This window comes from Engraulis encrasicolus, chromosome 18 (assembly GCF_034702125.1).
Source record: "Engraulis encrasicolus isolate BLACKSEA-1 chromosome 18, IST_EnEncr_1.0, whole genome shotgun sequence".
Taxonomy (NCBI): Eukaryota; Metazoa; Chordata; class Actinopteri; order Clupeiformes; family Engraulidae; genus Engraulis; species Engraulis encrasicolus.
Genome location: NC_085874.1, coordinates 45,804,410 through 45,948,588, shown reverse-complemented (window position 1 = coordinate 45,948,588; position 144,179 = coordinate 45,804,410). Strand labels below are relative to the sequence as shown.

The following is a 144,179-nucleotide window of genomic DNA, read 5'->3' as shown; positions in this document are numbered from 1 at the left end:
ACACACAAACACACAAAGTCATATGAGAGTGAGTAAAGGGAGTAAGAGAGAAGACAAAAGATAATATCTTTTATATGGTTGATGGTCAATAAGCTATCTGAGATCATAATAAACTGACGAGGTTCTTTAGTAACACTAGTAACAATTAATGAAGTGTTTTGGTTGCAGAGGCAAATAGCCAAAGCTTGTCAGGTACAAAATGTTAACCTTTTACTGGCTTTGAAAACAAAACAGTATATACCGTATATCGAGCAAATTGCGTTAGTTCTGGCAGACCACGTAGTCAACGCGCCCATCGCTTATTGGCTGTCACCGACCCAACCCATACAGATTTGGAGCAGTTGGGGCGCCTCTTTTAAACTACCAGATTTTGTGTTGCTGCCACTGCTCTTTTTGCTGCTCGCTTTGCTCCCACCACCTCCCCTGCTCCACCAAATGGTCATTGCTAAGCAATGTCATATTGTTTCCATTGTTGCCTGCTCTGTTCTAGGGGGTATGTTGCCTCTCCAGCTAAATGGAAGGCACTCCACCTGAGGATGCTGCTGTTCCCTGTCTTGGCTTCCATGGAGCTCATGGAAAATCTGGGAACTTCCTCCGAACAGAGCCATACCCCCAAACACAAATTACTTGCATTCAAAAATAAAGCCTCTGAGATTTATCTCTGTTTTCCGTCTCATTTTTGACTAGAGTGGTTCTGACAGAACTAAGATAATGTCAGGCAATCAATGCTTCTTCTCCAGACTCACCTTTATGTGTTCTATCAGGTCTTGACTCAGTTTGGTGGCGAGGCACTGCGTTGTGGCCCTCTCCTCATTCAGAAGACATCTATAATACAAGTCAATAGTCTTTTACGAATTAAACATCAAATAAATGATCGAAGTTATTATTTTTATAATTATTATTTATTATTTTTAAATACAAAAAGGAACCTGAGATGACTTATAATTTCAATTCCACCTGGTAGAAATGATATGTTTTTTTTTATTATTATTATTGAAGAGCAGTATCACCTAAAGTGCTTGTGTTGTTTGAAGAAATCTCTCTCCATCCTGGTAGCCTCAGCCAGAGGAATTCTGTCCTGAATTTGCTGTTGGCCGCGGCACTTGACAACAATGTAGCCTTTGCTCAGCGGGATAACACGATTGTTTACAATATCCAAAACATTCTTCTCTGTGCCACGATCGACAAGGTCTGGTTTGGTCAAGATTGCTGTAAGAATATCAAAGAAAAAACATTTGGATTGTATAGGGTACTTCTTGACTATGGGAACAATACCACACCTTTTATTACATGTGGTTTTATTACAAAATGGTCAAAACTCCATTACCCAAAGTTCTTTTCCCCTCTGGATCCACTTCCTGTGCCATTTTCAGAGCTTCTGTTGTTGCTATGTCGACGTTACACGGAACTACCACCAAGACGATGGTTTCACTCTTTTCAATGAAGCTTTTAATGAGTCTTTTAATCTTCAACAGACACAAATACAAAGACGAATGTTTGGATCGGTTGAAAACATATTGTATAAGCAAATGCAACAACATAACACTGAAAAACATCTATATTCTAAAAAAGATATTTGCTATGTTAGTAATGGTGTCAACAATGATCAATTCGGCGATGCAATCCAATGCGGGGCATGGACGATGCAGAATCGATCCGGCAAGTTCCAGAATCGATCCGGCAATTTTTTTAAGTTTCAATTACTTCCATGGATATTTCGGGAGCAAATGAATGTTAAATTAAATAAAAGCACTTCAAGCCATTGCAAGACTGATACAGACTGATACAAAAAACAGCCAATAAATTGTTACTCAGTATCTGACCACTTGGATTGCCTCATCATGACTGATTAAACATTTGCTTTGCGCTCAGTAGAAATATAATGCATTGCAATGCATTGTAGAATTGAATCGGATCGGATCGGATTGCATAGAATCGAATCGAATCGCTACCTCCCGAAACGTGATCGAATCGGATCGTGAGGGCAGTGCCAATCCACACCACATTATGGTGGTCAACAAAATGATTGAAATATGATTAGATGAATATAATTAGCCTACTACATATGTTTTCCTCACCTGGTCTGCAATGTCTTCAGGTTGGCCTTTGACAGGTACTCGTGCAATGCCAGGTAGATCAATCAGAGTGAGGTCACACACCTCAGATGACATGATCTCCAGACTGATCAGCTCCTCACAGATCCCCACGCCGTCTCCAGCCAACTCATTCTGGGCTAATGGGGATACCAGAGACGAGACATGAGAGACATAGAGCAGTACTTCCCAACCTTTCTCTTAACCCCTTTGAGCAGAGGCTATACCTACTGTCACCAAAAATGTTATGACCATATCTTAATCTGTTACGTAAGCCTCTTGATAATTTCATAGCAATATTGGTATGATGTAGTTGAACAGAGGCTACGGGACCCATAGGCGTCCTTTTAACGCCATTGTCGACTAATTTGACTCTCTACAGTGTTGTAAATACTCTATGCTGGAGGTATAACTCTGAAATGACACGTCTTCTTCTTGTTACACATTAGGAATGACCCAGTCGCAACCACCCAAAAATACTCATGACCCAAATGTTAATAAGCACTGACTACTGATTGAAACACACTGAATTGTGCACCCCTTATCATCTCATTTTCTACCACATGTGAATCCTACCTCGGCTGACGTAGTCCTCCACCAGAGAGGGGTCTGTGAACTCGGTGGTCTTGTCTCGGTATGAGATGATGGCTTTCCACTGATGCCCTGCCAGCTGTTTCCTCAGCTTCAGCATCAGAGGACATCGAGTCACAATGCCTGCAGGGAACAAAGTCGCATGTCAGACCCTCAAGGATTTAGAAAGAAGTGGTATCACACACCAATATTTTTTTTTGGGAGGTGCTGGCTTCTTGTGCATACAAATGGTAAAGAAAATAAAGAAAATGTCGCACACTCTGCTCCATATTTTTTTTCTTTTGAAGGAAAGTTTCAGCCATCTGTTTGAAGACGGCCAGACGGACAAAACGTTACTTCAAAATAAAACATAAGCAGAGAGTGCGACATTGTCTTTATATAGACCTTCAAGGATTATCATTGAAATGCAGCAGGATGGACAGGACCCTGAGGTGGTGTGCACCATTGACAGTAAATACACTTTGTCTACTTACATTCTACTACACAGTGATTATCTGAAAGAGCACAGACGTATTTCACAAAGGAACACACAATTACAGTCAAAAATACTGTATGGTATGGGGCTAAATATAGTACATTATGTGTTGAATAAGTATAATTATCTTTATTTGATAGGAATCAATTCTTCATAATTTTTTAGTTTAGTCCTGAACATGACATTATTCCAATTCTATGATCACATCCAGCAATTTCCGAAATCTGGAACAGAGAAACTGAGAGAGATTGAGAGACACTGATTGTTTATTTATTGTGTAATACTGCAACTGCATTTAGACATAAAATGAAACTGCTCGGCATGTGGACTGTCTGTAGCGATTCACTCAACTCACAATTCGGTTTGTATCACGATTTTGGGCCTACAGTTCGATACACCCCACAATATTTTTAATCTGTCTTTCAAATGAATTAATTTGGTTTTTTCACATTTGAAGCTTGGATGAAGGGTAACAGAACTTTGAAAGGGTGTATCACCATACTGCTTTCTTGCACCGCGATACAGTGTCTTGACTCTGCATATCACGATTTCTCTGTTAGTACTACTTAGTCTGCAAAATAGTAAGACATAAAATGAAACTGTTGGGCATGTGGACTGAGGCAGCTGGTCTTCATGACTCCAGTATTGTGATCGTTCATACTCTCAGCAAACTCTGGTTTTCAAATGTCAGGTTTCAATATTTGGGAGTTGCGTTTAATATGCCAGAATAACCATTTTGATATAGGCCCATATTGTGTACCAGCATTTTCTCTTTTGCATTTTACATTTGGAAATTGCATCCTGAAGAGTCATGTGCACCCTTTCAACATTTAAAAATAATAATGGTAGTTAGAACACTGGTCATTTTGTTGTGCCCATGCTTTAAGGTATCTGTGTTCATTTGTTCTGCATCATGACTTCTGTTTTCTTATTTTAGCTTGCTGGTTTCCCACCAACTCTTTATCTGAGTTCCTAGTGTGGTCAGCCGTCACGTACTGTAAGCTTCAACGTTTGCTTTCGTTTGTGTTCAATTGTGTTGTTTGAGGCTCGGTTAGGCTATTGTGATATATCTCCACCAATGTTGTGTTAGATGTAGCCTTTTCAATTATTATTTGTTGCATCTACCTGTTAATCAATCTGTATTATTCCTTATCCCCAACCCCAACTCAACATGATTCTGCATCTTTGTGGCACTGTCATTTAGTTTTGCAGGGATTAAAGCAAAAAAAAGTAATCTGACTGAACTTTTTTACCGGTTAGGCACCCGATCGAGTATCACTCCGTAACCCTACGAAAACCAATGTAGCCAGGCTCTGCCCTCATGACGAAACATACATGCAAGGAATGGTGCCAGAGCCAGCGGCATAGGCAGACGGGGCAGTCGCCTAGAGCAGAATAGGCCTATGTCTTGAGGGCGCCAGTAATACCGAAAAGTGCCACAAAATCAGAACTTCAACCAACAAAAATCTTTACACTTCACATGAACAATGAATATTCATTATACACTCAGTAGACCTATATAGACTCAGTATGAGTGTACCTGTAGGTACTAGATCAGATGTGCTCAATCAGATGTAGGCCTACAATGCGATGTTTACAGATGCCAATTTCTAAATACAAAAAAAGGAAAGAGGGCGGGCAGGCCTAGGCCGCTCACCAGATTGACTAGAACTGGCCGAGAATGGAGGGATAATGGATACTATATCAGACTGCAAAGATTGAACTGAAATTTGGGGCATGTTTTGGTTATTTCCTCTTATTTCTACCCATTGTTTATGAATTGTTCACAACATCATGCAGAATGGATTCACAATGAATGCTGCTTCAAAATGGTAGCTGATCTCACAGAATTATTGACTTGGAATTGCAATGTGTTGATACAGTGAGTGATCCCATTATGGTTTTTTTTTGTTGTAGTAGTAGGCTATATTTTGTCTTTCACATTAGAATGGGCAAACACTGTTCTGGTGAAAGCACTGGTGCGCATTGCTTGCAGTTGTATTTCTGACATTTAAAAAGCCCTGATCATAGCAATCAGAGGGAGTAAACTAGCTTTAATTATTTGTATGTTTTTCACCCTTAGGCCTTTTTCAGTATTCATCCTGTTACAAATAACTTGTTGTCGTTTACAAACAGGGTGCGGTATGTCTACCTCTGTGTTCTACCGTTTTGAAAACTACTGGCTACTTTTTTGCTTCTCGATGTGCGGTGCCAAGCACACGCTTACCATTGATTTAAAAAACGTCCCCGATTCTTCCTATGCGCACGTGTTCTACAAGCTGACAGGACGCAGCAGACACGACAGTCACAGACATACGTCTATCGTTTACAAAAGTAACACACTTTCCCAAGCTTGTCGCGCAGCTTTCCACTCGAATCAAGGCAAATCACCCACCCATCAGTCCTGAGTGCGCAGTGCGCAAATAGGCTAGAGCTGAACTCAAACGAAACGCATAGTCCGAGAAGATGGGCACAGACGTTGAGCCACTCAAAAACAAGCGCACACACAACTGTTGCTGCTGCACACTATTCCAGTTAGCAGAAATAGCGTCACACAGTAACAAGCCTTGAAAGTGAAACAAACGTCGAAACGGCATTTATCGACCATGAGTCCACCCATCAGAACACTGCTTCCCAGAACAAGACGTGGCATAAATTGGCTCTGCCAGGGATAGCCTATCCGTGACCCAAATGCAACCCATGTTTAACTTATTTCTTGAATATATATATCGGCAACAACAAAGTTAATCTGATATGAGTACAGATGAGACTGTGAATTATCCGCTGTCAAAAAGACAACTAGCTCTACACGCAGCCAGTCAAACGCGCTAAACTATGAGGATGAAACGCATGGTAGGCTATCCTAGTTAGCTGCCATAGTCGTCCCATTGGGGCTATGAATAATGCTAGTAAGAGTCACAATGCTTAAAAGGCAAACCCTTCATGAAAAGGACATCATACGCAGTCGAAGTAAACTATTCTTTTTTTTTTTTCTAAATGTCTGCCACTGCAGGTGCAATGATATGGAAACGTCACTGCACTTTATACATTGTATTACAATTATTTTCTTTTCTGCCATCAGCAACAATTTTGGCTATTTATTTTTTTTAATCTCTCGCGCTGCGCTGCCACAGAATTGTTGACCGCTCGTGTAGGCCTACTTTTTTTGGAACACGGAAGAACAGGGGATGACCCAAAACTAGGCTACTGATGAGTGAATGTTGTATCACACCGCCAATGGTGGAGTGTATAACTACATCCGTACACCAAACACACCTCGTCCCCTTCTCATGACCAGGAGTGCTCTCGATTTGAGTTCAGTTGGAAAGTAAAAAATGTACATTAATTGACATAAATTATACGGACGGAAATCCGTCCAAACGAAAATCCAGTTGACGGAATTCCGTCGTAGCGACGGAAAACTTTAATCCCTGGTTTTGTTGGACACAAGGAACTGAATAAACATAAAACAAAGATAGAATTTAAAAAAAGGCTTGACGTTTTGAAAGCTTGGTCTTTACCATAACCACACCGTTAATGTTTCACATTTTCTCCATAACTTTGAAATACCTGATTAAAAACGGATCTTTTCTTGGCATTAAAAAGTTCATCATTTTGAAAGGTTTTGAGGGCCAGTGGCCATGCAATTGATTCTGGACAGTGTGTACATGCTATAATGAAATATCCAGTACACTGTACGTAATGTTGTGACCATGAAAATTAAGCCTGTCCTCTCTCACGACTTCCCCTGGGCAGGGCCACTTCCCTAAATTGATTAATACATTCTCAATACCAATATGTCGCTGTACAGTATCCAATATTCCTATAGCGTTTACATGCTATAATGAAATATCCATAGCAATATACTATAGTGTTGTGTCCATGAAGATAAAGTTTGTCCTCTCTCACCACTTCCCCTGGGCAGGGCCACTCCTGACAGGGCCTCCAGCACGGAGCTCTTCCCTGAGCTCTGGTCCCCGATCACAGCGATGGCTGGCAGGGTCATGTCATCGTCAATACCCATCAGACGCAGGTTATCGATGAGGTCCAGGTAGGGCCGCACTCGCTCACTCAAATGGCTGTGGAACTCGCCCTCCATTTCTCTGTTGAAGCTACGGAGGAGACAGCAGTTATTCACAGAGGTCGAAACTCCTCCAGGTCCATGCCACTCTGAAGAGAAGAGATATCGAGATCTGTTGCAAACATATATTAATATCTGTCCAGATATGTTTTATTATTGCTCAGCATTTCCTTATTTTTTTCCTGTAAATGTTGCAGACATGGTTTTAATTAGATATATGTAATTTATAAAAGTCTGTAAAATTCTGCAGATACTTTTTCCACAGTTTGTCTTCAGTAAGGGTAGGAGCTTCTTCATCCATCTCGGTTGCGTTCCACTGGTCCATAGTCCTTCAATATGTATGCTGTTGTTATTGGAAGAAAGTCAGGGTAAGCAGACTAAATGAAATCGTTTGGAAAACACAGTGCTTGTCTTTTTCTTTAACCCAGTAAGACCCTGTAATAAATTAGCTGTCACCAGTATGGTAATGACCAAAGGCCCTCTGCACTGTAATAAAGGTGTAGTGCAGTACTATGGTAGAAGGTCTGTTCATAATTCAGAATGGTGTGTGTTAAGGGGCTACACATATATACTGTACATTGACATGAAGAAAGATACATTTTAACCTTTTGCAAAAGAAAACTACAATCACTGAAAACCATAATGGAGACATGGAGGCATTTCTCAAGTTAAAATACTGAATTAAATATTTCTGAAAGCACTTTGTTCTCGTCTTTGCATTGATACACTGATACAAAAAGCTAAAGTCTTCCAAAATAGGCAAAGGTCAACATGAATAAAACCTTGTGGCCTAGGTGCTGATGAAAGGTTATGCAAAAAATAAAGGTAAAAATAAGGCCTCCAAGTAACCCCAGCTCACTGTTGTGTGGTTCTCCCTAACCAAATGATTGAGACCAGTGTGCAGTTAGAGAGACTATCTGTCCCCCATCTCTCTCTCCCACTTGTTTCCTGTACCACTCCTCACTGTCCTGTCTAAATAAAGTTGCCCCCCCCCCAACATATTTTTAAAAATAAAAATAAACAGTGTAACACGATACACTGGCGTTACTGCACGCGAGAGTAGCATGCATCATGTTTCAAGTTGCTGATGGGGTGAGAAATGGAGTTAAATAATGACTCACAGTAGCCTGGCGAGCCAGACCCGTATAGCAAAAAGCTGTACAAGGGTCTGGGCGAGCTTGGAGAGAGTGTGGGCGGGATAAACGGTTGTCTATCAAAATGCCTTGGCACTCAACGCCACGCAATGGGATGGTGGAACAACCAATCCCCACACACTTCTGTGTAATGTCACAGCTGTCTTTCAGAACGTACAGGCGACACGCCCCTTTGTAGGTGAAGCGGCTACTTCGAGCCGTCGTAGGAGTGAATGCGTGTGATCACCACAGCCACAAAAAAGTTTCCTAATAAATCATGTTTTCACTTACACAGTTCAAAAAGGCCTCTTTTTCAACCACATGGCCCTCCTTGATCAACCAGAGAAATGTTGAGCAATTTGGGGCTTGTTAAATGGTTATATTTATGATTGTTGTCAACATGGCATGTTCGGTGTTAGCTAGCTAGCTGTATACCCATAGAACTAATACACGGCTGGATACCTAGCTCTGTGTAATTGACGACAGGTTGGCTAGCCGCTAGCTCGGTAGACTAGGTGTCATTCCCATCTATTCAGTAAGCTACTTAAAGACTCTCAAAGCTCCCAAATGTCTCATTTTTAATTACATGGATCTTATTAGAATTTGGGGCAGGCATATAATACAAGGCTGGATACCTAGCTCTGTGTTATTGACGACAGGTTGGCTAGCCACTAGCTCGGTAGACTAGGTGTCATTCCCATCTATTTAGTAAGCTACTTAAAGACTTTCAAAGCTCCCAAATGTCTCGTTTTTAATGACATGGATCTTATTAGAATTTGGGGCAGGCATATTATATATAGTCTAATACAAGTCTGGATACCTAGCTCTGTGTTTGACAACAGGTTGGCTAGTCGCTAGCTCGGTAGACTAGGTGTCATTCCCATCTATTTAGTAAGAGACTTAAAGACTTTCAAAGCTCCCAAATGTCTCGTTTTTTAATGGCCTGTGTCTTATTAGAAATTTGGGCAGCAATTTCATTCTACACCTACAGTAGTGATCTGACAATAGCGTGTGACTATCTGGTTCTGTAAAATGCTCAAATTAGCTTACCGAGCTAGCTTAAAACATTGAATGATCAAATGGTAATGTGTAGTGATCTATTTGTGTCCGATAAGTTCATGGTGTATTTTTACATCAATCCATGTCAGCCACGAAATGTATTATCATCCAGGCTTTTTAAATTAAGTAAAAACTTTTGTGCTGTACGTAGCACGGACGGCCGCCATGTTTCTTCTTAGAAAGTTTCCTGTGTTTACTAGGTAGCCCGGCCTCCCATCCCGCTCCTCGAGATTTGATTGGCCCTGTCATCGGATAACTTTCAGACTGCCCCTGGGAGCAAATTCAATTTGCGGTCGCTATGCGTCTAGATTTCTAGGCTAGACTCACAGGCAAGAATCATCACTTCACAGGGTTTAAATAAAAGAACAATTAACCCAGAAACCAGAGTACTACATTAACCCCTTAGCGCAGCACCTATGTTATAACCTTACTGTCACCAAAATTGTAATGGCTATGTCTTAATCTGTTACTTAAGGCTCTCAGCACTATCATAGCAATGTTGTTATGATGTAGTAGTTGAGTATTTTCAGCAAATAGTGAATAGGCCCGCCGGCGACCCCATCTGCAGTGAGAGGCTACCTTGAAGACACAGAATGGTTTGATGTAATAGCTGACTTTGTTTTTGGCACTCAAGGCTCTAGATGAGTGGTTTTCAAAGTGGGGGCCGGGGACCCCAGGGGACCACGAGGAGGTGCTAGGGGGGCCGTGGCAGGATGGCAGGAAAAATATAGCACAAAAAAAAATAATGAATAAACTTGAATAACATACAACAAAATAAAATTAAAATAAGCTAAACAATATTCCTATTCGCATTCCTATTGATATTATTTTATATCACAGTGGGACACTGCCTCACAGGCCCTCCACTAGGGTTGTGTAAGGGGGTCCACCAAAAAATATTGTGGCACGACCCATGTAAGGGGTAAATTGGCTTTATGATGAAAAAAGTTAATCTTTAGCCGTGGTGACATTTTATCAGAGCATGCATAAGATCTTTTAGAGACTATCTGTCAACAAATCGACACTAGAAAGCAAAAAATGTCAGTAACTGTGCAGAGTGCTAAACAGAGTAAAATTACTTAACAATGATCCTATAGCCAAGTCTAAGTAGATTTGGATAGATTAATGACATGTGGCAGCTTTGATACTTTATATTACCATCTTTTATGCAGATTAAAGATGTTATGTTGTTTTATTTTTTAATATACATCAAAATCATTTAAGTCATAGTAACTCATTTTTAACAACAATGCAGTTACTGCCTTTTGCTTTGTAGGACATAAATGCACATTCATCAATTCAAATTAATTTAGTTGTCTAATATGCAGAGGTGCCGAAAAGTTGAAAATCACAGACTTACCGTACCTGCAAGCTGTGCACAGAAAAAGTCAGTACAACCTGTCTTATAATCACATGCATTGTTTGAAAGGGAAGCCACGAATACTATCTGAAATTGAAAGAGGAATTGGAAAAGTCCTGTTGCTGTAGACTGCCATTGCTACTCCAGTGTTTCTGAAAGTCCACAGTCTGATGCCCAACGAGAAATCCCAAGTCCTGTAAGCAATTGTGTTAAATGTCTTGTTTCATATGCTCTACGATAGTATGCACAGTAGAGTGCTTGCAGACGTTCGTGGTGAATACTTTGGCCTGTGAAATACCTTTTGCTCTTAACTGAAAGACAGAAGGATTTTTTTTACCTAACAACATACGCAGCCTAACTATCACCTGGGCATTTTCTGCTTTAACTTGGCCCCTCACACATACAGTACAAGTCATTTTTTATGTTTTACTGTACAGCCCAGTCTCACGCCCTTTCGTAACAGGGTCACGAATATAAACTGCACTCTGCACAACTGTACCCTGCTTGGCTCAGTCCACAGTCAATATTGAAGATGAACCAATGGGCTGCCCCCACCGGGTAAATGCCAGATTACCAGTCCAGCCCTGGGCAGTCATGGGACTCATTAATTCGACGCCCTTTCGGTACTTACCGCTTACGTCATACGACCCTAACCCTAACCCTAACTGTAACCGAGTGGAGGTACACGGATCAAACCATTTGATTAAATATATTGAAAAGTGACTACGCCAGTCTCATTATAAGGCGAGACAACCTTGGAATTATAAAATCACACTCTTTCCCCGACAGGTTCGGAATGAGCTTGAGGACACAGTTGTTGCAATACATTCATTTATTTTGTTCTTCTCTTTTGTTTTCTGATACTTCAATATGTAAAACTTGTGTTGGGACAGACAGGTGTGGATACACCTCACAGTCCCGTTGGCATACAGACAATAATCATTGATCAAGCTGAGAAGCAAGGTGCAAGCCAGGTACAGCAGAGGGACAATTGTACTGGGTGGCAGATGAACTAGTTATACTATTGGAGAAACCCTCCATATTGTGAAGGCACAGTTTGACACAGCAAACAAAATAACAAAAATGTGGAAAACCAATCAAAATAAATCAAATCAAATAGGATGATCACTGCACACCATGGTTAATACAGGGTGTTCACAACACAGAGGTGCTTCAATTATGCTACCTAACTGACTATGCCATCTCAGACAATTGAATCATGCCAGGTGGGCCTACAACTCCAGATCACAGTATCTCAAGATAGGCCAATGCTCAACACAACCCTCAACTTTAACAGAGCTCGTAGGACTGAACAAAACCCAAACACAAATAAAAACCCCAGAAAAGACGGTGGTGTCCCCCCCCACCCTCAATGGCATGCCCAGCACGCTGCTAAACGTGCTTTAGACCTAAGGGTTACAGGGGCAGCAAGTTAGAATAAGGGACACGATACCATACACTTATTATTAAAACCATTACATGACATCTTACCTCCAAGGGCATGGCAAGGCAGGTCAGGGGTCAAGCACATCCCCACGTTGAAGTCAGACACAGGAGGAAGCTAAGACAAAGTAGCACCCATTAGCATTGCAGGCATGCAAGCCATTTAAAGCTCACTAATGTTTAGTGCAAGCAGTCAGAGAGCCTACCTTCACTTATCAGGTGCCCAGCACCAGCAACGACCAAGGGGTCCACACGCAAACCCACAGCAGCCACACAAAATACCAGCCAGAAGGCTCCAGCAAGCCCAGGTGAGTCAGGACCTGGCGTCTCGCAGATGCAACTGCTTAATGAAATTTATACACTAGAGAGGGATGTGCCTTCCTCACTCAGATTTCCACTGGGTCCTAGTGCCCGCCCTGTCAACCCACAGGTAAGTCATGCCAAATGAATGGAAACCTCTGCACCCACTACCTCCATCCAAATAGGACCACAGGTGTCACTGGTTACATAACTCTAACCTTAACCCTAAACCTAACCCTAACCCTAACCCTAACCTTAAATCGCTTGTTTGAAATGTTTGATTACCATGTGACGTACCACGTAAGTACAGAGAAGGCGTCAAACTAGTGGGTCCCGGGCAAGTCATGGGTAAGCAGTTTGTGGCCCAAAGGTTGCCGGTGCGACTCCCGATGGTGGGGGGAGTAATTAACCAGTGCTCTCCCCCATCCTCCTCCATGACTGAGGTACCCTGAGCATGGTACCGTCCTGCCGCACTGCTCCCTCGGGGAGCCATTGAGGGCTGCCCACTTGCACGGGTGACGCATGACTTCAATTTCGTTGTGTGCAGTGTGCAGTCAGAGATTCTTTAAGTATATACAGTGTTCACTTGTGTGCTGTGGAGAGCTGTGTCACAAGGAGAATGGGAGTTGGAGTTTCCCAGTTGGGCTTTCATTTTCTTTCATTACCATTCTGGTGGTAACAAAGCTAAACAACATATAGAGTACTACTTCTTATTTTCATTCCCTTCTTATGGCTGTGTTGCTGTAACCTGACTCTCACTAGATAAATGGGTTCCACCTTGCTCCACAAACACTCATCTGGAGCTGCACCACAGATAGGTTTTCCATTTACAAACATTCACAATGGGAGGAGGGGCAAGAATGCTAAGCAGCCAACCATGTGAGAGCATTTTTTGAGTGACAGCAGTTTGAACAGTGTGCAGGGTTGCGCAGCCAGGGATTGTTTACATACGGGAAACCCATGTATAGCCAAGTCGCCTAATTCCGCCCGTCTCCCAATTCCGCCCGCCTACTTATAAGTGATGATAGTTAATTATGTATCCACTGTTTAAGTCAGGAATGGATATCGACATGAAACGGAGTTTGTATGCGTACAATTTGAAACGGTGATGACATTTAAAACTCAGTCAAACGGCCATAAACAGCATTGTAATGAAGGGTGTCGTAACGGCAGCATGGAACTTTAATTTCACTACGAGATTCTGGCTAAAAACTCGGCCTGGCCGCTTCCCTGTTTCGCTTTAGGACCAAAATTATTCAACCATTTCCACACCAAACTAATCACAGTTCCTACATCGGTAAAGCCAGGACTACAAGTGTGAACGAAATCAGCAAAGCGGCATGAAGGAATAATAAACAGTAACGGAAATACCGACGTGGCCTGAATTCTGACGTTCGCCGGTGAATTGTGCTGAAACTAGACTGTGGACATGCTGGACGTTATCGCCAAATTACGATAGAAAGGGCTACCGATGTTAGCTGATATTGCTCATTACCTATTCTACACAGTTGCCGCTATCCAAAAATATACGATAGCATAATTAAATAGTATTTGAAATAGTGATATTATCACGTTTTCAGTGAAGTGATCAGTGAAGTGGACGGAATTTGGCGACCTTACTATATAGATGTAGGTCTGTGTGGTTTCTTTTTTTTTAAAATTCTTGCATATGATTGGGGAAACACTTGTCTGACATTTTTAATGATGTGCTAACTACTAAGAGATTAAAAAATACAGTTGACATAACCATGTTGATGAGTGAGTCCTTGTGAATGACCATTTTGTCTGAAGCAACTGTTGCATTTTACTAATTTATCCCTTCTCTAATACATTTGAATTTCGACTAATGTCACACATGATATGTCCGTCAATCCTGCGATCTTGATTGGCTCTCCTGCATTTTGGTTCAGGGGCATGCATGGTGAATCCGAAGGTCATTCAGACCGTCGTGTAAGCTCAGGAAGATGAGCGGAAATACACAAGGGTCTGTCTGGCAAGAGTCAGGCCAGCCAGTGTTGCTGCACCAGACTCAAATGCCCCCTTGACCTCATCACAAGCCTCCCAACACCCCCTTGTCATCATCACAAGCCTGCCAACAATGAAATAGACTAATGCTCCCCAATGGGAACTAAGCTCCGCCCCCACTCAGCTGTATCCCCCTCAACACCCCCCTGGGGCTCACCAACGTCCCCTGGGGGGCTGTACCGCCCTCGTTGACAAACACTAGGCTAGATAGTGACGAGTGGCCCACGCAGTTCCAACATCCTCATTTTTGTTTATTTTGTGTGGTGTTCAGATAACCATTTGTGCTGTCTTTGTTCATTCTGGCATCTCACATTTCATTTCATTCTCATCACATCAACCACAATCACCAAAAGACACAGTCTGTTAAAGAGGAAGTGTTTCTCTGCCCTCTTTCTGATCGTTTTACACAGTGCGTACGGTATGCAGTATATCCCAGTCCCTTCTAACATATCCAATCAGGAACCTCTAGTTGTAAAAAAAAGAGACAGTTATGCTTCATTTGTTCAAAACAATGGTCTCACTTCTCTCTTGGTTTTGTTCCTCACAGTTCTCTTTCCAAGGGGGGCCATGTCCACCTTTACCGCCCACATGCGCTGACTTAACTTTCCTATCACCTGATCTCATTATCGCTCTCCTTGCACCTGCTATTGTTAATACAATGTCATAGTGCAATATATTTTTCTGGACAATATTTAATACAGTTACATGAAACACTTAACACAATGTAGGCCTACGTATATTGTGAGACTTGTTGGACAGTATGTACAACAGCATAGAGTCAGCGAGAGAGAGAGGGAGAGGGAGAGAGAGAGGGAGAGGAGAGAGACTCAATAGAGTGCAATATATTGTTTGATAATATTTAGTGAAACGCTGAACACAGCATATTGTGGGACTTGTTGGACAGTATATAATACAGTGTGATATCTTGTTAGACGAACTGCTCTACAGGACAGATAACTCATTAACCCGTTAAAACACAGCGTTATAAATTAGCTGTTACCACAATGGCAATGACCTAGCCATAGCGCATTACTAAAGGCCCTCTATTATGTAATGGTAGAGTAGTGCTATGGTAATTAACCTTACAATGACTATTACAGCGTCCGGCCTAATATGGTATTTGAAGCTGTTTTGCGGGGTCCCGCTGGGTCTCCAAACTTAAGAGACAAGATAGCTTTCTTGTCTCTTAATGCAGTGGGTCCCAAACCTTTTTCTGACAAGACCCCCTCTTGGGCCCAAGAATATTTTCGTGATCCCATTTTGCGTAGTCGTTTTCCTTCAATGTGAATAAAATGGAATTCTGTTCTTCATGGTCATTGCTGTTCAGGTAACAGCAAATTTGTGACGTGTCTTAACAGGTTAATTATTGTATGCAATAATTTGTTTCACATTAGGCCTACATTGAATAATACTGTAGCTATAATTTAGTCTGAAATATACCAAATGTTTCTTTATTTCAGACCCAGGGGCATCCATATCACATTACAAAAAAACATCACAGCACAGTACACATCTTAAAGAACACCAGACGAAAACGAAGGGAAAACCCCCCAAAAATATAGCATAATTCTCATTCATTGTCTCACATAGGCATGTTCACAAGTGATTCCACATGTTAGAGAGAGCTACGTGCCGGGCTAGCCAAGACAACAACTAAGCTCTTTTGTGACTCAGATGCTCTGCACAAGAATTTATACATTAGATTACGCAGCACAGCTGCACAAGTAGGTACCCCAGCATTGACAAATATTTGACATGCGTCTGACCTCCTTGGAATTCTAAGCAGCAGCCTAATGCTGTCATTGTTGGCCACCTGAGTTTCCTAATGCTGCCTTGTTTGTAGTGGCACCACAGGTGTGCAGTATACTGAGGTGTACAGTACGCTTTGAAGAGTGAAATCTGGACTGGTTCAGAGCCCATACTAAATTTACGGCACGACATGCTTGCACATAAAGTTTCTGCCATTGCCTACGTGACCGACAGCTGTCTGTAGGTATGTTGTCCAACTATTAGTGTGTAGTAGGCCTATAGGTATTCTGGGTGGCAGCTGAAGGAGAGGGTTGTGCACATCCAAGGAAAAGGTGCAGGACGAAGGCCAACTGTAGTTTTCAAAGTGAGAAGTCTTAAATCCTTTTTGTTGTATTTTATGATTTCATGGCAGGATTATGTTACGTTACGTTACGACTTTCCACTTTGAAAACTATTCTGGGTGGCACCCCCTACTTAACTTAACCCTTTGTGTGCCCTTCAGAGTTTACTTGGTTTCCTTATCAACAACAGCTATCTATTTGTTTGTGTTTGTTTATGTTTCAATAAATATAGAGATTTGATTTGACTGGAATCTCAAGTCTCCGCCTTTCACTCACTTGCCTGTGTGTGGGAACCCTCTTGTCTAAGAACCACAAGTAGATCTGGTGGTGCAAGGCCACCAGTGGTGTAGTCGTAAAAAACACACTTAGCCAAGAGCTGAAATACACCCTCAGGTTACACCTATAGATACCTCTATCATCTTTCAAGTCATACGCAATTATGTGGCCCAGATATTTGATCTCACTGCATTCAGTGAGTGTGTTGCCGGCCAGATAAAAGGCAGGGAAAGATGATCGTTTGTCTTCTCTGCTCCTTATGATCATGATCTTACTCTTACTAGCTTACTAGCGTGATCTTACTCTTATCCATATTGTGAACATGTTGCAAACCAGCAGTACAGGGACTAAGGATGACCGAGTCATCTGCATACAAGATGTGATTAATTGTTAAGTCACCAACCCTACAGCCGGTTCCACACCTATTTAGAGTCATTGACAGATCATTCACGTACACGTTATAAAGAAAAGGAGATACAATTCTGCCCTGTCGAACATCATTGGTAACAAGAATGGAGCAGAGTTTACATTCCCCCATGTCACCCTCATTCACTACATTTCATTTTTCATGTTTTTAATTCCGAATCAATAATTCCGAATTAAATAGTTCCTTCGTGTTTACTTTGATCTTTCCTTTAATTTTGAAGTAAGGTGTTCGTTTACATGACTTTTTCAAAGCAGAATTAAGCTTTATTCAGAATTGAGGTCAGTTCATTAAGAATGAAATGTCTCATGTAAACGTAGCAATTGTCTGATGTGAGTACCAATAGACCAGTATTCTAATTTTTAAAAAAATCAGGGCGCCAATTTTAAACAGTTTTAAACATATTTTTTAATGATTGACGCAGTCAAATGCCTTAGACGCATCTATGAAACCTATGAACATTGTTTTGTCCAAATATCTGTGTAAGATTTCCTTTACAACTTATACAAGTCCACCAAGTTTTTGTTTAAACCTAAAATGGTTGTCTCTGGTCCAGACATATTTTTCTAGTCTACCCAATACCACTGCCTCCAGCACTTTAGACATAACACTTGCCAGGGCTATTTAGCTATTTAGTTTCCCCACTTTATCTCTAATTACTGGTACCAACACAACAGACACCATGGTGTCAGGCACGACAACATGTACTAGTAGACCTGTGTAGCACACAGCCATCAAAGGACATAATTTCTCAATGGCATACTTGATATGTTCAGCTGTAATACTATCTAGACCACAGACCTTACTGTCTTTTAACTTGTAAGTAAGTAAGTAAGTAAGTAAGTAAGTAAGTATAAGTAAGTAAGCAAGTAAGCAAGCAAGCAAGCCTTTTATGATCCCACAGTGGGGAAATTGAGGTGTTGCAGCAGTAACATACATACAGATTGTGCAAAAAGCAGATGACATACATACAGACACAGGACCAGGAGGTTAAAAGTATATAAAATAGATATAAAAATAGAGAATTTATAGAAAATAGAGATATTTCTGTCAAAAAAACCCAAGTAAATTAGTAAAAGTGCATTAGCAGCATAATAAAAAGGAGGAGGAGACTAAAAAAGAATACATTTAATTTAAAAATAAGAAGAGTCTCCCCTGGCGCCCCCGTGCCACAGACCACAGTGTCCGACACACATCCACTTGTCCTCACATACTGTGGCCTGTTGCTCAGGAAATCCAGGAGCCATGCTGACAGGTGTTGGTGCACTCCTGCGTGATCCAGGTTGTCTCTCAGGAGAACTGATTTGATGGTGTTAAAAGCACTGGAGGAATCATAAAACATGACTCTCACAATGTTCTCAAGCCCCTCTAGGTGAGACAGGGCCCTCTGGGTGCGGAAGATAACAGCATCCTCAACCCCAATGCCAGGCGGGTATGCAAACTGCAGTTGGTCTGCTGATGAGCTTACCAGGGGGCGCAAGAGGTAGAGAAAGTTGATCATTGCTTCATGGACTTCAGCTGAAGTTACAATAACATCATTACTAAACTCACCTAGAGGTGTCACGATAACTGATACACCATGTACCACAGTAAAAAAAATGCTAGACTTTAATGATAATAATTTTAAAAATACTGTACCGTACCAGATAACTATGTCTCACACCGTGACACGATGAGCCTTACTGACCTCTCATCCGAGTCTGCTCATGTTGCCAGAGAGGCACCCTTTGTCACCTAACATCTAATGTCAAAGCTGGAATAATAATTAATTGCCGAAACAATTCATTTCTACAATGAAAAGTATAAACTGACCATTTCCTCTTCATAACTTCAGAATGAAAAACAATTAATGTTTTGTGTCTTTAAACGTGGGATTTTGATATGGTTTTGCATTCATTTTTAAATATAATAAGCACTCCTTGCACCCCATTGGAACTATTTCAGTTTGTGTAGGACTATCAATGTTTTCTAAACATATTCAATACAATGCTTCAAACCACCGCGATAGTAATTCAATTCAATTCAATTCCAATTTATTATAGTGTGGTATCACCATAGTATGGTCTCAGAACACTTTACAAAGGCATGATTAATATTACTGCACTGATTCTTGAGAAAGCGGCTAAAACATGTCTCAGGGTCAAAGACGAGACGTGCATTTTTTTTGTTCCGCACTCATTTAACTATCAAAAAAGTAAATTAATGAATTTTGAATGTTATGCTGATAAACAGCATAGTCTGGTGTCTCATTTCAGTAACATTTAAAGAAAAATAAATGTTAATGTATGTGTTAAATAAACTCATAAAGTGCAAAAACGTCATTCAGTGTAATGGTCCGAACTTAAAAATCATCAATATATCCTTGAATAATTATGCAAAATGACAAACAAAATTCTTTTTTCACTCTCTGGGCATAATTCTAGAAGTGTTCTTGTTATTGTATCAAAAGCACGTTTCATTACCATTTTGTTTTGATATTCAAATCATCTGGGGACTTTTGTCCGGATTTTCAATTCCTTGGATATCATTCAGTGTAATAAGATCAACATGGTGCTTTTAAATCATAATAAAAAGTGATAGTCACACACAGTATGTGACATCATCAAAAGGAACCCTAGGGACCCCTTATGTGATGATGCAAAGGGAGAATCTTGTTCTTCAATAGTCAAAAAATCTGTATTTTTATCTTGTGGTAACAGCGTCCACAAAAACAGATGTCATTCAGTGAAATGTCAAAAAACACTTTTATACTCAGATATTCATCCAAACAAGCATATTTTCTAAATAGACATAGTAAACATTGTGGGTCAAAGTCATTGTCTCATGTAGGTGACTAACTGTGTGCTTGTAAAAAGGTGAAAATAAGGTGAAAAGTATTTGGTCGTCCTTCAGTGTAAGAGATGTCATTCAGTGACATGCAGTGTAAGGGCCATTTCATTCAGTGTAATCAGATCATGGTTGTATATTAAGAATCAAAACGGCAATATAAGTTGCAATATTACTCTAAGATACAATAATATGATGATACTACTTGAAATTATGACTTTTATTGTTATTTCCATTATAACCTTGTTATTGCCATGTAGCATCCATATTACTGGGTAGATTCTGGGATTTTGGAAGTTGTACATGAATTATCAGAACAACCTAAGTCACAATCCCCGAAATATGCAGGTTAACAGACAAAATTTTCTTTTTTATTGTTTTAGGCCTAAGTAGTAGCCTACCTCTAAGCTTGTGATCTTGGAAGTTCTTCAAAACACATTTTAATGCCCCAATATTAAGTAAAATAGCAATTATTTGACAACATCTATTTCTGTTGTCACTCATTCAGGGTGTTGAGTACTGTAGTATGATGGTAACAATATGATAGCAATGAAAAGTAGCTGTTTATATAGGCTTTTTTGCCAAGGCATCATTCAGTGTAATAGTTGTGGTCATTCAGTGAAATGCACATTTTTATGTGAAAATAAAGTCAAATTCTTACGAAACTTATTTGTTTAGCACAACAAATGCGGGGGCATACAACAAATGAATAATTGTGCATTTTAAACTGATTTTCTCTTCAGTGGAAAAACTTCTTAAAGCCAAATGGGTGAAATGCACTCGGTGAAAGACTACAAACACTGCAAAAACTATTTGCAAATGCCTTTTACTAGAAATTTTAGGTTTGATGAAGACCTTAAATATAGGCCTTTACTATGGTATGTAGCTTATTTCAGTTTTTTAACGTCATCTATATGTTTTTTGCATTATCAACTGTTTAACACCGTATTACACTGAATGACATTTTATGGGTGAATATGGGGTAAAATGCATGTTCCTTACTATTTTCTGAACAGAAAATAATAAACTTAATCACTCTACACTCCAATGTACCCAAAAAAGTTGAAGAACGGTGTCAGGGAACAGTTTTATTTTTTGGAGTCCTGAAAACCCTGTTTCGTCTTTGACCCCACAGCAATAAACTGCCAATTCTGTTGAAAATAAACTACATTTTCATGAACAAAATGTATCCAGGTAAAGACCCAGGCGTCTGTTACACAAATGTACAGTCATTTGAAATATTTAAGTGTAATTTTATTACTTTTCATGGCTATAAACCTGCCCACACCCTGTAAAAACAGCTGTCCCAAGGACAGACATCATCATTTCAATTGACTTAAAATGTAAAAATCACTTATATTATTGAATAATATCACCATGATGTGAAAGTCCATATTGAAGTGGTTCTGCAGATATGCACATAGTGCGTGTAAAACAATATTTACTATTATTTTCTGATTGCTCAAAGTGTGTCCAGCATATTGGTCACCACCGTCAGATTTTTTTTAAAAGACAATAAAATCAGGGCTGGACAAGGTCATTGTCATTACTTAGGACCCCCTTTCAAACCTTTAGCTCTACTGAATACTTCACCATCACTGAAGCTCCTGTAAGTTTACTAATTTCTCCTCAATTTGTTAATTTGTTTGGACACTGGTATTGTCCCAACCATAAACTGTCAACACCGTCAGGGGTTTTAATAGTATCATGTTACATTAATGTTAATTATATATACTTTTTCAGAAGCGGCATGAAGCCCCTAAGAAACAGAGCGAAAACGAAGTGGCTAATGTGAGGAAAAAAAGGCATAATATGTAAAAGAGTGTTTTTTTGTCTCACACCGTCAGATGTCACCACCGTCAGATTTTGTTCCGCTCATCATCTTGTTCCATATTTTACTAAATTGTGCTGGTTAATGAAACATTACCAGACATGTTAGTAATAATTGTGACCCAAACTTATACTCCAGCCTCCACTGAGGTGCATTTGGAGGGTTTTTTGTCACAAAACCTGACGGTGGTGACATCTGATATAGTTCACAAAAAAGCATGTGTTTTACATGTTTTTGACAAGTTTTAAGAATATGCTTCCAATAAGTATCTACAATTATGTTGAATTGTAAAAGTAATTCACTTAAATACAGTAAACATGTTTTTTTTACTTCTAATTCTGTCTGACGCTGGTGACAAAACCAAGAAAGAGCCCATTTTATGAAAAATGTAAAACATGGGGAGCTTGGCCAATACATTCACTGCACAGCCAAGACCTTCATCTATGATAATACACCTCTATATTTTGGATTTGAACAACTTAAAACCTGTTTATGCCACATTTTCAATAATCTAGGCCTACTTCCTAGAGTATCTAACAAATGAAGAAAAAACACATGCACAAGCATACTGTGCACACACAAAAATAAAGTGTTTATGCTAGATGTCATTGACTTGAGAGGGCTATTTATTTTGCTAAATGTAGGTAATAATTAGGTCACTTTCACCATCTTCAGATTACTGTCACCACCGTCAGTTCTTAAGTCACCACCGTAAGAAGGAGTTTTGGACATTTTAAATGAATGTGCTTACAAAATTTTCCTTTGGAGTTGTTGAATTATCAAAGTAATAGCAAATTTAAGCCTACACGAATATTTGTGAAATTACAAAAAATTGTTTGATCTATTTAGGCATTAAGTAAGCATTGTCTGACAGCACATATTTTTAAATTAGAACACATGAAGCAGTATTAAAATAGAATGAAAGTGAATTTTCAACATTTAAAGGCGTATGTGTGAACCAAAAAACACACACAATCACTTAAAAACTCCAGATACATATGCAACCAAATCAATACACTTTTTATTGCTTTTAATTGTATCTGACGGTGTTGACAAAAAACAAGGTATGATCGGAGAAAAACCTGATTTCTGAAAAAAATTCAAAATGGGGAGATTGGCCTTGTGCATTTCTGAAAAGCCAAGACCTTTGTCTACGAGGATATACCATATTGTTTTTTAATTCATTCACACTCAGGTTTTTTCTTTCAACTTTACAACCTGTTTTAGCCACTTTCTCAAGAATCAGTGACATAAAATATTGAATGAAAGATGATATAATAGTAAACAAAAATTACATAAGTAGAAAATAAATGATCAGAATCAAAAATGATTAAAATTTCTGTTGAAAATGAAAATATAATTGGCTAACTATAATAATTAGAAAGCATAAATGTTTTCAGCCTGGCCTTAAAATTGTCCACAGAGCCAGCATCCCCAATCACACGTGGGAGGCCATTCCACAGTGCGGAGACGAGCCTCTCCTGGTGGTTCATTACGTCTGTGGCTGCTCTCAGAGAGAGGAACGGAGAGATGTGGCAGAGAGAGAGAGAGAGAGAGAGAGAGAGAGAGAGAGAGAGAGAGAGAGAGAGAGAGAGAGAGGAGTGGTGAGAGAGACAGACAGAGAGAGGGGGAGAGATGTGTTGCTCAGCAGAGGTAGCTGATCTTTTCGGGGATGAAGAGAAACAAAGAGATGAGACAGAGAGAGAGAGAGGAGTGGTGTGAGACACAGACAGAGAGAGAGAAAGAGAAGTGTCCCTCAGCAGAAGTAGCTGAGCTTCTCGTGTGCGAAGACGAGTCTCTCCTGGCGGTTGAGCAGCTCGTTGCGTTGGTGGCTGCTCTCCGTATTCTCGTCCAGCCACTCGTCCAGCTTCTGGGGCTCCATGAGGCCCAACATCTCCCCACACAGCAGACGCTCGCACTCCTGCAGCAGGAAGTGCTGCACCAGCATGGGCACCTGGTCCGCCAGCCGCTGGATCACAGTCTGGTGGGGGGGGGGGGGGGGGGGGGGGGGGGGGGGGGGGGGGGGGGGTCATGTTTTTCAACTGGTTAAAAAGTCCTGGCGTCTCTCTCTCATGAGAAGGGTTGTTTATTGTTATAACACGTTTCATTAGCTAAAGATTGCTAGCTATCAATGCAAAATTTCGGCTGTATTTTTCCCCAATCAGGCTATTTTACTGCACTCACTGCATTGCACTGCTATTTGCTGCGTCTCGCGGGTGGAAAGTAATAAATGGTGGGACAGATTTGCTCCCCGGGCAGCTAATTGCCTTAGAGAGTAGTTGAAGTTCTGCACCAGCAATGGGTTCCTGGTCCACCAGGTGCTGGATCACAATCTGTTGGTGTGTGTGTGTGTGTGTGTGTATGTGTGTGTGTGTGTGTGTGTGTGTGTGTGTGTGTGTGTGAGAGAGAGAAAGAGAGAGAGAGAGAGAGAGAGAGAGAGAGAGAGAGAGAGAGAGAGAGAGAGAGAGAGAGAGAGAGACCAAAAAGTGTTGGAGCAGCATGGGTACACCATGGGGAGGGCCAAGATTGGACACAGGGGGTGGAACAGGCTTAGATACTGTAGTGTACTGTTATCACCTAGAGAGGGCAGCAAAGTCAACTCAGAAGTGCCCTGTTACAACCTGATCAACCACTAAAGGTTGTACCAGAGATCTTATAGACAGAGATAAGTCATTTCAGTTAATTTCTGGTATCCACTTTCTGTCGGGTGAACGCCCCTTTAGGAGACCTTCGGTTAGGAGACCTTCGGAGTCCTGAGGTTGAGAATAAATTGAGTCCCCTTAGCACTGTAGATGGCGGTAGCGCACTTCTTGTGCAAACACCTCAAAAATAGAAGAAGGAGGGGACAACGCCCCCTTAGGAGACCCAACTTGAGCACACACTTTTGCATTGGGTGGGCGGGTTTCGAAGCCTCTTTATTACTCCACCCTCTTTGGTTGTACAAATTATTTGCATTCCTTTGTGCATAACATACTATATGTTTTAGCCTTACTGTCACAAAAATTGCAATGTGCAACTACTTAAGGCTCTCAGTAATGTACCAATGATGTTGCACAAGGAGGTTAGAGTAGAAGTTAAAAAAGTTTAACCCCTTTAGAGATGACACCTGTTATAAAGAAGCTGTTACCAGAACAGCAATGATCAGGTCGTAATGTATTACTAAAGGCCCTGTGTACTGTCATAGTGGTGTAGTGCTGTGGTTTTTTCAGTGACTATTTCAGTGTTCCAGTGGTGGAACGACGAGTGTTAAGGGACTACGGTTGGGGAAAAAATACTCAGTGTAAACTTTAACTAATCTTGTTCTGGACCTTACCGTATAATATGCCTCTAGAATCATAGGGTAGTTCTTCCTGCAGTCCATCTCGGTCCAGTTTTTTTCCAGATCCTCTATTTCCTTTATTTTCTCCTTGATGATGCTGTCCTGGGTGTAGAAAAAAATAATGTTAAATAATCTTGTTCTGGACCTTACCGTATAATATGCCTCTAGAATCATAGGGTAGTTCTTCCTGCAGTCCACCTCGGCCCAGTTGTTTTCCAGAGCCTTTATTTCCTTTATTTTCTCATTTATCTTCTCCTTTATCTTCTCCTGGATGATGCCGTCCTGGGTGTAGACCAGCGCCTCCATCTTGAACTGCTCGTAGATCCGCTGCTCCGCAATGGCCTCTTGTTTGGTCTGGATCTCCTCTATTTTCCTCTGGTGCGCCAAAAATAGTGATACGGTCATAATGTACAAAAACACGGTGAGTTAGTATTGACAATATTTTAGATCTGGGAATTGAACTTCAATGATTTTAAATAATTAGGTTAAATAGGTTAAATATAATTATTATTATTAACATTGTATAAATGATAACAAATAGTATTTTTTTTGTTTACGATCTCATTTTTTACGTCTCTTGTGTTCATTATTGCTTGTCTAATAATAATAATAAGTATTACTATATGTCTTATATAATATCCTTGAGATCATAAAAATGAGCACTGACCAATGCAAAGCGTCGGAGGAAAGGGTAGTTTGAGAAGCACGTCGCTGAGATGCCAAGCAACTGCGCTTGCACAATTTCTGTAAGAAATATAGAAATATCAACTGTCTGATGCATCTTACAGTGGAGAAAATATACTTGCAATATACACACAATATATTGTTATCAATTTCTTCTAGCACCACTATTGTCCATCTTAACCCAACTGAGGAACCTTTCCATGTCTATAATCATTTTTACATGTCTATAAGAATAAGGTTATCGTCTAAGCTGGCGAAACACTGAAACAGTTTTGGAAATATAATTTCACGACCCCCAAAAATTCTGAGCAAGTCTGTGAGACTGCATAAGACTTAATATACGAAGGCGAGACTGGAAACTAAAAACTACAAGACTTATAACAGAAGTGAACCAAAACACATCAAATGGTTCCAGCTGTGACAGAAATGGCTATACTAGGGCACAGGTTGTTATCACAGATCATTGGGTTTGATTTCGGCCTGAGGTCATTTGCTGATCCTCCCCTGTCTCCCTCTTCCATTAATGTCTCCACTCAGACTGTTCTACCCAAGAAAGGCAAGAAAACCTTGCTGCCCACCCCACACATACACACACACCAAAATAAATAAACAAAACACATCCCTCCTAGGCTACAGGTCATTGTAGGCCCCGCGGAGGGCAAATTTTGAGACAAAATTGCATAGACAACATCATTATGCATCATAATTCTGAGTCAGGAATGAGGGATATTATGTCAACTGTGAGGAGGAGTATTAACATTTAAAAATTGACATGACTATTTCAAGATTTCACGATGGCCCCCTGGTAGGTGGGGCCCTATAGGCTGCAGTCATATCTAGCGAAACGGTTACCGAAAAGGTGGTAAAGGCCACCATACCTTTTCTGAAAGCGTGGAATCTCAGCTTTCCAATGATGTATGATGGCCATCTGACGAGTAGTTTATGTGACTTATTACACATAATGTAAACAAAGGTTGAGGAAAAAAATTATATAAATCAAGCAGGGAATCGTCATAGATAATCACCTCTTGGACATAAGGTATGGTGGCCTTTGTCACCTTTTCGGTAACGGTCAACTCATCTGGCTCACGGACTAGCAGTCGTGAAGAAGTAAGAAATAAAATGAGTAGCTCAAGTGACCTTTGACGTCGTAGAGGGTTGTCAGTGCAGGTGCCCTCAGCCTGGTCACCAGCTCCTGGACGGTCGACCTGAAGACCCTGTACTCGCTAAAGGCCGGCAGCTCACGCCCCCTGTGCTTCTCGTCATACTCAACCACCACCTCTTTCACTTCTTTACCAACTGTGTTTATGAATGTACATATACGACCAAGAAATGAAAGAAAAAATCGTAATGGTGTATGATGAATTTATATTGGTTTTACAGTCCGGTCATTGAACAGTGAAGGTGAATTCCGGCCAATTTCAACAAGCAGTTGTAATTGTATATTTAGGGGAGGGCAAACATGAAAATCTTTAATCGCATTAACTCAATGACTTTCTGTGATTAATCGCGATTAATCGCATAGCGCACGAAACCCAAAAATAATAATAATAAATAATAAATAAAATATTACATACATTTTTTTTATAAATTAATAAAATAAAATAATAAATAATAATTTGCATATGTACCGTGTGTACTATGTAGGTCTAATATAATATTCCACAATGGAAATGTAGGCTATTTGCCAACCTATCAGTGTAAATTATAGTAGGCTATAGGCTATGCCTATCCAATGTAGGCCTACTAATGAAACAAATGATTGCATACAATGTTACACTAGGGCTATTTAAGGGCTACTGAAACTGATATATTAGAAATTAGAAACTCAATTTAGGATGGTCTACATGGGCGTACAAGAAGAAAAAAAAACTTGTCACTTAAAAAAAACAGGCTGTGAGATATGTCCCGCCTTCTCTCACTGTCAAAGACTCCCACCTTCTCTCTTATCTGTCGCTATTATTTAAGGTGTTTCAGCGACTAGAAACTAATTGACTGTCTGTTGGCATTGACAGCAATTACATCTTTCAAAACAATAACGTTGACATGACTAACACTAGGCCTATCTTAAATGCTGACGAGGTTGCTGATGTCGCAAAGTTGATGCAGCCTATGCACGCACAGCCCCATGTAGAAACCAAAACGTTACGCGAGGAATGTAATATCTCGCGGTCCGCTTTTTGATCAGGGCTTTAGTAAGTCCGCGTGACGTTATTGACAGCTGATAGACAGCCAGCATAACAGTAGACTACCTTTTCATGCTGACCGTACAATAGACTAACCTTGCGAGCTGCAAAGGCGAGCCACATGCTGCTCGAGAGTTGCGCAAGGAGGACTGTAGAACTGTGTAGGCCTACCGAAAATGTCCATTCAGAAGTTGACATCCTTCTGTAGGTTATGCCTGTTTTGTTTTGCCTACTTTTCTCAAGTATGTCTGGCTGCGGACTGTAGCGCCATATCCCTCTCTATATCCCTGTCAGCCATCTTGGCCCAGGCAGCCCATCCATGTCCCTGTCGGCCATCTTGGCCCAGGCAGTCAATGCAATCATGTTGTACGGTTAAAAACCCATATTATATCCCTGTAGGCCATCTCGACTAAGAATCGTTAAAACTACCATGGGACACTTATTGATGCATTTAACTGACGGTTATTGTATTGCAGCATTTTGTTTAAGAGTCTGTTAAAATCCACTAAGCAGCAAAATAGGCCTACTTAAACATTAATATTTTACTTTTTTTTGTTTAAATCATGACAAGTTCAGTGTACACAAGTCCTACAATGTACAGTCATTAAAATTCACGGCAAAGAACCTTGAATTAATGAGTATTATTGTTGCACTTACCTTTGATTAATCACATAGGCTGCATGTTAAACAAAGATAACCCAAATATAAACATAAAATGCATTTTTCTTTGATTTAAACTTGTCATGATAAAAAAAGGCCGCCCAAACATCCACAAGTCCCGATAGATAGGCCTACTTCTAGCAGATATTACTGTTTAAAGACAGTAATATCCAAATGGAAAAGACAAGGGAAGGCCAAAGTAGCCTATGTTTTCAATTGGTTCAATTCAATCAAATTTGTTTATTAGACAAACACAGCTTCAAATCCACCAAAGACGGACCAGGACAATCAAACAAAAACAACACAAAAATAACTTTTAATTAAAATATGAATAATTACATATGTGCAGACATTTAACTATGTGCACTCTCAGCCTCTGAAGCATCTTATTTGTTAAGATAAAAATGCCATCCAAACACAATACTAAATGAAAACAATTGAAGTATAAACGTGTACATAAATAAAACATTTACTACACATTTCCAAGAGTGGCTGTTATCATCCAGGAAGACCGTAATGGTGAGATTAGAAAAGAAGATTTTCTCAACTGGAGTTATGTTGGAGTGTGTGGGAGAGTCAAAGGAAATGTTGGGAGTGTGTGTGTGTGTGTGTGTTTGTGTATGAGTGTTAGCCGTTATAAATCGAATACAAATCCACAGGCTCAACTAGCTTATTAGGTACTTATCTAAACACTGTTGCACTGAAATGCTGACCATATTTTGGTAATAACAATTAATTCGCCTCGCATCTTTGTTTCAGTTGGCCAAGTGGTTGCTTACCGCAACACCACTAGGTGTGCGCAAGTTCATTGCACTGCCAGACACAGACCTTGATGATACCAAAACTTTAGGGAATGTGTGAGTGTTATGGTGGGCACATGTTGCCAGTACGGCTAGGTTTTGCGTGTCCTGGCACTCCTTCGAGAAGTCCTCCGTGTCCTCTTGTATTTCGAAGTCGAACACAAAGGGCTCCATGTCCACCTCCACTCCTCTACCTGTCCTTTCAACCCTTATTGGTCAGCAGTCACTGCACAGCCTGGTGTAGGTCCGTCAACAGCAGGAGCTCATTCTAAAACAAAACAATTCAGGAATCATGTGTGAATTGTAGACACATACTGTGTCTCTGAGGGCACACTTGTGCACCTCAGGCACTAGGTTTCAGTGTGTATGGCAGATTGTAGGGACCTCGAACTCAGGCCCGGGGGGCAAATCTGGCCCGCTGAGTCCTTTTATTCGGCCCACAAGGTCATTTCAAATGTGCATTACAGTTGGCCCACACGCCATTAATGTATAGTGTATGAACATGAAATTTGGTGTCACAGGAATATAAGTGGCCACAGGCCAATGGAACAGCTCACACTAATATGCAGCACAATATGTGCAGTAGTGGAATGCATTGGCACTGCCCTTACAATTCGATTACGATTCAGGAGGTAACGTTTCATTTCAAATCGATTCAGTCTGATTCTATGATGCATTGTAATGCATTACATTTCTACTAAAAGCAACGCACATTTTTATCGGTCATGAGACAGTACAAGCACTGAACAACATTTTATTGGCTGCTCTGTGTCCTGTAATTCTCCAGTTTTCAATGCTTTGAAGTGCTTTAATTTAATGTAAAGTTCATTTACTCCGGAAATGCCCACGGAAGTAATTGAAACATTAAAAAATATGCTGCATCAATTTGGGCATTTGCCCCGCTTTGCCTAATCGAATATTGTTGACATCACTAATGTGCAGGCACATTTGAAATGACATATATGGGTAAAGAGTGTGAGTGAAATTTAAGTGCATACACAACGAATTTGAGTTTGACACCCCTGGCATATTGGTTATGCATTGAAACATTGTGCTCGAAGTGCATAAGTGCGCCATCTGAGACACAGCGATACTGTATAACACGTCACACTCACCACACACACCACCTGGCCGCTAAACAAGCACACCAAGTTGTATTAAAATGTGTTGGTTGGGCCCCAAAGTGTCCCATTTCACGTGAAATTACCCCACAAACCATTATATATTTTTTAAAATCACTTGTAATGTGGGTTGCACTCATGAAATAACAACTCATCTCTGTTTATGCTAATGGATATATTCTGCCATTGAGTTAGATATGTAATGTTTACCTTTAACCTCTTTCTTCTGAATATAATTAGGTAACATTTTTCAGGTGTTACTGCTTAAATCTTACATGACTGGTATGCATACTTTTTCAATACATTGATCACTTGGTTGCATTACTCCTTCATACTATGCAAATGCTACAACTGATCACCTTGATCTTGTGATTGTTTTGGGTGAGGGCTGGGCAGAGTGGCAGGCTGGCTGTGGAGAGAGGATTAAAAAAAGAGAGAAAAAGTTAAAGACGCGATGGAAAAGTCCAATCGTCATTATGACACCGCACACATTGAAATGACATTAATGCTGCAGCCCAGTTGGTGCCCCAGGGGAGCATTGGAGCAGAATGGTACCATGTGCAGGGTGGGAAATGGGGAGAGCACTTGTTAATAATAGCCCTCTCCAATTTGGCAGGTTGGGAATCAAACTGACAACACTCAGGGCACAAATCTGACTATAACTTACCCATGACTGTTTATCCTTTAGTCTAAGTAATTAAGAATTAAATAAGCTTATTTGTGGTTAGGAAGTGTATGGGTTTAAGAAAGAATGACATTTACTTTATTTTATGGGTAAGCCCATCTTATTCAGGTGTTAGTCTCACACCAGAAGTGTGGACTGGTTATGGAGATGTTATGGGAATGTACATGTTGTGCAGTTGGGTGAAATCTTTAGCATGGTAGTCATTTCACTTCATACATAAATAAATACATGCAGAATATAAAATAAAATAGGCCTAATTACCAGACAGTCTTACAAAGTTCCTCCACTGTATTACCAGGCAATGGATGAGGAATAATCATGTCAAGCATCACTGCAGTGGTTTCTGTAAATAAATGTCAGAAATTTGTGTTAATAGATGTATACCGTGATTACAAGAAAATACTCGGAATGACAGGTTTGACATGACAACCTAAGACAAGGTTAGGCAGCATAAGCAAGGTTATCTCATCACATGTAAACGAGTGTCTCACATCACGAAAGAGTAAAGCTACCCCTTCTCCCTCCCAGCGTGTTTATCAGGCGGTGTATTTTTTTATTTTACAGAACATACTTCATCTAGTGCTAAACAATATCAACAAAGGCCATCAGAGGACTGCATACGACAAGAGAATGCTAGAGCTCTATTCCGCCTTAGCTTTTCGTGCTTTCTGGCATTCAAGCAGACTGACATTGCATCTTCTTAACATTGAAACTTCAAATAAGAAAAACTAAACACCTGGTCAGACGCACAAAGCACATCAGTGGGACTTGCAAGGCACTCTCGTCTGCTCCTGAAAAGGCAATGATACAAGAAAATGCTTAAGACATACTCCAACAACAGTCAACAAACAACGGAGTCACAAGTTGCTAATCAGCTATAATACCTCTTTAGCACTCTGTAAACAAATATGCATGACGGTTCTGTTGTATTAACGTGTCCGCATTATTAGTGCCCGTATACTAAAAAATGATCGAAGAATAGCCATTAATGTTGATATGTGACATTTAAAGCACCGTTGATTAGCTATGATTTGTCGTTCACCCCTGAGCTAGCTAGATTATTTAGCTTCCAAGTCCGACTTTCACTAGTTCTAATTCAAGTGCAATTAAGAACGACAGTTACAGACGATTAAACTATAATCTGCCATTAACAAGTTTATCAGTCCCCAGCAGGTTGTTGTGCACCACGTACCAATAAATATCATAAAGTCAGTCAACTTACATGTCTTCAAGTTCTCACAAGACGTCTTCTTTGACATTTCTTCTCCAAACCCAAACTGATGGTTTTGCTGAGTAGGGCCTAAGCATTCTTCAGATTTCTAGAGCGATTTACTTACTTTTTACGTGCCTAAAGATACGCTTAACAGCCAAAACAAGTTATTTATGTATACATTTTACAATCCCCTAGTCCCTATAATTGTCTTTTTCTGTAAAAATGTACTACTGGCCCGGCGGCCGCGGTAATGTGATATAAAATGGCCGACAGGGATATGAGCGCGGGCCGCGGGGGAGAGGGAGGAGGGGGGAGAGAGATATCCCGCTGCAGTCCGCAGCGAGACCCATCTCACTTTTCTAGACATTCTTCTTCTCTGTCAGCAGTCACTGGAAGCAGCAACAAGTGCGCTGGCGCTTTCAAAATAAAAGCCACGAACGACGGTCATAGAAGGCAAAAAACCCACGAAAAAAACCTGCTGCGTTATAGCGTTAACAAAATTGTCGGGCGATATTGACCTCAATAGTTAACGCACCGTTAACGCGTTAACGTTGCCCAGCCCTATGTATATTACAAACCCAATCCCCCATTAGCTAGCCAGGATGTTGGAAAGGGCGAGGGAAAAAAATGGTGCATCTTCGAGTACTGAGAAGTCAAGGGTAGAGTGAACAGTACAGCTGCATGTTGAAATATGCCGGTTTTCTCATTTATTTAACATCATCCCAGGGTGCAACACATTGCACTCTTAAACTAGACAATGTAAGGGAAATATGTCTTCTTTCCATATTGATTTGTTACATTACAAGTACAGTATATCCTTATAAGGGGTGTGTGATTTTTTTTGTTATGTAGGTGTATATCATCATTGAAAACTTTAAAAGCAATTCACTGGTACTTACATGATTCTTTACTTGCATCAAGTAAGTCTTTAAAGTTGTCAAATTGGCACCGGAGAGTTTTGTACAAATTTTGTCCATTAATAGCTTCTCCTGATACAAGGCGCTGGATCTGATTTGTAAATTGAGATATTATCTGTTAACAAAAAGAAACAAAATTAATGAGAAACAGTGAGTACCAAAAAAGGCTTTAATTCGAGGGGAGCTGAAAATTAGCACGAGTCCAAGAATGGTGGCGTGTTCCTATCATCCTTAGAAGCTGTTTGCATGTATCTAGATATTTTTGAAAACGCATTGGCCTTTTAGAAAGCACATTTCTTTTTTTTTTAAAATGGGGCTTTTTAGGGGCTTTTTTATGCCTTTATTTGACGGGACAGTGTGAGATGGAGACAGGAAGCGAGTGGGACAGAGAGACGCCACAGCGCCCCCCCCAGAAAGCACATTTCAACAGTTTAATTTTTAAAATTTCCCCCTTAGTGGATTAAACACACCTGTCTGGTTTTTTTTTAATCCACATGTTTGTTATGTGCATGCACAATCAGATAAAGAAAATATGTTATTTATATTATATATTTATTTATACGTACTTGAATGAAGAACTCCTTCTTCTCCTGGGGGTCTCGAGGAGGCCCTTTGCTGAACTGACCTAGCATCTTCTTATTCTCACCCAGCTGGATCTTCACCTGCTCAAACAGTCTGGGAAGAGAATCCTGAACGCACACACGCACACACACACACCAACACGCATGCACGCAGGCACACACGGGTCGCGCACACACACACACACACACACACACACACACACACACGATTATAAAATACATTTCTTCAGAAGGAAATATTACTGCATGTCTTTCAAGATCACAGACCAGCACAGAGATTTGTGTTACTCTGGTAAAATCATTATGATCTCTTCAGGTCTGGGCTGTTGTTAGAGCCTCTGTTATAACCTTCTTATCACCATTGTAATGACCAAGTCTTATGTCATGCTATGATGTAGTTGATGGTAGTTGATTTCACTAAAGAACTAGAAATGCACTCAGAGAGCGCAGACCTCCGCCAAGGAAGCTACCAACGCTACCGAAAACATAACCTCCTTGGCGGAGGTAATGAATGGGCCTGCCAACAGCCACATCTCCACAAGGAGGCTATGCTTCTGTTCAGCATGGTTACTTATAGTACTTTGATATGGTTTGCCAAGGAGGCTATGCTTCTGTTACTTACTTTGATATGGTTTGCCAGCTCCCGTGTTAGTTCAGCAGCAAGGCACTGAGTCGTGGCCCGTCCTTCATCAAGAAGACGCCTGGAAATCATTAACATATTGTTAACGATTTCAATTCAATTAAGTTTTTAATCTACTGCTGCTTACACAGTAGATAGTGGCTTACTTCCCCAAAAGGGAAAATAAAAGTCCACTCTTCTAGTCTACGTGAAAATGAAATGAATTAACATGATTGATTTACCCAAAGAACATGCTATTCCTAAAAAAGTCCCTCTCTGTCTTGACGGCGTCAGCAAGGGATATTCTGTCGATGATTTGCTGTTGGCCTCTGCATTTCACCATGATGTATCCCTTGCTGAGTGGGATGACCTGGTTTAAAGCGATGGCTAAAACATTCCTCTCAGTTCCGCGATCCACCAGGTCTGGCTTCGTCAGGATGGCTGCATGGGTATTGAAACATACTGTAGCATTAACAAATTTATAAAATAGCATTAACAAATTGACAAAGTAGACAGAGTGCACCACTTGGGACTATACAGCAGTGGTTCTCAACTTTTTTGAACAATCAGCCTGCCAATGCCACTTTTAGTATAAAAATATTACATAGACTAGTGCCCTCCTTTTTATTTGACCGTGACAGTGAAGAGATGGGACTCCAACCTGGGCCCAGATGGGCATGCAAGCTTAGCACGCTGCGCCACAGTGCCCAACCCCATACATAGAAAGATGCATGCATGCCTGCACATGTGTGTGCATACAGTATGTGCGTGCGCGTGTGTGTGTGTGTTAAGTTAAACACTATATCTAACACTGTGCGGTCCGGTTCTCGATTCTGATTGGCTGATAGCCGTGGTCAATTGAGCGTAAACCTACACCTTCCACCTGAAGATTCTATGCGCGTCTAAGTTAGACGCGGCGCATTATGAATTATTAATTAAAGAATCTTTGGCGGAGCTTCGGGCGCAGGAATGGAATGTCAATTAAAAAACTGTTACATTGTAAAAACAAACAATAGTTGCAAAGTAGACTAGGCTACCTTGTTAAGTATGACGGATGTTGGGGACTTTGTTTGCGATTTTGATGTCTTGGGCGGTCTGACTATTGACGAATGGTTTAGGCAAATGGAAAGGGAGGAGGAGGAAGAGAAGAGAAGCAGGAGACATGGGGAAATGTCGGAGGCGGAGGTGGCGGGATTGGGCTGGGCACGGCGAAGACAATGATGTGGGCAATCCGCTGCTTGGAGTCATGGTGCACAGAAAAGTCCATTCAATTGGATTGGGACACCATTGGAAAGGCGGATCTCAATGCTGTCCTTAGGCACTTTTATGACACCGTTAAGAGTGACAAAGGGGAACCGTATGGGTTAAGCAGCTTTGTCGGTTTAAGGGCATCAATTAACAGATACATAAACAGCCCGCCTCTCTCAAAATCATGGTGTCTAATCAAAGACAAAGATTTCACAACAAGTAATCATGTTTTCCTGGGCGTCATCATGAATCTGCGCCGCAAAGGACTCGACAAAAGTATCCACCAGGCAAGTTCTTACCTAAGGTCCTCTTTCCCTCTGGGTCCACCCTCTTGGCCATTTGGAGGGCTTCTGTGGTTGCTATGTCAACATTACATGGGACCACCACCAGATTGATCGTTTCAGTCTTCTCAATGAAGCGCAGTATGAGGTCGTTCACCTAAATTACAAAGGAAAAAGAAACAGATGAACATGTGTGGGCAGCCATGGCCTTGTGGTTAGAGAGTTGGTCTTTCAATCTAGGGGTTGCTGGTTTGAATGCCATGGCTGAAGTGCCCTTGAGCAAGGCACCTAACCACACATTGTTCCAGGGACTGTAACCAATACCCTGAACATTTTTAGTTGTAAGTCGCTTTGAATAAATGAAAGCGTCAGCTAAGTGCAATGTAATGTAATGTAATAATGAAACAGAAGAAGTTCACTTCATTATGCAAGCATGTAATTCGGCACCAATGTTCATAGTGCACAAAAAAGATGCCAAATTGCCGAATCGAAGATGCCAAATTTCATGCTCAAATCAAAACTATTCTTGGACGTGTATAACAGTGGAAAGGGTCGCCATCGTGAAAAATAGTGGCCATCGTGGCAATCGCATGATTAAGCGTGCATTCCAAAGTGATTTCTGGGGAATTTTGGCACTTATCCACTGCACTATGACGATGTAATTCTGACTATGACTAATATTATATGTACTCTCCCTTAGCAGTAAGTACACCCATACACATCATTTAAATATTATCACTCACAAGCTAATACCTATCTTATCACTCAATCAGAAACTAAGTGGGCCCCAAGTTCACACAGTGTGTGTCTGTGTGTGCATACGTGTGTGCGTACGTGCATTGCACGCGTGCGTGTGTGTGTCCATGACTGGCCCCTCCGTTGCCCATGACCGTTATTCATGATCACACAGCGTCATACGGTGCAACACAGTAGTAGTTCATGGTGCACACCTGGCTTGCGATGTCTCTTGGTTGGTCCGGCAATGGCACCCTAATGATCCCAGGTAGATCAATGAGAGTGAGGTCACACACGTCAGGAGACAGGATCTCCAGGCTGATCAGAGTGTGGGACATGCCACAGCCCTCTCCAGCCAAGTCATTCTGGGCTGTGGGGAACATTGAGTTGTGGATATGAGAAGTAAAATACAGCTACTGTACATTATATTAGCTAGACTGTGTATGTTTGGTTTAGTTTGTTGAAGGATTGGCACTTTATGAGACATGTTACTTCACAACAGAGACAAATATCAGAGCATTTTCAGTATCATTTCATTATTCATTGTCTTTTTCTTGTCACACACTTTTAATCTTCAAACATTTTGTAATGATCATGTCAAGATGAACCACAAGGCATTGTTGGGGGGGGAAAACTCCCATGAAAAAAACTTCCAAAAGGACATTTTTTTAATCCATGGGGGCAAAGGGGCAGGCGCTTTAGCCCCAACTTGTCCATATCTTTACACGCCTATGATAACCGATCTGCCATCTGGGATAAGCACTATCTGAGCAACTTCAGTGCATGAAAGACACTGCCTTGTGGTACCTCCACCTTGTGGGTCTGCAGAATAACTCTATTTTTAGGGTGTGTCTTGACTGTTACCTCTAATTTCTACTTTTTGCTTGTTAAATTTGCACAACAATAGGCAACATTGGTTCACAATCAGTGGTGCTTCCTAACTTGGCAGCCTTGGTTCACACAAGTATGATTGACTTGGAGTTCCATTGCGTTGCATTCCAAACTATTGCATAGACTCTGGCATAGAGAATCTGATGAATAGCGAAATAAACATCTAAACATCATTCTGCCCAGAAATAAAACACAAAAAAGGATTTCGAGTGTGCATACTCCTCACTCTGAAACCTGAATCAGTTTTGTCCTGCACCCCAGCCTGGCATGTGCACAACCTTTCTCCTCAACTGAAAGTAAAAGGTGTTGCACGGTAATAGCCTTACCTTCCACAACAAGGTGTTCCACCACAGAAGGATCTTCAAAATCAATTATCTTGTCATTATAAGAGATTCTTGCTCTCCATTTCTCTCCTGCCTTTATCTTCTTCAGCCTCAGTTCCAATGGACATCGAGTGACCATACCTGGCGGACAAATCAAAATACTTCTTCATCAGTGCAAGATGTTCATGCAGTGATACAGTGGACATGATACAGCATGAGTAGTCACACACAGGTGCAGCACCAAAACAAGTCTGCAATATTTTAACAACCTAAAAATTTAGATTTTTTTTGGGTCAGATTAGATTGGTCTGTCAGATTAAGGTACAGAACCAGGTTCTTGAGTATTTTTTTTAAAACAGTGTCTATACAGTGTCTTGTAAGACTAAGTGAAGTACAGTACACAGTGTTTCCCATACATTGAGGAAACTATGGCGGCCCGCCATAGTTTAAATTTGGCCGCCATAGTTCCGAAAATGTAAAAAAAAACAAAAAAAAAACAATTTAACTTTTTTTTTTTTTTAACGATTTCCGTGTTTGTTAAAAGCGATTTCAATTACGATTTCCTTCGCATTTTCCTCCTGGAGTAAATACATCCTATAGAGAAAACCACAAGTGCTTGAAAGAGAGAGCGATCAAAAGCCTTGTCAAGTTGTTGTAGTTAACTTGGGTTTGGGAGCAATAAAAAAAAACCTTCCGAGAAGGGACAGTTGGGATGAGTTTACTAACACTCCCCAGGCTTTGTTTTACAGTTGTAATGAGTTAGGTGACAGACCTTCATTGACAAGGCAGAGGAGACATCGGGCTGCATATAGAAATGAATGTGTAATGAATGTGAATATAGACATAAATGTGTAATATGTTGTTCAGCCCTTTTAATGGGAGGAATTTTGAAAAACTGGCCCTGTGAACAGCACCCCTCATGTAGAATGTGTGTGTGGGGAAAAGGCATAGCCTACCCTCTTAGACCCTTTTTGTTAATGCGTTAACAATTTCACAGCAATCTTAAATTCTTATCTCTGCTCCTATTTTGTTTTATTATTTTTTTCATTACATAGACCCCTGCATGTGTATTATGTAGCCTTATTTCTCAAAATATAAATGGCTGAAATGTAGGCGTAGGCCTATAGTTTCTCCATGCGCCAATGTCATACTGTACTCATTGTTATGCCATTTTGCATTTACACTGCGTGAATAACCCCCCCCAAAAAAAGGCCCGTGAAAAGACCCCCCCCCCCCCCCACCCCCCGGACAAAAAAAATCCCGGCTGCCCCCATAGTTTCCAACATTTCTGTGGGAAACACTGGTACAGTATTGTACAGCGTGGTGTAATGATGTGTCCATGAAGAATAAGCTTGAACTGTGTCTTGATGTTGTAATTTTTTACAATGTGGAGCCATTGAATCTTTTTTCCTACTCGTCCTTCCTTACCCAAATGTGTACTATACTTGAGCTTATTGGTGGTGGAGGTGTGTTGGCGGAGCACTAGTTGCAGCGGCCCTGGCATATGTGTACAGTGTATTAAACGCAATTTCGTTGTCAAATGTATTTGTCATTTGCAATGAAAAGCTCTTGATTGATTGATTGATTGATTAAGTCTGTCCTCTCTCACCACTTCCCCTGGGCAGGGCCACTCCTGACAGGGCCTCCAGCACGGAGCTCTTCCCTGAGCTCTGGTCCCCGATCACGGCTATCGAGGGCAGAGCAAGGTCCTGGTGGATGCCGGTGAAACGAAGCTCGTCTATAACGTCTATCAGAGGACGGATTTTCTCATCCCAGGTTTTGAAGAAAGCCCCTTCTGATTGTGCCATTTTTTTTAGCTTTTACTTTTATCCAATGCAAAAAATACAGTAGACTGAGCAGAGATAAGCTACCTTACTAATGTAGGAGTGTGTGAGTGTGTGTGTGTGTGTGCATGCATTTATCTGGTACTGTCATATGGTTACAGAGTCAGCTAGACAGCAATCGTCATAAAGTGTTGTGTTACACCGTAAAGGTTTATTAGTCTCAGATAGCCTATTCCGGCGATTTTCTTTGTTTTTTAACCAGCCACAAAGGCTTGTTGTGGTAATGAACCCGGTTTATGGTCTCAGGTTACTTATTCAGGACAGACTGTCAGTACCCTCTATGAATACTTTCCCATCAGAGATAACATTTGCGGTTTCATTTTCACCAGAGTAATATTTGAACGGATTACACTTAGATATCGATTAAAAGGTGCCCAACATAAAACAAAATCTGTGATGAATGAAAGACAAATGTCTGCATACGTACTTTTTGTGTTCTTTTAATTCGCCAAGCTTTCGGTCTACTGACCTTCCTCAGGGCTCCAGAGCTAAGTCAAAATAATTAACTTTAATTCACCAGCACTTTCTGGTGTTTTATATTCATGCAAATTGCATACATCTATGAAAAGCATATTTTAACCAGATGTTCCACTAGATTGGGCTCTTACTTTCCGTATAAAATTGCAAACAAGGCCCTTCTGGGGCCAAACGGTTGTCCTGTCAAATAAGTTGTAAAAAGATCAAAAAAATCTTTAAAATAGCAAATGAGCTCGGACATAACCTGCCATGCCTGTAGGTCAGCACAGGCTACATACACCCTTAGCACGGGATATGTGTGCATTCATTTATAGCAGTCATATGCACAAAATATTTTATACTTAGTTAGAAATGATCAAAAACAATATATTTGATATATTAAGTATCAAAATATGCAGAGTAGAGACCCCCTAAGTGTGGTTACATCTGATGATTTGACTCTGAGATTGCTGTGAGTTATTAGCTATTGAGATAGCTGTGGTAATAAAACTATGATCTGACCTGTGATAAGCCACCCATGCTTGATGGCATGCTACTCCATGACCCTGAGCTAAGGCAAAGACGGAGGCGAGAGGTTGGATGTAAAATAACATTTATGAACTAAATTGCTTTAAAAAAACCAGACAAACAAACCATACACAATTTGATACTACTATTACTTGATGGGTAGAAAAAGTAAATTGTCAGTAAAGTGTCTTATTTTGACAAAGTTTTTTGTGAGAGCCCGCACACCTCGAAGGTTTCTTTTTCAGCAGGTGCAGCTTTTCAAGGTACTTCAGTCTTCAGTTCACACAAGGAAGAGCGCGACACTGCTTCTTCACAGTTCACCACTTTTTTCTTTGGTGCTGACGTTTCGGCACTAGGAATAGTGCCGAAACGTCAGCACCAAAGAAAAAATAAAGAAAGTGGTGAACCTTGAAGAAGCAGTGTCACACTCTTCCTTGTGTGAACTGAAGAGTTAAGTGTCCACTAACATTCAACCTACACAGTAGAGACGTGTGTACTCAGTTACGGACAGTTGCTTTTTCATGGCTCCTGCCCAGCACCTTTTGGTTGAGTAGGCCACTGCTGCCCCATACAGGGTTGCCAGATGAGGCTGATGATTACCAGCCTAAAAAATGCTCAAAACCCGCCTAGAAGCACAAAATCCCGCCCAATTCTATTGATTTCTATGCCAAAAATTGGGCTAGTTTTTTCTGCTAAATGCCATTTTTACCCGCACAAGCCCATCCTAAGCAGCCCAATTGGGCGGAAAACAGCCCAATCTGGCAACACTGGCCCCATACAACATTATGCAATTGCTTTTTAAGTGTGGTGAACGGTTGGTGTCACCAATGTCTCCATTGCAGGTTTATGGCACACAGTGTGGCACCTCAAAATGTCTGCCAATTGGTCATTGTGAATTCGTGATTGCACAGCACATTTCAGCACACACATAAAAAGTTTTATTTCTTTACTGAACCTCACACGTAATGTGAATGTCAGTCTGAATGTCACAGTGAATGTCAGTCTGTGTGTGTGTGTGTGTGTGTGTGTGTGTGTGTGTGTGTGTGTGTGTGTGTGTGTGTGTGTGTGTGTGTGTGTGTGTGTGTCTGTGTCTCTCTGTGTGTGTGTCTGTGTCTGTGTCTGTGTGTCTGTGCAAGCACTTATCTTCCAAGCTTCCAAAATGATAATGAAGAAAATGTAGGCTACTCAGAATTAATATCACAGTTTTTACTACTCTGCAGATTGATACAGTATTACTAACTGGGCCTCACTACCCTCCTCACAACATGTATGGTAATTGAGCAAAGGTCCAAACTAAAGCCATCCACTATTACTGTATTACAGCCTGTTAATGTGGTGCTTGGTGCAGCAAATGCAGTGTTTTGGATGGTCGATAAACTGCAAAATATACTGCACTTTACTGAAGCCTTGTTTACGACAAAGCAGTCACCACAACCAGGCAAAAAAAACGTTGCCCATGATTAAAGTTTAGAAATTATTACAATTTGGTAGGGCTGCACGATTATGGAAAAAATCATAATCACGATTATTTGGGTCAAAATCATAATCACGATTATTAATCACGATTATTGTTTTTTGCTGATTTTTTTCAAAATTATAACAACATTAAATATAACCAAGAATGAATTGTATACGGGATGAGCAAAATAAATTTAATTGTAGTAATTATGTAAAAGGCAATAGCATGGAACTTAGGTGAACAGATTTCTGGCCGGAAATGCCAGCCTGTCAGTATGTTTTGGCTTCAAGGACACTCTCGAAGGTAAGGTCACTAGTGCCACGATTAAATCCCGATTGAAATCACTTTCGATTTTCATTTCGATATCACGATTTTCTATTATTTTCGATTAATTGTGCAGCCCTACAATTTGGTAATTATTCCCTTTAGGTGGAGAGTTTGGGGATCATCCGAGCCATAGTTTAATACAGCATGTTTGATTGCAAGTGACCTGTGGGAAGGATTGCCCGGTTGATGAAGAAGCTCCTTTTATAATGTTATGGAAACACTAATTGAATAAACTTTCATTCTAGAAGCAGTGTTGCTGGATCATATTGATGGGGGGGGGCACTGGACGGAGACCCGGATGGTCCTTGTTGAATAATGTCAGGGTGTGTGTGTGTGCGTGTGTGTGTGCGCGAGAGTGTGTGCGAGAGTGTGTGTGTGGGAGAGAGAGAGGGAGAGAGGGAGAGAGAGAGAGAGAGAGAGAGAGAGAGAGAGAGAGGGAGAGAGAGAGAGAGGGAGAGAGAGAGAGAGAGAGAGAGAGAGAGAGAGAGAAAGAGAGAGAGATTCTGTGTGGCAGCAGGCCCCGGAAAAGGCATGTTCGAAGGCCGCGTGGTGTGGTCCTTGTCCCGTTGTGTGTCTGTGTGAGTTGGAGTTGCAGATGATGAGATAAGGACCAGTACAGGGGGCAAGAGACCCAAGTAATCAGGGCTCGATTAAGATGGGCAGGGGCCACTAGGCAACAGGTTACTGGAGGCACCCACGGAAGGCAAATTGCGCGACCAAGTTACACAGGTCGCATCATCATTCTAAAATAGGAATTAAGAATAACATTTGTCAACACTGCATCTTGTCACAATTCTGTGATTATTGGTGGGGCCCCCTAGCATGTTAATCCGGCCCTGCAAGAAACCCACTCAACACGGAAGGCCTCGATATCTGCATGCACTGACTAATAATAACACAATAATAAGACAATTAGATAAATGGGTTCATAGATAGGGTTGGGTCTTGCTGCTAGGGCAAGACAATTGAACACAGAGCTCTGCAGGCCTATGCTTTAGCCTACTTACTCATTTAGGCTATTTCATGCAATATATGAACAAATCATGTTGATTAGGAAACAACTTCACCTGTCCGGCTCGCCTTATGTCACACACAACTGGCCTGGACGCTGGTAGTAGCTACCCCAGGTAGCAAAGTTTATCTGGCCCGATCCTTTTTTCGCGAGTGATAACAGTCGGCCCGATTCTGGCTTTGTCCGCGGCCCAATAATGGTCCTATTACCGTATGCCGACAGTGTCGGCTCAGTGTTGGCTCAGTTACTGCATGAGACTGACAGTTATTTTCAGTGTCGGCAGAGTGTTGGCTCAGTTAGGCTAGCCTACTGCATGAAGTGACAGTTATTTTCAGTGTTCTATGAAGTGTTGGCTGAGTCACGGTAACCAGTGTTCCAGCCGAGCCGACTCTCAGCCGACAGTGCCGACATTCTGCCAAGATTGGGCCGACTGTTCTTAACGGTTTTTGCTACCTGGGACAATAGCTGCGATCCAGCAGTGTCAAGTGGCTTTGAGACCTGAGAGGATCTGGGGAGAGACTCGATAGGCTTTAAGCCTCCTCTCGAAGTACCCAGTGTAACCTACTTGTAATGAAGTCCGACAACTGTGCACAGTCCTGGGTTACTACAGGTCGTATCCGAAGGATTACCGGGGGGGCACCGTGTAGCGTGACCGCGGCGGGAGGAGTTTCTTCCAGGCCGCTTACTCATTGGCTTCGGAGCACACGCGCAACAGCTACCCAAACAAGAAATTGGGTCTCGCTGGACGAGTCCCGACAAGCGGAAAAAAAGCACCTGCTAACTCTTAAAATGGAGGCTCTGGTAGGCTATTCAACTGCAACCATTTTTTCATATTCGTGTGTTTTACCACCATAGCCTACTAATAAAGTATTAACTTATTGTAGCCTACTGGTGGCCATAGCCTAGTTTGTTCGTTTCCACTTGCTGTAACCGTAGGTCTACGGAAACGAACGCTTCAAAGTCCATTTCCCCCGGTGACGTCTGTTATTTCAAGTTTCACTATGAGCACTAAGTTGTGAATGCCGTTGTTTCGAATGACATCGTGTGATCAAAGTGGGCAATAAAATCTGACTACGGGATTTCCAAAAGAGGTTGTCCAGGACCCGAGCAGCCTCGACAGGGCAGAGGCATGTGATGTAGGCTACAAGTTCCGTTGCTTGTTCATCAGCCCATTGTGTCTTTGGGTCTTTTGGGGCGATTTTTCCGCGTGGTTGAAGTTCGGTTTTGTCTAGTGCAAAGCATTTAAAACACAAGTCATCGGTCAATCATGAAATAACAGACAATCAGTTGCAACTAGGCCATAAATAAAATAAAATAAAAAATAGCTAAAGAAAAAAAAAAACAGCGCCGATTTTTTAAGTGTTCATAATTTGTTGTTGTAGACCTGTGCCGTTTATGCATCCAAAATAGCCTGGTGCTGCAGTAACACCTACTGTGGTAATGGTGCAAGGCCTACTACAACTAAGTTAACGCTTTGCCTTGTCCTGTTGGGGTGGGGGTGGAATGCAGTTTTGATACTGCACAATGCACTCTATCATTTGTCCACTAACACCACATATGCCTTGTAGAGAGACCATGCATGTATGGAAAACTTGATTATTACAAAAAAAGACCTATGATACATTGTCCGTTTTAATGCCTATTAGTTCATTGGTTATGAGGACGGTTATCTATGACAGAGAGAGGAATTAAGTGTACCCTCTCCACAGAGGCACAAGGCTAGTAATTAATTAGGGAAGTAATTAACTGGTGCTCTCCCCCATCCTCCTCCATGACTAGGTACCCTGAGCATGGTACCGTCCCGCCGCACTGCTCCCTTGGGGTGCCCTTGGGGGCTGCCCCCTTGCACGAGTGAGGCATAAATGCATCAAACACTGCTGTGGAGTAGTATTGTGTCACAATGACAATGGGAGTTGGAGTTTCCCCAATGGGGCTTTCACTTTCACATTCTTTTTCACCTCCGTCACTCCTCTCCCTTTGCAGTGCACAGCCAAGACACCAGCGGGGCCGGGAGCCTTAAAAGTCACAGAGGGCCAGTTGTTCAAATTCCTCCCAGTAAAGGGACCGAACATACAATATATACACTACATAGTGTATGTACTGTATATATGAAGAGTTCAGATGCAAAACCCCCTAACTCCATTTCTGAAGACCTGCACTTCTATATTTTTAGAGAACCCCATTGTTGGTTTGGTTTACTGTTGGAGTAATTATACATAAGTTATCCACTTTGCACTTTGACTAACTCTTGGCCCAGGCTTAAGTCAGGGTGTGCGTATATTATGAATGTGTCATTGTTGTTCCTCTGTGCCTACAGGCCAGAGAGAGAGAGAGAGGGAAAGAGAGAGAGAGAGCAGGAATGTTTTTCAACTCCGCTCTCTGATTAGGCGAGGAGAAAAGGACAAGGTCACATTCAGTCTGTTTCAACTAAATAAATTCTGCTAAGAAATATGCTACTGTGTAAACTGGTATTCTGCTAAGAAATATGCTACTGTGTAAACTGGTTTCAACTGGTTTAGCTAATTACCCCTCCCCTTAGACCAATTGAAACCGAAATTGTAACTAGGGCTTTCCTTCAATAAAACGTAAGGAGAAGGAGGCTGTTTTCAGAGTGATCTTGGACATTGTAACTGAAAGCAGTCTCCTGGTCACCCTCCTTGCAAGTGTTGAATTTAACTCAAGTTCTCTGTGACTCTTCTGTACAGGTTATTAGAGATAAATGTTGGTAGCTTAAACCTAACATTTAATTGGTCCTTTCGAACCGGATTCCAAGATACCTGACGATTCCAGCGTGCGAGTGAGATCCAGGAAGACTGTGGCCACAGCACTAAGACCCTTTGCGGGACTGGTCCCTCCCTCGCAGGCTGGGATCTGAGGGTTGACGGAATACCCCAAGAGAACAGAGAATTGTGAGTAGGTCTTTTATTCAAAAGGATTGAATGTGAAAGACGGTAAATAGAGAGTAAAACCCTGACAATTCTAGACTCTATCAGGTAAAATAGGAGGCCAGACTCCTCTGTGTTGTTGAACAAGTTAAAGACTGGACTACGTAAAGTAAAGGGAGAGCAGACTCCCCTAGTTTAGAAGAAACTAGTTAAAATCTGTGTTCTCCGCGTTGAGAAAAGTGTGGAAGTGTGTATGAAAGGAAATACATTTACCATTAGGTGATTGTGTTTCATTCCAATTCAACAAGAGTAAAGTAGTGAGCCCTTGTGGATGCTCGTATGCAAGAAGGTTCCACCTGAGAAGGTCGAAGAGAACCTTACCACAACGGTCGTTGATCGCTACCTTGTTGCAAAAACCCAGTGTTAGAATACTGCAGGTATTAAAGAACCACTGGGCCAAATTTTAGTTCAAAATGGGAACGGGGCAAAGCAAAAACAGAGAGAAGTTCTTGGAAGAACTATCGTGTAAAGACTGGAAAGTAGTACAAAAAAGAAGACCCTACGGCAATAGCACCTTTGTGTTATTGGATAAAGCGGTACGAATAGAAAAAGACTTGATAAATGCTTTGTATGTGGAGAAAAGGGTCACTGGGCAAGGCATTGCCCACAAACAAACAAAAAAAATTAGATCTGAAAACTCTGAAATTATAGCAAACTAGTGTGAAAAAGCAAATGACAGCCATTTGGATTACTCACTGAGCAGTTAATGTCTCAGATACCATATAGTAATATGATATGTTTACTAACAACTGTGATCTCTGTTTGTCTGTCTGTGTGGGCCCTATTTGTTGTATGAATTGTCCTGTGGACACCCCACTGTGTGTGTGAGAGAGAGGTTGTATATGTGTCTGTGGAGTGTACGTGTGTATCTGTGGAGTGAGTGCCTATAATATGTCTGAGAGTGGAAGACATACTTTGGGTGTTTAGTGGAGGTACTAGGGATGGTACAAACCGCACCGAAAACCGAAATCGTACAATTCACACACCATACCGAACCGTGAAATGCAGTCCGTGGCAAACCGCAATTCATGTACTGCCCAGAAAAATATGTTAAGTAGAGATTCTAGGAGTATCTTACCCAGTCTCTCTGATTAATACATTAGTATATAAGACCAATCAGAGGATGACACAATTAAAATCACACCATTTTCACATAATAAGCCTATACAAACCATATGTAGGATATTTAGTGATAGGTCTGATTCTATTAGCCACTTGAAAGAGGGCATTTGAAAGGCTGATGAACGAGAACCGTGACCTTGATTCCGTGATATGAACCGCACCGTGAATTTTGTCAATCGTTCCACCCCTAGGAGGTACTCTATTGTGTTCAGAGTTAGCCGAAGCTTGTGAGTGCACATGTTGAAACAAAATTTAAAAAAAGAAGGAGCCTTTTATTTTATTCTACAATTCAACTTTGAGGTCTAGAATTTTGTCATGATTTTGTTTTTCCACACATTCTTACCCATTTATTTTTGGAAGGAGAAAATGGGGTTGTGGAGTTATGTTTGTTTCTTTAGGCAACTGTTTTTAATTGATTGTTAATGTTTAATGCATTGTCTTAAGTGAGAAATCACCAACCGTGGTGAAGGCCACCGGGCCCTTTCTACCTGGCCCTTTATGTGTAAGAAAAGCGTAACGTTGCGATGGTCTCTTTTTGATGGTTTGTGCAAGTAGGGTATTGGTTGAGGTTGAACGGTTTAAAGAGGTGTAATTTAATTGTGGAATCTGGGTTCGCCAGATTTTCCCCGTCTGTATAGGCCTATATACAATGGAAAAGTGAAACTGAATGTAAAAAAAAAAGGCTGAAGCAGGTTGAAGAGACTTTGAAGGCTATTTGTTTAGGCCCTATATTTGTGATACTCGTTGTTTGTGCATTAAATGCTATTGTTTTAAATGGACTATCCTGAACATGTTAACTTTGCAAAAGAGTTTTGCTTTCATGATTTACTGTAGGCCTACCGAAATGTCTTTGTTCCTTCTAAAGAATAGATGAAGCTTTCTCCTTGTTCTTATGAGATCTTGAAATAACGCAGGCGTTATTTGATGGCCCAAAGGTGCTGTGAGTAAACCTAATTTGGACCTGGTCTGAGAGTTAGATCACATGTGCTAAACATTGCTAGCAATTTAGGTTATCATTTTGTTTTGATTGACTTTTAACTGTGACTTGTTTCTTTGTTTTATTTCATTGGATTTCTTGCGTTATTATGTATTTTGAGTTGGGTGGTAGTACTCAACAAGTCCTTTACAATGCAATTATGATCTGGGACTTTATTTTAGTGTCTGGAGCACAATGTAATTTATAAGCATTATTGTGCATTGCATTTTGTCTCTCAGTCATTTTTTTTGTTTACTCAGTACTCAGGCCAGGTTCCAGTGTAATTGAGTAAAGTACTTGGGTCAAAATGTACTCAAGTACAAGTAAAAGTATTAGGCCTAATTTAAAAAATTACTTAAAAAGTACAAAGTATTCATAAAAGCTACTCAAGTACAATACTTGAGTAAAAGTAATTAGTTACTTTCCACCCCTGGTGATGAGACATGTCAAGGTTTTCTACTTGCTTTTAAAAGTTTGAATTTGGGGACGTTGGGATCCTTATATTTTCATTTGTTTGATTTACAAAGGAAGAGACAGTTGTCTGTCTGTATTTTCATTTCATTACTGTTTTGAATTGTTTGGTTTGTTATTTTCGGGTAAACCATATGTGTAACCGTGCCATACTTCGAATTAATTTGTGTAAGGGTCTTGAAACACCCTTTTCTTTCCTGTGTGAAGATAAGTAGGCCTACCTGTAGACAAGTGGTTCCCAACCTATGGGTTGGGACCCCCCTTATGGGTCGCCAAAGATCCAACGGGGGTCGCGGAGCCCTCTTGATTTTAAAGGGTTTCGTTTTAAATATATATAGCCCATGTTGAATAAAAGACAAAGCATTTAACTAATAAATGCATAGACGCAACAAATTGTAAGTGCTACATTAAACATTTATTCTATATTTGACCAAAGACGAATTGAGGAATAAAATAACTAAAATAAGTTATCGCAGGAAACGGAGGGCATCTTGTGACTCCGTCTCGTGCGGGCGCTCGCGTGGTTGGGTCACCAAAGCTTAACATAGTAAAAACATGGGTCCCCTAAGAAAAAGGTTGGGAACCACCGCTGTACACTAACGAGTGATCTGTATGTCTGGGTGATGACAATGCGCAACTTTGGAATGGTGTGAAAAAGTGGAGAGTAGTAATACATGTCATTCATTTTAATTTGATGGAGCCATGGGCTAAGCCATGTCTCAACAGGAGGGAGATAAGCATATACTACTTATGGTTTTAATTCCTATTCAAAAAAATTTTTTTTGGAGAGCATGTATAGTGTGTGCAAGGCACAATGCTCAAGGTAACCTAAGCACATCCACAAATATTATTGGATTCTCAAATTACTAAAAAAAGAAGAAAAAAAAAAAAACACCCTATCTTATTTGTTGTAACGATGTGAGCAGTAAGATGCTTTGTGGTGCCAGATTGTTAATTGTGTGTAGTGTTTGGTGGTAGGTGTTCCCATACTCTGTGTTCCACTCCCTATTTTTGAATGTACTGACATTATTGGCAGGAGTTGGGCTAGGCCCTAAATCATCATGACCTCATGACAGAAGGACAGTGAGGACTGCATGCCAATATGTTTTAGTTCTGTTACAGAGGGATTTATGCAGACCTAACTACTATGTGAAGCCAGCCAATACTATGATTAAAGTAATTTTGTACTGCATGCTTAATGTTATGCTTCTCTGCCTATTATGTCCATCTGTGCATAGAGTATTTTCAGGGCTACATTGGATGCAGTAACCATGTGGTCAATACCATATTTTTTCAGTCTGCGTTTATCGCCTATTCAGTAATGGACTGTACTCTAAACGTGAGCCACAATAGTCAGATATGACCAGAGTCGGTTTCATGTTATGCTTTTGGGATTAAGTAATTTTCTTTTTCATAATTTTGCTGTGCTCTTGATAATTGTTGTTCTCCCGGAATGTAGTGCTATCTATTTTATTTTGAGTATGGATTATGAGACAATGGTCGGTCTGTCTTGGGTTTTGTTTTGTCACCACTAACAAAACGTTTTTTTGTTTCTTTTCTATTATAATGCTCTCTACTCTGTTACAGCTGCGCACCTCCTCCACACTACTGACTGTGTGTGGATGAGTTGACTGAGAGCTTCTGTCTTTAAGCAAATGTTTGAAGAAGCCTGCCTTGATATACGTACCTATGAAATGGAGCGTGTGGGGAGATGTTTGGCAGAATTTTCATTTTTGGTTTATTCATTTTTGATTTTTTCTTTTTCAGAGTTTGATGCAGACAGGTATTTTGTGTGGACAATTACTGTGCTCAAAGTCTGTTTCGGAAATTACTTCAGTTTTATTGAGTCATGTGGATGGCACATATCTCAAACAGGAGAGATATTTTAGGATTAATCAGTGCATCAAACAAATATGTGTATAGGGCACATGTTAAATGAAACCTTGTTCTGAAACTTCACCCCTAACCTAACCTGAAACATTCATTTACAACAATGCTGATTTGGCTAATACATTGACTATGATAAATGTCTATGTGTAGAGTACTTTTCTCTGTTCCTGTTCATCTCGACAGGAAAAAGTCCTGCCAAAATCAAGGCTAAGGCCAGTGATTGGATGTTCATCAAAGTGCTGTCAGACGCACGTTAAGACTGTCCAAACCGAGTGTTGAACCCACTGTCGTGAGGGTTACGATACATCTCTTGCACGGCGATCTGGGGAGACTTGGCGTGGACATAACCTCCCAGTTGCTGTGTGTGGGGGTGGACCTGTCATCAAAAAGGGACTGAATGTTTACATTCCGTCCGTCCCAGTGCTGCTGGGGTGAACAAGGCGTTCCCCTCACCTTTACAGGTTTAACTTTCCCAAAGCCAATGGTGGAAGCAAGCTTGAGACTGTGTTTTTCCTTACAAACTGGAGACGAAAAAGGTGCTGGACATTTTCTATGGACATGGACTCTGTGAGTGGATACGGATCCCAGGATAATTGACACACACACACACGGATGGTGGGGTGAGTGTTGCCTGTGCCTGCCAGGGGCGCTGCCAGGGATGTTGGGCCCCATGGGAGATTCAACTTTTGGGCCCCCTTGGGGGCCCCTCTCAGTGCTTGGGCCCTTGGAATCTGTGCTGCTTTCCCCCCCTAGCGGCCCCCATGGTACCTGCACCTGTCATACATTGCTTATGTGTGTTTAAACTTCATTAGCACCTGTCATACATTGCTTATGTGTGTTTAAACTTCATTAGGAGAACAAGAAAATGATTTCTATTTCTTCAGTTATGTGTATGTTCGAAACATAGGAATGATTTCTATTTCTTCCTAACTTTACGTGATTAGAATGACACCATAAAAGTTTTAACTGTGCTATACCCATTTAAAAATCTGTATTTTTGTGTGTTTATGGATAATGCCCTTATGAATGTATTATGGATTTATGAATTTTGTTTGTTATGGAGTGGATTAATGCAGAGGTATCATGTTTGGCAACTGCGAGATAGTGCAAAGAGAATAAACAGGTGGGAAATGTTGGAGTAATTATACATAAGTTATCCACTTTGCACTTTGACTAACTCTTGGCCCAGGCTTAAGTCAGGGTGTGCGTATATTATGAATGTGTCATTGTTGTTCCTCTGTGCCTACAGGCCAGAGAGAGAGAGAGAGGGAAAGAGAGAGAGAGCAGGAATGTTTTTCAACTCCGCTCTCTGATTAGGCGAGGAGAAAAGGACAAGGTCACATTCAGTCTGTTTCAACTACATTCATGTACTTGATAATACATATAAATAGTTATATTACATAAATAATAAAAAAAAAATGCAATTTTGATAGATTTGTATTAAATAAAAATGAATTAAGATTATTTTCTGAAAAGGCACTTAGGGGTTTTGCATCTGAACTCTTCATATATATATCTGTACATCCCATAATAGTGTATTATTTCTTTTTCACCCCCGTCACTCCTCTCCCTTTGCAGTGCACAGCCAAGACACCAGTGGGGCCGGGGGCCTTCACAGACATCCTAGAGGAGAGACGGCGGGGCAGTGACCTGGCCTACGCCTTGAGGACATACACACCTCAGCCGTACAGAGGACATCCCCTCACCACAGCCAGCGCGCTCAACCAAGCGGTGATGGACTCCCATTATATACGCTACATCACGCAAGAGGTGGGTGAGGCTACATTATATATGCTACATCACACAAGAGGTGGGTTAGGCCATAGACGTTCTATATGATGTCTATGGGTTAGGCTACATTATATATGCTACATCACACAAGAGGTGGGTGAGGCTACAGTATATATGCTACTACATCACGCAAGAGGTGGGTTAGGCTACATTATATATGCTACATCACGCAAGAGGTGGGTTAGGCTACATTATATATGCTACATCACGCAAGAGGTGGGTTAGGCTACATTATATATGCTACATCACACAAGAGGTGGGTGAGGCTACAGTATATATGCTACTACATCACGCAAGAGGTGGGTTAGGCTACATTATGCTACATCACGCAAGAGGTGGGTTAGGCTACTGTATATATGCTACATCACGCAAGAGGTGGGTGAGGCTACTGTATATATGCTACATCACGCAAAAGGTGGGTTAGGCTACATTATATATGCTACATCACACAAGAGGTGGGTGAGGCTACTGTACCTGCTGCAGGTACTGCGCCAACGTTGCATCACAGGAGAAACACAACTTTATGGTGCACTGTGTAATATTTGTAGTACTTTATTTCCAGAATTCATGCTGCCCATTCGCAAATGTTATCTTTTTCACAAATACTTACCACCACCATCAAATTCTAAGTAGCCTATTCTTTATGACTTTTTTTGCACTTTTCATACATGATAAGGGGGATCTTCTCTGTTGTCTGCCATTTTGAATTTTCAGAAATAGACATATTTAGCTGCAACACGTACTGTACTTTGGTCATCATACTTTGATAGTAGTTCATTATTTAGTACATAATACAGTGGTTCTTAACCTGGGGTGCGGGCACCCCCTGGGGGAGCGGCAGAGATTTCAGGGGGTGCGCAGAATTTTGTTTGTGTTGAGGTTTTGATTCTGGTAGCCATGGTCCCCTTGTAAAGTCATTAAGGTATTGACTCATGTCTGAAGCAAGAATTATTGTAATTAATACACGACGTGTGGAAGTTTGGGTTGGGGGTGCGTGGCTTGTCTTGGGCACATGTAAGCGGGTGCGTCAAGAAAAAAGGTTAAGAACCACTGACATAATATATTCATTAAAAGATCAAATTTGTCAGTATACAGCACAGTTTCAGTGAGCAGCATAGTTGCAATGCTCTGTCCACCATCCTACACTGTGCACCTTTAAGTTAGTCAGCACACATAACCCCTGTTTTTACCGCCACACTGGAGGTACATTTTGAACCTTAAAATGAATGTTCCATGGTCATTTCTTATTTGAAATGGTCTTACGAATGGGCTTTTGTGTTGTCTGTGGGCTGCAAACAGAGTGTAGAACATGTAACTAGCGTACGTTTGGAGACGTGGGCTTGTAATTAAAGATTGTGTGGAAATGTTTAGAAGTCTGAAGCATAAGAATTAAGCAATAAGCCACAAGAGGCCGTGGGTTGTGCTCGATTTACCACGGGTAAGAGGAGTGGGAGTGCGTAAATGTCTCCTTATATGTGGTAAATAGAGCACAACCCACAGGCTCAAGTGGCTTATTGCTTATCTAACACTGTTACACTTAATCGCTGACCAAATTTCTTTAAAAATGTTTTAATAACAATTAATTTCTTGTAATGCGTTGTACAGTTGACAAGTTGAGAAGTGATTGGTTACCACGGCAACCACTACTTGGTGTGCGTGCGTTCGTTGCGCTGCCAGACACACACTTCGCTACAAAAACTCAGCAAGGGGCGATAAAGACAGGAATGAAACGTCTTTGCTATCACACTGATACACAGATGGTGCAAAGATGTGCTCTTCTAGCAGACTCCTTACCACAACTGCAACATATTCTTATTTTCAACGTAGGCCTACATGTAGACACGCCGGGTCTAACTTAGACGCACATAGAAACTTCAGCTGGAAGGTGTGCGTTTACGTCAGACTTACAACAGCTATCAGCCAATCAGAGTCGAGAACGAGGCCGCACAGTGTTAGATGGATACAGAAAGTGTTACAGGGTGTTACTTTTTTCCCATGTGCCCATGTGTGTGACAGCGGTGGCGTGATGGTTGCAGTAGTGAAGTGGGTGCTCTTCCACAAGATATGTAACCTCACACTGCTCCAGGGACTGTAGCAGTAGGCCTACCTACAGCACAGAAAAAGCATCTGCTACAGCAGGGCTATTCAATTAAAAGTCACAGAGCGCCGGTTGTTCAAATTCCTCCCAGTAAAGGGACCGAACATACAATATATACAGGTACACTACATAGTGTATGTACTGTATATATACACGTACAGGGGTTGGACAAAATAACTGAGACACCTGTCATTTTAGTGTGGAAAGTTTCATGGCTCAAGTGAACCAGCCTGTTGGCCAATCGTCATTGATGGCACATTACACCGGTAAAGTGAAGTGCGAAGGTTCAATAAGCAGGGTAAGAGCACAGTTTTGCAATGCAATTTGGCAATGCACAATCTCACTCATCGGACTGGCATATCACAGTGTTTATGTTATCTTTTATGGACTGGCAGTAGCATTTTGTTTTTGTTTTTTGTTTGTTTTTTTGTATGTGTGTTAGTGTTGTCTTTTCTGTCTGTAGAGCTTAAAATTTGAAAATCTTTGAAAATAAAATGCATAAAAAAATTGGCAATGCACACAACATTATGGGTGACATGTCAGAGTTCAAAAAGGAGAAATTCTTGGTACGTGTGTAACTGTTGCCTCTTTGACTGAGACAGCAAGTCTTTGTGATGTATCAAGAGCCACAGTATCCAAGGTAATGTCTGCATACCACCAAGAAGGATGAACCACATCCAACAGGATTAACTGTGGATGCAAGAGGAACTAAATGACACTAAAATGACAGGTGTCTCAGTTATTTTGTCCACCCCTGTATATCTGTACATCCCATAATAGTGTATACCAGTGTTTCTCAACCGGGGTGCTGCACGCCTCCCTCAGGGGTGCCGCGGAAACGTGGCTGACTGTATGTGAAATTGACCTAAATGAATAAATAATTTATGTAATATAATAACATTTTGTCTAAATTAATAGTTAGTGAAATCTTTCATGTACCATTTACACACAATAACGTAAACTTAGGTCACCCCAGTATGGCCTACACATAGCCTGTTTGAGATAAAGCTGCAACTTCGAACGTCTCAAAATGTGTTACTTTTCTAAGCTTGTGTGGTATCGGATGCTATGCCATGTTACGGCTTGTCGGTTTGGGGTGCCTTAAGATTTTTCATGAATTGAAAGGGTGCCTCGCCTAAAAAAAGGTTGAGAAACACTGGTGTATACTGTGCCATTTACAGTAGGGCCTATACATGGGTTCACCGTGTTAATCAACGCAGTATTGTGAGGAGGGGCAAGACACTGGCAGCCAACCACGTGAGCTAATTTTTTGACCGACAGCGGGTGGAGTTGTGCGCAGCCAGTTTCGTGCAGTCAGGGGAGAACAAAAATTTAGAACCCATGTATAGTTGAACAATAGGCTAATGACCCAGTGATCGTGGTGTGGCCAGAATGTCACTGCTCACTCCACTCATTATTGGGGATTGGACTGCCTGAGATGCCAGAGCTGACCAGATCGGGGAACCTCTTGGCGTGTGTGTGTCTGTGTCTGTGTCTGTGTCTGTGTGTCTGTGTGTCTGTGTGTCTGTGTGTCTGTGTGTCTGTGTGTCTGTGTGTTTATTTATGTAGCTACTTGACACCTGAATTTCCCACTGAGGATCAATTAAGTTTCTCTACTCTACTCTCTACTCCACTCCCCAAGACTGGAGCAGATGATCTGGGATGCATGGACTAGAGTGAGCATGGACATTCTGGCCACACCACGACCATTGGGTCACCTCTTCTTCCCTTTTGTGGTAAATGTGCTTGAGCTACAGCTCTAAAAACAGCCTATTGTTCAACTATAGGCCCTGCTGGCCCATAAAAGGCCCTAAATAATACAATTATAATTATATAAAATTATAATATGCAGCAGCAAACATCAAAAAACAGAGTGAGGCTCTAAATCGTTTCAGACAACTCAGACAAGGGGCTTAATGTTCAAGAGTGTTCACTTGTCTTTTAATGGAGATAACACGTTACAAGTCTACCAATCTCAGCAATCTATGATAGCCTATCAAAGCAAATAAGTGTACTTGACTCTAAAGCTTTAATGTCCTTAAAAAGGCAATTTGTCTTACAGCACAGCAGAATGACATAAAAACACATAGGCCTACAATAAAAAACACACATACGGTACAAACACAACAAATAGCTAGACATATAAGTTAATATGTAAATAAATACAGACCACTGGTCAAATGCATTCGTTAACACAAGGGGATCGCTAAAAAGTAAAAAAGAAAGTCAATTATGCATTAGAACAAATATGAATGTCCATAATGTCAAGAATGTATCTCCAACATCTTCTTCAATTGGTTAATTTCCATAGGGATGAAGGAGTTATTTGCTCTATTTGTTCTAATGTTAGGGTTTCTGTACCTGCATCCGGAATGAAGTGTTTGGAACTTAACTGAGAGGGCCTGGGTAGTGTCAGTACAAACTTTGTCCGCTTTCTTGCCTAATCTATCTATAAGAAATCAGAACAATAATTTGCCCACTGTAATATACTGACATGCTATTAGATTAGATCACTTACAGTTGTAACCAAAGCTAGATTTGATGTGCAGTCAAATGATCTCCTCACATGCAAAAACATAAAAACACACATAACATACAAACAATGTCTTGAGTGCTTGGCCTAAAGACTAGTGGGACTACCTGCCATTACACCTGGCTGCACTGCATGCTGGACAGAAGGTACAGTGAAGATGCGGAGCACATAAGGAACAAATCAAACATCCTTGGAGTGTATATTCATCAATGAGGAATCGGGCGAGCATATTTTGAATGTAAAAATCAGTTTAAGGCTTTTTCGAAACCAAGAATATGACAGGGCATAAATTATGGGGTTAAACGCAGAGTTTAACATAAAAAAAGCTGACGCGGTGTTCATTGAAACGACAGATGCTTCTTTTAGCGTATCCACCTGCATTGAGATAACATAATAGGGGATTAGGCACATCAAAAACGCTGATACAATAATGCCAAGGACCCTGGCCGTCTTAATCTCCAGGGCCATCGGGCTGCTATCACAGCTCTTCACATACAGTCTTTTTTTGTCCATGAACACCTCTCTGATTTTGACTGCATGTCGTCTTGCAATGAAAAACACCTTTAGGTACAGGATAATAATAGTAGCACATGGGAAAAGAAACACTAGCATCATGTCAACAAATGCCCACACTTCACCTACATAAGGAAAACAAGGACCGGGGCATTTTCTTTGGAAGTTTCCATTAAAGTATAAAAGGGCATAATTGTAAAACAGCAATGCAATCCATAAAAATAAGATCACCTTACGTGCTAAAAACAGTGTAATTACCTTGGAGTACAGAAAAGGCCGGCTCAGGGCAAGGTGTCTGTCTACAGCAATCAGCAAAATGTTGAACACAGAGACAGAAGGGAAATAGCATACAATAGACAAGAAAACGAAACAAAAGTTTGGTGCAAGAACTGTACAGGAATCAAGCATTTTCAATGCATGTATTGGCATCACAAATAAACCCACAATAGCGTCTGTAGCAGCCAGAGACAGGATGAGGGCATTCGTAGGTGTGTGGAGTTGCTTGAAATGACAGATAGCAATTACTATGGTGAGATTCCCACACAGGGTAAATATCACAACGCATGTGGTAATACAGAACAATACATAGTCCACCGGCAGGTATGTTTTGGGACAGCTGGAGTTGGTGGGAAGCAGACAACTGTTAGAAATGTTGACGTCATCCAAAGTCATTGATCCTCCTGAAGAAAATAAACAGTACATTATATTACATTGCATTTGGCAGACGCTTTATAACCAAAGCGACTTACAAACTACTTACAAGATGCAATAAGCACACGCCCTATCTAGCTCCCGTACGGCATGTTGCATATAGGGCTGAGGCGAGGTCCTTGTCCATGGCCATGCCCTCCTCTGTCCCGAAGTTGAAAGAATTCGTCTGACAGATTTTTATACAGCATATGCAAATGAGGCAAGGCTCATCTGAGGCTTCTCTATCCATCCTAGCCATCTGATTGGTGCTGGCACAGCTGAGTCAAGTCATCTCTCGTCCAATGAGGACCAAGTCTAGAGTCACATGGATGTCATTATTCATATTGTTTCATGACCAGCAAATTAAAATAAAGATATTAAGCAATAATAAGAAGAAATCAATTTAAAATATATATTGTTCATAGCTTTGACTGAACTCAAATATGAAACAAATGTAGGCCTACTGTATAGTCTCCAAACATCACATTGTAAAGGAGTTTGCCAATGTGGTGAGTAGTAGTAGTATCAGTAGTGGCTTTATTGTCCCCCATGGGGGAAATTTCTTCTAGTGAGAGGAGCGTAAGACTTGAAAACAAACACGATACAGTCGGATTCACAAAGTACATTTATCCCAAACAACACATTCTCCCGTAACATAAACAAGACGTTGGACAAGGACAGATGTCATCCATCAATAGTGGTCCCAGTTTACCCCCATAGCATGGACATAGCATGGGAGGATGTGCAAGCAGCAAATAAATAGATAAGCAGATACAAATTATAAAAAAGATAAAAGCGCGTGTCATTCTTTCCTTCTCAGGCCTGCTGAGACAGGGTGTGCAAATTAAGATCTACGTTTTTATTTTGCATGTTTGTTAAAAAGCTAACAAACAGCTTTAAAGGTACACTGTGCAGGAAATGGTCAAAAAAGATACTGCAACTATGCAGTTCATTGAACCTGGGCTGCCTAATGCCAAATTTGATCTTTTCATGAAAGTTTATTAAGTAATAGTGCAGTCAGTTTTGCAGCTAAAAATGGCTATATCTGGAAATTCAAAATGGCTGACCATGGAGAAGATCCCCCTTTTCATGTATGAAAAATGCTATTTTTCCCAGTCATAATGATTTTTTTTTTCTCAAACATTTCTTTATTGAACTTTTATTATTGTTTACAAAACATCAGTCATAATGAATACTTAAGTAGTTAATGGGTAGCATGAATTCTGGAAATGAACAAGTAAAAATCTTAGACAGTGTACCTTTAAAGAGCTGGGCCTTGCTGATATCAAGGCCTGCATGTCATCAGGCGTTCCACCAGTGGTGTTATGCCCTTGGAGTGCTTTTAGAGTCATATTTTAACAATACAGTATATAGGGCAGTCATGGGTAAGTGGTTAGGGTGTCAGACTTGTATCCCAAAGGTTGCCGGGTCGACTCCCGACCCGCCAGGTTGGTGGGGGTAGTAATTAACCAGTGCTCTCCCCCATCCTCCTCCATGACTCAGGTACCCTGAGCATGGTACGGTCCCACCGCACTGCTCCCTAGCGGCGCCATGGAGGACTGCCCCCTTGCACGGGTGAGGCATAAATGCAATTTCGTTGTGTGCAGTGTGCAGTGAACACTTGTGTGCTGTGGAGTCCTGTGTCACAATGACAATGGGAGTTGAAGTTTCCCAGTCGGGCTTTCACTTATATTGCTGCGTCATGCCATCGTGTCCACTGCCAGGAGTGTTAGGATATTTGTTTGGGCAAACCTAAGAGTAAACATACGGGCTTGGCACGGGCTTTTTCCCCCTACAAACTATAAATCAAGCGAAAGGGAGTTTTTCCTCACCCCTGATGCCACCATCTGAGCGCCCAAATTCAGTGAGACTGTCTATGACTTATGCTAGACCCAGCCACTATGGACCTTAAGCCTCTAAAAATCCTGGGGCCTCATTTATCAAGCGTTCTTAGGCACTGATCTGTGCGTAAAGCGTGCGTGCGATCATTCCTGAGCAAAGTGTGGGATTTATGAACATGCACTTGAACGTAGAAATGTGCCTAAATCTACGCACACCTCAGACCATGCGTGCGAGTGGAAGAAACACGAAATTGCAAATAATATTGACCGTGCAAGGTACAGTTTGCTTTGAATGACAATGGAGTATGACAGTGTGCTATTTTACACTGTTTTCGTCCATGTATGTCTCCTTCTTTTACTTATTTTGAAACACTGTCCTACTCCTGTCGAAAGCACCTCCACTTCTGCCGTGGAAATGTTTCTATCTCCGCACTTCCCGCCAGCGCTTGGACTGGCGCGTGTGTCCGCGTGTGTTGTTCATGTGTGTCCATACAGGGTGACGCCTTCGAATTAACATGACATTTGAATATATTTTAATACCATATATGGTTGGAGGCGTTTCGGGATGCAAATTACCCCGAATGCGCGCGTGCACAGTGATTTGGAAGGTGTGGGATTTATCATGGAGAGGTGTGCGTAGGAGCAGCCAACGCACATTTGATAAATCCCGATTTTTCTGTACTTGCGAACATTCTAAATTTCACTCGTAAGACACAATTTAGAAGACATTCTACGAACTGATGATAAATGAGGCCCCTGGTCCTAACCTACGTTGACCTTATGACTCTACAATCTCTATCTATCTCTTCTTCCTCTGCCTTCCTGCTATTTCTGCCTCTCCTCTCTACCTCTCCTTTTAAATCCATCTCTAACAATGATGTTTTTTTCCCATTTGTTAAGCACTTTGAGTTGTATGCCTTGCATGATACAGTGCTATACAAATATTATTATTATTATTATTATCATTATTATTATCATTATTATTATTATTATTATTATTATTATTATTATTATTATTATTTGTATTATTATTATTATTATTATTAAGTGGGGCCCTTTACTTCTGGCCTTGTAATATTATTATGTTATTATTATATATATTTATATTATTGCATTGCTAAACCTGCAATCTTATCATTGCTAACCCTGCCTACTATCCTCCTTCCACTATGAAGAGGAGCGTAGAGAATACATAGGCCTACTATTATTATCGAAAGAAATTATTCTTTACCTAAAAACGTATTCATTCATTTTAATTGCGAGTGCATGCATGCGTGAGTGTGATTGTGTGTGTGTGTGTGTGTGTGTGTGTGTGTGTGTGTGTGTGTGTGTGTGTGTGTGTGTGTGTGTGTGTGTGTGTGTGTGTGTGTGTGTGTGTGTGTGTGCGCGTGCATGTGTGTGTGTGCGTGCGTGTGTGCGTGTTTGAATGTCATGTTATGTGTGCCTATCTTTGCACAACAAATCAAATGGTTTCATCACGTTTTGTTTATTTTGACAGTTTGAGTCCCGTTGGTCCTCATTATAAATTGTACAAGTTTGGTGTTCTTCACACATTTGATTAGTAGTGATTGCATCACCATCTGTAAATGGAGGCATGTTAGGCTATTTTGTCTCTACACTAATGAACAAACTCTCCCTTGGCCTCTTCCTGAAATGGTGTTACTGTGTTACTAAGGGTGTCAGAACAACAAGAATGGGTGTCAGAACAACAAAGTCCTCAGTGGACTTGCCCCCCTATTCCCCTCGGTGCTTCATGTTGAGGGTGGAGAGGAGAGCACAGGGACAGGCCTGTCTGCCATCTGAGGCCTCCACATGAATATGGGCCTTCTTCAGCTGAAGAAGACTGTTGAGGTCGAAACCTTATCCTGCCATGAAAAAATAAAACAACAAAAAGGATTGTAAGTGTGCGGACTCCTCACTCTGAAAACTACAGTTGACCTTCGTCCTACACCTTTCCCTGGGATGTGCACAATCCTCTCCTTCTGTACCTACATGACCCACCTACAGGATCCAGTCCCCCACTTTTGAAACCACTTGGATGTAGTATTCTGCCTTGCAAAACAAGAACGCAGTAACTCAAAATGGTCGATAAAATTTTTATATCTGAAATGGGTTTTAAACTACCTCATTTGTCTTGTGTCACAAAATGGTGGTCCAACACCGTCCCGTTTTGGAGAAAACTCATTTTGAAAGTGCAAAAATGACCAAAAAAAGTTACTGCGGTGTTGTATTAAAGGTTATGTCGTACAAAACAAAAACGCAGTAAGTCGGCGAGTTACTGCTACACGTTCCAATGGGACTGGTTTGGGAGTTTTGGGTTTTTTTGTGTGCATTAAATTTCTATCCTAAAAAAGCATTACCAGGAAGTGTCACCACCAATTTACCGACAACACAGTTGTCGCGCCATATGGGAAACTTTGAAGCCTTTTTTCTCAGTTTGCAGTTTTCAGAGTTACTGCGTTCTTAGATTGTAGGGCAGTATTGTCCCCTCAGCTATTAATGCCCTAAACAGGACATGACATGACCATCCTCCATCTAGGTCTTTCAATTTATTTATTTATTCATCAGGTTATTGCTTATCCAACCAGGAGCGTTTTGTTTTGTTTTGTTCTGTTCTGTTCTGTTCTGTTTGTCAATGTTTTTGTTTTTGTTTAGTCTCCTGTCTGTTGTTGTTGTCTTGCGTCATCGTCACTGTACTGTGTGGTGTTGTTGCAAGCCTCTACTTTTTTTTTTTTACCTGCAAACAAATCTACCTTCGGGTATCAATAAAGTTACATTACCTTACCTTACCTTACCTTTACTGTGCTACAGTAAGTGTAATGTAATTCAGTGCTTAATTTGAGGGGGAGCAAGGGGGAGCTAGCTCCGGAACCTCAGACGAGAGCTCCAGAACCTTGGATCGAACCTCAGGGAAGGACATCACAGACCCCCCCTCGTGGTGGGGGGCTTTGAGGGGGGGGGTAGCCACCCATCCTCTCACTCCGGGACCTTCCGCTTCACAAAACTAAGCACTAAATGTAATGTAATGCGGTGTGTACTATACACTGTGATGTGTGCAGATGGCCAGAGAGAATGGAGAGCCTCCCACTTAGGGAACCGCTGTGCTCTAGTAAGCGTAGTGTAATGCAGCGTTTCTCAACCTTATTTTAGGCGAGGCACCCTTTCAATTCATGAAAAATTACAAGGCACCCCAAACCAACAAAGTAGAGAAAAGTAACACATTTTGAGACGTCACACGACCTACGTTCAAAGTAGCAGCTGACTGGGACAACCTATATTTACTTTGTTGTGTGTAAATGGCAGATGAAAGACTCCACTGACTAGCATTAACTTATCAATTTAGACAAGTATGTATTATATTACACAATTTATTTATCAGCCACGTTTCCGCGGCACCCCTGAGGGTGTAGGCCTACTATATATTGTGATGTGTTGTGTGCAGATTGCCAGAGAGAATGGAGATACTCCCACTTAGGGAACCGCTGTGCTCTAGTAAGTGTAGTGTAATGTAATGTAATGTAATGCGACGTGTACTGTATGTATTGTAATGTGATGTGTGCAGATTGAATAAATGAAACAAAGGACAGCACTCTTCAGATTTCTTCTTTGTTTATTCGCCCACGTACCTTCGCTTCATTTATTCATTCAAGTTTTTGTGGGACTCAGCACCCAGTAAAGAATTGTTAAGTAGCCTATTTAGGCGATAGTGTGAGCGCGTCTTCTCCATTTTTTGATGTGTGCAGATTGCCAGAGAGAATGGAGAGCCCGTGGATGTGATCCGTGAGGAGGCGTCTGGGATCCTGGAGGAGATGGCCCACAACCTGCAGGTGGGCTTCATCCGGCTCATGGGCTACACACTCAGCAAGGTCTTCAAGAGCGTCTTCCGGAGGATCATGGTGAACGAAGACGCCCTGCACAAGGTGCGAAGTGAACAAACACAAGTGACAGACTTTTAAATTGTTATTTTCGTTTATCCTTTATTTAACCAGGAAAGCCCCATTGGGTTAGACCAGTGGTTCTCAACCTTTTTTTGAACAAACGCCCCCTTAAACTCATCATAAGCCTCCAAACGCCCCCCTCAACCTCATCATAAGCCTGCCAATGCCCCCCTTAGTATTGAAAAGTAAAATAGACTAATGCAACTCTAGCAACTAAGCCCCACCCTCACTCAGCTGCATCCTTCTCAACGCCCCCTGGGGGGCTCTACTGCCCCCGTTGAGAAACACTAAGTCAGACTAACTCTTCTTCCAGGGAGTCCTGGCCAAGAAGGCGGCTTAAAAGTTACATGACAATAAAACCACACCAGACAAGAGACAAGGCACCACAAAGAGGCTTTTCAAAAGGCACCACATTTGAAACAGATCTATCAGGAGAGAGGAGAGTTGATTAGCTGACTTATAGCACTCAAGGCCAATCAGAATTTCATTCTATTCACCATAATTCATAAATATTAACAATTCATTGACATAAAATAACAGTAACAAAGAAAAATAAATGTGAAAAAAGAATCGGTTGTGTGACTTGTATGTGAAATATTTGGAAAAAAAGATCAACACAATTAAACTAGAATAAAGTAAAACGTCCCTGTTCCTCTCTGTGTGTGTAGCTGCAGGTGTGTATTCAGGAGCAGCCGGTTATCCTGATGCCCAACCACAGGAGCTATGTGGACTTCCTCATCATCTCCTACATACTCTTCACCTACGACCTCTCCATCCCCGTCATCGCAGCTGGACTTCGCAAGTATCTATTAGAAATGACCTTAGATATTGATTGCCTTAAAGCAGTGTTTCTCAAAGTGGGGCGTAAGCGGAGGCATCTCAGGGGGGGCATGTGACATCTGATTTTGTTTTTTTCCCCCCAAGGAAATGATTTCCCGTCTCTCCAATAAGTCAATAAGTTTAAAGCCCTCACCAACATTATATGATTAATTGTCATGAATTTGAATAGCATAGGAGATGAACACACATCTGCATTCGACTGCAGTCCCTCTGTGTTTAATCTCACAAGCCACCTTTCCTTTGATTCTGCGCGGCGGCGATCACAAAATCAGTCTGCGCGCGTACTGCTGTTGCTTTGGGGGCCTCGGAAGCATTCAGACCCTCTGAAGGGGGGAATGATGGAAAAAGTTTGAGAACCACTGCCTTAAAGGGACACTGTGAGATTTTTAGTTGTTTATTTCCAGAATTCATGCTGGCCATTCACTAATGTTACCTTTTTCATGAATACTTACCACCAGCATCAAATTCTAAGTTTTCATTATGACTGGAAAAATTGCGCTTTTCATACATGAAATGGGGGATCTTCTCCATGGTCCGCCATTTTGAATGTCCAAAAATAGCCATTTTTAGCTGCAAAAATGACTGTACTTGGACCATACTAGAAATATTTGTTTAATGCAATAGGCAGCCCCATTTCAATAAGCAGCATAGTTACAGTAGGGCCTACCTTTTTTGACCATTTCCTGCACAGTGTACCATTTGTGGGGGAAAACTACCCATGCAAGTCAATTGGTGATGTCGGGGTTTAATAAACGAAAGATAAGCACCTGTAGACAAGCGTTGTTCACGCGCAACATGCCGAAAACGTGTTGTATTGCCGGCTGTTCAAGTAATATTGCCAAACGGCCGTGACTGAAGCATGTTCTGTGTTCATTTAGGGTAGCCGATGTAGCATGTAAGTTGATGAGACATTCGGTTTGTTTTCACCCATAAAGGGGCGTAACGCACATTTAGGAGCAAAGTACCCGGATGGCCGTTCATGAGTATAGGTATTGCAACTATGCTGCTCATTGAAACTGTGCTGCCTATTGGCAATCTGACCTGAATTAAATGTTTACTACATAATAAACTAATATTTAATGGTATGACCAAAATACAATACGTTTTGTAGCGAAAATAGTCTCTTTCTGGAAATTCAAAATATGACATACCTCTAGAAAGATCCACCTAGGGCAGTCATAGGTGACCGGTTTGGGCGTCAGACTTGTAGCCCAAAAGTTGATGGTTCGCCTCCCGACCCGCCAGGTTGGTGGGGGGAGTAATTAACCAGTGCTTTCCCCCATCCTCCTCCATGACTTAGGTACCCTGAGCATGGTACCATCCGGCCGCACTGCCCCCTTGGGGTGCCATTGAGACTTGCCCCCCTGCATGGGTGAGGCATAAATGCAATTTCGTTGCATGCAGTGTGCAGTGTTCACTTGTGTTCTGTGGTGTGCTGTGTCACAATGATAATGGGAATGGTGCAAGTATTAGCAGGTATTAGAAACAGCCTTAGATATTGATAGTGTTAAAAGTTACTTTTGATTATGTATTTGCATTTGACACAAGCCTCTCTGTTCAATTCTGTCTTTCTCTCTATGACCTCTCCATTCCTGTCATCACTGCTGGACTATTAGAAAAATCCACTGTAGTATACTAAAAATAAAACCAATAAGAATTGGACATTGGGAGCATTAAAAGTTACTTTTAGATTACATTGCATGTATTGGATGCTTTTATCCAAAGCCGTCTATTGTAGGTTTTAGGCATAGGGTATTGGTTCCAGTCTCTGGAGTGATGGAAGCATAGGGAGAGCTAAGGCAAGGCAAGGCCATTTATTTCTAAAGCACATTTCATGCACAGAGTAATTCAATGTGCTGTACAGTGATACAAACTATGCAAAAAAAACCCTGACAAACAAAAGAGAAAAGAAGAAAAAACAAAAGCATAAAAGCATAAAAACAATAGCAACGGTAAAAGATAATAAAAGCACAAGGCAGGGTAAATAAAAACAAGATAAAAGAGGCAAGGATAAAAACAAAAAAACAAAAGACCATTAGATATTTTAAAGAAGGCATCTGAAAAAAGCCTCGACTTTATCATGGAAAGGTAATCGTCTTCAAGGATGGGATATGAGCCTGCAATCCCCTAATCCAAAGCCTAACTCCCTTACTTTAACGGGACACTGTGCAAGATTTTTAGTTGTTTATTTCCAGAATTCATGCTACCCATTCACTAATGTTACCTTTTTCATGAATACTTACCACCACCATCAAATTCTAAGTTTTCATTATGCCAGGAAAAAATAAATTTTTCATACATGAAAAGGGGGATCTTCTCCATGGTCCGCCATTTTGAATTTCCAGAAATAGCCATTTTTAGCTGCAAAAATGACTGTACTTGGGTCATACTAGAACATTTTAGTTTATTTCTTAGTGAACTATCATGAAAAGATCAAATTTGGCAATAGGCAGCCCAGTTTCAATGAGCAGCATAGTTGCAATACCTTTTTTGACCATTTCCTGCACAGTGTTACTTTATCGCCTTGGCTGCCCCATCTTAGTTGGGATGTTTGTGCTGAACTTGAGAGAGGACTGGACACTGAAGCTCTCTGTTCAATCTCTCTCTCTCTCTCTCTCTCTCTCTCTCTCTCTCTCTCTCTCTCTCTCTCTCTCTCTCTCTCTCTGTCTCTCTCTGCAATCTCTCCCTCTCTCTCCAATCTCCTCCAATCCAGCTCTCAGTGGGATGAAGCTTGTTGGAGAGATACTGCGGCGTTCTGGTGCGTTCTTCATTCGCCGGGCGATCGGAACCGATAAACTCTATTGGGCCGTGCTGTCAGAGTACGTCAGGACAATAGTGAAGGTGCGTGTCATACGGCGACCCAAGACTAATCACAGACTACGGCATTAAAATTTACGGTAACGCTTTACTTTACGGTACAGTTACCATATGTAATTACTGCGTACTTTCTGGGTAACAACAGGGTAACAGAGAAACGTTTGATGATTAGATGGTTAGAAATTACACAGTAGTTTCATAGTAATTCTTGAGATATGTGTATTACATGGTATTTACTTTGTAATTGCCCCCTTGTTACCCATTAGATACCGTGTAACTTCTCTCTGTTACCCTGTTGTTACGCAGAAAGCACACAGTAATTACTGTACTGTAAAGTAAAGCGTTGCCAAATTTACATTTTGTAACGTGTGCTTCCTTTTGGCCAGGACAGCCTTGAAAAACAATTATTTAATCTCATTGGCGTTTTTCTTCATGGTAAAATAAAGGATAAAATGTTAAAAATAAATAACATTCTCAGATGAGTTTTCTTTGTCCTGGGCCCGGCCCAAAGCTGCCAGCGTCTCTGTAGTGAAACGCTACCTGACCCTGCCGTGGCAAACCTGTAGGGCACTCGCCTGCCATGCGGCAAACCCAGGTTCGCTTCCCGTCCCGGGTCCTTTGCCGACCCCTCCCCGTCTCTCTCCCAATTCGCTTCCTGTCCACCTCTCACACTGTCCTATCAAAATAAAGTAGAAAAAACACACAAAAAAAACCCAGATGTTTAATATGATTGTCTTTTTTCATGGTAAATAAAAGGTTTAAATGTTAAAAATAAATAACATTTTCAGATGACTTTTCAGATGACTTTTATCCTGGGCCCGGCCCAAAGCTGCCAGCGTCTCTGTAGTGAAACGTTACCTGACCATCCCATAATACTACCATTTCATTTCATATTCATGGTCTGGCGGTTCTTTGGTCTGAAAGGAAGGAAACGGGAAGGACATTTTCAGAAAAATCAGGATAAGTTGTTGAACAAACATGTCTGATGTCTCCCTTTGGCTATGTAGGACCGTTTAACAGACATGTCTGACAGAACATCCTACCGTAGGATAAAATTACAATGTAAGACCATTTGTCAGAACACCGGCCAAATCCTACCGCTCAACATCGCTCCACAGAAAACAGTTACCAGACGTAGTGCGGAGCCAAGTCTCTTGCCGGAAGTACGTAGGATGGTGCACGAGGCTAGTGAAACGCTACCTGACCTGTAGCCTGGCGACGCCATCCTCTGTACTCCACCCAAACATTTTGGCTCCGCACATCGTCTGTCAAAAGCCTCGAGCTCGGTTCTCTCAGTGTTTCGCCAAATCAGCAAACAGTTGAGAGTGGTGACGTAGAACTCACCCGCGAGCTCCGTTACTGATTGGTTAAAGTACAGTAACTATATTCACACTTTCGTTTTGTTATTTGTATGCTTTTGCGACGCTATAACGTAACAGGCATGCTAATAAAGCACAATATGGGTTTTAATTTGAGTTTGGAACTTCAATTAATTTAAATGATAGAGTAAGATCAGACCATCTCCCATCGTCCACGGAGACTGTTTTCTCATGGCTTTTGCCAGACTGATTGACGGAGTCAACAGTCGGCTATTCGCCCAGGCTACCTGACCTGTGTCTTTGCGTTATTTCCAGACGGGCTATGCACCTGTGGAGTTCTATGTGGAGGGCCTGCGCAGCCGCACACTCAAGTCTTTAAATCCCAAACTGGGTGAGTCACACACATAGATGTACACACACACACACACACACACACACACACACACACACACACACACACACACACACACACACACACACACACACACACACACACACACACACACAGTCACCACTGGGGGTGGGCAATGATGCACCATGACTATCTGTTTCATTTTTTTTCTGTTTCAATTTCTCTACATGTGTGTGTGTGTGTGTGTGTGTGTGTGTGTGTGTGTGTGTGTGTGTGTGTGTGTGTGTGTGTGTGTGTGTGTGTGTGTGTGTGTGTGTGTGTGTTTCTGTGCTTCTGTGCGTGTATGTGTGTGTGTGTGTGTGTGTGTGTGTGTGTGTGTGTGTGTGTGTGTGTGTGTGTGTGCGTGCGTGCGTGTGTTTCTGTGCGTCTGTGCGTGTATGTCTGTGTGTGTGTGTGTGTGTGTGTGTGTGTGTGCGTGCGTGTGTGTGTGCGTGTGTGTGCGTGTGTGTGTGTGTGCGTGTGTGTGTTTCTGTGCGTCTGTGTGTGTATGTCTGTGTGTGTGTGTGTGTGTGCGTCTGTGTGTGTGTGTGTGTGTGTGTGTGTGTGTGTGTGTGTGTGTGTGTGTGTGTGTGTGTGTGTGTGCGCGCGTCTGTGTGTGTGTGCGTCTGTGCGTGTATGTCTGTGTGTGTGTGTGTGTGTGTGTGTGTGTGTGTGTGTGCAGGCATGATGCACATGGTGCTGGAGCCCTTCCTCAAGGGGGAGGTGTATGACATCAGCCTGGTGCCCATCTCCATCAGCTACGACCGGGTGCTGGAGGAGGCCCTGCTGGCCCACGAGCTACTGGGGGTCCCCAAGCCCAAGGAGACCACCATGGTACGACCTATACTATAGTAGGAATAGCACCTAAGGGGTTTTCAATTTCACTGAGAGTGAGCCTCCCCTTGGAGTAGATAAAGACAACCAAGCCCCCCTCCCCCCGAAAAAAAACACAATCCACCCACATTGTACACCAAGAATAGCCTATCAATTATTACCCTCAAATAGGCGTTTCTGAGTGTATGTGATGTATGTATGCACATGGGCATGTGTCCCTCATCTTGCCTATACCTGAATCTGTGACTGAGGGTTTGGGTTACTGTGCGGTCAGGCTCCATGTTCTGTTTGTCTGATGCTCCACACGCATGGTACTACAAACGTGCAATAGTCCCATGATGCTAGGCCCACATGTAGGCTATATTTTGTCCTTAAGCCTATTTAAAACAGTCTTGTTCAGGGATGCAAAATGAACGTCTGTTTCAATAACAACTGATAGCGTAATAGGGCCTACATGTTTTTTTATTATTATTATTATTAAATTGTATTTCTTTTCATTTGGATTCTTTTTAATTTCTTTCACAATATTTCCATCTTAATGGAGGCTACTGTTACAGTAACATCACGAACAGAAGGCCTGTCCAAATCATTGCTTCGTTGCCAAGAACAGTTGACAAATACTGGTTGAAAATAAAGACGACACGCCTTTGATGCGCAAAGCTGTTCGATTCCGGGTTGTAGCCTACAGAAGAGAAGCGATATAGCCGCAAGTCACCCTGCACTTGTAGCCTTGCTTGAGTGGATTCTCGGACGCACACACAGCTGTGAAGTTAGGAGTAACTGAGATGAGGCTATCAATTTATCCTCCCTCTCACATCCTCGTCGCAACTGTCACATCACCAAACGTTTTTATTCACATTTAATTTACAAACGCTGATGTGGAATTTATCGCGCGCTGCTGTCCTACTACTACAATGTGGGCGATATTGTTTCAAAACTTCACTTCTTTGCCGTGGCGTCTTGCCTCCGAGGCAAACGCATATTGTTTAGGACTGCTAGAAAACGTGAACCTTTATGCCATCCAGCATTTCCCTGTTTTTTTTCTCAAGTTGACGACTTCATACTCCTGAAGTCGCCGAAGTTTACAAACTAACTGAAGCTTTCAAAATGTCCATTGCAAATCTTTAAGATTGTTTATCGTGCGCGAGGACTTTTTAGCAGCGCTTGGGAGGGAGTGATGGCACGAGCCGTCACATACGTCACCTCTTTTCCCCCTTTCTCTTATCTGCGCTTTGCTTAGTCTTTTCGTCTCTCTCTCTCTCTCTCTCTCGCTCGCTCTCTCCCTCACTGGCTGGCTGTTCAAGAATAAAAGTCGGGTGAAGCGCAGGCAGTTCTCCAGTGCTCGCGCCATGTCGTTGGTCTCAATTTAGGCCTACTTCCAAATAACGCCAATTGCCACCCGAACTTAAAATATTATTTAAGAAAGTAAAGATGAAGTGAATTATAACACATAGGCGTACAAGGTCATGTTCCTACGTTTCTGAATCCCCCCTTTTGCTCCCTTCTGTTGTTGTAGTGGTAGTAGAAAGGGTGCATTTTATTGGCTTCTAGATATTTACAGAAAGTGCACCTTTCTTCGCGTGTTGCCGCGCCTCCCCAAGCGCTCTTTGGCGCCCCCCCAGGGAGGCGCGCCTCACCTATTGAAAACCCCTGTATAGCATAGTAACCCCAAGCCCAAGGAGACCCCCATGGTATGACCTATAGTAGGAACAGCACCTAATATACTATAGCAGGGGTCCCCAAACTAAGGATCTGGGGACGGATGCGGCCCGCCACCCCCCTTTGACTGGCCCTCCACGTCTCTGCACTTCATTATTAAAGTGGGTCCCAAGTTGAGAACCCCTGTACTATAGCATAGTAACCCCAAGCCCAAGGAGACCAGCATGGTATGACCTATAGTAGGAATAGCACCTAATATATACTATAGAATAGTAACCCCAAGCCCAAGGAGACCACCATGGTATGACCTATAGTAAGAATAGCACCTAATATATACTATAGCATAGTAACCCCAAGCCCAAGGAGACCACCATGGTATGACCTATACTATAGTAGGAATAGCACCTAATATACTGCTATAGAATAGTAACCCCTAGCCCAAGGAGAACAGCATGCACAGCAAATTCTGCAGTGTTCATTTAACACCTAGATAGTTGATTTGACCTTATTTGGACATAAATGAACTCTTTAAGTGTTGAATCAACACTGCACAATTTACTGTGTGGTATGACCTATAGTACAGTGATTCTCAAAGTGTGGTCCGGGGACCACTGGTGGTCCGCAACAGAGCTCAGGCGGTCCACGAGGGGATATCTACTACGAACTAGCTGTAGGCTATATTTGTAACATAATTACAAAGCTAAACATAGTTGAAGTCTTAGTTTCACCACAATAAGACAGGCGTGTAATGTGAATAAAAAGTACGTGATCTGCATCCAAATTAGCAGTGTCAAATTAGCACCCCTCAACTGTCGATTCAGTTGACAGGTGGTCCCTGAACATTTTTGTGGGGACAAAGTGGTCCTCGGTCTGAAAAAGTTTAAGACACACTGCTATAGTAGGAATAGCACCTAATATACTATAGCATAGTAACCCCAAGCCCAAGGAGAACAGCATGGTATGACCTATACTATAGTAGGAATAGCACCTAATATATACTATAGCATAGTAACCCCAAGCCCAAGGAGAACAGCATGGTATGACCTATACTATAGTAGGAATAGCACCTAATATACTATAGCATAGTAACCCCAAGCCCAAGGAGAACAGCATGGTATGACCTATAGTAGGAATAGCACCTAATATATACTATAGCAGGGGTCCCCAATTAAAAGTCCCCTAGGGCCATTTTTTCCAAATTCCTCCCAATAAAGGGCCAACACGAGCCATGCCCGTAGTCACTTCTGACGTTCTACCTGGAGCCTGCAGTGACTGACTGGTAGTGGCAAACAGAGAAACTTACTGAGGGGGCGGGGCACAGAACGCTTCTTCCTACCTAGCGTCTGGGGCGCGATTTCAAAATAAGAGCAGACGGCGCGATCGGCAAAACAAAAACAAAAAAACAAAAAAAAAATTCTTATAATTATTTGAGGACCACAAATAGATGCCCCGCGGGCCGCTAATTGAGTTCGGGGCGCTATACCATAGTAACCCCAAGCCCAAGGAGATCACCATGGTATGACCTATACAGTAGTAGGAGTAGCACCTAATATACTAAAGCATAGTAACCCCAAGGCCAAGGAGAACAGCATGGTATGACCCCAGGCTTCCAGTTCTCCATCCCTGTAGTAAGGAAATGGATCGCACTCAGTTTTTCTTCTTTTCTTGTTGTTTTATTTTTATTTTAGTATCGCAGGGACTGACATGACAGACGTTTCGGCTGCACAGAGCCTTCTTCAGTGTCACAGATTCAGTCTATTTCCTGAAGTCTTTTAAAGGAACAACCTCCTTGTCACCTGTTTCTAATTGCTCATTAGAGATGGCGCAGCAGGCGCCCCACCACATCAGGCTTTTACGCCGTTCATTAAGTGGGGTGCCCTCTGCGCCACCTGTTGGAGAATAACAGACACTTCAACCAACGACAGTAACTCAAAAGATGGAGAAGGGGGCAAACATCAAAAAACAGCTCGACATTCAGTAGCCTAGCCAGTTACAGAAAACAAGTTAGGTCAAAGTCTTGATTCATGCCTTTCGGGGACATTGACTGAAGCTGGTACATCCAGAATGCTTCCCTTTGGCTTTGAAGAAGCATCTTGTCCAAGTTAACCATCCCTGACCTATAGTATGGGCCGCTGAGACATTTTATCTTTCCTGCAGAGCCGGAGAGGGGGGGTGCTGCGGACCCCGGTTCGAGTCCGGACGCGGTCATTTCCCAACCCTACCCCATCTCTCTCCACACTCACTTCCTGTCGCACCTTCACTGTCCTATCCGAAATAAAGGCCCAAAAAGCCCATAGAAATATCTTTAAAAAAAAAAAAAGAGCCGGAGAGAACTTAAACCCCACCACTCAGAGCCAATGTTATAACCTTACTAATACTGTCACCAAAATTGTAATGGCTATGTCTTAATCTGTTACTTATGGCTGTCAGTACTGTCAATCATAGCAATGTTGTTATGATGTAGTTGAGTATTTTTAGCCAATAGTGACTATATACTAGGCCCGCTGGCGACCCCATCTGTTACAGCCACAATGATACCCAACATTCTTTAACGCTACTACCCAAGACTGGGGTTTTGTGGGTTTGAGATTACGCATGTACGTACATTGACCGCTGTGCTTATCTACTGTAAATAAACACATTTCAGTACAAGGTATTGCACAGGCAAGTTATCTGTGACATTGATATAGCACACATCCGGTTATTTTGATATCTCACCATACCACCAGATGGCGCTGTTTTGCTGTAACATGTGAATATCCCAATTCATAGATACTGAATCCTTTTATCAATATGCTAGTGTGGACACAGTGCTTGTGTTTGAGTAAGATATGCGGTAACATGTGAATACCCTAATGCATTGATACTGTATCCTTTTATGAATATGCTACAGTGTGGACACAATGCTTGGTCTAATTATGTTGTTTTTGAGTAAGTTTTTTTTTTCTTTGCAACAGACAAAGAATAAATGTAAGACAGTCACCTGGTTTTATTTCAGGGAAGGGAAAAATACAAAGACAAAATCTTTGATGGATCAGAAATATTAGCTATGCCATGCCAAGTTTTTGAGTAAGTTAAAGGGACACTGTGCAGGAAATGGTCAAAAAGGGCTCTGCAACTATGCTGCTCATTGAAACTGGGCTGCCTATTACCAAATTTGATCTTTACATGAAAGTTTACTAAGTAATAAACTAATATTTTCTAGTATGGTCCAAGTACAGTCATTTTAGTAGCTAAAAATGGCTATTTCTGGAAATTCAAAATGGCGGACCATGGAGAAGATCCCCCTTTTCATGTATGAAAAGTGCAATTTTTCCAGTCATAATGAATACTAAGAATTTGATGGTGGTGGTAAGTATTCATGAAAAAGGTAACATTAGTGAATGGGCTGCATGGATTATGGAAATAAACAACTAAAAATCTCACACAGTGTCCCTTTAATCTCCTCCTGGTGTGTCTGATGATGTGACCAGGGTCTCCTGAAAGCCAGCAAGGTCCTCCAGGAAGACTACGGCTCCATGCATGTGTGTTTCGGCACACCCATCTCCGTCAGAGAGCTCGCCAAGGGGAGCATCGACCGCTCGCAGTACAACCTGGTGCCCAGGTGAGGACGTATTGTATTATATATTTATTTATTTACTTCCTCTTGCTGTTTCTTGCACATTCCTCTAATATACTCTACTCTAATTCCTAATTGTTCAGCTATTTTAAGCCCTACTCTGTAGATCTTTCTTTTAGATTACTCATTTATCTTAACCCCTCCACCTTTGTATGCGTTTTTAACGGTTATTTATGTCCGTAAAATGTTTTATGTGGGTGGGTGGGTGTGTGTGTGTGTGGGTGTGAGAGGTGTACCACCACTGCAAAACAATTGCCCATACTGGGACAAATAAAGGCTACTACTACTACTACTACTACTACTACTACTACTACTACTATACTTGATATAGGATAGGCCTACTTAGTGCTATTCACTTCCCCTACCTAATGTAGCCTAGTTGAAAGTTGAGCGGAACTGTTGATAGTTTGTCCAGTCCTGCCCTGCCTATTGTCATGTCATGTATGTTATATCTAAGTGTGTATTGTATGTGTTAAATCTTTGTTTTTATCATGTCATTGGCAATACAACCTGCCTGATGTGTACCTTACCTGCTGACAAAAAATTCCCCATTGGGGATAATAAAGTTTCTAACTAAACTTATATTATCATGTCACTGCGTGAACAGTATCAAGTTCATCTGATGTGTATGGGTCATTGTTCTCAGCGTTTTGCCATTGTGCAGGCCTGGTTGTCTTTGTCTACTGTGTGTACAGTGTGTCCTACTTTAACTTCTGCTTCTCTGCTTTAATCGTGGTTTTTTTGTTTGTTTTATTAAGTTCAAGTTCAAGTTCAAGTTCAAGGACTTTATTGTCATTGTCAATGAAGACAACGAAATTGTGGGTGGAGCAACAACACTGCGTAGTTTGAAGTAAGCCTATAGAAGTAACCAAAAAGAAGTAGTCAAATAAAGTCTAAATTCATGAAGTATATCATGAAGTATAATAAATTAAAGTAAATAATAGTAATAATATGAGTATTAACAAATTAATCAAGTAAAAAAAAATAAAAAAAAAAAAAAAACAGTAAAATTAAAAAAAATGTGATCCTCTCCCCACAATTCAAAGTTAATAACCCAGTGCTGTTGATATTTTTTAGGTGCACACAACACACACACACACACACACACACACACACACACACACACACACACACACACACACACACACACACACACACACACGTATGCACACATGTATGCACACATGTATGAATACACAAAATCAATAGGATGTTACAGTAGGCCTAAGTGCCATCCCTTAAAAGGAAAAAAACACAGAACACCAGTCCAGAGACCTATGTAAGAGCACTAGAATTAAGCAGTCTAATGGCTTCAGGGTACAGGCTATTAGAAAGTCTTGTAGTTCGTGCCTGTAATGACCTGTATCTTCTGCCTGAGGGAAGCAGTTGGAACAGGTGGTAAGCAGGGTGGTGACAGTCTTGCAAGATGTTTTGCACTCTTCGTAGACAGCGTGTGGTGTAGATTGTACCTATCTCTGGGAGAGGTGTCCCAGTGATTCTCTGTGCTGTTTTTACCACACGCTGGAGTGCCTGCTGGTCTGCTTTTGTGGAGCCAGAGTACCACACCAAAGACCCATACATCAGAACGCTGCTGATCGCACAGTTATAAAAGTTCACCAGCAGCGGTCTGGGGATGTGATAGCCTCTTAACTTCCTCAAGAAGTAAAGTCTTTGCTGGGCCTTACCCACGGCTGAGGCTATCTGTGTACCCCAGGACAGATCATCAGCCACAGTCACCCCCAGGAATTTAAAGCTGTTGACCCTCTCCACCACCTCTGAGCCGATGGAGAGGGGTCTGTGAGGGGTCTTGTTCCTCCGAAAGTCTACAATAATTTCCTTGGTCTTTTTGGTGTTTAGGGCCAGGTTATTGTTGTCACACCATGATGCCAGATGTTGTACCTCCTTCCTGTAGCCCGTCTCATCGTTGTTTGTTATCAGTCCAAGAACGGTGGTGTCGTCAGCGAACTTGACTATGAGGTTGGAGGGGAAAGAGGCAGAGCAGTCATGGGTGAACAGGGTGTAGAGCAGAGGGCTTAGAACACATCCTTGGGGCGCGCCGGTGTTGATGGTAATAGTGGATGACATGTGATCACCTACTCTGACCCTCTGTGTGCGATCAGTCAGAAAATCCACAATCCAGTTGCACAAGGTGGTGTTTAGTCCCAGCTGGTGTATTTTGGAACGAAGACTGTAAGGCCGGATGGTATTGAAGGCCGAGCTGTAGTCCACAAAGAGGAGACGTGCATAGGTGTTCTTTTGCTCCAGATGTTCCAGGAGTGTGTGAAGCACAATGGCGATGGCGTCCTCTGTGGAGCGGTTTTCCCTGTATGCGAACTGAAAGGGGTCTTGTGATGGTGTAGTGGCCGCTTTAATATGTTTCATGACCAGTCTCTCCATGCATTTAGCAGGAATAGGGGTGAGAGCAACAGGCCTGTAGTCATTGAGACCTGTGATGTGGGACTGTTTGGGAAGGGGAACTACTGTGGCGGCTTTGAAACAGGCTGGGACCCAACCAGTGGACAGTGAGGTGTTAAAAATGGAGGTAAAAATGTCTGTGAGTTCTGCAGCACACTCTTTGAGAACCCGGCCCAGCACTCCATCTGGTCCAGGTGCCTTCCTGGTGTTAATGCTGCTAAGTGCACATCTCACCTCATGTGTGGTCAGGACAGGAGCTGGATCTGTACTAGGTAGGGGGGGCAGGACAGGGTCTGTGTTCTCCCTGTCAAAACGGGCGTAAAAAACATTTAATTCCTCAGCCAATGTAGGAGAATTAGCAGAGGGGGGATGAATATTGCTTTTGTTGCCTGTTATGGCCCTGATGCCTTCCCACACCTGCCTGGTATTTGTGGTGTCAGCAAATCTGGCTTCGATGTGCCTTCTGTGTTGTTGCTTTGCAGTGTTGATGCCCCTCCGCAGCGCAGTCCTGGCACTCCTGTACGCCTCCTGGTCACCAGACCTAAATGCAGTATTCCTATGTCGAAGCAGCTGTTGAACTTCTTGTGTCATCCATGGCCAGACACTGTAGGCCTACAGCAACTTGGTCAGCACCTAACACAAACCCTGTTTTTAAATATGCTTTTTGAAAATAAGATGATTCAGTAATACGTATGAGAATTTAACAATGTTTTAAAACAAAGTTTTAGTAGTGAGCACATTATCCAGAACACAACTGAGTATTTTCTTCAGTCTCCATCCATTCATCTGTGTCTTTGTTTTGCATCTAAGTGAAAAAGAAATAAAGTCTGCGACACTGCTTGTCTACTGTGAATTATTTAATAGAGCGCAACGTTTCGACCGGTCGAAACGTTGCGCTCTATTAAATAATTCACAGTAGACAAGCAGTGTCGCGGACTTTATCTCTTTTTCACTTGGATTTACTCTCATTGTCCTGCACCTGGCCCATTGGGTGGGATGTGCACACATCTAATCCTCTGAACTTTGTTTTGCATCTAACTAGGGCTGTAACGATACACTCAACTCACGATTCGGTTCGTATCACAATTTTTGACCTACGGTTCGATACACCCCACGATTTCTGAAATGTATCTCATTTGAAGCTTGGAAGCACTATCACATCATGTCATATGGTTGTTTTCTGGAATGAAAGATAACAAAACCTTGAAAGGGCGTATCACGATACTGCCTCCTTACATCACGATACAGTATCGTGACTCTGAGTATCATGATTTCTCGGTTCGATTCAATATCGTTACAGCCCTACATCTAACCATCTCTGCTTCAACCACCCCCCGCCTGTTTCCATCCCTTTCCCATCTATCTTTCCTTCACTGTCGTAGTAAACCGCCTACCCCATTTTCTGCTTCTCCTAACTAATTCCTAAATCCCAAGTTCTTCTTCCTCTATTCCAATGTCAGTATTACTCTATTCCAATAAGGACGTCAGTATGACCTTTATTATCCCACAATTAGGAAATTCATGTCACAGCAGTACCATCACACATTCACCATGTATAAAAACAGACAACATGCCGTACATACAAACACAGGACACCAGAGAAGAGTTCAGATGCAAAACCCACTAACTCCATTTCTGAAGACCTGCACTTCTATATTTTTATATATATATATATATATATATATATGTTGTTGGTTTGGTTTACATTCATGTACTTTCTAATACATATAAATAGTTATATTACATAAATAAAATAAAAAATATGCAAATTTGTTTTAAATAAAAAGTTATAACCCATTTCCTCCCAATTCTCTGACTCGACTCGACTGTATGTGTACAATAGCAGAGGATCCCTCTCTCGACACAACTGCTCATCTCTCTCTCTCTCTCTCTCTCTCTCTCTCTCTCTCTCTCTCTCTCTCTCTCTCTCTCTCTCTCTCTCTCTCTCTCTCTCTCTCTCAATAATGCTTTATTGGCATGACGAATAAGACATCCACATTATCAAAGCAGTCAAACAAATCATTTGAGAAATAACAAAAAGAAAAAAGAAAGAAGCCATAGATAGGGCTGTACACTCTAGCCAACAATACGATGCAGCATACTTTGTCAAAGACGGGAACATAACATACATTTAGGGACTTGAAAGGTGATAGTTCTCCAGGTCTAGACCAGTGTTTCTCAAACTTTTTCAGACCAAGGACCACTTGCTCCCCCCAAAAATGTTCGGGAGCCACCTGTCAACTGAATTGACAGTTGACGGGTGCTAATTTGACACTGCTAATTTGACACTGCTAATTGCGACGCAGATCACTTACCTTTTATTCACATTACAAGCCTGTCTTATTGTGGTGAAAATATGACTTTGAGCTATGTTTAGCTTTGTAATAATGTTACAAATATAGCATACAGCTAGCTTGTCTTGGAAAAGTACAAATTCCCTCGTGGACCACCTGAGCTCTGTTGCGGACCACCAGTGGTCCCCGGACCACACTATGAGAATCGCGGGTCTAGACAATCTGTACCACAGAGCGAACAAAACCAACAACCTGTACTGTGAATATTTCTGCGATTGTTTGTCTCTCTCTCTCTCTCTCTCTCTCTCTCTCTCTCTCTCTCCCTCTCTCTCTCTCTCACTTTCTCTCCGCACATAGAGACTTGCCCCACATGCCCAGTGATGAGACCCATGCGTTTGTGGGGAAATTCATGTGTTGCAGTAGCAACATCACACATTCACCATGTACAAAAATAGACAATATACATACAAATACAGGACCTAAGAGTTACAGCTAATTTTCTCGCAAATCTCTGACTCCTCTCTCTCTCCCTCTCTCTCTCTCTCTCTCTCTCTCTCTCTCTCTGTCTCGTTGTGAGGTGGATGAGGATGAGAAGTTTGTGTTGAGGCTGTGAGGAGGGAACTGCTTTTTTATCTTTTGTTTTTTTCCGCTTGGAAAAAAAATTATGTACTGACGGCTCTGTAATAACTTGACATTTGGTCCAATAAAAGACTTTTTAAACCTCTCTCCAAACACAGAGACTTGCCCCACAAACCCAGCGATGAGATCCATGCGTTTGTGCTGAAATTCATGTGTTGCAGCAGCAATTTCACAAATTCACAGTGTACAAAAATAGACAACATACATATAATCTCAGGACCTGAGAGTTGTACAGCTCATCGCAAATCTCTTTCTCCCCTCTCTCTTTCTTTCTCTCTCTGTCTCTCTCCGCACACAGAGACTTGCCCCACAAGCCCAGCGATGAGACCCATGCGTTTGTGAGTGCGGTGGCCCACGGCGTGGTGCGTCTGCAGGAGAGGGGAGCTGTGCTCAGCCCCTGGAGCCTCATGGCCATGCTGCTGCTCCACAGCCCCACGGCGGGGGAGGAGCTCCACGAGAAGGAGGGAGGGAAGAGGTGGGGCTGCCCTAAACGATCATTTTTCTCCCGATTAATGTGTCAACTATTTTTTTCGAATAGTCGATTAGTCAAAGGATTACTTTTTTAATTTTAAAGTACTCTAGCATTTTAATCTTCAAGGAAATTGGGGAAAAAAGAAAGAAACCGTTAAAATTAGGTCCCTGAGCTTTAAATCGTGATAGTAGCTTATTTACTCCGAGATACAACGTCCAATTCATACCTGCTGGGCAATTTTAGGTTTCAATAAAGTAATAAAGTAAGTAAAAAAGCATTGAATTAAATTAAAAGATTAGTCGACTATGAAAATTCTTGTCGACTAATTTTTATAGTCGATTAGTCACGATTAGTCGATTAATCGTCCCAGCCCTAGAGGGAAGAGGTAGTGAGTGGTAGTGAGCTGTGCTCAGCCCCTGGAGCCTGATGGCCATGCTGCTGCTCCAGAGCCCCACGGCGGGGGAGGAGCTCCAAGAGGAGGAGGGAGGGAAGAGGTAGGGCTGCCTGGGCGATATGACGATATCAAATCTTGAAAGAAAATGAAAAGAATGCCGCACACTCTGCTCCATATTTTATTGGCGAAGTGACGTTTTGGCCGTCTGGCCTTCTTCAAACTTGAAGAAGGCCCAGACGGCCGAAACGTCACTTCACCAACAAAACATGGAGCAGAATGTGCGGCATTCTTTTCATTTTCTTTAACATTTGTATGCTTAGGAAGCCAGCACCTCAAGAAAGACTTTATTGGTGTGCGATACATCTTTTTCCTAAAGATATCAAACCGTGAATCATGATATCAAGTACAAGATCGCCTCGAATCTGCCAAAGTGGAGAAATCGTATAGATCGTCCTAATGTGAGGATGGTTATTATTAGTATCAGAGTGATATTTACTTACTTGTGTTGATGTCTTCACTTTTATTCTTTACATTATTGCATTCCAATTGTGCACTTTATGAGTGTCATCAGTGTGTTAATATTTTATTAACTGCAAATTACAAATTGCAAGTATATGAAAGCTGTTTTTTGTTTTTGTTTTTTTTTCCAATGGAAGATGGTGATAAAAAAAATCGAAATCAAGATTTTGTGTTAAAAATGGTGACATGATATGACATTTTTGCCATATCGCCCATCCCTAGGAAGAGGGGCCTCTCGCTGGACACGCTGACCCAGCGCACGCTCTGGCTGCGGGGCCTGGCACTCATGTTCGGGGCCCTCCTGGATTGGCCTGGTGAGGAGCAGTTATTTCATACTGAGAGAGAGAGAGATAAGGAAGGAGGGAATGAAGCATTTGTGTCGAGAGCGGGATTACATTACATTACATTACATTACACTTATTACATTACACTTATATATATATTATATATATTACATTACATTTTCACTTAGCTGATGCTTTCATTTGTTCAAAGCGACTTACAGTTATTATTTGTTAGGGTATTGGTTACAGTCCCTGGAGCAATGTGGGGTTAGGTGCCTTGCTCAAGGGCACTTCAGCCATGGATGGAGCTGCAGGGAGAGGTCAGGGGGGATTCGAACCTGCAACCCTCAGATTGAAAGACCAACTCTCTAACCACTCAACTATGACTGCCCTCTGCTATTGTCCATACACGCTGACCCAGCGCACGCTCTGACTGCATGGCCTGGCACTCATGTTCGGGGCCCTCCTGGATTGGCCTACAGTAGTGAGGAACCAGACCAGAGATATGGATGGACTGGACTAGAGACACACTGTTCACGACACATGCAGTTCTTTACAATATTCACATGCCGTACATCACATCTCTTGTTGCTTTACATTGAGAGAGAGGGAGGGAGAGAGAGAGAGGGAGAGAGAGAGAGGGAGGGAGAGAGCGAGAGAGAGAGAGCGAGAGAGAGAGAGAAGCAGAGAGAGAGCGAGAGAAAGCATGAGCAGTTGTGTCGAGAGAGGGATCCTCTGCTATTTACATACAAAGGGGAAGAACATGCAGTAAACAAAAGCTGAAAATAACTCATGAAGGTGAAAAGCTCTGAATAGCCCCAAAAAGAAGTTTCAACAAAAGCATTGTTACACCACACGGCTTTCTTCCTGTTCCCACCTGTCTTTTATCCTTTATCTCTTTAAGGAAAGAGAACAACGATTTCTCAGCTCTTTTAAATACTTTGCGGGCTGAATTGAATAATACATTTTCCCCACTGTGATGATTAACCACCATTACCCGAAAACGCCAGCTATGATGAATATCTCCGTAGTGGAAATGTTTTTTGTTTTTTTTTAAAGTATGTTTTGTGGGCTTTTGGAGCCTTTATTATGACAGTATAGTGTGAGAGGAGACAGGAAAGGAGCTGGAGAGAGATACAGTATGGTAGGGCTGGGAAATGACCCCGGCCGGACTCGAACCGGGGTCCCCATGGGCATGCAAGCTTTAAATGGGAAATGTTTTTAAGGCCCACTCCAACCATATCAAAGGAAAAAATAACCTATGGGCCTGCTGCTCAATGATTTCTTCTAATCCAGTGATTTTCAAACTGTGGGCCGGGGCCCACTGGTGGGCCCTGAGGGTGTTCCAAGTGGGCCTTGAAGTCATTTTCTAAAAATCTATGTAATATTTGTGAGTGTGTTGCTGTTGACAATGTATTTTATTTTTATTGTTTATTGGGCCAAAGGTGGGCCCCGAACATTTGTGAAAATCTAAAGTGGGTCCCAAGTTGGAAAAGGTTGGGAACCCCTGTTCTAATCCATCACATCCAACCCCGTCCGGTACAGTAACCCAGCGGTACCCAAACTGGGGGTTCGGGAGGGGTGGGTTGGGGGGTGTTGCGCATAAGTATTGTAGAGGGCTCGCGGAGAGAAGGAACTATTTGCATAAATCCTTGAATATAGGCTTTCATATGATATAACCATTCCATAAATTGGCTTGTAACAATATTTTTATATTTATGCTAAGGGACGAGAACATGTTTACATTTGGAATATGGTGGGTAAGGGTGTAGGTATATGAGGTGTGTAAGGGTTGCGAAAATATAGGTTTCTCCTATAGCAGAAAAAGAAGTGCTGCAGTAACCCATGACCTCTCTCTCTCTCTCTCTCTCTCTCTCTCTCTCTCTCTCTCTCTCTCTCTCTCCCTCTCTCTCTATCTATCTAACCCCCTCTCTCTCTCTCAGCCCAGATGACTGATCAGGAGGTCCTGTCGTACAGCATGGGCCTGCACCGCTCGGTGGTGTGCTGTGATGGAGGCCGGGTGCGACTGCGGGAAGAGCAGGAGCAGCAGCAGGAGGAGCAGCAGGAGGTGATGGTGTTTGGTGTATTATAATGTGTTGATGGTGTTTGGTGTGTTTATAATGTGTTGATGGTGTTTGGTGTATTATAATGTGTTGATGGTGTTTGTTGTATTTTAATGTGTTTATAATGTGTTGATGGCGATTGGTGTGTTGATGGTGTTTGGTGTATTATAATGTGTTGATGGTGTTTGGCGTATTTGAATGTGTTTATAATGTGTTGATGTTGTTTGAATGTGTTTATAATGTGCAGGAGGCTGGTGATGATGATGGTGATGGTGATGGTGTTCAGGAGGAAGAGGAGAAGATGAAGATGAAGACGAAGAGGAGCCCCGCGTCACCAGAGGAGGCACTGCTGCAGAGGGCCGCCGTGGTACTCATGTGCGCCTCCTACAGGAACCAGGCGGTACACGTGTTTGTGCGGCCGTCGCTGGTAGCTGTGGCTGTGCATGTCACAGTCAGCAGAAGAAAAGGTCAGCAGAAAGGCCTCTGAATTAAAGGTGCACCGCGTAATATTGGCACTTTCTTTCCGGAATTCATGCTACCCAATTTCACGAGTACTTACCACCACCATCAAAAGTGTTCATAGTGACTGGGAAAATTACACTTTTCATACATGAAAAGGTGGGTCTTGGCCATGTCCGCCATTTTGAATTTTCAGAAAGACCTTTTTAGCTGCAAAACGTACTGTCCTTTGGACATACTAGTAAATATTTGTTTATTATTTTAGTAAATATCCATGAAAAGATCACACCTGACAATGGGCAGCATAACTGCAAAACCTGCACTACTCTGGCCTCCATCCTACACAGTGCACCTTTAAATATATTTCTTCCCAAGTAAAAAAAAAAGAAGAAGAATGAACTATACACATCACATAGCTTTATTTCACATGTTCTTGTTTTTACTTACTTACATACTACTGCTGATGGGTTTCAGTATGGAATCAGGAATGAAATACCCATTTACTGTAGCCCATGTTAGAAAGGTAACACTTTATTTTAGGGATACATCTATTAGCACTAATACATACAATGTTCCTGTATAAGTAACTTGTAAGGCATGTGCAAAGCAAAATCAAACATTTGTTAGGCATGTATTCGCAAATGTCTTGTTCATGCACAATAAGGGATTTATTACCAATTTAACCTTAGTAAGGACCTAGTAGACCTTAGCATTTGCTTAGTACATGCCTTACAAGGTACTTATGCAGGCATTAACATTGTATGTATTAGTGCTAAAAGATGTATCCCTAAAATAAAGTATTACCGTTAGGTTAGAAATGCATTGAAAAATAGCTTTATTCCATACTGTATGCTGTAGAATAGGTCCATACAGAGAGAGAGAGAGAGTAACGTGGAATCGATATTCCGACATACCTCTATTCCGACATCCGACATGCTGTAGGGTTAGGGTTAGGGTTGAGGTTAGGGTTAGGGTTAGGGTAACTGCTTGTACTCTCCCAGTCTCCCTACACTGATGAAAGCTGAGCGACGTAGCACAACAACCACAGACATGGCATATCTCGGTGGGAAACGTGCGGGTATTCAGACAATAGACATCAATGTCGGAATAGCGCACGTTTATGGTTGTATACCTGGAGATATGCAGGGATTCATAATTTTTTTACAGAGTGACATAACTGGAAAGTAACGATTATGTGTCATTATTCCCATACAATTTACACATTTTTATGCTGAAAAAAATGAACAAGTTGTTCTGAAGCTGTTTTTGTGTATCTTGCTTCATAGAGGACGTCTTCACACACTTTAGATTCCTGCAGGAGCTTCTGTCCCAAGAGTTCGTCTTTATACCTGGGATGGCTAATCAAGTAAGACACTATGTTACATTATATTATTACATTACATTACATTGCATATACATTGCATATGCATATGACGCTTTATAACCAAAACTATATAACCGACTTTCAAAAGAGGATATAATCATAGCCAACATCACTAGCAAATACAAAGTGCACAGGAAATATACAGAACAACAAGTGCAGATGCAAAGAAGGGTTAGTTGTCTTTCTTTCTTTTTTAGTACACACACACGCACGCACGCACACACACACACACACACACACACACACACATTAGCATTTAGCAGACGTATGTGTTCAAAGCGACTTACAAGGAGCAATTTAAACAAGGACAGGGTAAGGCACAGTGTACAGTTGCAACACTGATAGCATTGTCCAACAGAGAGTAAAGAAGAGGACGATGCATTAAAGTAGCAGAAAGTAAGCAAAGACATCAAGGTGCAGTGTACAGTTGCAACACTGCCATCATTGTCCAACACAAGGTAACAGAAGCAACATTAAATAATTAGAAGGTGTCAATGTCATATTGGATGATAAGCAAGACATCTAGACGCAGTGTACAGTTGCAACACTGGCAACAATGTTCAACACACACACACACACACACACACCATCTCACAGGACACCCCGACACTGACCCACACACACACACACACACACGCGCGCGCGCACACACACACACACAGACGTGCACACACACAAACACACGCACACACACCATCTCACAGGGCACCCTGACACTGACCCACACACACACACAGTCGTGCGCGCACACACACACACGCACACACGCACACACAAACAAACACACACACACACACACACACACACACACACACACACACACACACACACACACACACACACACATGTCAAGAGTCTGGCCTGGGGCATTGTATTAGTCTGGGAAGATTGTCATTGATTCAGGTCATTTTTAGTCAAAACACATTTGAGATGCTGTTGTTGGCCAACCATAATTTAGGCCAACCTTGATTTTTCAGAAGCAGGTCAGTTGTCCCGGGCCTGGGAAAAGAGGGGCCCCAAAATTGGGTCCCCATAGAGCTCCTAAGTCACCTGGAAACATGTAGCAGACTGTAGTATTTCTTGTTAGCATTTAAGGATTTTCCGGTTCCCAGCGGCGACCGTGGGCAAAGGGGACCAGTCTCAAATAAGGTGTGTGTGCAAACACGTGATTAGCGAACCCCTGCAAACTGACGAGGGTATTACAAATAGGCTGTATGGATGACATGATTGATCATTTTTGTGTCAAACGCCGACATAAATACGATGTTGCTATCACATGCTTAACCCGGAAAACTCGCAAACTACAGGAGGGAGATGGATCCATTGACTTTCACTAGCTTAGCGACATACTCCCTCTTTTAACTTGTCTTAAAGCAAGACAACGCTTAACATGAAAAATAAGACAATTTACCACCTTTATAAACCCTAGCCAACGATTTTAACTATATTAACCCTGTGAAACCTGAACCATGAAAGCAATGAGAGAAAATTCTAATTTTTTGGAATTTGCTTCAATATTGGTCCCTTATAAGAAATGTAAAAAAAAAAATCAAAATTTTGTTAAGGTCGCTGAGATATTTAATGCATCATATATGATGCATCAGGCTTTTAATGAATGAAAATTCCAATTTCATGACCATTGAAAAATGACTTTTAATGCATTTACAACTTTTTTTTAATTTAAAAAAGTTGTCAGACAATTTAATTTGAGGATTATCTTTAAATATTTAGTGAGATCCTGCCATTTTTTTAAGCCTATCCTTGTTTTAGCAGGACCATATTTTACATTTCCCACAGCCTGGTTGGGTAATTTTTTAAAATCTATGTAAAAACATAGCTGATCGAATGCTCAACAACCTATTTATGAGTGTAATATAGATCATTATTCATTTTTGATGTGTAATTTGAATATATGGGTCCATTACTACAATTGGACCATTTCTCCATTCACTTCAATGCATTTTTTACGAGATCATAATTTCAACATTTTGCATTACATTTTCAAAATTGCGAGTAAAACCTGTTTCTTAAGGCAATATCTTTGTCTTGAAGTAAAACAACTTGTGTGTTTTGTTAAACAATCGTCGTGGTGTGCTTTGTAAGTTTCCCTATGGAGCAAATGCATTGATGGCTGACTTCCTGCCACCGCCGGATGGTGCTTATATGTCTCATCAGTTTTAGCACGATCTCTCTGCAACACGGTGTAAAAATATAAACTCTTCCTTGCTTAATTGCACAAAGCAAGTGTTCAAATTAAAGGATGTAGAGTTATATTTCGGAAATTTGTACACAAACCTTATGCAATTTGACGAAATCTCAGCGTCGGTCAGGGAAACCGCTTCTACCCCATTTTCCTGTTTTTCGCCGAGCTGTGGTCAACTTGTTGTCGACCGCTGCTCTCTTGTGGCGGTTTCCGTGTACTGCAGGACGTTTGGAAATGACACGCAGGATGTTTTTCAGATCGATTTTTTTTTGTGTCAGCGTGGAGAGGGCTTTGAATTTGATGAGACATATATGATGCATCCGGCGCGATAGGGTTAAGCCCCAAAATAGTGGCATACCCCTTTAATGAAATTGGAATGTCATCCTATCCAACCACTGTGCCGTCCATCACAAAGTTGTTCAGTAATTAATCAGTGCTCTGTCCATACATCACAAAGTTTGTCCAGTGCTGAACGTAGGTAGGTCCTATCTTGACCCAGTGTCCTCCTCCCCAGGGGTGTAGTGGGTGCGGTACGCAGGGGTACGCAGTCCACCCACTTCTCCTGAAATGAGATTTAAAAAAAATCTTCTGCCCATGTTTGAATACAAAAATAAATTATCACATAGCAGTATTGCAGGTGACTGACCAAACAGATGAAAATGGAGAAGCAATGACTGTAGATTAAGGACAATTGGGGGGTTTAACATGTTAATTTGCTTAATTATTTGATGACGTTAAAAATTGCGTACCCTCACTTTAAAAATCCCCACTACACCACTGCTCCTCCCGAACCCTGTGTGTAGGACTTTGAGGAGGGCTGTTCCCTGCTGGTGAGGTGTGGTGCTCTGCAGCTCAGGGACCAGGAGCTACTCCTGCTGACAGAAACAGAAGAGGGGGCCCCACACACGGCCTCCTTCCTCAGGGCCGTCCTTCATCCATTCATAAAGACCTACCAGGTACAGTAGACATGCCAAGCAGTTGCACATCAATCAATTCTTCTTCTGCTGAATCAGTCTTAAGACTGTATGCATGCATAGTCTTATCACTCCACAATTGTAATGTATTCAAGTTATGTGAGTTGTGCGTAATGTATGGAAGTGATTTCATTCATTTGGGGCCTTACAGAAATTAAGCATTTTGCTGTGTGTTACATTTGGGTCATTATTTGTTTATTTGACTGGGACCGCATATTGATGGACGTATGAAAGCACAAAAATAATGTATTTGGTCTGCAGTATGGGCCTAACATACATTTTCGTTGAACTATTTAACTATCTTTTTATTACACAGTACAATATGTCCAATATGTGTGACAGTGCACCTGTCCAGAATGCTATTGCATAAAATATCACATAAAAATGTGTTCCTGTGGGTAGGTGGTGATCCAGTATTTGACGGAAAACAGTGGCCGAGGCATCACGGAGAGGCAGTACATACCAGCAGTCCGCTCCTACACCCTTAAACTCCTGCTCGCAGGTGAGAGGCCCTCAACACAGAGCTTCATCAGGGCTGATAGTATTCAGGCTCCATGCCAGCACGTCTGGTACCATCGCCCCCCATCGCTGTGTTGATGCTGGTGTATTCATTCACCATGTGTAGACAGACAGATGCAGGGCTGATAGTATTCAGGCTCCATGCCTGATTTCAGGCTTGACAGAGTTTGCAAAAATAAAAACATTGGTAAGAATTAGCCATTAGGTTATTCTTATCTCAGAAAGTGTTACAGGTTCAGGGGTTTCTTCTACTATCAGGCTTGAATAATGGTCATACACAGGCTATTAAATGTTTGAATAATGTGTCAAAATAGGCCTACGTTACGTCACTATGCAGTATCTTGTCGTCGTTAGAGCAGGGGAAAAAGTTCAGGCTCAGGATTTTTTTTCACTATCACCCCTGCTTTATTGGAAAGCACCAATCGAGCCTGATTATCATCGACTTTCAAATCTCTTCGAGAGTTGGTCTGAAGCATATCAATTAACATTTCCCAAACGGCATTTCCCAAATGGCCTCCCTTGGTTTGCTAATGATTGTTTGCTTCCCAACAAAGTGGGAGGAGTTCCCGTATTTGCGGGAACTCAGAAAGTTCTTGCATTGCTCTTGACCTGACTGGTAGCAACGCTGAAGCTGTTGCGTCACTAGGATGGCACAGCCTGGCTAGCACCAATCATCAATTCATTAATTTGTCTCATATCACGCACTTGTGCACTTCGGGCACTACGTATGTTTCATTGCGTAGGGTGCTTACGCTGAAAATATTGGTAAATTCAGTTCACTGAAAGTTCCCGGATCCTGCCCTAACAATATGATACGATACAATACAATATGATTACCCTTTATTGTCAGTTTTCACTGAAAGACTATTGCACAACTGACAAAAAAGACAGAGGACACAGGCCTATATACAGACATACAGTTGTGCTCATATGTTTACATACCCCAGCAGAATAAACGCTTTCTTCGCGATTTCTCACAAAATATGAAGGATTACACAAAACCTTTTTTTTTCACTCATTGCTGTGACTAGCTTAAGATATTTATTAGCAATATTCTGTGTTTACTCTTTCAAAAGCATGATCACAACCCAAACTACCCAAATGACCCTGTTCAAAAGTTTACATACCCTAGTTGCTAATGCTGAATATGGCCCTGTTTAACATCAGGGACCGCTCTAAATTGTTTGTGGTAGTTGTGGATAAGGCTCTTAATGTTCTCAGATGACAGAACAGCACATTCTTCCTGGCAGGATGGTTGTTTCCTATAATATTTTTGGGTGTCTTGCTGGAACCTCACATTTGAGGTTTCCCCTGAATGGCTCAATGATGTTGAGATCAGGAGAGTGAGACGGTCGCTCAAAAACTTCATTTTATTCTTTCTGAAGCTAATGACGGGTTGATTTGGCTTTCTGTGTTGAAATATTGTCATGTTGGCATGTCCAAACAATGGACCATGTGCAGTTTCAAGGCTGATGTGTGTCAAGTTTCCTCCAGTATTTTTCACAGGGCAATGTATTCATCATTCTGCGAGTATGGATCAAAAGTATAATGCATTTGTAACTCAAATGTCCCCATGAAATCAGTGGTCCATGACCATGTTTCACAGAAGGGTATGGTGTAACTTTCATCATAGGCTCCATTGACTGTTCTCCAAATGGTACTGTTAATAGTGGCCTAAAAAAGTTCCATATTGATCTCATTTTTCCAAATGACTTTGTCACAGGCATTTTGATGCTTCTCACTGTGCTATTTGGTGTATCATATGCAAAATAACATGTTTGCATTTTTGTGGTAATGGCTTTCTCCTGGCAACCCCCAACAGCCCATCTTTCCTCAAGTGCCAACATTTTTTCATGTTGTCCTATATTTCACCTGAAGTTATTTTTTGGTTGTCCTATGCCTCCTGAACAATTTCCCTTGCAATGATCATTGCAATGCAATGATTCCCTTGCCCATTGGCTTGATTCCAACCAAACTCCTCATATTGCATTTCTGAATTGAAATTCCAACGGTGCCAACATGACAATATTTCGACACAGAAAGCCAAATCAACCCGTCATTAGCTTCAGAAAGAATAAAATGAAGGTTTTTGAGCGACCATCTCACTCTCCTGATCTCAACATCATTGAGCCACTCAGGGGAAACCTCAAATGTGAGGTTCCAGCAAGACACCCAAAGATATTATAGGAAACAACCATTCTGCCAGGAAGAATGTGCTGTTTTGTCATCTGAGAACATTAAGAGCCTTATCCACAACTACCACAAACAATTTAGAGCGGTCCCTGATGTTAAACAGGGCCATATTCAGCATCAGAAACTAGGGTATGTAAACTTTTGAACAGGGTCATTTGGGTAGTTTGGGTTGTGATCATGCTTTTGAAAGAGTAAACACAGAATATTGCTAATAAATATCTTAAGCCAGTCACTGGCCATGAGTGAAAAAAAAGGTTTTGTATAATTCTTCATATTTTGTGAGAAATCGCAGAGAAAGCGTATATTCTGCTGGGGTATGTAAACATATGAGCACCACTGTACGTGCATGCATACAAACATTATATACAACCCACATAACTTGAGGATCCTACCAACATGGAGTGATAACTCTATGCAGTTTCATGACTGATTTAACAACGGTCAAAAACCCTTGCTGCAATTCCCTTAATTCTGTGAGTAATGTTGCTGAGACACCAACCTTTTCATGCCAAGCCAAGTATTATATGTGAGATCAGTGTTTCCCACAGAAATTTTGGAAACTATGGGGGCAGCCGGGATTTTTTTTTGTCCGGGGGGGGGGGGGGGGGGGGGGGGGGGGGGGGTCTTTTCACGGGCCTTTTTTTGGGGGGGGGGGGGGGTTATTCACGCAGTGTAAATGCAAAATGGCAAAACAATGAGTACAGTATGACATTGGCGCATGGAGAAACTATAGGCCTACGCCTACATTTCAGCCATTTATATTTTGAGAAATAAGGCTACATAATACACATGCAGGGGTCTATGTAATGAAAAAAATAATAAAACAAAATAGGAGCAGAGATAAGAATTTAAGATTGCTGTGAAATTGTTAACGCATTAACAAAAAGGGTCTAAGAGGGTAGGCTATGCCTTTTCCACACACACATTCTACATGAGGGGTGCTGGTCACAAGGTCAGTTTTTCAAAATTCCTCCCATTAAAAGGGCTGAACAACATATTACACATGTATGTCTATATTCACATTCATTACACATTCATTTCTATATGCAGCCCGATGTCTCCTCTGCCTTGTCAATGAAGGCCTGTCACCTAACTCATTACAACTGTAAAACAAAGCCTGGGGAGTGTTAGTAAACTCATCCCAACTGTCCCTTCTCGGAAGGTTTTTTTTTATTGCTCCCAAACCCAAGTTAACTACAACAACTTGACAAGGCTTTTGATCCCTCTCTCTTTCAAGCACCAGGAGGAAAATGCGAAGGAAATCGTAATTGAAATCGCTTTTAACAAACACGGAAATCGTTAAAAAAAAAAAAAAAAAAAAAAAGTAAAAAAAAAAAAAAAATTTTTTTTTTTTTTTTTTTTTTTTTACATTTTCGGAAACTATGGCGGCCAAATTTAAACTATGGCGGGCCGCCATAGTTTCCTCAATGTATGGGAAACACTGGGTGAAGGAAATGTACTGTAAATACAAGCACCAGACGCTGTGCAATGTAAACAGTAGCCAACCAATATTTCAGCTAGCTACAGTAATGGTATGCTCGCCCGTCACTTCCAGTGAGGGCACTTTTCCACAACACTATGCCGTAAAGACCTCAGTCCACTGTGTGCACTATGCACTAACCTTCACTGCACTGACGCAAGTGTGCGATATGAGACATGAGATTATGTTTCGTCTAATGACTACATACCGTTGCGCCGAATGGTGTCACCTACCTTCAGACACCTACAGTAGTGCATCCACTCAATTTAATTTTTTCATTTCATTTTAATTTCTTTTCATGGGCAAATGTGACCTAGGTTAAGAAGATGGGCTTTACTGAATATCAGAAGGTTGCATCTCCATTGCACTCCATGACTGAGGTGCCCTTGAGCAAAGCACCTAACCCCACACTGCTCCAGGGTCTGTAACCAATACCCTGTAAATTAAAGATAACTCCAAGTGGCTTTGGACAAAAGCCTCAACTAATATTAAAGTACTTTGTATGTATTAATTCTTTTGGTAACGCTTTACTTTACGGTACAGTTACCATATGTAATTACTGTGTACTTTCTGGGTAAGAACAGGTTATCAGAGAGACGTTACATGTATCTAATGGGTAAAAAGGGGGTAATTACAATGTAAATACCATTAATTGGGTAACAACAGGGTAACAAAGAGAAGTTCGATGATAAGATGGTTAGAAAATATGCAGTAGTTTCATAGTGATTCTTCAGATGTGTGTATTACATAGTATTTACTTTGTAATTACCCCTTTTGTACCCGTTAAGATACCATGTAACTTCTGTCTGTTACCCTGTTGTTACGCAGAAAGCACACAGTAAATACTGTACCGTAAAATAAAGCGTTACTCTTTTTTTGGTTCAATTGTCCCTGGCAGGCGAGCTGGACACCTATGAGGCACTGTCCTCCGACACGCACAAGAATGTTCTACATGCCCTTCTGAGGATGGAGGCCGTCACCAAAGCAAAAACGTAACATGCACCTCAATATCAGGGTTGCCAGATGAGGCTGGTGATTTTCAGCCCAAAAAAATGCTCAAAACCAGACTAGAAACACAAAATCCCGCCCAATGATGCCTGATGAAGACGTAGATGGTCGAAACATGTTGGCATTTTAATTTCAATTATGAGTAGCCACAGATAATAAAGGCTTTTTAATATACCTCCTTCTTCGGACTGATTCACCTCTGAGTGCCTGGGACCTTCTGCTTTCCTAATCCCACCCAATTCTATTGATTTCTATGGCAAAAATTGGGCGGGTTTTTCTGCTAAATGCCATTTTTACCCGCACAAGGCCATGCTAAGCAGCCCAATTAGGCGGGAAGCAGCCCAATCTGGCAACACTGCTCAATATCTTTGACTCATTCCATCCTTTCAGGTCATACATGTATAGCCGGCCTGGCTGTCACGACTTATCCGTTTTACCCGGGACCCGACATCATTTTAATGTTATTCAGCTTCACATGAAATATGACATATTTTGTAAAGGAATCTTAGAAAATGCATTTGCAATACAATTAAGTTGTACTCAGGGAACCTAGAGAAGGTGGTGTTTGTTTAAAAGGTGGCTGCCTTCAATATAGGCCTAAAGTGAAGGGGGAAATCCTGGTTTATGTTCATAGTACGGTCCTCGGAGGACGTTCACAGCCCTCGGATGAATTTGAAGTGGCCCTTCGAATGAAAAAGGTTCCCCATCCCTGACCTAGACTCTCTACAAGCGCTGGTCAGGCCAAGTTGTGTGCTGCTGGTTTAAACTACAATCAGTCAATCAGAAAGGCAGTGGTACTACCAAGTGACATGATGGACCTTGATGAAGTCATGACTATACCTGTCGGTGACCTGAGATAGTGTTGACAGTCCATTCTTGTCTTTCTGTTTTAGGGGTGACCAGGGTGAGTTTAAAGTCGACAAAGGTGCCATCCAGAGAATTGGAGACATTTTAGGTACATGACGCATATTGTTGTTAACAGTTTAACAGTCATTTTTGTTATACTGCTGTATTATTTAAATGCATATTTATCTCATAGAATGTCAATGAACATTTTTTTACTCAGACTCAAAACTGAAACGTGGCATGCATCTAATGTATGTAATTAATTTTAGTTGTTTACATGTAATTTGAAAATGCTGTATGCTGCCCATTCACATTTTCTTGGCCACACTTTGCCCCAGGGCTTTGAACCAGATTTTTCTTTTCAATTGGTTCGTGCCGATCAGGGTGGACAGGGACCACAACAGACACAGGCAGTGCACTGTAAATTAAGGATGTGTCGATGGGCTGCCTTTTTCTAAATCGTGGGCCCATCTCTCAGGGAAAATTTGATATCGTTCAGTGATGCTGTCTGGGCCTGTGATGGAGTGACCATCACATTAGGGTTTTGGATGTTTTCTGACTGTCACACCAAAAAGTCTGGCTCTTTGGTGTAGTGGTCAGAGCCCCAGTTTACTACCCCTGAAGGTCTGGGTTAGAGTCCCGGCTGGGCAACTCTACTCCCCTTTGCTACAGGGCCTCATGAACAAAGTAGCTATTGACGATTTTGTGGAGTTTGTTCATATAGTTATGCTGAACAGCTTTTGAACCACAATATAATGCAGTCAAAATGTTCTGCAGTAGTAAAAGTGAACAATTCTCTCGAAACACATTCACCAATCATAGATATTTCAGGCTGCAAAACTTACTGTGCTTTGGACAGACCAGTCAGTATTAGCCTATTACTTAGTGAATATTCACAACAATATCAAATTTGTGAATGGGCAGCTTAAAACTTAAAAAATAAATGACTAAAATGACATGCTGGCGCTTTAAATTACTCTATTTACAACATGTTTTGTTTTGTCTTTGCAGCAGGGAGGATACCGCCTCAATCAGCAGCATACTCCAGACTGTGAAAACCATTTGAGACGACATCAAAAATGGCTGAAGTGAGGCTGTGGGTGCATTCCAATATGCTACCTTGCGTCCTCCACCTTGCTTGTGGCCTCGCCTCGCCTCCTGGCTCCACAAACAATTAAGTTTCCCCGCTGTCGGCCTAGCCAAAACAATTTTTGGGGGACGTTCTTCATTCACCATCCAGTTTGCAAACGGCAAAATGACTTTACAATTGAGCTTTTGCAAGATATTGAAATACAATGCTGTGTCAGTGATGTCATCATGACATATTACTTCCTGGTACAAGGCCACAAGTGCAAGTGGAGGACGCAAGGTTGCATATTGGAATGCACTCTGTGTGAATGCGCTGTACTGAAAACTACTGTAGTAGAATATTCTGAATTAATTAGTATCTACCTCCTCCCACCATTTACGCATCACATAACCTGATGTGCCTCAGTCAAACCAATCTGTCTTACAACACTACCTTCATTCAAAGAAAAGCAGTAGGGTATAATGACAGAAAAATATTTTAGAGAGCGTAACAGGTCATTAGTGTATGTAGTAGACCTACTTTCAAAAAAGATATACGTTTGCAGAACTGTATTAGGCAGTGGCTTTCTCGTCATGCTTTTGCACATCACCATCCTTAAAGGGGTATGCCACTATTTTGGGGCTTAATACAGTTAAAATCGTTGGCTGGGGTTTATAAAGGTGGTTAAGTGTCTTATTTTTCATGTTAAGCATTGTCTTGTTTTAAGACAAGTTAGAAGAGGTAGTATGTAGCTAAGCTAGTGAAAGTCAATGGATCACTGTAGCATGTAGCATGCTACACGGATGCGTTGACTTTCACTAGCTTAGCGACATGCTCCCTCTTTTAACTTGTCTTAAAACAAGACAACGGCTTACATGAAAAATAAGACACTTTACCACCTTTATAAACCCTGGCCAGCGAGTTTAACTGTATTAAGCCCCAAAATAGTGACATACCCCTTTAAGCATAGACATTGCCATTGTTAGAGACATTTCTGAATCATGACTGCAATTTTATTCGAGGCTTTAGCCTGGCCAGGTAAAGCATCTACAATGTTTCTCTGCTGGAGATGCAAAGGGTGTGTCTAGCTTCCCTTACGAAAATCGACCGTTAGTTTTACTCTGAAAACTAACCATGGTTTTACCACGGTTTATAATTGAAGAGTTCAGATGCAAAACCCCCTAACTCCATTTCTGAAGACCTGCACTTCTATATTTTTAGAGAACTGGGTTGTTGGTTTGGTTTACATTCATGTACTTGATAATGCATATAAATAGTTATATTACATAAATAAAATGTAAAAATATGCAATTTTGATAGCTTTGTATTAAATAAAAATGAATTAAGATTAATTTCTGAAAAGGCACTTAGGGGGTTTTGCATCTGAACTCTTCAATTATTCATTAAATTTCACTTAGCTGCCACTTTTTATCCAACGCACCTATTGGTGGCAGTCCTTGGAGCAATGTGGGGCTAGGTGCCTTGCTCAAGGGCACTTCAGTCATGGATGGAGGTGTAGGGAGAGGTAAGAGTGAGCTTCGAACCTGTAACTCTGTGGACTTCAGTCCAACTCCCGAACCATCACACCATGGCTGTGAACAAGTTTTCATGATTTTTTTGGGTGACCATGAAACCCACAATTAGCTATGTTTTTTTGAGCATGGTTTGTGACTGCTTAAACCATAGACACAAACCATGCTGAAAAAAACATGAAAACGATGGGTAACCATGATCCATGGTTAGTCAGGAACCACGGTTTTCATGGTTACCCAAAAAAACATGGATAAGCCATAGCAATACTATGGTTGGTTCAGAGTACTTAGAGAAACCATGCCTGATTTTCATAAGGGTTGCGTTCACAAAATGCCTCTCTGTACGCCACTGGTTGCGGCGTTAAGTAGACTGCCCGTTTCTTCACCCACCTGTTAACTGAACTACAGTAATGTGTGCGTTATTGCCTTGAGGTAAAAAAAAAACTTGCCAATCGCTGGTAGATGGTCAAAATTGATTGATTACCAGGTTCAGGGGAATTGGAGATGTAGATGGTTTTTTGGCCAGATTAATGTCTCAGTCGCGATTGCCAGGCTAATTCCTGAGTGCAGGCTATCTATCTGCATGTTTACCATTATCTGTAGGTGAACTTAACCAGGGATCCATTTCTTGATTTGTGTTGTTGCTAACCGTCTTAAGACGTCTTCCCGTTCCCTTGGATTTAGTGGGGAGCGTCGCTGTCGAGAGACAGTTGAGTAGCTCTTACGAGGGACTTTGCTAACGACGATAGCAAAGATGCTTTCGAGAAACGGAGCCCAGGTTTATTACCTAACCATGGTCATGGAATTACCCCCCCCCTGACGTCTTGAGTCTGCACAGCTGTAGTCTAGTCCAGCCCTGGTCAAAATTGATTGATTACCAGGTTCAGGGGAATTGGAGATGTAGATTTTGGCCAGATTAATGTCTCAGTCGCGATAGCCAGGCTAATTCCTGAGTTCCCAACAGAGGAATGAAGTGATTGGGCATCTCTATCTCTCTGATGGGTTGTTCTGCATCTCCAGACAGTAGGCCTATGTTGTTTACGATTTTACCCCAGCCCGCTGATCTCCTTCTCTCACCTGAATGACACCTGCAGACTATATATTAGCATGTTTACCATTATCTCTAGGTGAACTAAACCAGGTTTATTACTTAACCATGGTCTTGGAATTACCACCCAACACACCCCCCCCCCCCCCCCCCCCCCCCCTCCCCTCCCCCCCTGACGTCTTGAGTCTGCACAGCTGTAGTCCAGTCCAGCCCAGTCCAGCCATGGATGCCTGATTTGGTCTGAGGGTGGTACCCTGCGGGGCAGCCACGGCCACCGGTGTGTGAATGGGTGAATGTGAGGCATACAATGTGAAGCGCTTTCAGTGCTCGAAGGAGTGGAAAGGCGCTATATAAATGCAGTCCATTTACCATTTACCATTTGAGTCTGCACAGCTGTAGTCCTGAAGAATGCTCTGCAAGTTCATCTGCAGGACAAATCATGTCTTTGCTATCACAAAGTGATGACACTGAATAGTGGTGGAGAGAATGCAATGCTTCCTTTAGCTGGAAGTGGGCCCCTGATCAAAGTTTTTGTTTTTACATTTGTCTTTGCACGTTATTGCGTTATATTTTGCTGTGCAGGGCCCATGTAATCATAGAATCTTACCAATATAGTGATATAATGACTTACATCAAACATTCGGCGTCTAACTGTGCTGCCAAAACAACTATTTGAGAGTAGTTTGTTAAGCACATGGACCAATAGCTAGCTAGCAGTATACAGTACATACTGCAAATATACATAAAAATGCATAAAAGGTTTACCTAGCTACTGTACCTAACCTCATCAGTATTTCTGCAGACTTTCAGTATTTCTGGTCGTGGTACCATGTGAATTATGTTGTCTGATTTCAATGTACAGCCTTAAAATAATGTTGCAATAAAGTACTTGCACTAATATGTATAAATAACTTCTCTGTGTGTTTTGTTTCCCCCAGCTTTTGCATTTGCACATGTAATACCATTGGAGGCAAAAAAAACAATTGGTCCCCTAGGGGAAATTCTTTCTCTGCACTTTATCCCATTTGGACTAGTGAATCACATTGAAGTACACACACTAGTCCATAGCAGTGGGCTGCCTGCTGAGTGGCTCACTGTCACACTGCTCCCCGGGCGCACTTCAGTTATGGTCCGGTCGGGCATTGAACCGGGAACCCTTGGGTTGCCAACCCAGTGCTCTAACCACTGAGCCACGACTGCCCCCGTCATTGCCATTGCGCACGTCTGTCCGGTTCCCTATGGTGGTTGTGGGCCCCTATTTTCAGAAAAATGTAAAAAAAAATATATGTATATAGGGGCCCACAAGGGTGCCGGGAAATGCCTGCTATGCCAGATGGCCAGTCCATGGATGCCCAATTAGATCTGAGGAATGCTCTGAATGTCCATCCCCGTAGACTGGGTTGACAGCGGGGAAACTTAACTTAGTGTTGGCTGTGCCTCGGTTCATGTCAGATATGCGAGGCGCACGTGTAGTCTCTAACACAGTTTTGCACAAAAGCTAAAATAACGTTTCTTGCGTGTCGAAAATGAGTGGACTTACAACCTTTCAAATTCACTGTCATCATATGTGAAATCCGGAGCACATGCCAAACGGGATGCGGATTTAGCTTGACTCGCTCCATTAACTCGCATTCAAAATTTTGAGAGCTCCAGCCCCACGGATCGGAAGTAGAAGGGCGTGACTTAGGTGCCCCATGGGTAGTAGGATGTCCGGAATGGTCCCCAGTTAGAGGAACTGCACGTCTACCGGGTTCCCTCTGGTGGGTGTGGCAATGAGGGGGCTAAACTGGCACCTTAAAAATGGGCAAGATCAGCTGGTGAGGTTACCACAACACTTGTTGTTGTTGTTGTTGCTCTTCTTCTCGTTATTACAAGTAGGCTACTAGTATTATTAATATTAAGAGTTTGTTCATAATTGAGCAACAAGGTATCCATATTATTTTAGCAAATCCTACTCACTGAGTTTTAGCCTATTTAGCCTATACGCTTGTGTTTTGACATGGATTTACGCACATGCTGTTCATGAGAAAATGTGCCCCGACCAAAACTATTCCTAAACCTAATCTGTCAGTAAAGGCATGTTTTTGCACTCATAGGCTATTTTCGTCTGAAAAGACGTGCACACATTGGCTTTGAGTAAAAGATGCCGTTTTGGCGTGGTATGCATCTCGTGGTTTTATAACAGGTGAAAGAGATCTAGTAAAATAGGCTTTGGTCGTAACATTGACCTATCGGAAGAATGGGTTTCATTCATTTCAGAACACACATATGTCGAAATAATGGGCTGCAGGATCACTGGGAAATTTTCAGAGTATTGATGGGTCTGACCAAAGGGGCTTTGGAGAAACGGGCAGACTCCATTATAGAGTGTAAGCGCACAAGATTTATTCAAATGCATCCACCAGTTCAAAAGTTATCACACAACCAAACTTTTGGCCATCTTGAAAGTGTTGGTCTCCAAAATGTAATCAGTTCCTGTACTTAATATCTAGTGTTAGCAACACACAAGGTTCGAAGTAAATGAAGGAACTCATTTCCTTATGGAAACTTTACTGTAATGAGTTTTGATGGATAGATGTAGCACATAGATAAAACAGGTTTTTATTTAATGAAGACAGATCATTGTGTGCAAGGCACACAACAAGATACAGGACTCCCCATGACTGCCTGCCATGTACATTTTGTCATGGAACACAGTGTGTGATTTATGGATTGGGTAAAGCTGTTTGTGTTGGCAGGCTACCAAAGCATTGCAAAACTATCCAATCTTATTCCAAACATCCTGGCAGAAACTAATGTGTTGGCAAATATAAGTAGACTGCATTTCCGCAGAGACAATGCTATTAGTATGCTTGAAGCTTATGCGCACACACACACACACACACACACACACACACACACACACACACACACACACACACACACACACCTTTCAGCAATGGGTGGGTAGGGAGAGGTAAGGGTGGGATTCGAACCTGCAACCCTCTGACAGACCAACACCCTACCCATTAGGCCACTGCCACTTACTGTATACAGTGGCTACAGCAGCATATTAGGCTATGGTTTCCCAGGCGACAGTAGAGTTCCAAAGTTCCAAACGGAGGAAAAACGGGTCTGGTGAACGAATTAAAGGAGGTACGCTAATTTCCAATGCAAGCACGCGAGCCCTTTTCGAGCCGGTCGTTTTGGTGTTCGAACCGCGTCTCTATCTCGAACGCTGTGCTGAAAATTAGCAGGCATGCAGTCTATGGCGATTTCCATAGGATTTCACCCATATGTTGAGGGTAACATCCAGGGGGTCAAGATTTGGCTGGTTAGCTTCACCCAGGACTGGACTGTGGGAGAAATAGGGCCCGGGCACTTTTGATTTAAAGGGCCCCTCATAATTATTATTATTTTTTTTACATTTCTGAAAATAGGGGCCCACAAGGGTACTGGCCCACCGGGAAAAGCCCGGTATGCCAAATGGCCAGTCCAGCCCTGGCTTTGCCGATTAGCAAAGCACTTCCTTGTCGCCTTTTCACAAACTCGCTCATTTCCGACGGCACTTCGGTCAATGATGATTGGTCGGTGCGCGAGTTTAGTGTTGGGCACATAGACCTATGTAGGTATGTGGTTGGGCACCTTATAATACCTCCATGCATCCAATGCCTGTCTTCCATATAGCTTTCTCGTCAACCTCACTGTGGTCAGTAACGTGGCAAGTAATTGGCTGAGTAAACTGGTTCCGGAAATGAGCTCCATGAAACTTCATTTTAGAAACTGAAAATGTTGTTACATTTTGGCTGAATTCACTAGCCTAGCATTTCCCATTGAAATGACTGGGGGCGGGACTTATTCACTCTCTCCAGTTCTTATACTACCTCCATGGCAACATCAGATGCTGACTTGGTGCTGCCTTATACCCAAAATGCTGTGCGCCACCTCCCTCTCAACGGGGAACCTGAAAACAAACATGGCTACCACCCAAGCTACTACCTTATAATGCTCTTTATTCTGACACGTTTGTACTTAAATATTGAGAATCAAAAGGATAAATCAACATTGTAGTATCTAAATATGCGGTCGCTAGGTCTATAAATAGCCTATTTTACGATTCTGCCGTCTGGCGGTAGCCTGATAAACCAGACTAAATGTGGATGTCTAATTTAGTCTGGCCTCGATGCATAATACATCCGAAGATTGTTGATGAGAACAACCTTCCCTCAAAACCCTGCCCGCTTTGATTCAAAACACATATTTGCGTTGTAATTGGTTTGCCAGATTCATGGCATTCTGGCTTCATTCAATCATTATGCGAGCTTCATTCAATCATTATGCGAGGCCAGACCCACCCGTAGACAAAACATTTTGCCGTCCAGCGAGTGGCGCTGGTTCACCAGGCTAGTCTGGCGGCCTTTCACCGCTCAAATAGCCTATGTAAGCTAAGCACTAATGTGATGAACGTAACTCCCACCATAGAATCGCCTTAACATCAAATGCGTATGGTAGCGCACTCGTTAGTGCCGTTTGTAACGACCGCCTCATCAGCTAACTTCACTTATCTGATCAGAGACCTATTTATGTAGGAGGGCAGTGTAACACCCACCAACGTAATAACTTCCCACAATGCACAATCTCACAATGCACACTTTTTTTATTACGCTGGCAGGGTTATTACGTTGGTGGGAAGTTATTATGTTGGTGGGTGTTACAGGGCAGTCATCGATCCACTACCTTCCGATCCAAACGCAGCCCTAGTGTCTTTCTTGGGGCTTAATCGCTTCCCACTAGTGCCATCATGGCATCAAGGTACTAGGTTATGTATTCTGGGTTATTTCTCTATCAGGGGACCACGATGAGCAATTTACCACAGGTTTCGATTGGTAACCTCACCAGCTCACCGAGCCTATTTTAAACCCCAGTTAATGATGTCCCGCCCACCAACAAAAATGTCTGGCAGTGGCCATTTCTAAATCAGGCGAACAAGACGAAAACAGGTCTCAAGTGGTAACCTCACCAGCTGTTCTAGCCCATTTTTGAGGTGCCAATTTTACCCCCGCTCATTGCCACACCCACCATAGGGAACCCAGTAGACATGCAGTTCCTCTTAGTGGTGTCAACAATGATCGATTCGGCGATCCGAATCAATGCGGGGCATGGATGATCCAGAATCGATCCGGCAAGTTCCAGAATCGATCTGGCAATTTTTTTAAGTTTCAATTACTTCCATGGATATTTCGGGAGCAAATGAATGTTAAATTAGATAAAAGCACTTCAAAACATTGCAAGACAGATACAGACTGATACAGAAAACAGCCAATAAATTGTTGCTCAGTATCTGACTACTTGTATTGCCTCATCATGACTGATTAAACATTTGCTTTGCTTTCAGTAGAAATGTAATTCATTGCAATGCATTGTAGAATTGGATCGGATCGGATCGCATAGAATCGAATCGCTACCTCCTGAATCGTGATCTAATCGGATTGTGAGGGCAGTGCCGATCCACACCACTAGTTCCTTTACTACTGTTTTTGGGCCGACCAGAACTGTGCCAGTGCCGGTGCTTGCATCCGTTACATTCAACAGTAAAGTGCTTACCTTCGAACCATCCACGTTCATACTGGGCTCTGAACCTTTCCTGCACGTGAATTTGTTGCTGACGTCCGCATTGTCGTCATGGTTGGCGGAGAAAAGTATTTTTCAGTTTGCGAACAATGGGTGCTTGGAACAATGGGTGCAAATAAAGGTAAGCTATAGCCTATTTGTTGATCCTGGAAGAGTTCAGACAGTTTGAGGATGTACACAGTTCATCCTCTTCCACATCTGCGGGCTGTCAAATAGGGACTGGGAAACAATTGCTTTGCTCACCTGGCTTTGCTAGTATACCTGCATCATCAGATGAAACTTTTTAGTGAATCCCAGAGGCTCCCTTCTCTTTTCCTTCATTTTCTGTCCTCCTCCTTTGCAATAAGATATGTTGGCAAATTCCACACACACTAGTTGAAGCAGAATGAGACCGCAGATTTTTTCTTCTTTCGTAATGGAAGACAAAACCATTTGTGCATTGGGGGTGGTTGGGGGTTCTTTATACCTTTCTGGACCAGACAGACAAAATATCTATAGCATACTTATTGAGTGCAGACATAGCACATTCCTCCCTCCCTCAAACCGAATTATTTTGAAACAAAATGAAATAATTTATCGCAACTTCATATGGACCCAGTTGTGGGCCCCTTCATTCCTGGGCCTGGGACAATGTACCTGTTTGTCTCCCCCTGTCGATGGACCTGTCAGCACGTTTCTCAGTCAGTCGGCTTGAATGCACCATAACTGGGGACCATACCAGCCATCCTACTACCCATACAAATTGGTAAGCTTCCCAGCCAGGCTTTGCCGATGACATTGCTCTACTCTCACATACCCACCAACAGATGCAGGAGAAAACTCAACTTCTTGAAAAAACAGCAGCAGGACTGGGGCTCAAAATAAATGTAGGAAAAACCAAAATAATGCGAATCAACAACAAAAACACCAGTCCTATAAACATAAGAGGCAGTCCACTAGAAGAGGTAGACCAATTCACATACCTGGGAAGTGTTATCGCAGTGGATGGAGGAACAGAGGAAGATGTGAAAGCAAGAATAGGGAAGGCAAGGACAGCATTCAACATATTAAACAAAATCTGGAAAACCAAAAACATTTCACTCAACACCAAACTCAAAATCTTCAACTCCAACGTCAAAACAGTGCTGCTATATGGATCAGAAACCTGGAGGACCACCAAACACATCACAAATAAACTGCAGACCTTCACCAACCACTGCCTAAGACGTATCCTCAAGATCTTCTGGCCCAACCGCATCAGTAACACCAGCCTGTGGGAACGTACCAAACAAGAACCTATTGATATACAGCTCATGAGGAGGAAGTGGAGCTGGATTTGACATACCCTGAGGAAGAACAACACAGCTATAACTAAACAACCCACAAGGCAAGAGAAGAACAACTGGAGAAGAAGCACAGAGCAGGATGTAAAGAAGAGGGGACTGTCGTGGAAACAGCTGGAAAAAATGGCCCAAGACAGACGAGGGTGGAAGCTCTTCATCAATGGCCTATGTTCCGAAAGGAATGTAAAGGCCTAAGTAAGTAAGTAAGCTTCCCAGCCAAGCTGATCCCCCTGATCTCCTGGGCTGCGTTTCCCAAACGGTTTTGATTCCTCAATGTTTAAGAATACAAACCCATTATGCATCTTGTAAATGTCCATCAATCAGTGCCTGTTTCCTGATGCTTGGAAAAAAGATGTGATAACACCTATTTTCAAAGCCAGGGAGTTTACTGACGTGGCAAACTACAGGCCATAAGTATACTCCCTATTATCTCTAAGGTAGCTGAGAGGGTTGTCACACAAGAAATCACCAACCACCTTCATTTGTGCCATGCTCCACATGAATGCAATGCAATTTGGGTTCAGGACAAATAATTCCACAGACACGGCTCTTTGCTACTTTGTGGAAGAATTGAAATCCAAGGTAGATAAGGGTGGAGTAGTTGGAGCAATTTTCCTGGACTTGAAAAAAGCTTTTGACACTGTAAATCACAACGTTTTAGCTTCTAAATGGTCTTCTCACAACATTTCTGTCAACACAGCTAAATGATTTACTTTATATCTATCAAGTAGGAAAAACTGGACCAGAATTAATGATGCACTCTTCACTGAAAATACATGTTCAATGTCCCTGTTAAATTATTATTACATTACATTACATTGCATTTGGCAGACGCTTTATAACCAAAGCGACTTTCAAAAGAGGACATAATCAAGCCAACATCACAAGCAAATACAAAGTGCACAGGAGATATACAGAACAACAAGTGCAGTTGCAAAGAGGGGTTAGTTAGTTTTTTTGTATTTTTTTTTTGTATAAAGAGTAAATAACGAGTACATACACACACAAACACACACACACAAACTAAACTAAACTAAACATCATGTCAGGAGTCTGCCCTGGGGCAAGGCCAGTTCAAGCATTAGTCTAGTAGATTCTCTCGAAAGAGGAATGTCTTTAGTTGTTTCTTGAAAGCTGCAAGAGATGTGCTCAGTCTTGCTGCCTCTGGGAGACTGTTCCACCACTTGGGTACCACAATGGAGAACAATCTTGACTGGGAGTACCTAGAGCGACTGGATGGCAGAGCCAGACGGCTTGTGCTGGATGAGCGCAGTTCTCTTCCAGTAACATAAGGCATTAGTAGGTCCTTCAGATAAGCTGGGGCCGTTCCTGTGATGGTTTTGTAGGCAAGGGTCAATGCCTTGTGCTTGATCCGGGCGGCGATCGGTAACCAGTGCAACTCAATAAATAGAGGAGTAACATGGGTCCTTTTGGGTTGATTGAAAATCAACCGTGCCGCCGCATTCTGGATCATCTGCAGAGGCTTTAGCGCACAAGCAGGTAGACCTGTCATGAGTGAGTTGCAGTAGTCAACGCGGGACAGGACTGTGGCCTGGACCAGTCGTTGTGTAGAATATTGTGTCAGCACAGGTCTGATATTCCGTACGTTGGACATCTGGATTCGACAGGTCCGGGTGACCGAGTTGATGTAGTTGGAGCATGACAGCTCATCATCAATCATGACGCCGAGGTTTTTGGCGACTTTGTTTGGGGTCACGATGGTGGAGCCTATCTTGAGGTTGATGTTGTGACTTGAGGTCATTTCCTGATCATTTGCATTTATCTCTTCCACTAATTTCCTGCCCCCCATTTCACTATGCGAACGGGATAAAAGCCCGAAACCATCTCAAAAAGAATGCTATAAGAATAAATAATATTGTAATACAGGTATATTGTCACATTTTGCATTTAATGTAAGTTGATCACAATGGGCCTATCAAAATATTGTTTCATTTAAAAACATGTTTTCCACCAGGGCTTCTGAAGCAGATTGATGCAGGTGGAGATGAGATCGTGGTAGGAGTGAATTCCCACGACCATATCTATTGTCTGAATAAAGGCTCTTCAATACAACCATGTAGGGAGAAGTCAGAGTGGACTCAAATCCCTGGTGGCCTGAAGTACTACAGTTGTGGCCCTATCAGCTGCTGGGGAGTAAACAGCAAAGACCAAATCTACATTAAGAAGGTAAGATTACCGCTGCATACTGTGAATAAAATTATTGAATCACCTTATCAAAGTTGACCTAACTGAAAGAAAGGCCACACAGGAAACATTTAGGTAACATTCAAAATCTACGAGCAGATTTTATTGCTTAGCGGCCGGAGAAGTTACTGCGTGGAGACGGGAAGTATTCCACCCAGCAAATTCTAAAGTGGATACAAAAGGCAACCCTATTTAAAGATTTCCCTCTCCACAGTCCATGGCGTGAGCTTCTTCTGTGCACGTGGGGTCCCACATGGCCAGATGCTGTCCATTGTCTTGTTGTCCAGCGTATGCAATTTCATATTTCGTTGTTCAGCAGCCTTGTGACCACGCAAATTAGATGCACATGTCTCCAATATTGAGTGTCCCGTGGCCCATTACAGAAAAGCTTACACACAAGAATATGTCATAAGACTTCCCGATCCAAACCATAAGAATAAAATGAGAATATAATATAGAAATAGTAGAAGATTAAGAAAACTAAGATGAGGTTATATTTCCATAATAAGATGTGCAGTGAATCTTTTCACACATACTTTTATGGGCCAGACACAGTCTGTGCGAAGGTGGTTTTGAAGGCCAGTGTGGGTCGTGGCCACCAGGCTAAGTTGGTCTGGCCCCTTGGGGCCTCTGGCCCCCTGGGCCTGGGCCCGGTAGGCTCATGTATTAATCCACCCCTGGTGATGACATGTTATGGTTGTGACAGTAGCATTGTCCAAATTTAACCAATTAACATATTTAAGATAAAAAAGTAAATTTACAGGAGCTGAAGGTTTGAAAATGGGTCGTCAGTAATGTAGATGACATTATGCATGCCTGAAATTACTGTCTTTTATAAAATATCTGACAATGGTGAAGAATCTAGAAAATAATGGTAAATATTGTTCTAAACTCACTGTTTGCAGTTCTGTAGAATTATTTCAATGTTTTCTTCCATGTAATGGCGATATTATTCAATTCCATCACTGAGATTTCCATTCAGATGACGCGTAGGACAGCAGGTTTCATTTTAATCTTTTTTTCTACCTCAACTTACAGGATATGTTTTTCTGCACAATGTACGTGTGTTTTTTTCCCTTGACTTTGTCCTGTCTTAATGTCTGTTGTGTATGTGGATTTTGTGATGTCCATTATGTGTACTATGCGTATTATGTGTAAGTTACTTCACGCTCGGAATCAATAAAATTACTCTACTTAACTGTACTTTTACTTTTACTGTAGAGTTAAGGTGTTTTGATGACTTTTGTGGAAGCTGAATTGTCTGTCTGTCTGTCTGTCTGTCTGTCTGTCTGCAGGGGGTAACTCCCGAGGCCTGTGGTGGAGTGGGTGACTGGCAGCGTATTGGTGGAGCCCTGTCCATGATAGAGGTGGGACAGGACGGATCTGTCTATGGCGTGAATTCCGGGGGAAATGTTTACCTCAGGTTAGTGTTATTCATGTGTATGCTTTTCTGACATGTCAGCAGTGTCATTTTAATCTACGCTGGCAACTGTACTGTATGTTTTTAGACTTGTCTTCTTTGTGTACTGTTGTAATTTTCTGAATGTCCAAGTTTTTGTTCTATGGCTCCTAAACTCAATTAAAAAAAAAAAAAAGGTTTAAATGGATTCATTCATTCATTCATTCATTCATTCATTCATTCATTCATTCATTCATTCATTCATTCATTCATATATTGTGTTGACAGCATAAAGTGTGGCTAATTGTGTATATCGTTTTACAATTGTAGGACTGGCATCACTACCGACCAGCCTGAAGGGACAGGCTGGACTCACATCAATTTCTTCAAGGGTCAAGCTAAACATGTGTCCTTTGACTTGGGGCACCTCTGGATCATCTTGAAGAATGACCAGATCCATGACTGCACTGATTTTTCTTAGCACACAATTGAACAATAATGTGTTTAACTGAATCTCACATCATATGTTTTAACAATAACATGTTCAGTGTGGTTTCAAACATTGACATCCATTAACTATCTTGAATTGTCATTGTCATGTATCACACATTACGAGATGAATGAAGTTACTCTTCTTCTCGACTCAATAAAGCATTTAAAAAGGAAGACATTGTAATGTATCCTATGTCCAGCACATATCTCTGAGCTTCCTTGTAGTGTAATCATCTCTCTCTCTCTCTCTCTCTCTCTCTCTCTCTCTCTCTCTCTCTCTCTCTCTCTCTCTCTCTCTCATATGCACATCTCTATCTCTTCCTCTATTAGGTTAAGGTCAAATGATTGATCAGGCCAGTAAAACCTCTTTTGCAGTAGCCTACTTAACTAATTGCATTACTCTACAAGTGTGTGTGTGTGTGTCTTCTAACAATGGGCCGAAAGCTACCATTCAAAACATCTACTTGCCTACTGTACAAGTTTCAAATTGGCGTGGGCAGGTGAAAATGATCGGGTGCATGGCCTTCACAATGTGCAGAAAAAGAAAGAGTTTCGTGAATTGACGTATTTGCACATGCATATTTAAAAACACGCCTCACTCCTGCAGACAATTACTTCACAGAACGTTACCTCTGAGAGGAGGAACCATGTGTCTTAACATTGCAATACTTTTCTTTGCCTTGCGTTGAAAGGTAGCTGTCCTTGACATCGAGTCAAGTGTATTTTTAAACCAAAATTGCTTTATTTCGTCCCTTGCACTGCAAAAAACGAAAATCTCTACAAGTGTAATATACTTGAATTCAGCATTTTGTTCTCATTACACTTGTTTTTGAATGTATTTTCTTGGTAAGACTGACTATGGTTAAGATTATTTGACTTGTTTCAAGAAAATTCATCTTTTTTATCCTACCTAGATAATAAAACTAGTTCTGAGCAGCTTTCTTCTTAAAATAGAACACATACTGACAGAGTCGCATTAACAATTAGACTGTGAGTACATTTTTACTTGTTTCAAGACAATAAGACAATCCAAATGAACCTGTTTTAAGAACTGGCTCGATCTCACTAAGATATTCTAGCTAATCAACTGTGATAGCATACAAATTAATAGGGCCATTGAGATTTCCATTCATGATTCATAGCTTTGACATTTCTGTTGTCTGTGCAGCATTTGGCATAGCAATTTCATGATTGTAAATCTGTATCCCATCTCAATGTGTCAAACACTTGATATTCACAGCAAAATATACTGTAGATGAATCAATAACACATATAAGTGAAAAGTGAAAGCCCATTGGGAAACTCCAACTCCCATTGTCATTGTGACACAGCACTCCACAGCACACAAGTGAACACTGCACACTGCACACAACGAAATTGCATGTATGCCTCACCCGTGCAAGGGGGCAGCCCTCAGTGGCGCCCCATGGGGAGCAGTGCGGTGGGACGGTACCATGCTCAGGGTACCTCAGTCATGGAGGAGGATGAGGATGGGGTTGGAGCACTGGTTGATTACTCCCCCCACCAACCTGGCGGGTCGGGAGTCGAACCGGCAACCTCTGGGATGCAAGTCTGACGCCCTAGCCGCTCACCCATGACTGCCCTTATATTAAAAAAAATAGGGAGTCCCATTTCTGTGATTATGGTCTTTCCTAATTGTTACCAAGAAACATCCATCTCAGAGATGATATTCAAAAAGTCTAATCTTTGAACTGACATATGCCTCTGACGCCTTGATACCGCTGATGTGTGGCCCAATGCTTTTTCATGAGCAAATATACTGTTTGTTTGATGGGTAGGCTACTTTCGACAATTTTGCTATGATTTTTTTTTTAAAGATTGTTTTTGGTCTTTTTTACAACTTTTTTGTAACTGACAGGACAGTTTGAGAGGTGGACAGGAGGCGAATGGGGAGAGAGATGCGGAGGGGTCGGCAAATGACCCGGACCGGGAATCGAACCCGGGTCGGCCACACGGCAGACGAGTGCCCTACCAGTTGCCCATGGCAGGGCCATTTTGCTTTGATTTACAAGACATTTGCAGACATTTTATAGGCCTAAATTAATTTAGAAATTTAGAATAAAACAAATAATGCTTTGACTCTAACCTCATGCACACGTGTCTCATCAAAGTACCCAGTGTGAAGGTAAATGTTGCATATAATGTTGTTTAGGGGGCATGTTGTTGTTCAGGATGCTGCTTTTTTAAGATGCTGCTCTGTCTCAGTTTTTGTAAAGTTTCCATCATCAGAGCAAAAAAGGTTGTGAGTTATTTCACTTAATTCTATGATAAGATGTATAGCATGGTCCTTGCTGCTGATAAAAACAAAAGTGGAAGTTATAACATCTAGATCAATATGATTTGACAAAATAAAGTGCTTCAATGCACGTTTTATTTCCTGTTGCACAACTGCAACAGTAAGGGCAACAGGTTTTTTTGTGTTCATTTTTAAGGCACACTCAAAAAATGTTTCTGGGTCCTGGTAAATATTAAGAAATATGTATACATACAATTTAATGAATATCATTATAAAATGGAAATCATATAAACACCATTTGAACTGTCCGCGTATGAACTTTAAAACAAATAATCTAGGCCTAAACAAATAATGTATGCACTTGAAAAAAGCTCATAATATTAACTGACATGCACATCACACTCCAGAACAGTAGGTGGCAGTAAGAAATGAATCGCCTATTGTCGAAACACATTTTCATTGACGGTATTTATCTTCTTCCTGCTGGCACCAAGTTGTTACCTTATTGGTACAGAAATATTTTACATAAATCAAAACAATATACGTGAAATTCATGCTGTAATTCAGGTGGGATAACAAACAAAAACACCAATGAGTAAAAGCGGAAATGGAATTACGTCACTTCCATGTTCAATCGTTCAATTGAGGCAATCATTTTCAGCCGGGTAAGTTTCACAATCCGTTTCAATCCTTGTCATCTTTGGCAATATGCTTGTATTAAGACACCATTACAGTCATTTGTGAAGTATACTACGCTATTGTGATGTTTTTGGCGTTTTTGTCTGTATGGAAAGTTAACTGATACGATTGTTAGATCATGCTGTGTGATCTGACAAGCTGTTTGTCTTGCATTCAAATATCCACTCTTAAACAGTAGGCTAGCTTATCTTGTGCAACATCTTCAGGAGTAAAAAAAAAGTTGCCTTAAGGTTTATCCAGTCTGAAGTGTAAATTACCAGCATAATTATTTTAAACATAGTTTAACACCTGCTGCTGTTTAGCTTAGCAGCTAGCTATTGCTCTCTAGCTTGCTATTGCCCTGTAATGCCCCACATGTTACTCAAAATATGTATCTTATTTTTTGTAATGGGCGTCACTATTGGCCAGTCCTGAATATCACCTTTGAAAAGCCATGTTTGCCGATATTGTGAGAAAAGGTTCACCTCTGTTTTTCAACTTGACAGATGGTTGCCCCCTGTGCGAGTGGAAGATGTGACTTTGAAGACAGTCATTGTAAAAGGTAGGATTTATGTCCATGTTCAATTGTTTTTACACTTTACCCTCTGCTTGAACACTTTACTTACACCAAAGCAAAATGAGGATAAACATATATTTTAGCCAATTAAGCTTAGCTGTCATTTTCATGTTGGCATGGTGTCAACAGTTATTTTGTATTGTATAAAACATGGATATGGTGAAAAATATTTTAATTAACTTTTAATTTCACGCTGTCTTAAGTGGCTGTAGTCACGTTATTTACCAATATTTTTAAATGGTGACAATATTCCCCAGTCTAAAAAGTGGTGAAGATGTACCTGACTTGCTTGCCATAGATAACAAGAAGTGGTGTTTCATGCATGGTGTGGAGTTGCTTGAGGATGCAAAATCATTGGTAATCCAACAACATGCGTCAGTCAACATCTATGCAGTGACATAGGCTATTTGATATGGCAGATTATATTTGATTGAGGCTACTCTACTCTCCTTGACCCCTGGTCTCAACTTAGGTTTTACAGGAAGTCAGTCAATGCCATTGTGATGTTAGCCCTCATCTTATCTTGTAATTTCTGTTACATCAACTCCAGCACTCTAATTATGTGTTTTGTCATAGGTGCAAAAGGCTTGTCTAAGATACGCTGGCAGTCTACACCGCATAGCCTGCGTTGCTGACATTGAGTGAAGTAAGTATGGTGGTACATTATGTCATAACAGATAGTATTTAAGTGTTGATGTATGTCTGTCCTGTAGGATGTCTTTGTGGCTTGACCACAGGTGTTGCCCCACCTGCAGGCCCAGAGATAGAAAGACATAGTCACAAGTCACAGGACAGACAGGAAGCACAACACAACTGGGCCTGACAATTTTCTTGTACTGTGTCTTTGGTTAATGCAGAGTTCCTGTGCCTGACATATGCTTGAGGAAGCATCTTGGAGGTTGTCAAGGAGAATGGAGGCATTGCCAGAAGGAAGGTAGGATAACTCATGGCTCCAACAGCTAATGGAAACATTGTGTTTGAGTTGCAAACAATATAATGAAGTTGGGTATCAGGTATTAGAAGGTCAGACATTAGGTGTGGGAGACGCATGGCCCACCTCTAGGTTCACTGACTCTGAATTTTGAACAGTTCTGATTATGATGTTCACAAACTATCTGCACCCCAATAAAGAGAGCACGCGATAAATGGCACCTGCATATCACTGACGAGCACACTATTAAATGCCCCGTATTAGTGGCCATGGTTGTCATTCACTAGACATCAGCATTTTTACATTTAGTGCCATTAAAGCTACATAAAAAGTGTGTGCACAGTGTTAAGCTTTCTGCATTTTCTTTTTCCACCATCAGGACTAGAGTGGCGAAGTGATCCAAAGGCAGACTGCACATCTACGTATATGGTTTGCAAGGAACATCCCGTGCCAGAGACTGTGATACAAGGCATGGAGCTGTACAGTGAACTCGGAGCATCTCTTGTGCATGTGTGATGCTCTTTGGACTCGGTTACCGGTATATACCCTCAATCTCAACTCTGTGGATTTGGATTTACAATTTTAAGTATCCAGATGAACTGAAATATATGTTCTGGTGAATTTGGAAAATATGCCCAAAAGGTTCAATCACTATAAACTACAGTAAATATGTTGGACACTGGCAATCTCAGGTTCTAAGCCATTGTATAAAAGGACAATGCATCACATTTCTATGCATACTTTTCTGTGCTGTTCTCTGATCTGAGTTGATGATTTTTTAGCTCAGCATGGCATTGAGTATCATTGAGGGTTTTTTTTCTAAGCATTTTCTATGCAGATTAAAAGATGAGCACTATAATGAAAGGCGTAATAACGCCTCAGTAGCACTTCATGGACACATTGATATCATAATTGAAAACATTTCTCTCTCCCTCTCCTCCCCCACTTTGGGAAAGAATCAAAGAGTCAAAAGTGCTCCTGTGGGCAGTTAATTCTAAAATGTCCATTCACAAATTACATCTTTTTCATGAATGTCTAAGTAAATAAGTGAGTAAATAGACACATACTGTTCTGTTGAGAGTATGTTTTTCGGCCAGAGATATCTGACTGCATTCAAAATGGTGGATTAACATGCAGAGGACCCCACTATTATTCATTTGCCCAAGCGATTATGACATTACTTAGAATTTGCTGGTGGTTGTAAGCATTCATGAAAAAGATGACATTTCTGAACAGGCCACATAAATTAATGTGGTACAGTACACTGATAATTTCAGGTTTTCTGTTTAATTTCTGTTAAATCATACGATTATATTGTCTAGATTTTGGTGTTTTATTATCGTTTGACTGCATGTTTGTCCAGCTGATGAAATATTAATAAAAGAAATGTTTTGACGTTCTTGTCAAGTATATTTTTCTCATACACCTAAACAAGATATTCATTCTACATGAGAAAATAAGTATTCTAGCTAAGAAAATCAGACTAGTTTTAAGACTTAAAATGAGCTGGAAACAAGTAAATTTGCCTTGTTTTAAGCGTATTGTATGCTTGTTTTGAGCAATAATTTCTTGGATGACATCTAATTCTAAGCAATAATGACTAATAAAGGAGGAGAAATTGCTTAAAATAAGAAAAAAAATCTTAACAAGCAACAGAAAAATAAGATTTTTATACTTGTTTCAAGTGTTTTTCTATGCCTACCACTTAGATATTATTTTCTTGTTTTAAGAATTCTTACCAAGTCCAATTTGCTCGCTGCACTGGCAGATTATTTTGCTCAAAATAAGCAATTTTTCACCTAAAACACTATATTTTTTGCTTATTTTTTTAGAGGGCTTTTTTGCAGTGTGGTAGTTCACTGCATTAGTGGGCTTAACAGGGATATGTTGAGGGCCAAGGGCGCCTGGAGCCGTACGGCCGTACGCACTGTGCGTACCTTCACCAGTGGAGGAAGTTTTTTTTTATTTATTATTTTTTTAAATAAATATTACGCCTATTGTGTCTTCTATGAATGTTGTGACAATGCAACATATTATATGAGAAGAAGCAGCATGAAGCAAATTAAAGAGCAGAGACTATGGTTGGGCACCATTAATTTACAAAGGCAGATAGCCTGCTTTTTGCTTCTGTGCGTAAAACTCGCGCGCTCCTGAAAAAAAGATACAGTAACAAGTTCTAGTTCCATCAGCGGAATTCTAACTTGAGCGACTACCTCCAGTCAGACATAGCCCACAAATTTAAGTGTATTTCTAGTTAGCAAAGACAGCTCTCCATTTCCCACTTGGAATAACACATAGCCTATGTCGTGGCGTCGCTGATGGCAGAAAAATCAAATAACCGAAGTTAATGTCTTGAAAGTGAAAAGTTTCAATCGTAGCCAAAATCCAGTTGTCATGTGGGCTAGGAAGAAGGCATTGGATGGTAGCAGTACAGGTAGGCTAAGCTGTTTCATTAATCACTGAGCCCGCCGCGGCAAATATTATAGGGTACTTTGCATCTGGTGTCATATTTAAAGTATTTTGGTTACCGTTCTGTGTATTGTGGCTTTCTACAGAGACGGTTTTATGAGAGGTACAGAACTTTGCTTTGTAGCCTACTGACAGCTGGTTAGCTATGTGTGCTACGCAAATACATTATGTTCGGGAAAGCATTAGTTCTAAAGTAATTCTGGGTGTTTTCTAATGCTTATTGCGCACGTTTTCCTGTTTGCTGGCATGAACACCATTCTGCGATTTGTGTGTGAGTGCGTCGTCGGTGGTTCTCTTGTGCTCTGTCTCTATTGCGCATTTGTTATCAGCCTGGACTAACATTCAGTGCACTCCCCGGTGGGTTAACAGGCTGATGTAGTCGCTTTCTGTCTTTTCTTGCACAACGTGCCCGGGCTTTTTATGGTCCCAGCTCAGCCATTGTGACGTGAACTTCATTCATCATGCTGCAGCAGACACCTCTGTGCCAACTTTCTACCCGAGTCGAAAAGTATAACGCTTGAAAAGTTGTATGATATGGCGTCTGCCAATCTACTACCAATCCTACTTGTTTCATCCCCATGCACGAGAGAGAACACAAGTGCATGCAGGCCTTCGTAGTAGCATAGTCGGGGAAGTCGCTGCAGTTCAATGTCGCAGTTTAAAAAAAAAAAAAAAGTAACAGTAAGCGTAGGCTATGCATGGCTGCACAAAAAGAAGTGAAACGCCAATATAGCCAAAAGGTTTTCAAAAGGCCAACACCTTGTCAACGTCAACAAGTTACCTTGTTTCCTAGCCTAAAGCAATAAGAAAAATTGACGACTGATAAAGAAAACCACCCCAGACATACTATACTCCAATCCTATGTTTTTTTTTCTCCTCCGGTGTCATCGTCCGCTGTCATTTTTTTTTTTTTTTTTTTGGGGGGGGGGGGGGGGGGTTGTTGGTGCGTACCTTACTGGTCAAGTCTGCAGGCGCCCCTGTTGAGGGCAACATCAGATGCTGACTTGGTGCTGCCCTATAGGCCTACCCAAAATGCTGTGCGCCTCTCAACGGGGAACCTGAAAACAAATATGGCTGCCACCCAAACTACTACCTTAAAATGCTCTTTATTCTGACACTTATGTAGGCCCCCTACTTAGATATTGAGAATCGAAGGGATAAATCATCATTGTAGTATCTAAATATGGGGTCGCTAGTTCTATTCATAGCCTATTTTGCGACTCCGATTGTTTTGCTGTGCAATGTATGCATGTTTTTTTACGTTGACTTTGTCCTGTGTTAATGTCTGTTGTGTGTGCGGATTTTGTGATGTTCATTATGTGTATTATGCGTATTGTAAGCTACTTCACGCCTACTGCTCAGAATCAATAAAGTAAGTCTACGCTACTTAACTGTAACGATACTCACATGGCATCGCATTGGGGGACTCCTGTCCATGATAGAGGTGGGACAGGACGGATCTGTCTATGGCGTGAATCACGTGGGAAATATTTTCCGCAGGTTTGTGTTATTCATGTGTATGCTTGTCTTACATGTCCGCAGTGTCATTTTAATCTGCACTGGCTACTGTACTGTATGTTTTCTCGATTTGTCTTTGTGTACCATTGTTATTGTCGGAATGTCCAAGTGTTTGTTCTGTGGTTCCTTAAACGCAATTGTTTTAAAGGTTTAAATGAAAAATAAAGGTTCCATTGATTGATTGATGGATTGGTTCATTCATTCATTCATTCATTCATTCGGGAGCATAAAGTCTGGCTAATTGTGTATATTGTTTTACAATTGTAGGACTGGCATCACTACCGACCAGCCTGAAGGGACAGGCTGGACTCACATCGATCTCTTCAGAGGTCAAGCTAAACACGTGTCCTTTGACTTGGGGCACCTCTGGATCATCTTGAAGAATGGGCAGATCTATGTCTGCATTCAATAAATTCCTTTTTGTTTTTCTTAGCACACAATTGAACAATAATGTGTTTAATTGAATCTGACATCATATGTGTTAACAATGACATCTACAGTGTGGTTTCAAACACTGACATCAATTAACTGTCTAAATTGTCATTGTCATGTGTCACACATCATCCTTTTCCTTAATAATCAAGAATGTATTCCTTTATTTCCTACGAGATGAATGAAGTTACTTCTCTTCTCGACTCAATAAAGCATTTCAAAATGAAGACATTGTAATGTATTCTATGTACAGCATATCTGTGAGCTTCCTTTTACAGTAGTGCACCTGTAGTGTGTCTGTGCTCTCTCTCTCTCTCTCTCTCTCTCTCTCTCTCTCTCTCTCTCTCACACACACACACACACAAACACACTGTAAGTACACTGCTTAAAATCCAGATTGCTGTAAAAATGCTTTGTAACGGTAACACTTTAGAATAATGGATGCAAAAAAGCATTATAAAGACTTAATAAATAATTAACTGTTGATGAACAAAACATTAACAAACGTTTGTAAATGACTAGGAAATGTAAACAAATGCTTGTAAATGACTAGGAAATGCTATGTTAATATTTTATATTTATCAAACATTTACAAGTTGCTTGTAAATGAATAAAATACTCTGTTATAAGGTGTGTAAAATCTTGCATATATCATTTGTAGATATTTTATAAAGCATTAATAAAGCTTAGTTAATAATAAAAACATTTGTTAATGTTTTATTCATCATTAGTTAATTATTTACTGAGTCTTTACTAAGGAACATTATTATAAAGTGTTACCATTGTAACTGAAGTTACTAACATTGTACCAGAATTGTGAATTGAGCCAAATTCTATTATTGTGTTGTGTATTGGCCACTAGGTGGCAGTACAGTTCCATACAGGAAAAAGAAAGTTGGAGTGTGTTGGCATGTTTAGGATACAGTAGTGGGTCTATGAGTGCGTTGCAATATGCGACCTTGCCTCCTTCACTTGCTTGTCTCCTCGTACTAGGAAGTAATATGTCATGATGACATCACTGACAACAGCATTATATTTATATACAAAATACATTATATTATATACAAAAGCTCAATTGTAGAGTCTATTTCTCCTTTGCAATTGGGATGGTGAATGAGAAACAGTCCCTCAAAAGTTGTTGTGGCTAGGCAGACAGCTGGGAAACTTTGTCGTTTTCTCCACGGAGGAGGGGCCAGGAGGCGGGACGAGGAGACAAGCGCAAGTGGAGGAGGCAAGGTCGCATATTGCAACGCACTCATTGACGGCCACTCATCCAGCCGTGCTGCAAGCCCCAGTTCCGGGACGCATCCAGAGTCTGTGTTGTTGTGATCAGCCTCCAGAGTCTGTGTTGTTGTGATCAGCCTCCAGAGTCACGGCAACTCACACTGTGCAGGGAAATGCACAACCCCGTGCCCACGTCTGTGTTGTGGTCGAATGCAGAGTCGCTGCTACATACTCTGTGCACTTGTTGCCATGGCTCAATGTCGCACCCTCATTCCTCGCACCAGGGCAAGGCGAATGTCCTCCCGCACCTTCCACCGCCAGAGTGTGGCCGCAGGATCCGATATCGCCCTGACACCTGCCATGGCCTCAGCTGGCCACAACCTCATGAGGTGGAGGTGGTGGTGTGTTTTTTGTCAGCATCTAGAGCAGTCCTCTTCTGTGTTGTTGTGGTCAGCATCTAGTGTAGGGGTGCTCAACTAGAAACTGAAAAGGTCCACTCGCCAAATTTCGTATGTTTCCAGGGTCCAAAAAAGTCGCTACGGACCGATGCAGAAAATAGCCTCACTCGCTGGCCGCACTGGCCTCTTGCTCACTCACTGAGTTGTCATAGTGATGATACTTTTATTTGTCATAATACACCTATAGATCGCATGGCAGCGAAATCTCATGTATAATTTATACATATTAAATACAGATGGATTTTGTCTTGGTCCGGATGACATTGCGTTTGGGTCCGCATCCGGACCTGGGTCCGCCAGTTGAGCACCCCTGATCTAGTGCGAGGAATGATGGTGCGAGATCCACACCACTGAGGCAGAGGAGATGATCCAGAGTTGCCAGTCTTCCAGCCTCCACAGAGCTTCTTCTGTGTTGTAGCGGTCAGCATCTAGAGATGCCGCTACACACTGCACTCCTCTTCTGTGTTGTTGCATCTAGAGATGCCGCTACACACTGCACTCCTCTTCTGTGTTGTTGCATCTAGAGATGCCGCTACACACTGCACTCCTCTTCTGTGTTGTTGCGGTCAGCATCTAGAGATGCCGCTACACACTGCACTCCTCTTCTGTGTTGTTGCATCTAGAGTTTCCGCTACAGACTGCACTCCTCTTCTGTGTTGTTGCATCTAGAGATGCCGCTACACACTGCACTCCTCTTCTGTGTTGTTGCATCTAGAGATGCCGCTACACACTGCACTCCTCTTCTGTGTTGTTGCATCTAGAGATGCCGCTACACACTGCACTCCTCTTCTGTGTTGTTGCATCTAGAGATGCCGCTACACACTGCACTCCTCTTCTGTGTTGTTGCGGTCAGCATCTAGAGACGCCGCTACACACTGTGCAGGGAAATGCATGCACTAGTTGCCATCGCCCAAGCTGGTGCATAACCCCGTATCCACGCCTGTGTTGTGGTGAGAATCCAGAATCGCTGCTACACACTCTGTGCACTTGTTGCCATGGCTCTAGCTGGTGTACAGTCCCTTATGAAAATGGACCATGGTTTATTCTGGTATTCCTATGATTATCATGGTTCTACCATGGTATGTCATGGTTACTATAAACACTCTGAACCTACCATAATTGTACTGTGGCTTACTATGGTATTACTGTGATTTTTATGTAGTAACATGGCTCTACCATGGTATGTCATGATTACTTCACCCTTACGAAAATCGACCATGGTTGTAATGCAGTAACCATGGTTTTACTACCACATTTCATGGTGATTCCAAGTACTATCAACCAACCATAGTTCTAGTACAGTAGCTGTCATAGTAGTAGCCCTTACAAAGATTAACCATGGTTGTACTATGAAAACTAATCATGGTTTTACCATAGGTTTACCAGGGATTATAGTTAACCATGGTATTTAGTGTAACCATGACAATCATGGTTTGTGACTATGGTTTAACTTATGGTATAACCATAGTATAGTCTGTACCATAAACCATGGTTCCCCCCAAACCACATTTTATTTGAACCATGGTCGCCCACCCAAAAAGCCCAACCATGTTTTTAAAAAGCATGGTGGGGGGAAGGGGTGCATGGTTAAACCATAGTCACGAACCATGGTTTCCTTGGTTACCCAAGAAAACACGAAAACCCTGAATAACTACATGCAAGTAGCCGTGGTGTAATGGCTAGGTAGTTGGACTCTAGGTCACAAGATTGCAGGTTCAAATCCTGCCCTCACCATTCTGTAGACCTCCATCCATGGCTGAAATGTCCTTGAGCAAGGCACCTAACATTGATCCAGGGACTGTAACCAATAGCATGTAAGTCGCTTCGGATAAAAAAGCGTCAGCTCACTGTAATGTAACAAATAACTATTAACCATGGTTAGTTGTCATAGTAAAACCATGGTCAATTTTTACATATTTAAATGGTGGTAAATCTATAGTTAATCCATGGTTACATCCATAATTAAACCATGGGCAAAACATAGTCAAACCATGTAGTAGAGCAGATTAGTAACATAATCGTTCACTTTGGTATAAAAGCATGAAATTTGACACAGATACTCTCTAAGGGTCACTTTTTTGGAACAAAAAGCGCTGGCCACGCAAAAATTCAATATGTACAGAATCAAGTACCACAATGTAGGGGGTGTGGGTTATACAGGGTAGGAAAACTGTGCAGTATTTTTACCCCCAATGTCTTCATGGAATATAATACTACCTCCACAATGGTACAATGCACAGTGCTGTTATAGATATTCCGATTTTACTCCTCTATTTTGTATTTTGAGACATAATATTTCATTGCCAACCGTCCACCCCCGTTTTGGTAGATACTATTGTCTGGTTATACTTCCTATTGACATAATTTGTGACGTAATTTTCTGCGCGCATTTTCTATGTTTGTGGCCAGGGAGAGTGAAGTCCCAAGGCAGTGCTTTGTTTTGTGGTAGTGGTGGGTGGGTTTCAGTAGTTGTGCTTTTTTATTTGCAACACACACATTAGTTTTTTTGTAAATGTGCCCCCATAGCTAATGGGATGAAGCCAGGAATTGGAAAAATACTTTTTTTTCTTGTTTTTTCAACCATTTTTATTATTGATTATTTATTACATTGTTAGACTATGAAGTAATACAGCTGTTGTTTTAGATGTAGGCCTACTGCTTCTAGGCTACTGAAAAATGATGAAGCTCTTATGCACCTCTCGGCAAACCATGTACGCGGAATCGATACACGCAGGTATACATTGGATCACCCCAGTTGGTCATAATCCTCAGTTCCACCGCAGGATAGAAATCCCTTCCAGGCTCCTATAGGGTTAAGGAGGTCAACAGAGTAAGCGTACTGGTCTGGTAAAGAAACACTGAGAATCACTATATGGTGCTTCTAGAAAATAGGCCAGATATCTCACCTTCACTTCAAAGGTTTGAATAGGGTCTCCATCTGCGTTGTATGTGAATTTGCCAAGAGAAACGCCATCTATGCGCTGGTCAACATGACTCAATCCCTGAGATGGGAATAAAAACAAGTAGGCTACTATTGACAGAGACCACAAGATGTTTTCTTTTTGTTTAATCACTATATTATAATGTTATTATCATCCTTTATACAGTTTATTGCACAAAAAAGGAAAGGTGCAGCACGGTGCAAGATCCAAGTGTCCAAGTGTAAGAAAGAGGGGATGGGGGGATAAACAAGGCCAGTGAACAAGCTCCAGTATGCAGTCTACAGGAGTGGTTGTAGGACGATAGTTGACGTGCAAGGTGCACTGTGTAATATTTCAAGCAGTTTCTTTCTAGAATTCATGCTGCCCATTCACAAATGTTACCTTGTCCACAAATATTTACCACCACAATGACATTCATTATGACTGGGAAAATGGCGCTCTTCATACATGAAAAGGTGGATCTTCTGGTCATTTTCATTTTCAAAACTTGCTGTACGTTGGTCATACTAGTGAATAATTATTTATTACTTAGTAAATATTCATGAAAAGATTAAATTTGGACCCGTGCAGCACAGTATCAATCAGCAGCATAGTCGCACTACTTACTCTGACCACCATCTAAGCTTATCCTACACAGTGCATCTCTAAATGTATTTACAATGTTCAACTTCTTATGCATTGCAATTACATGGCTTTTATAATTCTCCATATGAGACAGTATTGAAAGAATTTGCAAAATCTACAAACTCACGTATACTGCGAAGTCCTGTGGAGCACTGTCAATCCGGCCGGTTGGGGATAGGCCTTTAGGTATGTGCTCGATAGAAACATGCGTGATGTTGATCGATTGGGAAAGAGCAATGGTCACTGAAGCATAACTTCCCCTGAACGACCAGCACTTGCCTGGGTGGACCTCTGGCTTTGAAGGCAAAAGGGAAAGGGGAAAAGATAGAAAAAAGGGAATCCTTTTTCTGTTTTTGTGATCATTTTGTTTCATATTAACCCTTTGAATGCAGAGCCTCTGTTCTAATCTTGTTACCAAAATGGTCATTACCACGTCCAAATCTGTTACCAAAATGGTAATTGCCACGTCCAAATCTGTTAGAGAACATTCCATAATGCCATGCTGTTATGATGTAGTTAGTTGTTTGGGGTGGTGTTGTGATCATTTTAGTTGCAGATTAAATTGAATCATTTAACTTTGACTATCTTATTGTGTTGTCTTTCATATCAGAGCACTTTTTTCAGCTATCAAAGTTGAGATGTCAATGGCTTGTACAGTCACCTGTATGACGGCCTCGGGTCCTTCTGCCCTATTTTCAAGACCGTTCGGACAGTATGGTTTGATATAATGAGATTTAATCACTTTTCCTCCTGTACAGAATAAAAAAAGACATGCATTTTAGCTTTCCAAAAAAAAGGTCCAACATTTTTAAAGTATCAGTGAAATTCTCAAAATACCTGAAAGCTCAAGTGCGTAGTCATGCATGCCGGTTCCATCACTTCTGTATCGAAGGAGAGCTGCTTGTAACGTGTTTTGAACATTCTGGTGTTGACACAAACATTGTAACTTATTCAATATACAGTTCACCTTTATTGTTAACACATTCAGTAGTGATAACTGCAGCTATTACAGGGTTAACCTTGGGCCCAGGAGGCCATTAGTCTTATAGCAGTAGGGTTGCCAAATGTAATTGATTTCCAGTCCAAGATATTTCGAAAATCAGAGGCACTACTAAATCCAACTCCTCCGAACTGAATTATATTGTTTTCTATGGCCATAAATCTATACAAAGACATGCAGAATGGTTTTTTTTTTTTAAAACCTGAAGATGGTCATCTTAAACCGCCCAATCAGGTGGGAAAACGGTGAACACACTGGGCAGGGCACATACTTCTGGACACATTTTAATTTTGAGCCGGACAAATAAAATACTTTATCTACAGGTATCTGTAATACTACACCTGGACCAGCCTCTTCTCCACGCCCTCCAGCGCCCCTCTGAGGTCAGGCCACGCAACCACACCCTCCTCCCTTGAGCTGGAGCCTGCAAAAAGGTACTCCTGCAACCATCTGGACAGCTCCACCTTCGACTAAGATAGGAGAGATGATGTGGTTGAACTTGAAAGGTGATGTTTTGTTGAGGGTGGAGATTTTGCACCCAAGTGAAGAAGTAAAGGTGCTGGACAAAGACTGATTGAAGGTTTGGAGTGAGGAGTCCAAGTATGTTCAACTGCAGTGTGCAGGGCGGGGGGCAGGTCTGGATCACATCTCCCTCCTCCCCCCTGAGCACATCTTCCTCCTCCCCCCTGAGCACATCGAGTGCCTCCCCCTTGTCATTCAGCGGCAGCGCTAAGCTTCTACGTGGGAAGAAAAATAGCTCTAGTCACTGCACCGTGCAGAGCAGAGACACAGAGTTTTCACAAATAAAATCGTAGATCCACTCTCTCTACTCCACTAATGTATAATGGTTTGGTGAGTGTAGGAAACACGAGCGGGGAGCTTTGAGTGAACCGCGCGATGAACAGCACGCAACCCTGTTTAGTATAATTTATTAATCCCGAGGGAAATTAATATAAGCTATTATTATTATTATTAGCTAATATACGGTACATGTAGTATTTGTTAACGCATGGGTCTAATTTGAATTAATATTAAGTGTCTCTTCTTAGTATCTTTGAAGACCACATATTTGGTGCCTGTTTCTAAAATTCGAAAGATGGGTAAGCTACTACAAGAAAACTATAGGCAGTAAAACGCCTGTGCAGTGGCGAATTAGGCTACTCCATGTGTGATCCGCTCGAAATTAAATATAGGCCTATACCCATCATTGAAAAGCATGAGCACATTCTTCAAAGTCTCAAAGCCTGGATGCTGTCGCCACAATCTCTTTAGGATTGGGGACTCTGAGCAGGCCATTAGTAGCCTTTGGTAGGCCTATCCTTCGTGTATCTGCCCCGCTTCCAAACTCACACCCTGACACATTTGGCATAACACTTTTGTTTTTAACCGCCTAACAGCGCTTAACATTATCATTAAATCAATGGAACCTAAAGCAGTTGCAGAGACCGTTTCAATCTTCTCCTTTACTATGAAAGAGAAAGTAGCCTAAGGTCAAGGACAAATTATTCTATGTAAATGGAAATAAACACTCATGCAATTGGAACGTGGAAAATGAAAATTATATATTTAGTAGGCTAAATATATTTAATTAGCACTCCAAACGACGAGACATGATACAAGCTGTGTGCATAGAATACAGTGTAGCCAACTACGCATTCACTATTAGGCCTATTGATGAATGATTCTATGCCCAGTGTTTAGTAAATGTAGGCATATTTACTCCAAACGACGAGACACGATACAATCTCCCTAGAAATACAGGGTAACGCATTCGCTATTGATGGATGATTCTATGTCCAGTGTTTAGTAGGTCTAAATATTTACTTAACACTTCAAACGACGAGACACGATAACAAACTGTGCATAGAATAAGCCTACTGCATTCGCCAGATAATTTGGGTCCATTTCTCAAATATGGTGCGCTATTATGATTGACGAATGATTCTATGTCCAGTGTTTAGTAAATATATTTACTTAACCAACGACGAGACATAATACAAACCACTTCACACCGCAATTAGCCTACATAGGCATTATTATTGTCCAAAGCAGTTAGAGTCATCAATGTATGCTGGTGTGCTACACTTGGGCCTACCGCCATCGAATATCCTATTATGATTGATGAATGATTCTATGTCCAGTGTTTAGTAAATACATTTATTTAGCACTCCAAACGACGAGACACGATACAAGCTGTGTGCATAGGCCTATAATAGAATAGTGTAGGCCTAGACTATGCATTCGCCGGAGAAGACATTTGGCGCAAATTCTCAAATAGGGTGACGTCGGGATGGTGTGGGACTGTACAGACTACTATAATAGGAAAAATAGGAGGGGCGAGATCCAAAATGGGAGGCGCGGGTACTCAGAAATCCAGACCTGCCCACTTCTGCAAACTGCAGTTGGATGCTACTCGAGGAGTCTGCAAACTGCACTCTCCTTTTTTTTTTTCAATTCGCCTTTGGCTAAGCCCCGCCCTCTTCAATGCTGAGATGTCAACGTGATTTAAGCAGTGACTGCAAATCGCAGCAGTTATTCACTCCTAATAAATAAAAAACGCATTCATAGTATTGTGAATATAAGTAGCCTATTTATTTTCTGAACGGTCATCCAATGCATCACAGCTGTTATGGGCTCTTCTATCGATAGGCATTGTAACCAGCACCATGGTAAGCTGAGCTCGCATATCTTTTGAGCCCTGACTCAAACTTGCTAGAAGAAAACGAAATCACACAACGTGATGGCTGTTCATCTTCAAAGCTACCACAGCATTGTGTAACATTAACGTTTGGTTTATATCTTCAGTAACTTAACAAAATCACGGCCATCAGCTGCTAGTCAAAACACTCCTGCCGTGACCGATAGTTAACTTTGCTAGCGGTGTTTCTTCATTAATTAGGTCATAAATCCAAAATCCTACTCTGAAACAGGTTCGTGGTTTGCTTACAACCTTACTGAAAAGTGGCACGAATGAGATAGTGGCATGATCGGAGCACACAAAGTTTTTGATCCGTGTGCTTTCTAGTCGAGTGTGAGGCTGCCGAGACCCTTCAAGGCAGATTATCCAGCTGCTTATTAGTCCGGTTTTAGGTAAAGAGGAAAGCGATTACCACCTGTTATATCGCGGGGAGACTTGCACCTTTGTCACAAATACCCCAGGCACAATTTCCAATCATATTTTAATAATAAATACGACCGTATCTCGCTAACTACTTGAAAACATGCGATTTCAGCATTGAGTTCAATGGAGCGCTGTCAAAACTGTCCGAGGTTTGTCCGAGGTCGTCCTTTTGCTGCGCTGTGATTGGTCAAAAAGCACATTAGGGCGGGCCTTAGCCAAAGGTGAATTGCATGGCCGGATTAAGTTTTGACCATTTTCTTCTTCAGATTCTCTACCGAAGAATCTGAAGAAGACTGGTCAAAAACTGCAGTCCTGCTATAGAATAAAAGTGTGGGTACACGCCAAAACTACATGAATGGGGATCTTTCTCTTAAATCACTCTTTCGCATGATACAATTTCGTGTGTCCTGATGTGTCTTGAATGTGGGCAGCTGAGGTGTGCTCTGCTTTTAGAATTAACATTTATCTGACACTTATCACAAACATTGTTTTTCAATAAAGTAAAAAACTGTTTGGATCTCAAAGAAGACATACCCCTGATGTTTCCGTTTCCTCATTCTAAAACAGAAAGAATAATATAATATTAGTCCAGGTAGATTTGACACGCAGTCTCATCTCCTCTTGTCTTTCAGCTGCTCGCTTGCTCGCTCTCGCTCGCTCTCTCTTACTCTCGTCCCCAACACTTGCCGTGTTTCTTATCCTTACCTGCAAATTTCCACTCCAACCGGCCTCTTTGTCCGCAAGTTGTTTCAGGATTTCCATCAGTTGTTCTTGGATCTATTTGTCAAAAAAAGAGAGGGAGAGAGAGAATTGTAATCATGCATGTTATCCCAAAAACAGTGAATACTGTGAATCCTTTCTGGCTATAAGTATCCACCTTCGGTAGGCTTGCGCCGCTGGTACCGCTGTCTACTGCCTCTGACGGGGGCTGATGGGAGCCGCTTGGGACCCAAAGACAGCAGACTAAATTGAAATCAGACACACACATGTGTTATGGTCAAAGAAATCGTTGCATAACAGCAATAGACAAACCTTGTTCCTGTTTTATTAGAATGTGTGGTGTCATACGTATGACATAACAGTGTCATAATAGTGTCATGAACGAGTCATAAACATATTGGCAATGTTATAAACGTTTTATGACCCTGAAAAGTTGACTAAACTATTTTTTAGACTCATTGGCTTACTGCCATACTGCCTGCACTGGCCGCTTCCAAAGTTCTTTCACTCCATGCAGCAATTGGGGTTGTGAAAGACTGACTGAAAAACCTAGGCTAGAGATGCACCAGATCCTGATTTTGAGGTAACTGCCGGATACCAGATCCACTGCTTAAGATCCTGCCGGATCCGGATCCTGTGAAAAACCCTGCCGGATCCGGAACCGGATCTTGGATCCTGTGCATCTCTAATTGTTAGGCCTGTCTTTGTCAGAACCGAATTTCACTTGAAGACAAAGTCATACAATGTTTATGACATTGACAAAATGCATGACTGCATTATGACAATGTTATGACACCGTTATGTCACACATATGACGCCGGCCCGGCGTCAAGTTAAGCATTACTGAATGTGTCTTACCTAGTAATGTCAAAAACATTAGACCAGCTACTGGTAAGGCCTTTCTTCTCAGATGCTCATATTCCCTTTGCACCAAAAAAAAACGTCATTCAGTTACTCATGGTCTTGTGTGCATTGATAATTGTGAATGGTTAGGTAGCCTAATACACAAATAACAAAGGAGCTGTGAGCAATGAGCATGTATGTCATTGACATAATGTAATAAAATGCATGATATGTTACATGATACGTATTGTAACTAATAAGAAACAGTAGGCTACATTATTAACCACCATGTGAAGAGATGGTGGTGTCACTGTAAAGCGCTGATTTTTACATTGTAAAGCAAGACATTGCAAAATCTGTAGCCATGAAATGACGGAAGTTATGTATTTATCTGAGTGCTCATGACGATTTGTGTAAACCTTCATATTACGTGTCATCCATACACACTCAATCAAAACACTATATAAAGGTCTATACATAAATGCATGATGTATGACTCACCCCCTCATCAAAATCTTATCCAGAGGAAGGTGTTCTGGTCGCAGAGAGTACAGGTATCTTCCAAAGTCAGCAGCCCGCCCAGTGGCGCTCCAGAAAACAAACTCCAACCAATACACTAACAATGGAGGCAGCAGGATATTAGGTGAAACACTTACAGTTGTGTTATCAAGTTTTGTCAGAGGACGCGCTCAACTTCTTGAAAAAAATGAACGTCTTTGGGTGTGCGATATCAACTGAAAGAAGAAAAATCCACACTCACAAACTAAGTCTCATTATTTATTTATAGATGACCACCATGTCCACAAGCAAACGCATTTCGGTTATCAAGCCTCCACGTCCACGCACTGATGAAGGCTTGATAGCCGAAACGCGTTTGCTTGTGGACATAGTGGTAATCTACAATTGTGTTATGCACTTACATGCTTTTGGCCCAACTAATATTATTAGTCAGAAGACTTAATTCAGGGATGTCAAACTCAGGCCCGGGGGCCAAATTTGGCCCGCGGAGGCATTTTATTTGGCCCGCAAGATCATTTCAAATGTGTATTACAGCTGACCCACATACACCATTAATACATAGAAAATATGACTTGAAGGCTAAATTTTGTGCACCACAGGAATTATGAGTTGGTAGTGAAAGCACATACAATACTAGCACATAGAAGTACAATAGTATGAGTCTACATGATGAGAACGTGTTATTTGCCTACTGTATACACAATTTCAGTGTATTTTTTATATTGAATTCGGCCCGCGACTTCATCCCAGATTTTGATTTTGGCCCACTTTGAAATTGAGTTTGACACCCCTGACTTAATTGGTAACCCATACTGTACATTCATTGAATACTGCTATGACCCCAATCCAATTTAAAGAATGTCAGCCTCCCCAAAAGCATGTCAGTGTCTTAATTGTACATTTATGCTGCCTTCTAGCTACAGTTCTGTCTCTGTTTACAGTAATTGTCCCAGTCTCCCAGAATTCACATGCCTGGTTGTAAACCAGGTTTTGTGTACTGTGTACATGAACACGTGCTGGCCTAAAACAAGAGTCAGTCTGGCAATCAGCAACTTCACTACTAAGTTGGACTTTGCATGGATGTGATAAGATATCTAAATCAAGTAGGTAGCAGGCTTCACTCAGGTTTCTTGATAACTTTTAAGGCTGCTGTCCCAAAAAAATACTTAGAATCAAAGAAAAGGGGGGCGCACCTTGCATCAATTTTTTCTTCTTTATTTTTGTGCACAGACGCGTTTCGGCGTGTGCCTTCCTCAGTGTGCACACTGAAGAAGGCACACGCCGAAACGCGTCTGTGCACAAAAATAAAGAAGAAAAAATTGATGCAAGGCGTGATAAAATATGCCCATATTTAGCTAATGGTGGACTGGCTACACGTCGAGATCTTGACTGACAGAATCTTTGAGTGGGGCTGCCGCAGGAGCTTCGACCAGAGGAGCTGCGGCTGGAGCTGCTGGAGTCTGAGGTGAAGGAGAAGGGGAGGGAGAAAGGCTGCAGCCGATGCATGTAACACATGTGTCCACCAGATGGAGCCAAAGCTGTGGGGAGAAAACAACATAACACATTATTATTAACCCATTGTGTCCTGGAGCGACATATACTGTACGCTGCATTCAGGTTCTTGAGATTTGAGCTGCTTTATTAAAAATGTGGGTATATCAGAGCTGAATGAACACATTCTAGTGCCAAATGAAGATTCTAGCTTTTAAATGCAACTGATTTCATGTTTTTATGTGCTTCGGAGGCTGAGATATTTAGGCTTTAGTAGGGAGAGGGCACCTTTTCCCAAAAAGGGCCTAGGTCAAAATGGGTTAAAGTACAATAAAGTCCTTGTGCACAGAGCAAAAACGGGAAAACTTGATGAATACGACTAAACGCACTGGGCAAAACACCTAACAACGAGCTTGACGTGTTTTACTTCACTAGTTCACCCTTGAGTGCTTTGGTGTACAATGTGCGTGAGTGGCATGCTGGCTGGCCTAGGTCCTGGGACGCTAAAGCGAAGATCATGCGGGATGAGATCCGCTTCCACCCCCATGTGCAGGGGAATGTACAGTAGCTGGGTACTCTAGTGAATAGGAGGAGTAGGGGGAGGTGGTGGGACAATCCGGAAGGCCTTCGCGCATCACAGGTGAAAGGAAAGGAGGGGTTTAAATATCTGCGAAGGCGGGAGCAAGTAATGACAGCTGTCAATCACTCGCGGGCTTCCTCCCGAACCATGTTTATGTATAAACAACATTTATAGTCCGACCCCTCACACACTGGTTTTGTAGTATCCTGATTAGCTCAGACGTTGAGTGCGTTCCAATATGTGACCTTGCGCCCCCACTTGTGCTTGTGGCCTCATACCAAGAAGTGATACGTCATGATGACATCACTGACAACAGCAATATATTTCAATATCTCGCAAAAGCTCAATTGTAAAGTCATTTTCTCATTTGCAATTGGGATGGTGAATGAAAAACAGTCTCCCAAAAGTTGTTGTGGCTAGGCTGACAAGCTGGGAGTATCCTGTTTCTCCACGAAGGAGGGGCCAGGAGGCGGGGCGAGGCCACAAGCACAAGTGGAGGACGCAAGGTCGCCTATTGGAATGCAGCCATGGGCAGTCAGCCCCCTGTCTTTCTATATTGAAGATGGACCAATGGACATCCCGCTCTGAATTGTGAGCTGGGGGAAGAAAAATCCTCCGCCCTGAGGATTGTTAGCAGGCAAATGCCCAATTTACCAGTTCAGCCCCGATTGTTATTTATTAAAGGGACACTGTGTAGGAAATGGTCAAAAAAGGTACTGCAACTATGCTGCTTATTGAAATTGGGCTGCCTGTTGCCAAATTTGATCTTTACATGAAAGTTTACTGAGAAATATACAAATATTTTCTAGTATGGTCCAAGTACAGTCATTTTTGCAGCTAAAAGTGGCTATTTTTGGAAATTCAAAATGGCGGACCATGGAGAAGATCCCCCTTTTCATGTATGAAAAGTGCAATTTTTCCAGTCATAATGAACACTTAGAATTTGATGCTGGTGGTAAGTATTCATGAAAAAGGTAACATTAGTGAATGGGCAAACAACTAAAAATCTCACACAGTGTCCCTTTAAGGTGCAGGTCTGAGTGGTGCCGAAAAGCTTGACTCAATCCACTATCTTAAATGAAGATGAACAAATGTGCAGAGAGGTGTCAAAAGTAAAAGTAAAAAAAGAAACGGTTTACTTCCAACACATTAACTTATTTGAGTAACCAGCAGACCCGTGCACTTCTCTTATGATCAGCTAACTCTGCCTTGGTTGGATCAAGTTTGTGGTGGGTCCTTGTTGTTTGGTTTTCAGTGTTTTTCAGTAACAACACAGTCTATCTATCTCATTAGGTACAATGGAGTAAATGGTGTAACAGCTATGTAATGCCATGTGCTAGTGTTGTAATTACACCACAAAAGTACTTTTACTTTTACTTTTGACACCTCTGCAAATGTGCTGCCCCCTAGTCTAAACTGTGGGTCAGTAGTCCCTAAGAAAAAGCAAACAAACAAACAACCATATTGGCCCCTGGGGAAGGTCACCACCACCCGGGAAATGCCCTGTATGCCAGATTACTAGTCTAGCTCTGTTTAGGTTCTTACCTGACGACTCTGATGATTCTGTCTCCTCCTCTGGGGAAGAATATGGAGGCTTGAGATAAGGCAAGTGTTGGGCTGTAGTCTCGCTCAAGGGTGAATGGCATTTTTTCTGCTCACTGCTCACAGCTGTAGTGGGCCTGTGCACTTCCCCATTCCCCCGGCCTGTCTCTCCAGCTTGCTGCATGGGAGCAAGGTTGATGTCATCATCATGGTCATCACGATGCCTGCTAGCAGTATCCTGCACAGGCCTCCTTCTGGCAGAAGTTCTGCGTGGCATATTTCTTGGCATGGACAGTCCCTACAACAAGTGAAGTTATGGATAGGCCTTTAACATATAAGAATAAATAAATAAATCAAAGAATAAATATATTTTTTTAAAATAATGATAATAAAAGATCATAAAAAATGGGTTGGAAGAGAAATTTGAAAATTGTATGATTTCACCTTTTTTCTAGTTGGAATGGGATGAACACATTATAGCCTTCTTTCTCAGCCTTTCTCGAGCAGGCTTGAAAGTGAATGAATAGAATCAAAGGAGTGGTTTATACACCCTATGTGACGTCACAGTCATCGTTCTGTGAGCTCATAAGTACATACGGTAATAATAGTTATTCTACGTTCTATGTGTGAACTCGAAGTACTGCCATTGCAAAAGAATTTTAGTTCTTTCTTCACTTCTTTACTCTCTGCTGTGATAATCCGGTAATGCTATTGACACGCCTGGTTGTTTCCCAACCAGAAGGTGGCAGCAGTCTGCAACATCTGTATCATCAAAGAAGAAGAAACGTCACTTCACCGGGAAAATAAAACATGTTTATGTTTCTCTGGCTGTCATGATTTTAATTTAGGCTAATATCCTCATTAGTCTGCATTATTATGAACTGCCGATTGCGTTGAAATATGAACTGGGACCAGCTTGACATAAATCCACGCATTGTAACAGCTGTGAAGAGAGGTGACTCTTTGGCTAACTTGCTAAGTTGGCTCAAACAAAGTAGCAACAGATGTGTTCATCGCATAATTAAAAACATTGCTATATGGTCAGCCAGCAACCAAAAGATCGATACGTCTATTGAATGAGCGTTTTGCTATTTTGTCATTATAGGCTATGTAGTGCGTAGTGTAAGTAACCTAACATCGATTGTGTTGTTGACGGTTTGGTTTATTTGTTGATTAAAGCTATTGTGTTTCTTTCAGCAAATTTGAAATCGGTTAAAGAAATACTGAGTCTTTCTGGTCCTGATCTACAAAGACTGACGCAGCTGTCAAAGACTGATGTACACCACTTGCATGTTGCTGTCGCTCAGTCTTGCTGTAAGCAGCCTCCTGTCTCAGGTACACGATGCTTGGCTATTTTCTTCCTTCTTTTCCTCTAACGTCACGGAAATGTAAACATGACTATCGCTGTCTTGTCTTATTGTCATGTCTTGTTGTCTCAGCCCTACAGTTGTTGCGTGGAGAGTGTCCTTCGTTGGAGCCATTGCGTAGCCTCTCTTTAGGCTGCCCAGTCCTGGATGATTTGTTGCGCGGAGGTCTCCCCCTCTGCGGCATAACGGAGTTGGCTGGAGAGAGTGGTTCTGGGAAGACCCAGTTTGGACTTCAGCTCTGTCTCTCTGTCCAGTATCCAGCCGAGCATGGAGGACTTGGCTCAGGTGTGCGAGTTCAATAAGATACGACAGTGAAACCTGTATAACTTTGAAACACAACCTTAGGCTACTTACTTTACTTTTATTTTTTCAGGACACATACATACATGAGAATGTCAGATAGCACAATGCCTATTTTCCATCTGGTGTCCCAAAATAGATAAGCTAAATGTTTACGAGCATAGAAATTAAGAGAACAGATACACTTTTATAGAAAAAAATTACACAACATCTACACAAACTGTATATATCCCTTGTGTGGAAAAAAACTGCATAGTTTTTTTACTTTGCATTGTTTGTGTGTCCAAAACACTGCATTCACAGCTGTAATATTGTAGTAAAAACTGTAATCTTGATACTGTGGAGGATGTGCATCCGGTTGTCTGCAGAAACTGTGTGGTGTCTATACCACCTTTGGCTATCTGCTTACCTGCGTGTGTGTGTGTGTGTGTGTTTGTGTATGCGTGTGTGTGTGTTTGTGTATGCGTGTGTGTGTGTGTGTGTGTGTGTGTGTGTGTGTGTGTGTGTGTGTGTGTGTGTGTGTGTGTGTGCGCGTGTGTGTGTGCGCGTGCGTGTGTGTGTGTTTCTAGGAGCTGTATTCATTTGCACAGAGGACTCCTTTCCCATCAAGCGGCTACGTCAGCTCATCGTGCAGCAGTCTCTGCTGAGACCACACGTGCCAAAGACTCTGGTGCGCAGCATCCGTTTCAGTGACAACATCTACATAGAGCACACCGCAGACCTGGTAAGGACCTCCATGCATTGTGCCTTACAGTTTGGCTGGTTACCTCAAGAACCCTTTGAGGAGTAAGGATTTTCCCCCATTTCTTCTAGAATTTTACTCGAACACTCTACAGCTCCCATAGAAGTCTGTGTTAAGAAATCTAGCAAAGTCCTTGTGACATCATAATGAGAACTCAAAATTTTGACAAAATTCTAATCACATATTTGTGATGGTACTTTTCAAAGAGTTAATCACGAGTGAGATAAGGCCTAGAGTAGGGTGCATCAAACGCCCATCAAAAATGAAAACATTGCAATATCCCACTCTGCTCTTGCAGTATTGTTCCTTTGCACGATCATAACTCCCTTGTAAATTTCTAGGAAATTCGATTGATGTTAAAGGGTGGCACAATAGGCTTGAAATTTTGAATGGTAGTAAATGGGCATTTTTAGCTAAATCTGTGCAAAGTCTATGTTAAGACTGTGTTGATCAAAAAACAGTAAGGACAGCCATTTGGAAGAATGCTCCAGTTGCCTTTCCACTTCCCGAGAACACCAAAACCCCCCAAAATGGCTAAATAATGGATACATGGGTGTTCGAACATGGCTAAAAGATTAGCAAAATGGGCCTACAGAGTGAAATTGGGCCTCCTAAAGGAAGGCTCTAAAAACAGACACAGAGAATTTCAAATCTGGGAAAGTGCAAAGGGAACTGGAGCATTCAAATGATGCTCTTTAATAGTTTTGACCAAAATAGTGTGAAAACATACTTTTGAAGGATTTTGCTAAAATAGCCCATCCACTGCCATTCAAATGTTCAAGCATACTGTGCAACCCTTTAACATTAACCAAATTTGACAAGATTTTACGCGGGCATTATGTTAATCCAAAGGAACAATTCTGCCAAAGCAGAGCAGGATTTTCAGACGTTGGGGCTTTTGATGCACCCTAGCCTAGAGACCTGCCTACTGTAAATCGTGTCAACTGTGTAGTTATGATATTGTGCTATAGAAATACATTTTTTGAGTGATTTGATTTGATTGATTTTGAAAATGAACAGCTGAAATGGCATCCTCTACCAGAGTTATGTAAAGTAGAAGTGAAAGAGCTACTCTTACAGATGTTATAACAACACTAGTAGCATGATATTACATGGTTTGAAGAGCCCTGTAATATTATATCACACTACTAGTGTGGTAATTACATCTGACTGTAAGAGTATTTCTACTTCTAAGTTAAAAAAAAAAAGTCCTTGTGCACAGGCCTTCAGTAATGCAGGTGCAGGTGTGAGGCAGGAGAAGGTGAACAATGAAGAAAGTAGAAATCTGAAGAAAATTCCAGTTTTTGTTACTTTAATTTTTCGGGGGCTCCTTCTACTTCGTACAACTTTGTCCTCTACCCTTTTTGGAAACCCAAACAGAGTGCGCTACAGACGTGCATCAACCAGAGAGTGCCGGTACTGCTGTCCAGGGGCCTGGTGCGCCTGGTGGTGGTCGACTCCGTGGCCGGACTGTTCCGGAACGAGTTCCAGGCGGACGAGACGATAGAGAGGACGCGCCACCTGCTCGCCTTCTCCAGCACCCTGCACCGCCTCAGCCACGCCCACCAAGCACCTGTGCTCTGCATCAACCAGGTAAGGGATACTATAGCCACACCCACCAAGCACCTGTGCTCTGCATCAACCAGGTAAGGGATAGCCACGCCCACCAAGCACCTGTGCTCTGCATCAACCAGGTAAGGGATAGCCACGCCCACCAAGCACCTGTACTCTGCATCAACCAGGTAAGGGATACTATAGCCACACCCACAAAGCACCTGGTAACCAGGTAAAGGATAGCCAAGCACCTGTACTCTGCATCAACCAGGTAAGGGATAGCCACGCCCACCAAGCACGTGTACTCTGCATCAACCAGGTAAGGGATAGCCACGCCCACCAAGCACCTGTACTCTGCATCAACCAGGTAAGATATACTATAGCCACGCCCACCAAGCACCTGTGCTCTGCATCAACCAGGTAAGATATACTATAGCCACACCCACCAAGCACATGTACTCTGCATCAACCAGGTAAGATATACTATAGCCACGCCCACCAAGCACCTGTGCTCTGCATCAACCAGGTAAGATATACTATAGCCACGCCCACTAAGCACCTGTACTCTGCATCAACCAGGTAAGGGATACTATAGCCACGCCCACCAAGCACCTGTACTCTGCATCAGCCAGGTAAGATATACTATAGCCACACCCACCAAGCACCTGTACTCTGCATCAACCAGGTAAGATATACTATAGCCACACCCACCAAGCACCTGTACTTTGCATCAACCAGGTAAGGGATAGCCACACCCACCAAGCAGTCATCATGAGTAAGCGGTTAGGGCGTCAAACTTCGACTCCCAACTCGCCAGGTTCCTGGGGGGAGTAATTAACCGTTGGTCTCCCCCATCCTCCTCCATGGCTGAGGTACCCTGAGCATGGTACTGTCCCGCCGCACTGCTCCCTTGGGGCGCCATTGGGGGCTGCCCCCTTGCACGGGTGAGGCATAAATACAATTTTGTTGTGTGCAGTTTTCACTTGTGTGCTGTGACAAGTTGGGCTGTCACTTGGGCTGCATTTCAATTTAGATCCTCCTGTCCAAGAGCGAACAAACTGGATTGAGAAAGTATTACAAGTCCTGCCACGTGTTCCTTCTATTATTGGCACAGATATTGGCACATAAGAGAAACAATTTTTCACTTTTTCATGTCTGTACTTCTATTAATGGTAATGGGCCTACTGCTTGATATTAAGTGAACACAGGAAGCTTCATTGTCTACAGAATGCTCACTCAGATGGTCTGTATACTTAAAAGTGAGTTGAAACATGTCTTCACCTATTCATAGGTCACAGATGTAATAGATGGTCCAAATCCCGGGAGGTGTAATTTTGGGTGAGTAAAAACTTATTCTTTGTACAGAATTGATATTTTGAGCAAAAGTCTGCCAAATCAAAAAGTAAGGAAGGCAAATGGAACCTATTTTTGGAGCTTCTCCAATTTTTATTTTTATTTCTTTTGTGTGTATTGGTAGCATTTTGCCCTTGAGTGTTAGTATGTACATGTTTAACATGTTTCTCTTCATATCATGTTAACAGTAACATCCTTTGAGGCTTGCAATAAGAAGAAGGACAAAAACTTTTTTTAAAAAAAACTTGAAAACTTCCTGTTGTGAAGTGGACGGAAGTTAACTCCGGCAAGAAAACTAGATGATTTGAAATGCACTAAGGGCTTCCGCACACCGGCTCCGACAAAGTGCTGAGCACTGCTCAGGGAAAATTCGATTCCATTGTTTTCAATAGAACCACGCACACTGGCGCCGATGTCCGCGGACATTCGCCGATGTCGGATAGCAATTAGAGACAAGTTCTATTTTGTCAGCGCCGCCCGTTGACTATCAATGCAATGTTCGGGTGAAATTGGGTTTGGAGGTCCGACTTCTGTCGGAACCAAAAGTGCGCCGCAGTGCTGTCGGAGCCAGTGTGCAGCCGGCCTAAGGTGTCTGCCATTGTAGATGTGTATCGTGTGAATATAATTTACACACACACACTCATACACACACACACACACACACAGACACACTTGTCACTTTGGAGAACAGCCAGGTGTGTCCCGCGCTAGGCTGCTGGGTTAGGGTCAGGGTTAGGGATGCAAACAATTAATCGGCTTTAATCGATCAATGCATTAATCGATTAAAGAACATTAATCGCAATTAATCGACAATTCAACTGAGACCCAGGTGAAATTGGCATGTGAAGAATGTGTGTGAAGAGGGGTGTGAATAGTGGGAATATTTAAATCACCTTTGGATTAAAGAATTGAAATAGAATTAATTTAAATGTGTTATTTTACCTCAATTTTGAATTAAAATTTTTAGATTTAGTAGGTTTTTTTTCGAGAAACATTGATATTTTGGGGGGAAAACGCCGCTAATCAATTAATCGTAAGTCGATCGATAAGGCTATCAACTAATGATTAATGAATTAATCGATAATTTGCATCCCTAGTCAGGGTTATTATCACTAACTACTAATTACTATTACTAACGTCTTTGCTGTGATGTCATTTTGAACGCCGCAGGCTGGTGGACAGCCGGGTCCTCCCTGCGCTGGGCCTGGCGTGGGCCAATCAGGTGATGGTGCGGCTGATGCTGCGGCGCCTGCCGGGCTCGGTGGCGTCGGGAGAGCAGAGCTGCGTCCCCCGGCGCCTGGAGGTGGTGTTCGCCCCACACCTGCCCCGCGCCGGCTGCCTCTGCGGCGTCTGGGTGGAGGGCGTCAGGGGCATCGCCCAGGACGGAGCGCAGGAGGAGCAGGAGCAGGAGAGAGATGAGAGGGAGCAGGAGCGAAGAGGAGAGCCGCCGCCACCACAGCCGGGCCCGTCAGGGGAGGAGAGCAGGAAGGGGTCTGGGTTGAGAACTTGAAGGGGGGATCCCCCCAGGATGGAGAGCAGGAGCAGGAGTGAAAAGGAGGAAAACCTCCATCACAGTCGGGTCCGTCGTGGGGGGGGGTCTGGATAGGAGACTTCAGGGGTCGCTCAGGATGGAGGGAAGGAGCAGCAGGGAGGAGGAGGAGGAGAAGGTGGACTGAAGAGGAGAACAGCCTCCACCACAGCTGATTCCATTCGTGGGGGAGGACAGAACCTCCCGTGGACATATGGACCCAGGATGGAACCGTAGAAGAGTGTGCAGGAGACATGACACCTGAGTCCTAGTTGAGACAAGGGCTCCATTCCATTATCCACACTCCTGTCCTAGACTTGCGCTTGTGGACTCTGGAAGAGCCCATGTTTACTGCACATATAACAATGCCATGATGCCAAGTCGACTGTGGTTTCCAATGGTAGAAAGAATATCATATATCTGCCTGGACAGATGATGGTGCAGACTTCTGACAACAATATGGTTGAGTGTACAGTTTACATGGTAGAGTTTGCACTTTACAATATCTAGACTGGGAACGCTGAACACATGAGATTTACTGACAGAGAAACAAGGGCTTCTTTTTTAGATATGGGAGGGAGCTGACTCTCACCCTCTCATTTTATGATTTCATGATTGAGAAAACAAAATGTGACCAGTTACTTTTATTTTTATTGATGTAGTTTTGAAAGTTTTACTTTATGATTGATGTGGGACATTCATGTATTTAAATAAAATGTTGTGTCAAAGTCAAGTTGACATTTCTCTCTGTACTGTATGTATGCACGACCATTAGATTATGATGAACTCCATACTGTCTGGCCAGGCTAATTTGACTACTACTACCCCATTTGTGCCTAAAAACACCTGCTGACAAACGTCTACTAAATGCCTAAGCCATGTACTGGCAGCCAGCCCTAAATAGCCATCTGAAGGGCATGAAAACACAAAATAAGTTCTATTAAAAAGCTAAGACCCTCGCATTGCATGTTCATTCAGCTCTAACATACCAACATTTGTGATTTTAAAAATCTCAAATTTCACGAGTCTACAGCTATGTCAATGTTGTGCTACACAGCATCTGGCATCAATAGGTTAAATATCAAACAGTACTACAGATGACTGTAACTAGATACCTACTGCTGTATCTTGTTGAGTTTCCTCATGAAGACAAAATTTCCTTTCTGAAAAGGACTTGAATCTTGCTTTTCCTCAAGTTTTTTCCTTTTCCTGCAGAGGGCGCCAAAGGCTACAGAATCATTCAGAGTTGTGTTGCGCAGTCCATGACATCTCTCATGCTTTATGTAGCCTACCGCAGAAAGAAACCAACAGGAGCTGATGCCAGCAGAGCAGAACATAGACCAGGGATGTCAAACTCGGGCCCGGGAACCAAATTTGGCCCACGGAGCCATTTAATTTGGTCTGTGAGATAATTTTTTCAAATGTGTATTACATTTGGCACACATACGTAAGATATGACTTGAGGGCAAAATTTTGGGCATGACAAGAATTGTGTCAGAGTCCAGGTTATTATGACAGCACATAGAATTACTGTATATGATCGCTTATATATACAGTACAGTGTTTCCCACAGAAATTTTGGAAACTATGGGGGCAGCCGGGATTTTTTTTTGTCCCGGGGGGGGGGGGGGGGGGGGGGGGGGGGGGTCTTTTCACGGGCCTTTTTTTTTGGGGGGGGGGGGGGGGTTATTCACGCAGTGTAAATGCAAAATGGCAAAACAATGAGTACAGTATGACATTGGCGCATGGAGAAACTATAGGCCTACGCCTACATTTCAGCCATTTATATTTTGAGAAATAAGGCTACATAATACACATGCAGGGGTCTATGTAATGAAAAAAATAATAAAACAAAATAGGAGCAGAGATAAGAATTTAAGATTGCTGTGAAATTGTTAACGCATTAACAAAAAGGGTCTAAGAGGGTAGGCTATGCCTTTTCCACACACACATTCTACATGAGGGGTGCTGGTCACAAGGTCAGTTTTTCAAAATTCCTCCCATTAAAAGGGCTGAACAACATATTACACATGTATGTCTATATTCACATTCATTACACATTCATTTCTATATGCAGCCCGATGTCTAATCTGCCTTGTCAATGAAGGCCTGTCACCTAACTCATTACAACTGTAAAACAAAGCCTGGGGAGTGTTAGTAAACTCATCCCAACTGTCCCTTCTCGGAAGTTTTTTTTAAAAAATTATTGCTCCCAAACCCAAGTTAACTACAACAACTTGACAAGGCTTTTGATCCCTCTCTCTTTCAAGCACTTGTGGTGTAGGATGTATTTACTCCAGGAGGAAAATGCGATGGAAATCGCTTTTCAAATCGTTTAACATAAGACGGAAATCGTTAAAAAAAAATTTTTTTTTTTAAATTATTATTATTTTTTACATTTTC

General features: G+C 41.8%; 7 protein-coding genes and 1 long non-coding RNA gene across 9 annotated transcripts in view; 3 read left to right on the top strand and 5 right to left on the bottom strand.

Annotated features, from left to right (window-relative positions):
• The window catches only part of LOC134469437 (interferon-induced GTP-binding protein Mx1-like), an 11,796-nt gene extending 4,084 nt beyond the window's left edge, over positions 1-7,712 (bottom strand). Inside the window, exons 1-7 of the mRNA XM_063223699.1 lie at positions 7,495-7,712; positions 7,069-7,271; positions 2,670-2,807; positions 2,079-2,233; positions 1,328-1,466; positions 1,011-1,209; positions 747-825 (exon numbers count right to left, since the gene is read on the bottom strand). Coding sequence (XP_063079769.1) covers positions 747-825; positions 1,011-1,209; positions 1,328-1,466; positions 2,079-2,233; positions 2,670-2,807; positions 7,069-7,271; positions 7,495-7,565 — 984 coding nt within the window. The 5' untranslated portion in view covers positions 7,566-7,712. The remainder of the gene's footprint in view (positions 1-746; positions 826-1,010; positions 1,210-1,327; positions 1,467-2,078; positions 2,234-2,669; positions 2,808-7,068; positions 7,272-7,494) is intronic.
• A 15,614-nt stretch (positions 7,713-23,326) lies between these two features.
• LOC134468265 (interferon-induced GTP-binding protein Mx2-like) lies at positions 23,327-40,078 on the bottom strand. The gene is made up of 13 exons (XM_063222208.1): positions 39,880-40,078; positions 38,274-38,411; positions 37,272-37,426; positions 36,340-36,478; positions 35,035-35,233; positions 34,796-34,874; positions 34,159-34,281; positions 33,575-33,707; positions 27,151-27,309; positions 25,994-26,070; positions 25,477-25,701; positions 25,321-25,428; positions 23,327-23,988 (listed from the first exon to the last, which is right to left on the bottom strand). The coding sequence occupies exons 1-13, from the start codon at positions 40,076-40,078 to the stop codon at positions 23,764-23,766; spliced, it is 1,959 nt and encodes a 652-aa protein (XP_063078278.1). The 3' UTR covers positions 23,327-23,763.
• LOC134469436 (uncharacterized) lies at positions 29,355-33,023 on the bottom strand. Of its 2 annotated transcripts, XR_010038988.1 has the most exons (5): positions 32,685-33,023; positions 32,199-32,253; positions 31,724-31,805; positions 31,137-31,186; positions 29,355-29,924 (listed from the first exon to the last, which is right to left on the bottom strand). It is a non-coding gene; the product is annotated as an uncharacterized LOC134469436 (long non-coding RNA). The 2 variants fall into 2 exon arrangements; XR_010038987.1 differs by having other exon boundaries at positions 32,199-33,023.
• Positions 40,079-44,607: 4,529 nt separating the features above from the next.
• gnpat2 (glyceronephosphate O-acyltransferase 2) lies at positions 44,608-98,063 on the top strand. The gene is made up of 18 exons (XM_063223698.1): positions 44,608-44,697; positions 52,879-53,070; positions 64,510-64,686; positions 65,373-65,502; positions 68,258-68,385; positions 69,996-70,071; positions 70,754-70,905; positions 76,038-76,168; positions 81,830-82,006; positions 83,139-83,230; positions 85,144-85,268; positions 85,511-85,730; positions 87,009-87,088; positions 90,113-90,265; positions 90,686-90,785; positions 95,374-95,467; positions 96,377-96,438; positions 97,341-98,063. Exons 1-18 carry the CDS (start codon positions 44,686-44,688, stop codon positions 97,382-97,384), a joined length of 2,145 nt encoding a protein of 714 aa, XP_063079768.1. The 5' UTR covers positions 44,608-44,685; the 3' UTR covers positions 97,385-98,063.
• On the bottom strand, positions 57,903-58,907 carry LOC134468732 (trace amine-associated receptor 13c-like). Its single transcript, XM_063222605.1, has one exon. It carries the CDS (start codon positions 58,905-58,907, stop codon positions 57,903-57,905), a length of 1,005 nt encoding a protein of 334 aa, XP_063078675.1.
• A 7,630-nt stretch (positions 98,064-105,693) lies between the features above and the next one.
• Positions 105,694-111,170, top strand: LOC134468264 (fish-egg lectin-like). Its single transcript, XM_063222206.1, has 5 exons — positions 105,694-105,709; positions 106,711-106,848; positions 108,829-109,097; positions 110,411-110,538; positions 110,845-111,170. The coding sequence occupies exons 1-5, from the start codon at positions 105,694-105,696 to the stop codon at positions 110,993-110,995; spliced, it is 702 nt and encodes a 233-aa protein (XP_063078276.1). The 3' UTR covers positions 110,996-111,170.
• A 12,939-nt stretch (positions 111,171-124,109) lies between these two features.
• On the bottom strand, positions 124,110-135,457 carry LOC134468662 (uncharacterized). The gene is made up of 14 exons (XM_063222556.1): positions 135,377-135,457; positions 134,936-135,257; positions 132,714-132,857; positions 131,302-131,416; positions 130,816-130,880; positions 130,115-130,200; positions 129,943-130,014; positions 129,772-129,795; positions 126,458-126,586; positions 125,954-126,038; positions 125,778-125,866; positions 125,244-125,411; positions 124,457-124,552; positions 124,110-124,355 (listed from the first exon to the last, which is right to left on the bottom strand). The coding sequence occupies exons 2-14, from the start codon at positions 135,219-135,221 to the stop codon at positions 124,239-124,241; spliced, it is 1,476 nt and encodes a 491-aa protein (XP_063078626.1). The 5' UTR covers positions 135,222-135,257; positions 135,377-135,457; the 3' UTR covers positions 124,110-124,238.
• Positions 135,458-135,569: 112 nt separating this feature from the next.
• Positions 135,570-142,509, top strand: xrcc3 (X-ray repair complementing defective repair in Chinese hamster cells 3). The gene is made up of 7 exons (XM_063222555.1): positions 135,570-135,887; positions 136,130-136,267; positions 136,372-136,584; positions 137,169-137,323; positions 138,722-138,934; positions 140,187-140,233; positions 141,419-142,509. The coding sequence occupies exons 1-7, from the start codon at positions 135,833-135,835 to the stop codon at positions 141,756-141,758; spliced, it is 1,161 nt and encodes a 386-aa protein (XP_063078625.1). The 5' UTR covers positions 135,570-135,832; the 3' UTR covers positions 141,759-142,509.
• Positions 142,510-144,179: the final 1,670 nt, after the last annotated feature.

Bases quoted from the DNA above. Each gene is read 5' to 3' on its own strand.
- gnpat2 (XM_063223698.1), top strand. The intron at 83,231-85,143 runs GTGAGGAGCAGT...TCTCTCTCTCAG, and splicing joins GGCCCTCCTGGATTGGCCTG to CCCAGATGACTGATCAGGAG. The intron at 87,089-90,112 runs GTAAGACACTAT...CCCTGTGTGTAG, and splicing joins TACCTGGGATGGCTAATCAA to GACTTTGAGGAGGGCTGTTC.
- xrcc3 (XM_063222555.1), top strand. From the start codon at position 135,833: ATGAACTGGGACCAGCTTGACATAAATCCACGCATTGTAACAGCTGTG. The intron at 135,888-136,129 runs GTGACTCTTTGG...TGTTTCTTTCAG, and splicing joins TGTAACAGCTGTGAAGAGAG to CAAATTTGAAATCGGTTAAA. The intron at 140,234-141,418 runs GTGAGTAAAAAC...TGAACGCCGCAG, and splicing joins CCCGGGAGGTGTAATTTTGG to GCTGGTGGACAGCCGGGTCC.
- LOC134468732 (XM_063222605.1), bottom strand. From the start codon at position 58,907: ATGACTTTGGATGACGTCAACATTTCTAACAGTTGTCTGCTTCCCACC.
- LOC134468264 (XM_063222206.1), top strand. The intron at 106,849-108,828 runs GTACCAAACAAG...ATTTAATGTAAG, and splicing joins TAACACCAGCCTGTGGGAAC to TTGATCACAATGGGCCTATC. The intron at 109,098-110,410 runs GTAAGATTACCG...GTCTGTCTGCAG, and splicing joins ACCAAATCTACATTAAGAAG to GGGGTAACTCCCGAGGCCTG.
- LOC134468265 (XM_063222208.1), bottom strand. From the start codon at position 40,078: ATGGCACAATCAGAAGGGGCTTTCTTCAAAACCTGGGATGAGAAAATC. The intron at 26,071-27,150 runs GTCACTTGAGCT...TATTTCTTACAG, and splicing joins AACCCTCTACGACGTCAAAG to AAATTGTGCAAGCGCAGTTG. The intron at 23,989-25,320 runs GTAAGGTCCAGA...CCCCCCCACCAG, and splicing joins TTCTAGAGGCATATTATACG to ACTGTGATCCAGCGGCTGGC.
- LOC134468662 (XM_063222556.1), bottom strand. From the start codon at position 135,221: ATGCCAAGAAATATGCCACGCAGAACTTCTGCCAGAAGGAGGCCTGTG. The intron at 131,417-132,713 runs GTCAGTCAAGAT...CTCCATTGTTAG, and splicing joins CAGCCCCACTCAAAGATTCT to TGTATTGGTTGGAGTTTGTT. The intron at 130,201-130,815 runs GTAAGACACATT...ATTTCAATTTAG, and splicing joins AATGTTTTTGACATTACTAG to TCTGCTGTCTTTGGGTCCCA.